At 47.1% G+C, this 130,712-nt stretch overlaps 1 protein-coding gene across 1 annotated transcript; it reads left to right on the top strand.

Annotated features, from left to right (window-relative positions):
• The first annotated feature begins 18,188 nt into the window (after positions 1-18,188).
• On the top strand, positions 18,189-93,851 carry LOC144936044 (complement factor B-like). The gene is made up of 18 exons (XM_078862854.1): positions 18,189-18,270; positions 20,342-20,545; positions 27,940-28,125; positions 31,154-31,327; positions 34,206-34,283; positions 34,883-34,992; positions 38,688-38,826; positions 41,146-41,286; positions 53,785-53,850; positions 57,036-57,170; positions 60,552-60,679; positions 62,055-62,169; positions 76,170-76,338; positions 90,084-90,178; positions 91,685-91,794; positions 92,108-92,231; positions 93,373-93,422; positions 93,694-93,851. Exons 1-18 carry the CDS (start codon positions 18,189-18,191, stop codon positions 93,835-93,837), a joined length of 2,250 nt encoding a protein of 749 aa, XP_078718980.1. The 3' UTR covers positions 93,838-93,851.
• Positions 93,852-130,712: the final 36,861 nt, after the last annotated feature.

Below are 130,712 nucleotides of genomic sequence, written 5' to 3'. Positions count from 1 at the left end.
TTGACCTTAGGAGTTGACAGTCCACCTCGTGGCTTGAAGAGCCGCAATCGCAGCCGCAAAGCTCTCGGCCGCACGTGGCGGAGACCTGTGGGCCTCTGAAAATCAGAGGGTCACATTCTGTGGGCGGTACAACACATCTCCTGGGTTGCACAACCATCCCGGATGACTACCCTGGCACGTTGGACACACCAGACCCCGGCCGCATAGGACATGGAGATCAGATGTCTGGGCGGGGATGGACGTATGGTTTGAGACGTGATGGTGGACAAACCAATTGCGACGCCCCACCTGTACTCACACGCACTAAAACCAATTAACTTCCACAATCTTGACCGGTCCCGACCATGGCGGTGCTACTTAGGCGATGTCTGCAGCGGCACCTGCGGACAATGCAGCCATGCTCTGTCACCGATACTCGTCTGGACGTAACCTCCCACAGTACGATTACATCCTGCATTTGTTTCCTCGAAGCCGCACCCGGTTAAATGGTATGGGGGGCCTGTGCTCCCACTCACACATCAAAGAGGAAAAAAATGAACTAGCACTCGACAACGCGTTCAACAAATCATCCACACTCGTACTCAGCATGCACCAGCCACCGCCTGTTTACATGTTCCTTCTCCACCCGGACATATCCGATATGAGTTCTGGCGAACAGGGCTGTGTCTCCCATATCAATATGGTGCAGCAATAGAGAAGTACGACCGATGTCGCACTTGCTGTTACCGAACACATCTGAATTTGCAGCAACAACGACTTCAATTCGCCCCAAACTTGATTTGAAGCTTTCATGACTGCAGGAATTCAAATCACCCCATTGTACCTTAGGCACGTTACATCTGACCAGGCTCTCTCCTCCATCGCTTCCGCGATATCCGTCGCCACCTCCACGCAACACGCGGGATCCCACCTCCATCGCTTCCGCGATATCCATTGCCACCGCCTCGCAACACGCGGGTTCTCACCTGGGCCAACACAATACCCGCTGAGACCACAGCCATCCCTCCACCCACACTCAACACCTGCAGGAACGGCTCCCGGCCCCCTCCTAGGGTCGTCTGTGCACCTGCCAGTGCAAGCTCACGGGCCACACTGTTGGACGACATCAGAAGAACCGCCGCATCTGGGTCGGCCGAATGCAACCACTCACAGTAAAGCAAGGGAACCAACATTTGTATGCCCGGCGGGATCTCTACGGACTCCCTCACCAAGGCCTGAATCGTGACGTTGCATCCGCCTCCCTTCCAACAGGATCCAAGAAAAATAACCGCTGCCCCGACAGCATCTCTTCACACTTCTGATCCGTCAATTTCTGAGGGCATTCTATTCGAAAAGTCGATCTCCCACAAGCATGGAATAGCCCGTGTTTTTTAAATGACAAGCCCTGTCACCGCAATCCCCCCAATCCTTCGAAACCCGTCGCTCACCTGCGACCGACACAACCGACGCAACTGACACAACCGACACAACCGATACAACTAACGCAACCAACACAACCCAAGCAACCAACACAACTGACGCAACCGACAAAGGATGCAAGGTGATAATGGAGCCTAGGGGACATGACCACCTAGATGTGTGAGGTGACGCTTCAGGCCAGGTGTCTATAGTGTCCTGACGTGCCTGCTGTCATTATGGAGTGGCCGCCGGTGGGAATACAGACGCTGACGACGCCACCGCTGTCCGGGTGTCGCTCCGACATCCCCGCGCGATGTGTCCCGGCCGACCGCACCTGAAGCAGGCGATGGTGGGCCCCTGCTGCGGAGCGGTCACCTCCCACCTTGGTCCCTAACCTTGAGGCCATCGCAAAGTCTCCCCCCAGCGTCAAACACACCGTGTATCGCCGCCGTCACCTCCTTCCCCAATCTCTGGATGCTCCTCCATTGGCGTCACCGCACTCCCCATTGACCGGACTGTCGAGACCTCACCCGACATGAGATCACCCAACCATGCCACCACACAAGGCCGTCGGTGCATCCCCTCATGCGCCTGCAGGCATCAGGGCACCCACAGGGAAGTCTGCGCCTCCTCCTTCACAATTGGCAACACGACTCCCATCTCCTGCGCCAGAATCCAGCGCCGTCTCGTTCAGCCGTGGGTATGCTACCTGGCCCAGTGCCATCAATGCGCTGTGATAAGCGAAGGGTGTCTCGGCCTCCCCCCGCTTTCATTGCAGGAACTTTAGAAGTGGCCCTTCAAGACAAGACAATTACCAAGGGTGAAGTATGTCTAAAAACCTCAGGAAGAAGAACCCACCTGTAGCGTCTTGCGACGACGATGAGGCGGAGACCCAGGACCTACCGACCCCGGGATATGTGGTCTCGGTCACAGACGCCACGGCAGGGGAAATTGCTGCTCCAGAGGTGGGCGGTGCGGTGGCAGTACCTCCGCCCTTAAGGGTCGACGACGGCTGGAAAAGGGTGGAGGAGCAGCTTGACTCGCTGCGGGGCGTACTTTTCCAACTGGTCTCACTCGTCACGGCGTCCACGGTGGTGTGGCGTCCGCTTGAATCGTCCCCAGGAAGCGGCGATCGGGGGTTCAAGGCAGCGAATCCGATGGATTCCCTGGCTGAGGTGATGTCCGCCATTGCTCACGCGGAGGGGACGTCCGCCATTGCGCGCGCGGAGTCGCTCACGCAGCGGGACGCCGCCATCTTGGACAGTGCGGCGAAGGTGGGTTCGGAGCCTGCAATTTCCGACGAGCTGCATGCTGGGAAGGGTGCGGCGGCTGCTGCTGTCGTGTGGAGCAGTGCTGATTGCGGCCGTCGACTTCCACCATTAAGGAATTAATTGCGGCCGGCGGCGACTGGAACGCCTTCACCTGGATACTCGAAGCGGTGTTCCGATCGGTCCACTGGACGGAGGAGGAAGTGCTGGTCGCTCTACCGACCGTGTTAGATGACGACGCTCTGGCAGTCTTCAGGTCTATTCCTCCGGAAAAGAGATCAACATTACAAAATGCGTATGCTGAGATGGCGAAAGTTTATGAGCCACCTTCCGACACATGGAGGAAGTTTATGCAGCATAAGCGGGGTAGTTCAGAATTCTCCCCTTGCCTACCACAGTACTTTGATGGCGTTGGCTGTGCCCGCCTACCCCGATGTGAAACAAGAGGCCCTCGACTTGCTTGTCATGGACCGTATGCTGGCACTGGCAAGGAATATGGGAGTAGTTCTACCTGCGTGCGACCACGAGATGCAATAGCCCCGATGGGCTGCTGGATGTCTTCATGCACACGGGAATCTGCAGCGGCGGTCGCAGATGGCGGCATGGACGGGTGACCCTAGTCGTGACGGGGAACCACAGGGTTGGTCACCAGCTAAAGTTATCAGCATTCCTCCTGGGGACGAGTGATCTAGCAACTACAGCTTACCGATGAGATCGACAACGGGGCGATGCTGCTCATCACCAGGGGTCCGAAGGACCACGTCCCCATGAAGACCAGGGAGCACAAAGGCTGGCTGTCACCTGCTTCCGATGCAGCCGGCTGGGTCACTTCGCGAGGGAATTCCGGAGTCGTCCTCGTTATCCATCTTCGGCTGCTGCTCCAACTCCTGCTGCCCCTCCGACGGCTCATCCTCCAAACCCACTGGCGAGTCGGTACACATCGGACACATGGCCCATTTTTATACCTCATGCATCTCAGGTCACGGTACCCCTTCGTTCGCACCTGGATTCGGTTGTTAACTCCGGCCATTCGGCTTCGGTTACACGGAATGGGCCCAATTCGCTCACACAATGGAAGAAATTGGCGCATCATGTGTCGCTGCGGGATCCTCGACGGTACCCATTTCAATACAGGAAGTGAGCGTTCGCATCTTGATGGACACGGGGGCTTCCTGTTACTTAAATACGGCTGGTCGTTGATGCTTGTGTTTTGATCTCTAGGCCGTTAGCGGTGCCCTGTTTGTTGGGTACTGATCTTATTCGACGTATGCCCGTTAAGATCCTGGTCGATCAGGGTTGTTTGGAGATGCCTTCTGGTCGCAAATTGTGGTTTTTGCCCGCCCCAATTGCAGCGTTCGGCACCGCGCGCTGCAGTTCAGGCCCTCGTTGATATCAAGGTGGAGATTACGCCAGGATCCCAGATGCTTGTGCCGTTACGCTATTGTAAGGGGAGCAGATGCGTTGATTTGAAGGCCGGGGTCCTTCTGACCCCGTCTAATACCGCGACCCGAGGTCTGGCACTTGCTGGCGCAAAGACAATCATTCACTCCGAGCAAGCCCCGTTCTTACAGGTAATCAACGGGGGACGCTGTGATAGTTCCCGCTGGTATGGTGTTGGCTCATGCCACCACCGTGTTTTCGGACCATGACGAGGTTGAGCCACGGCGGTTGGTGGGAGCAGCTCATCCTTGCCATGTGATGGATGAGCAATGGGTTGCTGCGTTGTGTGGGGAGAATGCGTCCTTGTCCTCCGACTAATAGATTGCGTTCCCTTCTAATTCGATCTGGGTCGTACAACCCTGTTATCCCACCATATTGATACGGGTGATACCAGCCCTATTCGGCAAAACTCACACCGGTTGAGCCCGGTGGAGAAAGAACGCGTGCAACGGGCAGTCAATGACATGCTGGCTGCCGATATTATCTCCCTGTCTAATAGCTCTTGGGCCGCGTCTGTTGTGCATGTCAAAAAGAAGGATGGTAAGCTCAAATTCTGCGTCGATTTCCGCAAGTTGAATAAAGTTTGGGTGGCGACGCATATCCACTTCTGTGCATGGATGACTCTCTAGATGCCTTGTCCAGTGCGCAATATGGGCTGAATTAGACCAGGCCTGGCTCCATTGCCCCCAGGTTCCCTTTGCAACATCCCTAAAACTGCTCAGACCCTGGAGGGGGCCGGTCGAGGTCGTCCGGGTGGTTCGCCCCCAATGTCTCAAAGTCCAATGGGGAAGGCGGTCTTGGCACGTCCACCTGTCGCGTCTGAAACCCTACATCGTGCCGTGCACTTTCACCTCATCTTCACGTCGCGGGGGCCGTAGGTGTGATGTGTCCCACGAGCTGGGGTGTACACCTGCGGAACCTAACCCTGAGATGAGCCTTCTTGTCCCACCCTGAGATGCTGCGGGGTTGAGGCCTTCACGGCCATCGACATTGGCTGCCCCCGACGTCGAGCACCCACCCGCTGTGGACATGCGTTGCCCTTGCGGGCTGTTCCCTACGCAGAACCAGTTTCTGCCGAGCCGCCACGGAGACCTTGTGGCTCGTACGATGGTCCTGTTGCGTTAAAGGCACACATACTTATTGTTGCGTTCGATGTTCTTAAAAAAAATAAGAGGGGAGGCTGGCAGCCAAGATGGTTGAGTGCTACGAAGGGGGGGGGGGGTAATGTAGTGGGTATTGTGAGCATTACACGCGGTTACCACTACTTACCTGGTGTAGCATCAGCCATGGGTCAACAGGGGGCAACGGCGAGTACGGCCTGTATCAAGTAACGCCGTTAGGCCAGGGAACCCAGATGACGGTTGGGAACTGGAGGTATACACCCCAGACCCCCAGTGGGGGCTGGAGGATTACGCAATAGTTCAGGTCCCTCCAGAAGGTTGCAAAGAGTAGGCATGGCCAGGAATGGAGTGACCCTGGGAGCTGTATATAAGTTTTGGCAGTCGTTGTCAAGCTGAAGACTGAAGAGCCGGCTTAGACTAGAACCCTAGGAAACCCCAGACCCGACGTCCTTCTAAGAGCCGGGACCGAGTAGGCCAGTGGCCGGGGCCCGAGGACTTTGGCTGGGTCGGGTCAACTAGCCTCCCCTAGGTCGCACTAGCTATGAGGGTTGATTTATATAGGAGAAGTGGTCCCAGTGATTAGGACATGCTCGCCCAGAGGCTATACCTCCCCAGGGTATCGGGTGGAAGGGGTCGATACCCCTTTGTGTCAACGACCTTGTGTTACCATTATAGTTGTTACAAATAAACGTGTTGCCTCCAGAGAAGACTGAGTCTCCATCATTACCACTACAATAAGATTTATCCCGCATGCTTCCACGGGATTTTCACGGTTTTTCCTTATGTATGGGCGGGAAAACGTACCCCCTATTGATGCCCAATTGGGTGCACCAATTGCTAACGCTAAGTCTAAACTGCCGGAACACGTCCGCGATTCCTTACGATGTATTTCTGACGCACGGGAGGCGGCTAAAATCAACACCACCAAGACACAAACGCGCAGATCTGGCCATGAGGTGTCGTGGTCTGTCGGCAACAGGGCTTGGTTACATTGCCCTGAAGTACCCGTTGGCACCTCCCCTAAGCTGCATAAGCCCTGGCATGGACCTGTGGAGGTGGTCATAATCAAACGTCCACAATGTGTGCGTATCCGGGTGGGTCGCCGTCGTTGGTTCGTCCACCCCTCGCGGTTGAAGCTGTTTGTTCCTCCTCGGCTTGCCCTTCATCTCCACAAATTGGACTGCCGAAGTCTGACGTGTCTGACAAACCTGGGGCGGTGCAGTTACGTGATGATCGCCCGACGGACTCTGTTTCACCGCCCACAATATCTGAGCCCCTCACTGCCAACATGAATTGCGACCCCGCCTGGGCCGACCCTGCTGCGAATGAGCCCTCTGCTCAGCCATCGCTTATCCTGCCACCCGGCGTGCCGACCAAAGAAGAGTAGGAGGTAGTTTCTGTCGCCGGTCCGGCGTCGTGGACTCGCTCCAAGACGCTTAGATTTTGTTGAAATCACCACACGTTGTTCTTACATCCTTGTGTTACTGCATTCGTTCGTTTTAATCTATTGTTAATGGTTATATGTTGTTATGGGCCCTCAGCCTTTTGGATGCAACCCCTCTGCACGCACACCACACGCTCCCCGTGCTTGCGTCTTCTTATTACTTATATTGGTTTCACCTCTAGCCGGGTCGGCTAATCTTTTCATTACGGGGGGGGGGGGGGGGGGGATGTAATGAGAGAGCGCCATCCAGGGGGTGCCAGAGGGTAATGGGTACAGGCACCATTACGTAATCAGCATCCAATCCTAAGGGAGGATAATATCTGGGCCAGAGAGGACAGGCAGATTTGCAAAGAAAGGTTCGGGAACCATCGGAAAGGTTCCACGGGGGGGCGTGGCTAGAGGTGGAGCTCAGCTCCGCCGGAAAGGATATAAGGCAGATCGGGGGAGGACTCGGGGTCGATGTGGGAAGCTTGGAGTCCGGACCGCGTCGCTGCTCATCCCCTCCTCACCACGGGCCACGTGGCGGATCCTCCAAAGGAGCTCACCTCTTTTTCCGGCACCCTGTCAGTCAGCGGCGAGGCCGGGAGAGCGGAGTGAGCCTCGTGGGTGCTCGGAGAGGGATGCCTCGTCTACGGTGATGTGAAGAGGGAAATTACCCGGAGAGGGAAAGAGCGGGGCTGTACTGTACTACCGTTAACTAAAGAAGCACTCTGACAGCATCGTTGTGGAAGTCATTTATTACACATATATACAACTTAACCCCCCATTTATAGCATTGCATCTGTAGTGACTGGCAGCATCACTACTGCATGTATATGTAATAATCCTTCTTGAGACGGCTTCGGAATCAGTCCTTTTTATTTCCACTTCCACAATTACACTTTACTCACACACTCTCCGTTGCTGGCAGACAACGGAGAGAGGGCAGACTTCACACCAAGTCCCCACCGCGCACGTGGCACCCAGAGCCCCCGTAAGCACGTGACCCTGCTCTTGTCGTTCCCAAGTCTGCTCTTGATCGTTCTCTCTCTCTTAATCCCTTCGTCACGTGGTACCCCCCAGCCAATCCTCCATAGACAGCATTGACCGTTACCGATGGTTCCCTGTCAATCCCGGGACCACGCCTCTGATCCGGCTCCCCATTAGCTGGGGCCCCGAATGGCCAGGCCAATCACCCCTGCTGACATGCCGAGATCACGCCGAGGCCATGCTCCCTGGCTCATCCCTTATTGGCTACAAAGCAGGACCGGCAAGCCAATCCCCACGTGAACCCTCTATGGCTGTTATTACATCACCCCCCCCCCCCCCCCCCCCCCCCCCCGGTGAAAAAATTTAGCCGTCTCGGCTGGGAAAAGGGTGATGAACCAATTCCGTAAAATATCTTATTAGGGCACCAAGGTGCATTTAACAGTAGAGGGTGAAACGGCGTCCCCGCGCCTAACAACACTTAAAACAGTCACCCATGAAAAACCCGACATACATTAGGGCGCCCCTGCAGCGCAGTAACGACAGGGAAAATAGCCAAACGATCAAACGTTAACGAAACGGGAGAGATTTCGACCGCGTACGCGACGCGGGACCCTCTCCGCTCCCAGCGCATGGTCGCTTCGCTTCCGGATGGACAGGAGGTAGTAGGCTCGAAGAAGAAGTGGGTTGTTGGTGCTTGGTCACGTCCAGGGCAGGCCCCGTTGGAGGGGGGGCAGCGGGGGCTTCCTCAGCCCTCAGAACCTGTTCATCTGTAGGAGGCACAACACAGTCCCCCTTGGGATCAACGGGTGTGGCACTCGGCGTAGTCGGCTCGGCAGAACCCGGCAGGTCAGCTAGTGGGGATGAAGGACCGACACGTGCGTCAACATAGGGTTTAAGTCGCGAGGAATGAACATACCACCGACGTTTTCCATACTGAACGCGGATACTTTGCGAGTTCCGAACATCTACCAGCGTCACAGGCCCCTGCCACGGCCTGTGCAGTTTGGGGGATGTGCCCGCCGGTACCTGGGGGCAGTGGAGCCACGCCAGGTCTCCCACTGACCAAGGCATGCGAGTATGCAATCGACGCGCATACCGTTCGTTCCTTGCCTGGGGCACGGGCCGTCGCACACCGGGCAGCCTCTCGCGCCTCCGTTACTCGTTCAAGCGAGTCACGCACGTGGTCAGGCAAGGAGCGGGACGATCGTTTACTCGGCTTACCCAGTTGGACATCGATGGGTGGAACATTTTCACGGCCATACATAAAAAAAATGGTGAGTATCCCGTGGACGTGTGCGGAACCATGCGGTATGCCGCTAAGACGCCTGGTATGTGCAGGTCCCAATCGGTTTGCTTTTCACTGACCGTGTGACAAAGCATAGCCGAGAGGGTACGGTTGAATCGTTCCACCATACCATCTGTTTGTGGATGGTATGGGGAGGTGCAAACGTTCTTTGTACCCAGCGCGTCACAAACTTCCCTAAGCAATTTAGAGGAGAAATTCCGCCCTTGATCTGTGAGCAGCCTCTCAGGTGCCCCCTTGTCCATGACATACCCGTTCAAGAAAGTGTCGGTGATGGACGCTGCCGTTTGGTCGGGTAGAGGCCAGGCCATCGAGAAAAATATTCCACCCCGACCAGAAGGTATTTATTCCCCTAGCCGACGGGGGAAACGGGCCCAGAATGTCGAGAGCAACTAATTCGTTGATACGGGACACTTCAACGGTGGTACATAGTGGTTCCGAGGCGGCTTCCTCTTTGCACAATCATGGCATGAGCGGACAAAGTCATTGACGTCTGCCGTCATACCGGCCCAGAAAAAATCCTTTTGCATCGCGGCCAAAGTCTTTTGGACGCCGAGGTGCATCAACTTATCAGTGTGCAGAGCACGGAGCAGGTCGTAACGAAGCGAAGTAGGCACTACCAAGCGTGGTCGGTCAGACAACCCGTCGGTACACATTAACAATCCCGACTTGCCTCGGAACATCTGCCACTTCCATCCCGCCAATTGAGATTTTTGTTTCCCTACCAATTTCCGTAGCGGAGACAGCGAGGCATCGGCCTCCTGCTCACGCAACCAGACCGCGTGCGGCAGCCGCAAGGTATCATCGGTGTCCACCGACACCTGCTGGTCGTCCTCCTTCGCTTTCGCCCCTGCGTCGTCCTCATTCACTATCGCCCCCATAACCGGGCAGGGCGAGGTGGGCGGTGCCGCACAGCGGTGCGTGCCCGTCAGGCAAGTGCACGGAGGAACGGGCGGCAGCCTTGAGAGCGCATCAGCGTTCGCGTGACGGGCCCCCTTTCGGTATGTAATATCGAAGGAAAATTCCTGTAACGACTCCAACCACCGAGCCAGTTGGCCTGACGGCTGATCCAATTTCAAGGAGTATTGCAAAGCCGCATGATCAGTGCGAACCAGGAATTTCCGTCCATACAGATACGGCCGGTACAATCGAACAAAATGGACAATTGCCAAAAGTTCCCGCCTTGTCACGCAATATCGCGTTTCTGCAGGGGATAGAACCCTGCTGCCGTACGCCACCACTTGCTCAACCCCGTCCTTACGTTGCGACAAAACGGCCCCAATGCCGATATCACTAGCATCCGTATCAAGGATGAACGGCTGTGAGAAGTCTGGGTAATCTAGCGTAGGCGCCGTGGCGAGGTGGTCCCGAAGTGCCCTAAAATAACTTTCTTCCTCCGCTCCCCATTTAAATCTTTGATTTTTGCCAGTTAGAACGTGTAATGGTTTTGCCAACGTCGCAAAGTTCTTAACGAAGCGGCGATAATAGTAAGCGAATCCAATAAATCACCGAACATCACCCACTGAAGTGGGTGTGGGCCACTCTCGTACACATTTGGTTTTCAAAGGGTCAGTGGACACGCCGTCTGAACTGACAATATGACCCAAGTAACGGACGGAGTGTTGCAGAAGGTGGCATTTCTTAGGTTTAAACTTAAGGTCAGCCGCGCACATTCTTTGAAAAACTGTCTCTAGGCGTTGGAGGTGTTCCTCGAACGTGCGGCTGAAGACAATTATATCGTCTAGATATATGAGGCACGTTTCCCACTGTAGTCCAGCCAACACCAATTCCATGAGCCGCTGAAACGTCACCGGAGCCGCATTCAAGCCCATAGGCAACCGATTAAATTCAAAAAGACCTTGCGGCGTGCGGAATGCCGTTTTGGCTTTCGACTCGTCATCGAGGGGAAGCTGCCAGAAGCCCGAGGACAGGTCAAGGGTGGAAAAGAATTTAGCACCCGATAAAGCATCCAACGAGTCATCCATCCTCGGTAAGGGGTACGCGTCCGCCACCGAAATTTTGTTCAACCGGTGGAAACAACGCAAAACCGCGTACCACCATCTTTTTTCTTAACCAGAATGACGGGCGCGCCCCAAGGGCTGTTGGACGGCGAAATAATATCCGCCGCCAGCAATTCATCTACTGCTCCGCGCACGTGTTCCCTTTCCGCCGGGCTCATGCGATGAGGGTGCATACAGATGGGAGGTGCCGCACCGGTGTCAATATGGTGCGACAAAAGCGACGTGCGGCCGAGGTCCAAATCATTTCTGCTGAAAACATCAGCGTACCGTAGCAATAGTGAACGCAAGGCATTCCTTTGTTCATTCGACAAGGAAGAATTCTCTCCGCATAAATCTGCGATCCAGCATTCTTGTGAACGATCGTGCGGAGGCCCACCCGCGGGCATCCGGGCGCGCGGCGTTTTGTCACAAGAGGCGAAATCGGTAGTGGCGTGAGCCAGCACCGATCCCTCTGGAACAACAACGCGGTCAGGTCCCCCATTCAACACCTGTATGAAAGGTGCCTGACTTGGTCGCACGATCGTTTGTGCCGCTGCTAAAGAAAAAGATTTAGATACCGAATTTGATGGGGATAATAGCACGCCCTTCGCATCCCTTCCCATTTGAAGGGGTTTTCGGTAACGCAGCGGAATGAGCATTTGCGCTCCCGACGGAACCTCCACCGTAGCAGCAACTACGGCAGTAACTGCGTTACCTGTAGGCGCATTGACCAGCATGGAAGGCAGAAACGCCATCCTACGACACCCCGGCATTTCCAAACAGTCCTTGTCGACCCGTATTCTCAGCGGCATCCGGCGCAGGAAATCAGTACCAAGCAAGCATGGAACAGCTAGCGAGCGAGAGATTAACACAGGTCCTGCGGCGGTAATATTTCCGATAGCGATGCTGACCACAGATACCCATGCTTCCCCCATTTGCGGCAACACACGCATCATTAACCCTGCGTATCCGCGACGTAGGAATGGACAACAAATGAAAAATAACATCTGAAATGATGGTAGCAGACGCGCCCGTGTCTACCAAGATACGGACGTCAACGCCGTCGATGGTACCCCGTACCGTCGACGAGCCCGACGCCGCAGCCACAACCCTGCGAGCCAATTTCTTCCACTGTGTAGCAGAGCGTGTAAATGGAGCAGGAGAAGTAAAATTATCCTTAGGAGTGTAAGAATGAGTGCGAGTGGATGAGTGATGTGACAAGACCTGCCGGGTGTCCGATTTGTGCCGACTCGCCCGAGGTTGTTGCAGCTCCGCAGCAGGTGGAGGAGATGGAGGTCCCCTTGGCGGAAGAGGCGACAGCAGAGGCCAGCAGCGGCAGTCACGGGCGAAATGGCCCCGTCTGCCGCACTTGAAACACGCGGCCGTCGTCGGCCGGCGGTCGGACGACCCGGCCCTTGCACGTGGACGGGCCGTGTAGTCGCCACGCTGGTCGCGCAGCCGCCGTTCCGGAATCCTATGCGGAACAGCAGCAGCCAGCATGTCGTCGTCGCCCGAGTCGTCGGAGCAGTGGACAACCAGCCGCGGAGACCACCCCAAAGGCGGCCCGTCAATTTCGGGTTTCCCCGTCCACGCCGCCATTTGGTCCCAACGCTTGATATTAAACTTAGCGTCCAGGCAGCGCGCCACCCATCGCGATGTAAGCGGTTCGTGGCCGCACACTGGTAGAGAAATGTTGAGCTCCTGAGACAACTCCAGCATACGGGAAAGGATGAGAGGATCCAAATGATTGGCCGTCGCGTCGGGGTAGGCAGCCATGGCCAGCGCCATCAACGCCCCCCGATAAGCCAATGGCGACTCCTCCGATGCTCGGCGACGCGACATAAATTTTCTGGTGGCTGACGTCGGTGGGTCATAAAATTCCGCCATCTCTGCGAACGCATCCCGCAGTGTCTTCTTCTTGGACGCCGGGATGGAGCGGAAGATCCCCAGAGAAACATCATCAAGCAGTGTAGGTAGCGCTCCCAGCGCTTCATCCTCCGTCCAGTTCACGGATCTAAAAGCTGACTCGAAGCGCCACGTAAAAGCACTCCAATCGCCCCCGGCGATAAATTCTTTAATTTGTGGAAGGCGATGTCCGCGGTGGCAAACGCGCGCCGCGGGCGTCTCCGACTGCCGTTCCCGCTCTCCACCCGTTGCAGGCAAAATGGCGTCCGGCGGCCGCGTGGCGGTAGGCGAGCCCAAAATGGCGGCCGACGGCTCCGGCGCAGCCGCCCCACCCAAAACGACGGCGTCCTCCCGCGTGGCAGGAGCAATGGCGGACTCAGATTCCTTTGCAGGACCCCTTCCTGTGGCGTCCAGCTGATCGGCGATCTGGCGACCCACGGCTGGTGAGGACGCCACCGCGGTCACCAGGCTTAGCAGAATGGCGCGTAATGACTCGATCTGCTCCGCCATCAGCCGCCATTCGTCTTTTGTTCCTGCGGTGGTCGCATCTTCCCCCGGTCGACGCTGAGAGGCGTCGAGGAGAGTATTATCAGCAGGCGGCAGAGGGGCTGTAGCTCCCAACAGCTCATCTTCATCCGTCTCGACCTCTTCCTCCGATGGCGGCACGGGCAGGTTCTTTTTTCTGGGGTGTTTGGACATCTTGACGATCGTCCAAACAGTCGCAGAAGCACTTCTGACACCAATGTAATAATCCTTCTTGAGACGGCTTCGGAATCAGTCCTTTTTATTTCCACTTCCACAATTACACTTTACTCACACACTCTCCGTTTCTGGCAGACAACGGAGAGAGGGCAGACTTCACACCAAGTCCCCACCGCGCACGTGGCACCCAGAGCCCCCGTACGCGCGTGACCCTGCTCTTGTCGTTCCCAAGTCTGCTCTCGATCGTTCTCTCTTTCTCTCTCTTAATCCCTTCGTCACGTGGTACCCCCCAGCCAATCCTCCATAGACAGCATTGACCATTCCCGATGGTACCCTGTCAATCCCGGGACCACGCCTCTGATCCGGCTCCCCATTAGCTGGGGCCCCGAATGGCCAGGCCAATCACCCCTGCTGACATGCCGAGATCACGCCGAGGCCATGCTCCCTGGCTCATCCCTTATTGGCTACAAAGCAGGACCGGCAAGCCAATCCCCACGTGAACCCTCTATGGCTGTTATTCAGAGGTGTGGACTCGAGTCATGTGACTTGGACTCGAGTCAGACTCGAGTCATGAATTTGATGACTTGCGACTCGACTTGGACTTGCATAACAATGACTTTGTCCCACCTCTGCTGTTATTACATATACACACATGCATACGTGTGACCTCATTATACGGGGGAGCATCACTACCCCACGGGTCTACACACACATGCATGACACCATCCCGTCTGAAGGCGGGAATTACGTCAGGGCTGGTTGAGCCGGGGCCCCGGGGGGCACGTGGGCAGCCAGGGGGCTTCAAGAGGGTTCTCGAAGGAGGGCGTGACCGGGGTGGAGCCCGGGCACTCCGAGGCCTATATAAGCAGCCTCATCTCTATGTTCGGGGCTGTTCGTGTCAAGTATGGAAGAGGCATCGTGAGGGCATCCCAAGAGTCAAGCCACCAGTCAGCGGACCAGCCAGGAGCCCTCCTGGCTGAGTCGCCCTAGAGTATCCCAGAGTCTGTATGTATAGAGTGCTGGTGTGTGTGAGACAGAATAGGTCGGTGGTTACCACCCTATGTTAAGTGTAACGTGTTGGTGTTGATAAATAGTGTTGCCTCCCAAGAAGTAGTGTGCGCCTAATTGAGCCCATTTCACATCTATGGCAACATAGGGTCTGAAAAATCACGATCTGATTTACGATGGGGTTTCCAGGAATGCATTGTGTCGTAAATGCAGAGACCGCCTGCAGCACTCTTTCAGTTTGATGAACATACAATTCTCGAAAAACTGAGATTTTGTAGTTTTACGGCAGTCTTCAAATATATTGTTCCCTGACTTCCAAGACTTTACGTGCTTGGACAACTTAAGAGGGTTAGTTTCTATGCTTCAAAGCCCGTGGCATTTACAGTGGTTGTGATTTCAAATTCTACTTTCAGCTAAACAATCTCAATATTCCGTTCAGTTTTCTGCTCTAAACGGTGTTGGATACAATTGTAATCCGTGAAGCTAAATGGTGGTTTTCATTTATAGCTACTGTTAGCTATTGTTTTTTTTTACAAATCCTTCCAGATTCAAATACCGAAACACAAAAATTAAAGCTCAGAAGCACAAAGAAAAACTTTGGCACGGGCGAATGAAATTGAAGAAGAACCTAAAGCAATGCTGCATATAGGTTGGCAATTTGGCAACGGAGAAGTAATGAGCCAATATGAACGTTAAATCCGGTTGAAAGAAATACATCGATATAAAAACGATGGGCAGACAAAAGCAGATCATGTGAGCAAATAATCTGCTAAACGTCGATCAATCCAATTGCAACAAATGCGTTGTTCCATGCAACATCTTCCAATGAATCAAACAGAACTGCAGAGTCAAGCTCCATTCCAAAAAGATTATCAAGCCTAAGCAAACTCGAGATTTTAATGAAACGGAAGAGCATAGTCATGGTCAGTTGGAGCAAGTGTGCCAATCCATGGCACAACGTTGAATAAAATGAACAAAAGAGCGGTATCAAGCCCAGTTGCAAGACATCGACAAACAATGACAAGTGGCACAAACAAGAAAAGACCCAGAGAGCTCAAGCTACTTTGAATGCTGCAAAAGCCAATGGTAACTATTGGATATAATTATCTTCGCCTTCAGAGGGTACAATCGAAGCCCGAAGGCCCCCACGCCCTCCACAAGATCTAGCACTTTCCCCCCACGTGCAGGATTATCTTCTATATACAGTACAGTCAAGCCTTGTCATTCACTATTTTTTTTGCGAAATTATATTCTTCGTTATTTTATACCGTAGCTGTATAGGATGCCAGTTTAACTTTCGCGCCTTTTCCCTTGGACTATTCGTGACCCCGCACCATTGGGGAGGGGTATTTTTTATAGCAGTGGATTGTGGCCCATGTGCCACCGTACACTATTTACTTGTGCACACAAATACATTATTGGTGTTACAAGCGAACTGGAAAACGGCCTTGTAACTCTGTCGATAGCTGTGTCCTTGTCTCCTCCTTTCTGTACCCTTGTCTGTCCCTTTATACATCCCATTCTGTCGCTATCTGTGTATATATGTGTCTATCTCCCTCTCTATCTGCTTCTCGTCTCTGTTTCTCTGTATCTCTACCTGGGCCCTTGTTTTCTTGTCTCTACCACATGCTATTTTCTCTCTCCCCCGGTCATATGCCTCATATCTCTTTGATTCCGCCGAGCCCTGCCATTCTCTCGTCCTTTCGCTCTCTCTTGCTGTATTTCGTACCCCCAAAACTGCATCTCCCATTGGTCACAATCACGCGTAAATCCTGACATTCGCAGCGCTTCCGTGGTTTGCTAAACCCCCATAAATCGCCTTTAATCCGCAAATGTGCACTACGTTGGCGAGATGTTAAATACCTCACATGGTTTTTCGCAGGTCGTGGGTTTGATCCCGACCCTGACACCTGTATATTTAGAGTTTGCATGTTCTCCCCTTGGTCACGTGGGTTTTTCTCCAGTTCCTACGATTTTTAAATCCTTTATATTAAGTTCGCTTGCTTGCTTAGGACCGTGCAAATCTTTCGGTCGTTTTTAACCCACTTCCCGTGATCCAATCGAGCTGACATTTTGCACACAGACTCGTTGTGCGTGACAACGCATTTTCGTGAAAAAAACATTTTCCAAAATGTTACACTGTTTAGAAAAAAATAAATAAAGATTTAATTACCAATTGTTTAATGCTGCCAGACAATCATCTGACCCATAGGTGGCAGCCATCTCAAGCCAGAGGACGAGAAGACTCGAGCCGCCCCGATGCCACGCATATAAAGGATTTATAGTGAAAAACTTTGTTTTTACGGGTTAATTTTTTCCCTCCACATTTAGAAACATGTGTTTAGAGTATTTCGCTCCCGCTATAAATTTCCACGTGATAAGCCACTTAATTGAGCTATTGTTTGTGATGGCCAGGTCGCTTCTGAAAAAGAGCTATATAGCTCAATGGGCCTCACCTGGTAAAACATAAAAAAATATTTACAGAGTGCTCCCAGAAGCGTTGAATAATGCCTAAAATCCATGACAAAAGATCCTTTAATATCGTGGTTTGACCTATCATGGGCAACCTCTTTGAAAACCAATTTAACTATCGCAGGATTAGTTTTTGCCTTTCGTGGGTACAATAAGTACCGTATCATTGGCCCGGCTGCCTTTATCTGCATAGTGGTGACATTTACACATCGCACCAGTTATTATTTTAAGGCTGAGTCGACCTAGGGGAAGACTATGACCGGTTCAGATAATCGTCATTGGTGTTGGCCGTGAGCAGGAGTCGAACTCAGGCCGCTAAGTTCATAGCGCGGTGCGCTAACCGCTATACCACCATTCCCTTCAAGCATCAGACAAAGACCTCCCGTATAGCCTTAACATACTTTATGGGGCAAGTACTAAGAGGGGGTGGGTCGGCAGCACCACATCTGGCCGCCTTTGTCTCCCCAGTGGCGGTGCTTAAACATCGCACCAGCATTTGAAGCTGAGTCGATCTAGGGGAGGCCCAGGACAGATTCAGAAAATCGTCACTGGTGTTGGGCATGAGCGGGAATCGAATTCGAGTGGCCGGATTCGCAGCGTCCTTACCGTAGCGGTACCGTTCCCCGCTCGTGGACAAACACACACCCGCTTTGAATTATCATCATCATCGGTAACTACTTATATTACTCTTCATTGTCGAGGAGTGTTTTTTTTATAGAGTTGTTACATGTTTATTTTAATTACTTTGTTTTTGGTTTATTTGGGATACAGCGCATATCTTATTTCAATTATTTTTGGTTGCCGTGTACCTAACCCGATTATTTAGGTAAGCATTACGTATTGAATATCGCGGTTTTGGTTTTCGTGGCACTTTCCAAGAACATAACCCACGAGATATTCAATCGTCTCCTGTAATTGGATATGAGTTGTCACTTAACTCGTTATATTTCCACACACAGCGTTAATCTCTTTAAGATTTGTTTCAAAACGACTATAAATGTCAGTACTGTCACGTACTTATTAACGTTAAAATCATCCTCACAATGCCCTGGCAGGGTTCTCAAGGGCAGGAGGCGTTGCACTGACCGGGTTTGTTTGCTCATTGGATGAGTCAATATTGGAGCAGCACAACCAGTCCAGCATTGCTTCACAAACACCATGGGAGAACGCAGGGCCGCACTCAAACATGTTTTTTGTACAAATGTCATTTTTTTGTTGAATCTGCATCTTGGTGTCGCTGGTAAGCAATGCATTTTAAGATTCATAATCAATGTTATCATGTAAGCGATTAATGTATTCTTGCACAGTGTGTCATTGGTATATATATATTTTATGTAATAGTCATTGGTATGCGCTGTGTCTTAAAGCGATGTGACTGTCGCGATTTACCGCGATGAATGTAACAAAATATATATTTAAACATGAAATTAGACAGTACCTCATGTTTTTAAATTGGCGTAAATGCATGACGAAAAATGTGAGCAGTTGTCAATTTTAATTACCACAGACTAATACTATTCGTAGATTATATCGGGAGTGTTGAATGTATGTATGTTGAAGGACAACAAACTAAACATAATAACATGCACAGCAACTTCTTTCACATTTAGTGGCAAATGTATCTTAAACTCAAAGCATGCAAGCATATAGGGTCACGACCATAATTGTACCACAACAATGTTTTAGAGACATTGGAATCTTTTATTTTAGTTATCTTTGTCGACTTACACCTATTTTTGAAGATTGAGAATCAAATTCTGTCTACATTAATAGACTCCGATCTCGATTATCTTGGCGATATTCAAATAAAAGGAGAAATGTATACATAGTGGGCACACACTGCAGAAAATGTATCCTCAATCTTCAAGTTTCACAAACTAAATATTCAGACAATGTGCCTCCCTCCTTTCCTTATCTGTCCATCCACGTAAAACCTACGTTTTTACACATCCCTTTAATCACACGGTCTTCTGGGAGTAAATTTTCAGCAACAATATTTTAATCCAAGCAAAGTCTGGACCAGTTCAACATTCAGTGTTTTATCAGCCAAGTGCTGATGGAATGTGTTTAAATATTTGATTTATTTTATGTGGTGAGACATATGGGAAGGAGACAAATGGACCGCTTATTTTGTTACATTCGTTATAACCACGCCAATTATGCTTTTCTGTTCAGTATTTACACAAACAAGGTTGGCTGATTTCAATTATACAACTATCACAACTTTTATCAGAGCCTGCCAATCATAACGTGAACATGTCAAGATTCGTCCATGAAGCCATCCAGATATATAAACACAGACACAATTTCAACCGAGAAAATGGGTACAAACTGAGCAATCATTGGAAGGACGTTATTAACCAGTTTAGGTCATAACTGGCTGTGTTGTTCCCTTCCTACCTACCTATGTTAGCAGTTATTTTCGACTCTCTGAGTTGCATTCACTAACACAGCCACCATTATCTGTGTTAGTAAATGGCGGCTTGCCATCCATTTCCACCTCCATGTGGCAATGTTCCTTTCCGAGCTCTCTCTAGCTTACATTTACAAGCAAATTTCTTACATTGACATGCTAATCTCTCACAATACAATGGCCACCCCCACAACTTCGTTGATCAAGATGTATCCTGTCTTACATTTACATGCAAATTTAATCTCTAGCCCCGCCCACTGACCCTTGGGCTACACCCATCTCAAACCTTTATAACTCCCTGCCTTAGCAGCGCTTCCGCCATATATTTTTTCCTGCTTCAGCAGCTCTCACCTGATGACGATTGCTTGTGTTGCGATCGAAACGTCGTGATATTGCGATTATATTTATTATTTTTCTATGTGGCTTTACCGAAAGACCCAAAGAATATGTTATAGTCATGTTATGGCAAATGCCTTAATTATCTTGATATTTTACATGCTTACCTCACTTATGTCCACATTTATTGTAACTGGTGCTTACCCAGTAAACATGCCAATGTTTGAACGAACGTTTGGTTGTAGTTTGATCCTTTGGACTGACGTTGGCCCAGTGTTCCATTATACATGTTTAGTGAGTACTTGTGCATTGAAGTCTCCTATAAGTGGAACATCATGCTTGGCTAATGTATTTGAGACACGCTGCTTTCTCTCATAAATTGTCTCTTTAACATCATCTTATTCAACCTTACTGCTATGTTTTGAGATACAGTGTGTAGCCTCTGTTGTTTTATTGATCAAAAGGCACAATCTCTTATAATCGTGGCCCTCACTCTTTCGCATATGATGAGGTTTGTTTGCACTCGTGATGTATAAGCAGTTATTAATGTGTTGTGTTTCAGCACAGTTATGCAACTTGGATGTAAAAATCAAAGGGGGAGATGTCATTCTTCCGGGTAACCCGATTCCAGGAAGCATACTGCATTATGTCTGCCCTGATGGGGCATATCCGTATCCTGTCGCATGGAGAGTGTGTCAGAGGGATGGCAGCTGGACACCACTACTCAGTGACTCTCGAGAACATTCAAGATTAGCTAGTTGTAACCGTAAGTATTGACTCACACAGGATATAGTGAAAATAGCATGTCGCCAACAAACATATAGGCCACAAATAATTCATGCGAGCCATGTTCACACCTGAATGGCCATATCATGTTTGTGAGAGTCAATCATGATGCGCCGTGTGGTCATTTCACCTGCATTGTGAATAGCCACTGAGCTACAGCCCTGTGGTCATACCGAAATTGTCTTTCTGCTTCTTCCCTCATACTGTGTTCCACCATGAAATTACCTCCCTTTGTTAATTTTCTCGCAGCTCTCATAAACGTTCTAAATTAAAGAATGTACGTATGTTGAACTTCTTTCGCATCGTACATAGTCAACCGTGCTAATCGGAGGTGCGAAGCGTTTTAAGTCATATCTGTTCCAACACTGACAGTGATGTTTGTGTCAATGCATTTTCCATTGTAAACGATTACCGGTTTCTGACTTTCGGAATTGTTGATCGATTCTGAAATGGGTTACTGGTTTGCGGTTACATAATCATTCCTCTACAAGCTGAATTATAACATACGTGTTTTATTGCAACGCAGCAAGAATATACAATTGAATAAAAAATGTATTACGTTTATTTCTTAGTAAATTTTCACAATTTTAGGAGACATAGCCACTTTGTAAACTACTTATCTGCATAGCCTCCTCTCAACTAACAGCTCCATCCTTGGTCATCAATGCATGATGACCATGCACTTTAACCTTCAACAATGCGATTCAACCACGACGATGCTTGTAGAGCTGAAGGGAGTTTACAATAAATCACAAACACCTTGTGAAAGACTCAACGCACAAGATCCCTGGGTTTGATCGTCCACGAAGCTCATTGTCCACCCTACATCGCATCAACACAAACCATGGCAGATGTAGAAACCTAAATCACAAATGGAAAATTAAAACTCTGCAGTGTGTGACTGTGGTCGTCCAGAACAGATCATACAACATACAATGACACAATGTCAAATCCACAAATACGATGGAGACATCACAGCGATACACTCTGCTGCTCCTGACACGGTTATCTGGCTTGACCACCTGCATGTGAAGTTGTAGTTGTTTCTCTGCATCTACATCAGCCATACAACCCGGTTGGCGGCATGAACCTCGTGGCAATCCATTATTGAGGAAATGGGGTGAGCTAGCTTTGTCGCTCATATGGACACACATTCGCCTATTGCTTAGCATCATCAATATCAGGCGTATTGCTTCGAGGCAAAGAATCGTTCTTGCAAGCTTCAACGTCAATCTCTTAATCCAGACTATGTTGTAGGCTGATGACAATTCTATTAATGGCCTAAATGTGCATCGCAAGGATCAAAACTTTGTCACAGCACCTGCATCCAGGCCAGACTCGCGTTTGTTCTTCAGGGATCACTGACTCGACAAGAGGCTGATTCTTCGGAGGATGATGCATTCCAGACATTTATAGGTCATGCACATGAGTGATATTAGCCTATAGCTTCCTGGATAATTGATTGGCTTGCGTGGTTTTGGAATTGCAAAGGCCATCGCCTCCCACCATGCTTTTTGGATGCATCCGGTTTTCATTGTTTTCGTCTACTACATGTTTGTCAGCCATTGGAACCCCCCAGGGCCTAATTGATGGAGGAATTTTAGGGGGATACCATCTCTGCCAGCAGCCTTGCCTTTCTTCATTTCAGCCAGACCCTTCCTCACTTTATGTACTGATGAAACAGGTGAAGCTCATCCTATAGAAGAGTTGAGGACAAACGAATCACAAAGTATATTATGCTAGTTATATTTCTATTGAAATGAGATTAACCCATAAATTAACCCAGGAATGCATCACTGTTAATCAGGATATATTCAAAAGAGCACATTTATTGGTATATGTATTTATGTATTCATTTTTTATTAGCTCCAATTGTATATCAAGTGCTGTCGCCAACTTTTATCCACTTTACCTTTCAATGGGCTATGAGGAAGGGCCATTGCAGGAAACCTCACCTATTATTTACTTTTTTTGTTAAATCATTGAGTTTGTATTTTATCTACATGTAGTCTGCCAAGTACATTTTTAAAACAATATGACTCAACCACACAAATCAATACCATACAGCACGAGTGGCATCCATTTCAGTGAAGTCCTTTAAAAAGTTTATTTCCTTGAATTTTAAAACAATTAACAAATTACAAAGTAATTGTAATGAATTTCGATTTAAAGCTTTCGTGACTGCAGGGATTCATCTTCTTGGTTCTTTCGGTAAAGTCACGTAGAAGGGAAGTAATAAAATAATAAAAATAAAACATACTAAAATAAAATAATTCTGCCATGGCTGAGGTGTTTGTCCTACCGTGTTTCAGGTCTGCTTTATGTTCACGGATGCGGTCCGAGACATGTCGTTTGGTTTCCCCAATGTAACTGCTACCACAGAGGCAACTTAGTTTGTAGACGCCAGGGTACTGTATGTCTGGAACCACATCTTTTACAGACGGGACCAGATCACGGATTTTATGTACTGTGTTGAATCGGACCTGGATCTTGTGTTTAATCAGGATTTTGGAGATCTTTTTTGTGACCCCAGCAATGTAGGGTAAGGTGATGGTCTTGAAAGGCTCCTCAACAGGATCCTTCTTGATGGTTGGAGTGATGGCTTTGCGGATTGTGTAGTCGGAGTAACCATTAGCCTTAAGAGCTTGGCGTACGTGTTTGAGTTCACTGGCAATGTGTTCCTGGTCGGAGATGCATTGGGCTCTATGGTATAGAGTCTTGATGAGGGAATTCTTCTGGGATGGATGGTGGTGGGAATCCGGTTTTAGGTAAGCATCCGTATGGGTGGCTTTCCTGTAGACAGAGTGGCTCATTGAACCATCAGGTCTCCTTTTAATTAGGACATCCAAAAAGGGTAGCTTGCCATCTTTTTCGACTTCCATGGTGAATCTGATGGCTGGGTGTGGCTAATTGAACCATCAGGTCTCCTTTTAATTAGGACATCTTCAGGCTCAGCTAATCGAGTCTCTCACCTTTCTGAAGAGATGCCGCGACTCTAAGGTAATACCAAACGCATTTACACTAACATCTGCTGCATCTTAGCGTTTTTGAGGGTTGCAGAGATTTCAGATCTTGCTACGTCTGCAGCGATGTGACTCAGGCCCTTGAGAGCTACATCTACTCGACCAATTATATCATTAACTGGTATGTGTCTAGGTGTGACTGCAAAGTTTAGTCCTTTAGCTAAAACGGATTTCAGACCTTCAGAAATAGAACTGTTACTGCTATTAATTACGACTTTGTTAACATCTAGCTTTTCAATGTGTGGGTCCGGTCTCTTGTTTGAGAGGCGGTTGAATTTGGAAATCAAGTTGTCCTTACATTTAGTCGACATAGCGGCAGCTGAAGAGGCAGTCATTTTATCTACATGTTCCCAATCCGATGTGGACATTGTTGCACTCAAAGATAAGTGTGATTTGTAGAGTGTCTTGTCTAACTGATCTAGTTCGGTGCGCGTAAGTCTGATTTTCTCTGAGATAAGAGCTAAGCTAGTTCTAGACAGAATTCGTTTCGCATTAGAAGAAGTTACAGCAGCAGATGTTAGTGTAAATGCGTTTGGTATTACCTTAGAGTCGCGGCATCTCTTCAGAAAGGTGAGAGACTCGATTAGCTGAGCCTGAAGATGTCCTAATTAAAAGGAGACCTGATGGTTCAATTAGCCACACCCAGCCATCAGATTCACCATGGAAGTCGAAAAAGATGGCAAGCTACCCTTTTTGGATGTCCTAATTAAAAGGAGACCTGATGGTTCAATGAGCCACTCTGTCTACAGGAAAGCCACCCATACGGATGCTTACCTAAAACCGGATTCCCACCACCATCCATCCTAGAAGAATTCCCTCCTCAAGACTCTATACCATAGAGCCCAATGCATCTCCGACCAGGAACACATTGCCAGTGAACTCAAACACGTACGCCAAGCTCTTAAGGCTAATGGTTACTCCGACTACACAATCCGCAAAGCCATCACTCCAACCATCAAGAAGGATCCTGTTGAGGAGCCTTTCAAGACCATCACCTTACCCTACATTGCTGGGGTCACAAAAAAGATCTCCAAAATCTTGATTAAACACAAGATCCAGGTCCGATTCAACACAGTACATAAAATCCGTGATCTGGTCCCGTCTGTAAAAGATGTGGTTCCAGACATACAGTACCCTGGCGTCTACAAACTAAGTTGCCTCTGTGGTAGCAGTTACATTGGGGAAACCAAACGACATGTCTCGGACCGCATCCGTGAACATAAAGCAGACCTGAAACACGGTAGGACAAACACCTCAGCCGTGGCAGATCACTGTTACAACTCAGTGGGCTCACATGACATTAACTTCTCCAAGACAGAGGTTCTCTGCAAGCCATCTGGCTATCATGAGAGATTCGTTCATGAGGCGATCCACATATACAAACACAGAGACAATTTCAACCGAGAAGATGGATTCTGGCTTAGCAATCATTGGAAGGACGTAATAAACCATTTCGGATCTTAACTGATTGTGTTCACGTTTACGGTGACTTTCAGACCGCGTTCCACTCATTGGCATTGTATTCTCTGCAGGGAATGGATTCTTTGCTCCGCTGCAAGTTTTCCCCCCACGACTCACCCATTGACACGACGGTCAATGATACAGTGTATAATAACAAATAGTATAACATTTATATGCTTAATACAATGTACAAAGTAATATATAGTATCGTAATTGTATAGTAAACATATAGCAGTGTGATACACATTAAGGTGGGTAGAATAATACATAGTGTTATATTAAAATGTATATAGCAATACAGTATATAATTTAATGTTGGGTTTGTCTATGGCAGTATATAGTACGGTGTATGCTCGTGTGATGTAAGAGAATAAAGTTTAGATGGAAGCATATTATATAATTTTTACGACGTAGAATTGGAATGTATTACTTGCTGTTAGTAACTCAGCTTATTGTAGAGTATAGTAAGTATACTGATGATGCTATGCAGTTTATACTTTAGTTTTTAATGTAGTTTATACTTTAGTTTTCTACGTGGTTGCTTAGTAACTGCAGCTACATACTATTAACATTCCTTTCCTTTGTTAATGCTACTCCCTGCACCCCCCCTTGGTGCTGCTGATCCTGCATAATGTATGGGCATAATATGACTTTGAAACCCCCCCACCCACCTCCTACGCATTTACCATGAATATGCTAAATTCCTTTTGATATGCACATTCTTTTGTTAAGGCGCTCTTCTTTCACCTCCAACCCAGCTCATATATAAGCTCCTAGCTTGGCAGTGTCTCATTCTTCACCTGAAGACGGCTGCTTGCGTTGTAGCCGAAACGTCGTGAGAATTATTTTATTTTATTATGTTTTATTTTTATTATTTTATTACTTCCCTTCTACGTGACTTTACCGAAAGAACCAAGAAGATAATTGTAATGACTCATGCTGCAGCAGTTTGGTGATGTCATGGTGGATACTCACGCGCAAAGTCCGCTCAACCAGTCCCCTCAACCAGTCCACTCCATTTTCAAGTTCACCACCTGATGAAGCTCACAGCAGTTTGAGCGAAATGTTGTTTGTTTATGTTAAATTTAGTGATGAAAAGTCTGAAGTCACCGTTGAGCTGTATTTGTCAGAATTACTTTGCACTGCTATGTATTAATTTACGTTGAACTTCTTTCGCATTGTACGTAGCCAACCATGCTAATCGGCGGTGTATTTGTAACTCTGACAATCTTGTCAGGTGGTGCAGGGTTTGTTATACAAATGTTGGCATAAAACTGCAACCCAAAAAACAAATATTAATCAAGTTTAGTCTATTTGTTTAGCCAGGCGATAACTCAAGAGGCAAGGGGAGTCTCACTGGCAAAAATGATCTGGACACTTAGGCAGATACTTGAACACTTTACACTTTCACATAAAGACTTCTCGAAGTAAAACTTCTAATACTATCACCACTAACGCTTGGGAATATATTAGAGAAAAAACTCAACACCTTCATCAATAACACTGTGGCCTCAAAAATAACAATATTTAATAGGCAATTTTCCATATAATGGCCCTTCATATCATATAAAAGCAATGTGATGTCAATATGGGCCATTGCCCAAAAGGTCACATAATTGTTTCCTTACTGCCAACGCAGTATCTCCAAATAATTGTAATTTTAATGAGACATAATGATATTTCGATTTAAAGCTTTCGTGACTGCAGGGATTCATCTTCTTGGTTCTTTCGGTAAAGTCACGTAGAATGAAAATAATAAAATAATAAAAATAAAACATAATAAAATAATTCTCATGACGTTTCGGCCACAACGGAAGCAGCCGTCTTCAGGTGGAGAACAGGTCTGTCAAGTAGACAAAGTCTGAATGGCACGCCCTAGGCTTGGAGCGACTATTTATGCTGGGATGGAGGGGCGAAGAGCGTCTTGACAAAATAATTTGCATATAAAGAGGAATTTAGCATATTTATGGGAAATGCAGATATGCGATTAATACTACTTGTGAAATGCGTAGGAGGTTTGGCGAGGGGTTTAAAGTCAATATGCCCATGCATTATGTAGGATTAGCAGTATCAAAGGGAGGGAGTAAGGTTAGAATTAATAAAGGGAAGGAATGTTAATAATATGGCGCCGCAGCAACTAATATGCTTATAGACTATACATTGTAATATTACACTATGTTTTATTCTACCCACCCAACTGTATACCACACTGCTATATATTCACTATAAAATTACGATACTATATATTACCTCATACATTGTATTAAACATTACACTTTAATACTATTTATTATTATACAATATGCTATACACTATAACATTAACCGTCGCGTGAAAGGTACTAAGAGGAAGCAATGGACCTGGTTTTCACCTGAAGACGGCTGCTTGCGTTGTGGCCGAAACGTCATGAGAATTATTTTATTATGTTTTATTTTTATTATTTTATTATTTTCCTTCTACGTGACTTTACCGAAAGAACCAAGAAGAAGACATAGTGATAGTTTGGCTTCAAGAGTCCTTGAACTCTGTTGACTAGTTTTCTCACTTCTTGAGCAAAACTTTTTTTGTACCATACGTAGCCAACCTGTGCTAATGTGAGGTGCGGAAACTGAGATGAAGATAGTGCCTCATACAATATCCTGACAAGCCAAGTCGTAACGAGCTAGGGAAACTCAAGACCATATACAGGATCTCCATACCATGTTGAGATACACACCACACCACACCGATGACAAATGACACTTGTAAATTATATTTCTACATATAGACGTGGATTAACTTTTAAAAATGTCAAATGGATACAAGACAGCATGCATTTTCTGAATTTGTCTTTAAAAAACTAAGAATTTCGTTTGTAATTTACTATGAAACGATCTCTTATCTCACACAGCTATGACGTGTGTGCAACCTCTGGAGTTTGAAAACGGTGAATTCTACCCCAGAAAGTCAGTCTACAAGGTTGGAGATAAAATACAGTTCTCCTGCTACAGCGGGTTCAGAGTGTATGGCTCCTCGTTTTTATCCTGCCAGCCGAACGGGAAATGGAATGGTTCACTGCCAATATGTGACGATGATGGTACGTACACTAGCACAATAATCATGTGGCTGCAAAGTCAAAAGGTACATTGCAAGTTATGGTAAATAATTTCAGTTTGAATTACAAAACGTTACATTATGTATTGAAAGTCTTTCACATGATGTTTGGAATTCGTGGTATTGGATGTATTTATCTTATCCAAGACATTGTAAATATATTCACCTGTGTTGGAAAAAATGGTGTGCCATGTAAATGGCGTGCATATAATACTAACGGTCACCATTAAGTAGACTGAAACTGTTGATTTATGTTATTTTATGCTTTGTATGTTTGAGCCAATTTTAGAGAAAAAATTTGATTTCTAGATCATTATTTCAAACGTTTTAATAAATAATTTTGTATAAATAATGTCAAAAATGTGTTGGCTTTTAAAAAATGTAATTGGGATGAATCACTCCACTCCTGATGTAGTTCTTAACATGTGAGACAGTGTGTGACAGTGGCGAATAGGAAATTGAGGTTGTACTAGCGTGAGATGCCAGCTGTTGGGGAGGGGTCACTTCAGTGCCACGGACTCGGTACGTGTGTTGGCAGTGCTGGTGTAATGTTCTTGAAGGGAGACGGAGTCTTCGTAGAGGCAACACGTTTTATTATACCAAACAGTTTACACTTAAACCCTAACACAAAGGGGTAACGGCCCCTTTCACCCACAACCTGGGGAGGTACAGCCTCCGGGCTATCGTACCTACAACTCTGTCTACTCTAGCCCTCCGGCTAGCTAGACCTAGGGAAGGCTGACCCACCGCTGGCCCGGTGGGTCCTTGACCACTGGCCCGTCCGGACCTGGCCCTTAGAAGGACATCAGGCTGAGGGAACCTCAGGGTCCTAGCCTCTCGACCACTGGCACCGCACTGAGCCCCGGCCCTTAGAAGGACGTCGGCGGCTTGGGGTCCAGGGTCTTCTTCTCCAGGCGGCTTCTGGCTTCGGCTTGAGACGGAATGCCTCGCGCTCTCAGGGACCTGCCTTATATAAACTTTCTCCCTGAGGGGCAGGGTTCTGGGGGATCGTAACTTCTGCCAGCCCCCTCCCCTCAGAGGGGTTCCAACCGCCGTTGGCCCGACCGGTCCGGACCGGTTTCTACCCCTCCCGCTGGCAGTGGCGCGTGTGTGTTAATCATGACCACCACACTGGTATGGGGTTACTGGTGTGGAGGCCGACGCCCGCTTCCCGGCTCCTTGTGAGCGGGCGGGGCACGCCGTCCACCCCCTCCACTCCCCCCTCCTCTTCGTCGGCCGCCTTTCGCCGGGCCCCCGCCAATCGGGTGATTGCCCCCCCCCCCCGCGCCAGCGCCCTCTCCGAGGGACATAGCTAATTAGCTGGCTCACCACCGCCGGGGGTTATCTTGCACACGCCCACGTACACCACCACAAAAGCGAACGTGGTGGCGTGCATACGCGCACCCCTGCACGCGCATATTTCCCACACACGCGCGCGTAAACACGCACGAGCATTGCTGAGCGGGTTTAAGTCTACCTAAGTCTACCCCTCCTCCGCGTGCACGTGCGCGCCCCTGCAGGTGCTTGTTTTACACAAAGGCTAGCACTAAAGAAAACGGCGGTATTAATATGCGTGCACACCTCTGGGTGGCTAAGCCCTAATCTGCTGCACACCAAGGCTAGCGCTAAAGGGCTGCGCATAATTTGCATGCACACCACGCCGTTAATGCTATTTTTGCTGCGTAACACGTGCGAGCGTCGGCGAGCGGGTTTAACGCACCCCGCTCCCACGCTAATACTCACGCGGCACGACTGCTCGGATGCGGGCATGTCGGTGCGTGCCTCGCACACACGCTCAAATTACTGACACCACGCCGAGGTTCTACCCACACACACAGAAATCACACTGCACCGATACTCTGAACTAAAGTTTATTAGCGGAGGGGGAATATTTTGCAAGAAGGGCTTAGACTCACTGCCTACGAACCCAGTCACTTAGGCGTCCTTCCACGTACCTCGAAGCTGGACTCACAGCGTCGCATGGACATTGTGAGAGTCAGAGGACAGGTGAAAACTTTACCTCTCAATGCCTCGTGGCAGCACTCACTGGCATCACACGGAGGCTGCGAGTGGCTCGAGAAGGCAGGATGGCAGGGAGTGGGTCTTGACGGCCTCGAGGTTGTAGACAACTGACTGAAATCGTCCTGGGCCGGTCTTTTTATTCTCTTAACTTCAAAGGCCCAGGGTCCCATTGTACGACGCGGCCAATCGTGCGCTTACCTGCGGTTACCGCCTCCCCCCGCCCCCCATATGCCGCCCTCCGTCCCTCCCCGAGTACTGCACGTTGGCTGCTGTAGCACGGCGGGCGGCGGCGACCCCTCGTTGCCCCTTTGTCTGGAAGGGCTCCCGCGCTTTTGCCTACTTAATATGCCATCCTCGGTCCCATTTCGAGTGCTGCGCTGCGGCGGCTGTGGCCGGCAGGTGGCGGCGACCACCCATTGGCCCTTTGTCTCTTGTGTCTTCTTGCTAAAAGTTCCATCCTCCTTTCTCCCCTCCGAGTTGTACCTCATTGCAGTTGGCCCAGGGAACCTTCGCTTTCGGCGCCCATACTATTTTAAGCCAATTTAGGGGCACCGCAATGTAACCTGTTCTGTGAGGGTCGGCCAATCTCCTGGCATCGGGAAACCGTGGGACTTTCCCTCTAGGGGTCCTTCGTATTAAAACCCGATGTGCCAGGCAATCCCCTGCCAGGACATTACATGGGTGCGCTGCGTGCGGGTGTGTGATTAGTGCGGGGGCAAGGAGGGAATCGCGGAACTTGCAGAGTTGCTCCACGGTCGTGGCACCACACTGGCATAGCACTGAAAACATGCGGAATTTGAATATTTTGAAGGTACTTTCAAGCAATGTTATAATCCTGTAAATGTGTGACATTAATCTGCTTCAGCATAAGGCTTTGAGAAATTTTCCAAATGTGTGAGTCTCGTTCCAATTTGTGACAATGTATAGCTCTGATGTAATGGAACATAAATTTACGATGACAGTGTATTTTTTTTATTCATATTTTTCAGCGGCATTTTGTCATAACCCAGGTATTCCTTTTGGATCACGCAAGTCTGGTAAAGATTACAACTTAGAGGGTGTGGTGACCTACACATGTCCGGCAAATCTCATTCCTTCAGGAACTTTTAAAAGGGTATGTCTGTCAAACCACCAGTGGTCTGGGAAAGAACCGTCATGTGAAAGTAAGTGCACAGAACTATACAATCCTGCGTATCATTGATAAGCATTTGATCTTTTGGAAGTACTCGAATATTTTGGGTCTCACAGGCCCTCCTGGGCTTGGGGGCCTTCGGGCTTAAATTGCAATGTATGAAGGCTAAGCAATAATATCATTGGCTCCTGCAGCATTCACAATAGCTTGAGCTCTCTGGGTTTTTTATGTTTGTGCCCATTTGTCATTGCTTGTCGATGTCTTTAAACTCGACTTGATGCTGCTCTTCTGCTGTATTTCTTCATCGTTCCATGGATTGTCGCACTTCCTCCAACTGACCATGACTCTGCTCTTCCGTTTCATTACAATGTTGACTCTTTGTGGCTTGACTCTGCAGTTCTGTTTCATTCCTTGGAAAGTGTTGCATGTGTAGTGACTCAGATCGGAGGCAGTAATAACTGGAGGCACTTTTTTTTTTATTAAACAAGCACCATCGGGATAATACACACCCTTTGTGGATGCACACTATTATTATTTAGTCAGTCTATTGTCGGCGGCACTACTTAGTTAGAACAGGTAGTAGGCTTCTTCTTCTTGGTTTTTTCGGTAAAGTCACGTAGAAGGGAAGTAATAAAATAATAAAAATAAAACATAATAAAATTATTCTCACGACGTTTCGGCCACAACGCAAGCAGCCGTCCACAGGTGAAAACCAGGTCCGTCGAGTCACCTGAGGACGGCTGCTTGCGTTGTGGCCGAAACGTCGTGAGAATAATTTTATTATGTTTTGTTTTTATTATTTTATTACTTCCCTTCTACGTGACTTTACCGAAAGAACCAAGAAGATGAATCCCTGCAGTCACGAAAGCTTTAAATCAAAATTTAGTTAGTAGGCTGTCTGACTAACAGCGCCCTGGGATGGTGAAGATGGAGACGACGACGAGAAGATGGTGACGACGAGGAGATGGTGATGACAATGATCTTGAACAGCACGATGGGGATCCCACTTCCAGCAACAGCCCCGAGGTCCCGCTCAGGGCCCCCTCTTATACTCCTAGCGTGGCCTTGCTCCGCCCCGGCCACGCCCCCTTTCTAGAATCTACTAGTGGGTTCCCGTGGTTTCCCGATGGACCCCTTCTGTGACCTTTCCCCTAGATGTCCCCCTCTCGTATATATTGTGGCCTGCTGACGTGAGTACTGCCATACCCCGCAGTTCCCCTTTTCCGCCAGGAAACCAGCGCTATGCCACTACACATGGAACAACGCATTTGTTGCAATCAGATTGATCGACGTTCAGCAGATTAATTGCTCACATGATCTGCTTTTGTCTGCCCATCTTTTTTCCATTGACGTATTTGTTCCAACCAGATTTGACGTTTAGATTGGCTCTCATTACTTATCTGTTACCACATTGCCAAGCTATATGCAGCCTTGCTTCATGTTCTCCTTCAGGTTCATTCGCCCGTGCCAAGGCTTTTGTTTGTTCTTCTGAGCTTTTATTCTTGTGTTTGGGCATTTGAAGGAGTGGCTAAGAGTATCTGTAAATGACAACCACCGATTCGATGTAACTGATTACAATTGTATCCAATACAGTTTCGAGTATAAAACTGAACTGAATATTGAAATTGTTAAGCTGAAATTTTCATTTGAAATCACAACCACTGTAAATGCCACTGGTTTGAAGTGTAGAAGCTGCCTGTTTTTATTTGTCCAAGCACGTAAAGTTTGAAGATCACCGTAAAACTCTAAAATATCCGTAAAATGCCAAGATTGCTGGAAAATACCTAAATTGCTGGAATTGTATGTTAATTAAACTGAAAGAGTACTACAGGCAGTCTCCGCGTTTACGACACAAAAACGTTCATGAAGACGGGATAGACACCCAATTTTACATCAAAAAGGCAAATTTATTTATTTATTATTAACTATCCTTAATGCTATATGTTATAAAACTGTTTCATAGTGCTATAAATGGATAGGCCAAAAGTGCTGTGTTACAGTGCAGTACTGTACATTAATTGTTTACTGAAATTTACACAAATCAATTTTATAAATGTGTAGTGTCAGCGGAGTGGGAGACAAGGTTTTCAGGAGTACCTTCTTTAAAAACACCTTCACAGGTTTACAGGTTAGCCCTCACTCTCTAGTCGTCTTGCCTAGCCTTAACACAACCCTGACCGTGTAACATCGATGGTGCCAGCCGAGACAGCCAACAACTATCCGGCCGTGCAATATCACGTTCCCAATCTTACTCCTTAGAACAAGTTTAATTAAACATTTGGCTAGCTATTAGTCTCCCTGAAAATGTTCCACACAATACAGAAGCTCAACACTTCAGTGAGACACTATAAGTATGAACACCTAGTATACAACAAAATATCTTAAATAATCAATGACTTATTGCACCTCACGGAGCCCTTAATTCGACATCCCCACCACCCAAACACACCTGCTCCCTCCACAAGAGTTAAGACTATTTAAGACTTCCTGTAAACCTCAACGTTTCCAGAAGGCCAAGTTCCAGAGAATATTATCTCACTGCTTTCTTCTCAAGATGACAGGGCGAGAATGGGCATCTTTTGCCAGCACACCCTTATCTCCACTTTTCTGCCTGAACGACCCTGGCTTTGTCCCCTTGGCTAGCGATAGTAGGATAGGCAAATCTTGGGCAACTTTCTCCAATGTGTCAATTGTCTGGCAAGGTTGGGCCATGTGTCTGCAAAGAAAATCAGAAAAGGCAACTGCTAGGAGAATATTTTGGAAAAAATTCAGATAAATATGAGATGTGAATTATGTCCTTACGATTTACAGAACATAGCCCTTGTAGCCATTGCTATCTAATTACTCTCATGGTGGTCTTGTCCATCTTTAGTGAGGGTGAAGTGGGATTAATTTACGTCTGTTTGTAGGCAGATACAGCTTTGATACTGCAGAGGATATTGAGGAAGCTCTGAACAATACCATGCTTTCACTACTTCATCGCCAAGGTACTGTTCCTGAGTATAAACATGTATAGAGTTTTGTGAATCCACTGGTGAATGAGGACCTCTCTAAATTATGGTGGACATGGAGGTTGTGTAATGTATGCTGGTCTGGATGAACACTAGTCAAAGTTGAATAGAGATTTATTCGCATTTATCACATGCCTCCTCACCTTCTGAATTAAAAGATTTTGAGAGCTGCTTTCAGAATCGAGTTACGTAATACACAGATGCCAATATCTCGGGAAATGAGATTATATATTTCATCCAAATAGTTGTTTTTTATGTAGGAAATCGTAATATCAGTCGGTACTGTAGATCAGTACTCTACAGTTAAGGCTCATGATTACGATATTGAAGAGGGGTTGTGATTACGTTTTATAACCAGGGAGTTGAATTTAACAAAAACTAGAACCATAAAATGGAATTAACCCAAGATTTAGCAAACCATAACTGAAAACTGAACCGATATAAATAATATATTTATCTTTTCAATCTAAAGTTTATAAAACATTATGTTACTGTGAATAGCTCCTGGTACTTATCTTGTTATACTCTTCATGCCATCTCAGAGCTTCATGTGCAAATTATTGATTATTTTTCAGGTAACACTGAAGAAAAACTCAATGTTTATCTCCTGATTGATGCATCTCAAAGTGTGGGAAAAGACAATTTTCAACTTGGCGTGGGTTTCCTGATGAATCTAATTCTAAAGGTATCGAACTTTGTTTTTACCTAAAATTTTCGTGACTGCAGGAATTCATATTTTTGGTTCTTTCGGTAAAGTCACTCACTCTGGAGTCCTTATAAGCAGCTGCATTTGGAAGCTTGCCCCCTCTTTTCTCTCCCCATGAAGAAGACCGCTTGTTTTGAGGTCGAAACGTCGTGGGTTTTTTGCTTTTAATTTAGATTTTTGTTTTCTATCTACGTGACTTTACCGAAAGAACCAAGAATCTATTTTCGTTTACTTTCAGAACTGGCGTGATTATTGTGGGGGATCTGTAATTTGTCTGATTTTGTATGCACGTGTTTGTGACGGCTGTCATTCATGTTCATGTGGTGTATGCTCATGACCTGAGTTCATGCTGATGCTCATTTTGAGGACAGAAGAGAGCATGCTGCTGAACTTGGAGCTTCGTAATGAAGACATGGGGCCCAACTATCAGCCACACTAAAACAAAATAAATGCCTGAGCACTTTTCCTCATTAAACACTCCCCTCGGCTCTCCCTGAATTTCGGGGTGGTTGTCGACAGAGTGCAGGAGTTTCTATACAGAGTTTAACGTGTGGTTGGACAGTTGGCGTCCACATATATTCTCACACTTTGGATATTGGGTCGAAAAATATATAATGTTCACAAGCACTGCATCTACACCGACTTCACTTAGTCCTCCTCACCATTCTCTTTATTGTCTTTGTAATGAGTGGTCTCCGACACGGTAAGTAACTTCGGTTGTTTATTCAATCAAATCTCGGTACAGCCACGTGTCTCCGTCTCTTCCTTTTTGCGAACATCCACTCTTCGTGTGGTTACGCTGCCCCGCGCCACGTGGCGCTCACCCGCTTTCCAACGCACCGCTAGCTGACGGTGCGCTAAGGAGCGGCTGGGCGGCTGGAGTACGAGCCGCCATGTGGTTGATGGAGATGGCGGGGCAGCAGCGGCGGGCTCCTCTTCAGTCTTCAGCACCGACCTCTTGCGTTGCTCTGTGTCCTGCTTTTATCCCCCTACCCCGGGACTAAGCCCCGCCTCTGGCCACACCCCTCCTGGAACCTTCCAGAGGCTTCCCTGGTGGAACCCCACTATGGATAAGCATGGACTGTATAATTAATATGTATATGCCCCCCTGATAATCCAGGCGATGGTGCTCTCATTACATCTTGATACAGTCTGTCTCTGGATTAACTTGAACTCTATTCAGGGCTTATCCTCGACCTGGAACTTTCGTTATCTCCCATCATTTGAGAACTCTTCAGGACCTCTTTCCTATCTTCAGTGCAACATTTTTCTAATCTACAACATCAACTTAAATCATATTTCCCATCAAATGAAAACTCTATACTCTCTAATCAATGGAATGTGGTTCCGAATGCTGCAGCAATATTCCTGAGCAACCGACGAAATTCACTTTTATTAAAACGTTGATATTAATTTGAACCACTATATGGCAGTCTAGCACAAGGCAAGTTTAACTTAAAACATAGGTTCACATAGTCAACACAATGAGATTCCTATTTGTGTTTGGGTTCGGCCACATGGTGGTATTTGCATGCCAGAATTCTTGTCGTCAACCCTCCACCACCCAATGAGATCGTCGCGCTGACACAAATATATTGTCCACACGTTGCCAACGCGTTGATCACATTCTGATCGACAAAGCTGCTCCTCACCGGTGGCTTGAGACGTTCCATGACTGAATTCAACATTGACACACGGCGACCTTTCACTTCAAGCGCTCTGAGCTTAACGTCTGCTTTGATCAAACGTCAGATGTTTATGAATTATTCAATGAGACATTCAAGCATTCATCACGTTGAACACTAATGACTGCAACTCTTCTCTAAATCTTATTCTCATATGAACGTTCAAAAATGGTGCTGGCTAACCCCTCAACCAGGACCGAAAATGAGATCATATCACCTCGATTCTCAGATTCCTCCAAGGCAGGCATGTCCAAAGTCCGGCCCGCCGGCCAATCACGGCCCGCGGGCAGATTTCATACGGCCTGCAGCTTCGGTCTTATAATGTGTTATTTATGGCTCGCCAGCTCTGTCAGAATAAATACATCATAAAACTCATGGAAATTTAAGGTATTCTATACAGTTTGTTTAATGTTATCTGACTGAATGAAAGGCAGAATTGTGTTTTTAGAGTTGTTCCCGTCTGCCTGAGTGGCTTATATTTGGTTACATTGTCATTTGAAAAATAAAGGTTATTGTGACAATGAAAATTGTTTTATAACAGTGTGTATTTCCACGTAACTTTTGTGGTTAAAACAATGTCAAAAGGAACTATTGGCCCCCTTGCATCTTCACTTTATCAAATGTGGCCCTCTTTGCAAAAAGGTTGGACACCCCTGCTCCAAGGGCTCTTAATCCAGCCCCAGATAAACTGCAGTGTTACTGCCCTCACATTTTCCAGATTCTCCATGGATTCAATCCTAACTACCTCACTCATCTTATTTACTTTACTCTTGTTTATGTGCTCTCAGCAACCTTGGCCTTCTGTAAAATCTCTCCAAAAACTGGCACTTCCTGGGAGATTACTCCTCCTCCGTAGCTGTCCCCGAGTCTTGAACTTATTTTCTCTGGCCGTCTATACAGTTCATTGTAGCCACATACTACTTTCTATTTCCTTTATATTATTAACCATTCCATCTTTACAAATTAGAATTTCATATATGTGAAGTGATGCACTCAAGAGACACTAGGAGTAGGAGGCACTCTATTTATTATAGCCTTTACAGGGTACAAAGGGTAATTACACTTTCAGTCAGGACAGCTAACAGACTGCCTGACTGACAACGCCGAGAAGATGAAGACGGTGACGAAGACTCCAGCAGCACAATGGGATTCCACTACTAGCCACAGCCCCGAGCCTTCGCTCGGGGTCCCCTTTTATCCTCCTAGCGTGGCCTCGCTCCGCCCCGGCCATGCCCTCCTTCTAGAACCTACTCGTGGGTTCCCGGGCTTACCTCACGTGCCCCCTCTATCACCTTTCCCCTGCATCCCTCTTTCTGGCTTATCACGTGACCTGCTGACAGACAGGGCTGCTGTAACTGCAGACCCCCTTCTCTGCCAGCAACCCGTGCTATGCTACGTAGTGACCCTTTCCATGTCACTACATATGTAACCACTCTACCTCCACACACTCCTCAGTTGTGAAGTTAATGCGTTTTTATGTTACGTTTTTGACATACAGTTGAAGGGAGAGTATTTATGAATTGGAATTAAGTTTCGTTTGGTTTTTGTAAATTTCTGGGCACCTTAATGGGACATATGATGACCGCATACAGCAGTGCAGCAAGTGGGTTGTTGACTTGTCTGTGTTAGAATATTCGTGCTATCCCCTTGCAGTGGTAAGTTTTCTTGAGGTGTTCTGGTTTCCTCTCAATCACTTAACAAGTAATCAGCCAACTCAGTGTGCACAGACTGCTATGAAAAAAATATTGCTGATACTTCTCTGATAATCATGTTATATTTACAGATGTATTTTGAGCATTTATTGGCATTTTACTTGACACATTTCCCATACTAACTGATTTTTGGGTAAACAGTGTATTATTCAGCATTAGGGCCCAAAATCTAAAAGCAGCAATAATATACCTCTAAATGAAAGTTAAATACACTGATATTTAAAATTGCTAAATATTGTTTTTCATTGTGACTTAAAGGCACGTGTTTGTGTTATAGATGTCAAATTATGCGATACAAGCAAAATATGCCATTGTGGTATTTGCGTCTCAAGCAAAGACAAAACTTGCATTGACTGAAAAAACAAATCAAGATCCAAAGGCTGTCATTAACATTCTGAAAGAGCTGAGCTACAGTGGTGAGTATCCATGCCCATGTAGGGGTGTCAGGGGAAGGATTCCCACCAATAGGGGGGTTAGTGGGAGGGGTGATCGAGGAGATATAAGGAGAGAACGGGCGGGAAGAGGGGGCCTTTGGCGGGAACGATATTGGGACGGCTGGGGACAGGTGTGGATGAAAGAAAAGGATTAAAGGACGAGACCCCTGCAATCTTGTGTCGGCTCTCCTTTACACCCATATTGAAACATGTTGTGCAAGCCTTTATTAATTCAGCCAGCCAGAGTTTTGGCCAGTGCTTTACTCACAGTCAGAAGATCGCAAGTTGAAATCCAGTTCGAGTTGAAGGTAGACACTCGGAGTTATCCGAGTGGTTCCCTTCAACTCGAACTGAATTTCAATTGAAAATTAGCACCATTCTGTGGCCCAGTCAATGTGACTATGCAATTATACATGTTGAGGGATTCCAATTTGCATTAGCATGACAACACTTGGAGCAATTCATGTTGCAGCAAAATAGAAGCTGAGCTTGTGAGAAATAGTTGCAGAAACACAATTATCTGACATTCCTGCATTATTCTCACCAATATTATTTAGCTCCCGATGTCCCTCTAGTGCTGGTGTTTACACACTTAACAAAGGTACTAATTTAAGGCTGAGTTAACCTAGGGAAGGCCCGGGACCAGTTCAGATGCTCGCCACTGATGTTAGCCATGAACAGGATTCGAACTTGGTTACTCGGATCGCTGGGTTTGTAGGGAAATGCGCTTACCACGACACCACCTCTCCCCACACAAAGACCCCCGTGTAGCCTGAACAGACCGTTGGGGCAAGTGCTGTTAGCGAGCACCTGTGAAGGCTGGCACGGCACACGAGGGGGTGCGTGGCCAGCACCATGCCCGGCCGCTTTTGTCTCCCGAGCGGTGATGTTTACATTGTACTAGGTATTTATTTGAGGCTGAGTCGACCTAAGGGAGGCCCAGGACCGGTTCAGATCATCGTTACTCGTGTTGGCTTTAAGCGGGAATTGAACCCGGGTCGCCAGATGCGTAGCGCAGCTTGCTAACCGCTACACACACACATCAAGTAATTCCTTGTTTAATGCAGTAGATGGGTTTCTTAAAAGTGCCGCGTTAAGCAAGGAATTACTGTTACTAAATTATATTTGCACAAAAAAACCCATCGTATACCAGGACAAAGAAGTGAGATGAGGGTACGCTGCCACATACTGTATCACTCCACGTAATGCACCAATTGCTCAGCTGCGCTGTAATACGATAAAAGCTGACTGAAATAAAAATAGGCATTGATTTCATGTTATTGATTCTGTTCAATGTTTATTGGACTGTACAGATAAAGTGCTAGAAGCCATGCGTTGAGATAATTGTAAACATGTGGCCGGAAGGCACAGTAATCATTATTCAATAAAAGACACGTGTTATCGTAAAGTGGGAGGAGGACTGTCCGATAGGGGCGGGGCCGAGCGAGCATATAAGGGGGAGCAAGGCCCGCGGTCGGCGCACTTGCTCGGGGACTAATCGATGGCCAGAGGTGGACGACATCGGAGCTGTCTGTTCAAGAAACAACTTGGTGGAAACTATCGGGGCTGAAGATAGTAATCACGAGTGTGGCGGTTGTTACACTCGGAACTGTAAATAAATTCAGTTAGAAATACATCTCTACTTCTACAAAAATGGATGCATCCATGCCTCCAAGGATCTTCTTGACAAATTGACATGTGTCCGAATTGACGGGGCAGAATCGATGTTATGGATCATAATTCGCGATCCATAACATGCCCACTTTTACTTCATGTCAGCTTTTATCATATTACAGCGCAGCTCAAAATATTTCGCTATCGACCACTCAGAAACCGCATTAGAATGATCATGTTCTGCATTGTAACATGCGTGTTCTGCGTTGTACAAACAGCGTTCTCGAATGGAAGAATTGCAAGGACTTACTGTACACACATACACCACGTAATACAAAACCAATAACCGCCGTTTGCCAATTAAATGGCAGCGTGTGTATGTGTTAACAGTCCACGATGACATTTCGCATAAAAAGTTGATACAAATGCATGTTTTATTCAGCAATACATCAGCAGCATAGCTCATGCCTTGGTAAGTGTTATTCTGCTTTAGAATATAATCAGGTTACAGAATTAATTTATGTTGTGAAAAAATGTTTTTTTACGTCTTTGAAAACTTATAAAAGTCAGTATAATAACGAATAAAGTAGATTTACACAAAATATACAAATCAAAACAGTTCAAAGAGATAATGAAGTGGTATTTAGTAAATTTGATAGAGTAAACGTATATTTCTATATTCTTCAGAATTTGAAGAAAGCCCTGGTACCAATACTGGAGAAGCACTTCTGCAAGTGGTGGCATTAATCAATTCATACAAACAACAACAACAACGCCTTCCAATACCGTGGAATCAAAATAAACATATCTCATTTATTGTCACAGACGGTATGTTAAACATGCGATGGTGAGTTACATGATGAATCATTCCCATTTCCTGAATGTTTCTACTTTTATCATTTACATGTTTTGGTTGAAAATTCATCCTTGATACAATATACATTTCTCCACGATGGATTATTAAATAATTGTTCTTGCATTTTCCCGATATACAGGCAGTCCTCGACTTACCAACACCCGCACTTGCGAACCAGCTTCCATGAAATACTTTTTTTATTTAACGTCGAATTAAAACGTTAACTCGTGTTTGCATACTGAACCGCGGAACTATTTGTTCAGCGGAGCGATCCACTGTGAAATGTTAGGGGCCGTCCATAAATGACATCACGCACCTGGGGGGGGGGGGGTTAGACATTTGTGACGATGTGTGACGGGGGGGGGAGAAATGTGACGTCACATCAAAATGGGCAACTTTAAATAAATATAGACAACACGTTCTACTTAAATTTCGATTTAAAGCTTTCGTGACTGCAGGGATTCATCTTCTTGGTTCTTTCGGTAAAGTCACGTAGAAGGGAAGTAATAAAATAATAATTATGTTTTATTTTTATTATTTTATTACTTCCCTTCTACGTGACTTTACCGAAAGAACCAAGAAGACGTTCTACTTAATTAAATAGACTTTTTAATAAATGTTTTTCCTACAACATCAGAGTGCAGCGCCACATTAAATATGCACTACAATGACAATAGTTTAAAGCGATTTGAAGCATGTTTTCTTTTTTGGGGGGGGGAGGCAAAGCTTTGTGACGTCATATTTGAGGGGGGGTCTGACTTTTTGTGACGCCGTGTGACGAGGGGGGGGGTTAAAAATCGTCCAAAATCGCGTGACGCCATTTATGGACGGACCCTTATGAGTTAGTCTTTCGCTGGGAGTGAGAGTGTATGTGTCTGCGCACGCGCACGTGTGTGTGAAAGTGAGTGGGTGAAAGGGAGTGTGCGTACGTGTGCGTATGTGCCTCCGTGTATGTTTGTGAGGAGCGGTAGTGAAATGATGGCGCCCTATCAACCCGGTGACCCGAGTTCGATTCCCGCTCATTACTGACACCAGTAACTATTATCTAAATTGGTCCTGGGCCTCCCCGAGGTCGACTTAGCTCAAATGAGTACCTGGTGCGGTGAGTAAACATCGCTACTGGGGAGTCAAAGATGGCCCGGTGTGGTCCGAGCCACCCACCCCCTCGTGTGCCGGCTTTTATAGGCGCTGCTTGCTAACACTACTTGCCCCAACAGTCTGTTAAGGGTACACGGGGGATCGTCGGTGTGTGCGTCTTTGTCTTTGTGTGCGTCTTTGTCTTTGTGTGCTTGCGCACGCGTGTCGTCGTGGGTGTGTGCACAATTGTGGGGACTCATTACACCCCTTCCAACAAGCAATCCAGCATCGGACGTAAAGGTAAGTAAAACTTATACAGGTTTTTATTTCTATTTATGTCACTTTATTTTACTATAATATATATTACACTATTAAATGCACATTTTCAATATCTATTATTTATGAGTTTAACAATGTTTCCCTTTGTTGAACTGTAACACATACCGCATTTAAATACAGTACATTATTGTATACCGACTTACGAACCATTCGGCTTATGAATGGGTCTCAGGAACTGAACTCGTTCGTAAGTTGAGGACTGCCCGTATTCCACCTTGTTAGGTTTGGACATTTTATCAAACCTTAATACATGCTCTTTGTTTTTTTCGGTAAAATCACGTAGGTAAAAAATAAAATAAATTAAACTAGATTAAATCATGACGTTTCGGGCGCAACACAAACGTCCTTCTTCAGGTGGGGACAACGTAGAGAAAGCACAACCGCATGCCCCAACATGGAGGCATAAGCTGCCACCATAGCGACATGCGACTTTTTGCTGCACATATTGTGGCCATGCTGTGTCCCTGCTTTTTTCACTCCAACACTCACACATTTCCACACATTGTTTCCACTTCTCTCTCTTTAACACATACGCTTTTGCGACCAATATCATCCATAATATAGATTTTTTTGGGTTAGATCGCGTAAATATAAATGTGTCGTTAAACCCGCCACCACCCGACACAGTCAATTAATAAGGTTTGTCACATGAACAGAACATGCCAATTCACTACTAGTATAGCATACTGGTGTGTTGGAGAGCAAATTCACAACATTTACAATCTAGGTACGATGTTTCGCCAGTAATTACAACTAGCTTCATCAGGCGATAGCCAGATTTGTGGAGAAATCCTGTTTCGTTCCTTAAATAGAGGGATAGATGTGATTACGTCACTTGTGAGCCCTTCACGTGCGAAGGGGGGGGGGGTTAATGATTGCATATAAATTACAATGGATAACCATTGCCAGTTGGGTTATTCATATGGTAAGGTAGATTATGCCTGCAAATTATGCATACCTATTCTTGTACCTCATGTCGTTTGTGTGCAATAAAATAGTACATGTTATTGTCTGAGTACAGGTATAGTGATATTAAATGGATCACTACGGCGTGTAGCGCCAAGTGGCGTGAAACAGGTGCAGAAGCTAACACACCATGCAGTACCATGCAGTGGGTCACTAGGGGCATGGTATTGGGTGCTAGCAGGAGTAGGGGATTGCAGCCTCCACCAGCGCCGCAGGGAATCATCACAGAGTACGCCACTGTAAGAGTGTGGTGGGGGGCGGTTGACTGGTAGGGGTTATCTGTGGACAAGTAATATGGGCCAAAGGTGAATGAGGTTTGCACGGGGGGGGGGGGAGTAGCTGAGCACGTCTGGAGAGTTCTCGATAGAGGTGTGGTTGAAGGTGGAGCCAGAGAGGGAACAGGTGCGGTATAGCCTGGAACCGTTGGGAAGTTTCTATACGTAGGGCGTGGCCGAGGGTGGAGCCAGGCCACGCCGAGAGGGATAAAAGAGACACCCTGATCACATATCTGGGATGTTTAGTGTTAAGAGTAACCCAAGAGCTACGTCTACATCTTCGTCCCCGTCTTCGACATCGTGGGCAGGCAGCACGTGGCTGCGCTGTCCCTATTATAGATTGTCCCGTAACAAGAGTGAGAAAAGGTGTGTTGTAGTCCTATGCATAACAAGAGTGAGAATATGTGTATTTAGACCCGTGTGTAATGGTATTGCCTCCTAAATAGTGTCTCAGAATGACTCACTAAATAAGTAATTGCTATTTATGCATAGTGACCTGTATAGGCATACATTTAAACAATGTACTATTTGATAATTGTTTTTTTACCCTTTTATCTGGCAACAAAACTGACACCTTTTTTTACAAGGAGTCATGGTTGCATAGACCGCAATACCTGCAGTAGGAATGCAAACCAAAAACATAACTCTGATATTGTTCGATTTAAAGCTTTCGTGACTGCAGGGATTTATCTTCTTGCTTCTTTCGGTAAAGTCACGTAGAAGGGAAATAATAAAATAATAAAAATAAAACATAATAAAATAATTCTCACACATAGTAAAAAAAGGTGTCAGTTTTGTTGCCAGATAAAAGGGTAAAATCCAATTATCAAATAATACGTTGTTTAAATGTATGCCTATACAGGTCACTATAATAAAAATAAAACATAATAAAATAATTCTCACAGATAGTGAGAATTATTGTATTTATTTTTATTATTTTATTATTTCCCTTCTACATGACTTTACCGAAAGAACCAAGAAGATAACTCTGATAATGTATGCACTGTCCTTGAAATTGATTGGTCCACACCCGAGACAGCTTTCTTTAGAGCTTAGTCTCACATGGTGTTGGACCAGTCTATGCAAACATGACTCCTTGTAAAAAAAAGGTGTCAGTTTTGTTGGCAGATAAAAGGGTAAAAAAACAATTATCATATTGCTACTGGCAAATGAGGTTCCAATGGTGAATGTATTATTTGATTAGAAGCTTTCGTGAATGCAGGAATTACTCTTTGGTTCTTTCGGTAAAGTCACGTAGAAAGAAAATAAATTAAATATTAGAATACGATGTTTCGATTTTAACACAAGCAGTCATCAGGTAGAACTCAATTTGAGAGAGAGACAAAACACAGACACGGAGACACGCAGAGACCCAATGACTCTGTATCGTGGCCTTAAATAGAGAGAGTGGGGTGGGGGGCAGGGAGAGAGATGGGTCTGCTGGAGCAGAGAAATTAGCATGCCAATGAGAGAGCTGTGTGGAACTCCACCCTGTGGCGGCCGGGGGAGAGAAAGAGCGAATGGACCTATGAGAGCCTGGTCATTTTTTAGAGAGAGAAATAGGCAGTTTGAGAAAACAAACTTAACATACAGTTAATGCATAGCCTGGTTGATTACATTCTCCAAAGATTTCTAAATTAGAGCTGTGTGGAAAACCACTCTGAAGCGGTCGGGGGAGAGAAATTAGCATGTCAATGAGAGAGCTGTGTGGACATCCACCCCGCGGCGGCAGGGGGAGAGAAAGATCCAGCAAAACTGGTAAATTTTTAGAGAGAGTTGTGTGGAAATCCACCCTGAAGCGGCCGGGGGAGAGAAAGAGCGAATGGACCTATGAGAGCCTGGTATTTTTTTAGAGAGAGAAATAGGCAGGTTGAGAAAACAAACTAAGAAAATTTGGGAAATGTAATGCAATGCAACGTAATCAACAAGGCTATGCGTTAACTGTGTTAGCCAACTCTGCGTTGCATTGCATTCCATATGCATTACATATTTCTCACTCCCTACATCTCCAGACCTCTCCACATGATGATGCGCTCATTATACATTATACAGTTTTGCTGATCTGTGCCTAACACCTGACACTCTGTACGCTGTGTGTAGCGTTGGGTAGGCTTACGTGGATTTTCATGCAATTTATTTAAAAAAAAATTAGTTTTCATGAAAGGCTTATTAAAATTGTCACTAATTATTTGTTTGTCACAAGAAAAATAATTTTCTCCAAAATTATACCAGCGCCAAGTGTGCCCCTGTTTTTGGATTGTATCTTTTCGTCTTACACATCGTTACAGACCCACTGAAGGATTGTAACCTTATCATGTTGGTGGGTTTTTGTGTTCAAAGCTATGTCGCCTGCAGTCTTGTACTCCTGGTAAGGTCTCCCTTGGCGAACAAGTCTGGGAGGAGGTTCCATACAAATAACGGTCCAAGAAAAGCCCCTCGTGAATGGTTAAATGCAAAAATCAAAGAACATTGTCCAAACCAGGCCTGGGGGTAATGTTCTTTGGCAAGTGACCCACGTAACCCGGTTGGGCCCAGCCCGAAATGGATACGTGGTGCCGTGCTGTGGGCCCACCATCTGTAAGATGAAGGGTGAGGGGTGGGTGTGATGCCAGTATGGCAGGGAGAGGGATGGTCTCAGACAAACTGGACCTTGGTGATGAACACTAGCTATTGGGACGTGGAATTTCATGTCACTGGCAGGGGGGGGACCCAGAGCTGGTGGAGGAGGTGGAAAGGTACCGATTATATATCGTCAGTCTCACCTCCACACACAGCATTGGCACTGGAATGAAACTTCTCGATCGGGGGTGGTCTCCTATTCCCCAGTAAACCCTGGTGAGAGGCCCGGGCGGTTGTGGGGATACTCACAAGCCCCCGGCTGAGTGCTGTTCAGTTGGAGTTTGTCCCAGTGGATGAGAGGGTCACCTCAATGAGACTTCGGGTCTCAGAAAGGAAAACTCTGACTATTGTCTGTACTGCAGGGATTCATCTTCTTGCTTCTTTCGGTAAAGTCACGTAGAAGGGAAATAATAAAATAATAAAAATAAAACATAATAAAATAATTCTCACAGATAGTAAAAAAAGGTGTCAGTTTTGTTGCCAGATAAAAGGGTAAAATCCAATTATCAAATAATACGTTGTTTAAATGTATGCACAAAACAGCAGTTCAGTATTCAGCCTTCTTGTTGACGGTGGGTGCAGGACTCGAAAGAGTGCCGCCTACCGACTCCATAGTCTTACTCGTTCACGTGGGGAATTATGGAGATACCTGGAGAGGTGTGATGGGGAGGAATGCCCCCCCTGATCTGAACCCGAATGGTGAGATGTTATTTAATTTCTGCGCTAGTCACAGAATATCAATAACAAACACTATGTTCGAACATAAGGATGCTCGTAAGTGTACTTTGGTACCAGAGCACCGAGGGCCAAGGGTCAATGATTGACTTTATAGTTGTATCATCGGACCTAAGGCCGTATGTTCTGGACACTTGGGTGAAGAGAGGGCCAGAGCGGTCATCTGATCACCACCTGGTGATAAGTTGAGGCACTGACCAGATAAACGTGAAAACATCTGGCGGAAGACCTAGTGCAGAAAAAATTCAACTTCCACCTCCGGGAAAACTTCTCCTGCACTTTAGGGAAGATTATGGACATTGAGTCCGAGTGGATGATATTTAGGACCTCGATTGTGCATGCAGCTGCGTAAATATGTGGCCTGAAGGCAGTTGGTGCCTCTCATGGCAGCAAACCTAGGACCCACTGGTGGACACCGGTGGTGAGGGAAGCTGTCAAGGGGAAGAAGGAGGCTTTCCAAGTTATGCTGGGAAAAAAGTCTCCCGACTCAATTGAAAAGTACTGGCTTGTCAAGAGGGCAGCAGCTGCAGCAGTTGCGGAAGCGACAGCCCGGGCATAGGAGGAGTTTGGAGAGGCCATAAAGGGGGATTACGGGCAGCCTCAAATATGTTCTGGCAAACTATCCAATGCCTGAGGAGGGATTGACGGGACGTGGCCTAGGCTGTTTTCAGTAAGGGTAGCATAGCATTGGTGGAAATGCCTTCCTTTCAGGAGGCAGCCCTGGTAACAGCTGGGGGAGTCAGATCCATCACGATTGCTGAAGTTGCTGCGGTGGTCGAGGCCCTTCATAGCGGCAACGCTGCTTGGGTGGACGAGATTTGCCCAGAGTTCAAAGCGCTGGACAGTGTAGGAGTGTCGTAGTTAACACACCTCTTCAATTGTCAATGGAAGGTGGGTACAGTACATCTGGACTGGCAAATTGAGGTCGTGGTTCCCATTTTAAAAAAGGGGACCAGAGGGTGTGCTCCAACTACAGACAAATCACACACCTCATCGTCCCAGGTAAAGCCTATTCCAGTGCTGGAGAAGAGACTTTGCCTGGTGGTTGAGCCTCAGATTCAGGAGGAACAATGCGGTTTTCGTCATGGTCGTGGAACAATGGACCAGCTCTTTTCCCTCTCACAGATATGTGAGGGGTCATGGGAGTGTGCTTCTCCAGTCTACCTCTGCATTGTAGATTTCGAGAAAGCATATGATCATGTTCCCAGCATTGTCTTGTGGGAGGTACTGCAGCAGTATGATGTACCGGTGACGCTTTTGTGAGCTATCCGGTCCCTCTAAAGCTGTGTCCGTATTCTTGCTCTCCACTTTTGTTTGTGATTTTCATGGACAGGATATCAAGGCGCAGCCGAGGAATAGAGAGTATCCAGTACAGGGGCATGAAGGTGGCGTCGCTGCTTTTGCAGATGACGTCCTCTTTGCCTTGTCAGTCTGTGATGTCCAGCGTGCACTTGAATGGTTTGATGCCGAGTGTGAAGCGGCTGGGATGAGGATCAGCACCTCCAAATGTAAGGTCTTGGTTCATTCCCGTGAGATGGTAGATTGTTTTGTCCAGGTGAGGAGGGAAGAGCTGCCTTTAGTGGAGGAGTTTAAGTACCTCGGGGTCTCTTTTGCGAGTGATGGTAAGTGGGAACGGGAGATCGACTGGCGGATCAGTGCAGTGTCATCAATGTTGCGGGAACTGTTCTGTTCCATGGTAGTGAAGCAGGAGCTGAGTTCTCGAACAAAACTCTCGGTTTACAGGTCGGTCTACATTTCCACCCTCATCTATAGTCATGAGCTTTGGGAACTGACCGAAAGGATGAGATGACGGGTACAAGGGGCCGAAATTAGGTTTTTCCACAGAGCTGCTGGGCTCACCATCCGTGATCGGGTGAGGAGCTCGGTAAACTGGAAAGCCTCAAAGTCAAGCTGCTGCTGCTCTAGATTGAGAGAAGCCAGTTGACGTGGTTTGGGCACCTGGTAAGGATGCCCCCTGTTGTATCTGTCGGATTATGACATTTTTATAAAAAAAAATAATAAAAATTAATAACATTTGGAAAAATGCGTAATTCGCAGAAATTATGCTAATGTTTGTAATTATATGCATAAATTACGATAATCACGGGGATACTCGTATTAATTTATGCGAATGATTGCAATTATGTTAATGTCCGCAGTTATGATAATTAGGCTTAGCCTATCAATCAGGATAAAACGATTATCTTTGATTAAACATTTATTGATTATCTTAGTGTGTTTATGTTATGTTAGGTCTCCAAATTCATATCTCAACGCAGGATACAGTTCTTATAAATAAGAGTTTTGCATGGACTTGGAAAGAAACACTCAACCACTTTGTGTTAAGAAATTTAAATTCTAAACAAACATATGACACTCTAATATGCAAATGCGAAAGCATACGTCAATAGAATCATCGGCAAGATTATGCAATTAACGAAAATAAATGACTAAAACACTTCTTGTTCATGTAACTCGATGGGCAGCAACTGCTTTTCACGATCAGTTGATATTGAACGCACCACCTTGAAATGGCAACCCTTTTCGAAACACAAAGATAATTTTTTGAAATAGTTTTATTCGTGTGCGTGTTGTGTGTGCGTTGTATTGTTCCCTTGATAATTATTGTTTTAAGCAGAGGCAGGGCGCTGTGTCGGAGCTTGTGGGGTGGGGGAGGGGTATACAACCAGCTCTTCAGAGGTTCCCTCTCGCTTGGGCGTGGCCGCAGCGAACCCGTCGCCGGCTTTCTCTCTCCGCAGCTAGATTGAGCGGCGTTGGCACGATGTCCTCGAAGAGGCTCGGTTGCTTGGCGCTTGATGGCGCCCGGGTGGTGCTTGGCGGCGCTTGGTGGCACTTCGGCGCTGGCACTCGTACTCTGTAGCTCTGACGGCACGGCGGTACTCGTTCACTTGTGCGCTGGCAGGCTGGCACCTGTGCTCGGGCACTCTCTCTCTCCACTGCTAGATGAGTGGTGTCGGCACGACACTCGCCGTCGTGGTGCGCGATGATTCCGTCGTTGGATAGCACGCAGCTCCTCCACTGCGGGATGACGAGTCGGTTCTCAGCGGGTGCTCGCTTGATCGATACTTGGCGATTTCCGCCCTTTTCTCCAGGTTGATTGCTTGTTGTCGCTCTGACGATGAACGATGCTCTCGTTCGTTGCTGGGTTGACGTTGGGTGTCTTTGTTGGCTCGAGAATGATAACTGGAATCTCCGTCAGTTTCACTCGCACCTCGGCGGCTCGGTGTAGCGATTATTCTTAGGTGGTACAGACCTCGGCTTGGCTTAGCACGTCGCTACTCAGCGAGCATCGCCATTCTGGGTGATGAGAGAGCTCCTCCGTTGGAGGTGATGAGCTGAGCTTCGATGAGCTCCGACGATCTCCGATGGTCTCCGATCGTCTCCGATGGTCGTGTCTGATATATATCTGGAAAAACCACTCAGCTTCTGCGATGTCTTCAAAGGACCGGACATCCTTTGTGGTTTCGGCTGCGTCCGTGTGTGTGCGATTTATTAGAGGAATAAAGTTCTTCAAGCGAAGCAGCTGTCCGTAATAATTAACCTGGAAAGAGGGGGGGGGGTCTTTCTCACGAAACGGCGTCACAGATGAGTCATCAGACTAAAACCAGACTGACGATTCGTGTTCGCACCGAGAATTACATAATCATAATCAACGTTTTTGGGTTTAGATTATGAATAATATTGGTCGCGAAAGCCTACGCGTTAAACAAGTTATATAATCCCTTCCCTCGCTCTGGGTGTTATCCTGTCTCACACAGCTTTAAGTTGTTCGTTTTTTGTTTGTAAGTTAACATGAGACTCACTTTACTGCTTATAGTATTATTGTAATTTGATTGTAAGTGATTCAAGGTATGTTGTAGCCGTGTTCACAATATTTCCATCGTGGTGTGATTTCTTTATGGGGAGATGTTATTTGCTTGTGTGTGCAAATTTTGCTATCCGTGCTGCGGGAAGACAAAGGCGGTCGGGGCTCCCTCCACAGAGCACACTGTAATCCTGCACCCCGGCTTGTGCGTATGTCTTTAATTAGAGTGAGGATGAGGATAGATAATGTTTGCTTAATCTTCGTGGCTAAGTTGGTAACTTTGTTTAACTAATATGGCTCAAAACCCGTCTGTTTGCTTTCCATGTTGCCAATTTTTGAACTTTTAACCGTTACAAAAAAAATAATTATATATGTCTCGTGGCGCCTACTGCCTGTATTGTGGGGGCCTTTTGAAGTAGAGGTGACTGTTTTAACCCCATTTGCGATTTCCACCCCTCTCTCTCTGTGTATACGGGGAGGGTTTATGACCATTAATGGTTCATCTTCTGCCCTCTGGCCTTTTGTTGCTAGCGTGTCTGAGCAGCTGCTCGCAGAGGTGGGGAAATGGGTGTTTGCGCTTCCGAGTGACTATGTGAACCAAAAACAAATATTGGCCGAATTATTCTTAATATTAATTTTTGGAAAAAGGGGCATATACACAACACTCCCAATAGACTCCACTTGGAAATTACCAGGCACGTACCACTGGGTGAAGACCCCGGGGCTGGCCCAGGACACGCTGGCGGAACTATCTCGCTCGGCTGGCCTGGGAACACCTGGAAATTCCCCAGGGAGAGCTCGAGTCTGTCGCCAGGGAAAGGGAGGTCTGAACCGCCCTGCTCAACTTGCTGCCACTGTGACCCTCACCAGGACAAGCAGATTAAGAAACGAACACCATTACAGTATAATAAGTAATGAGTATTCTATTCAGTTAATTTGTGTGTGACAGTTTTTTTGTTGGACATCGAACATAAATTTAAATAAAGAAGCAGAATCACTTTTAATTTCAACTCAACAGATCTCGTTCCACACAGGAGATGTGTGGCCTGAGATCTGATTTATTTTCCTCGCACTGATAGTGAAATTTGTGAAAATGAGTGAACACGACCTCTCCCCGTCCGATCAATAATAAATAGTGTAACTTTTTTTAAATTTACATAAATTCAGAATCCAGTAAGTTATTGTACCTGAGCGCAAATCCATTTTGGTAAAAGGAACTTTTGATTGAAACATTTCGTTTACTTTCTTTCTGATAGAAAGGTAACTCAAACAGCTCTTATAATGCTACGATAAAGGTGATTTACAATTGTAATTCTTTTCCAGGTTTGCAATAAATTACTCTCAGAAAGAGTACATTACATTCGGCACATCACATACGTAATTTAGATTCCATTCAGATGAATGCAGAATAGTCTGCAGATGAAATAAGACGTCGATTAAACACAGAGATGGCACAATCGACATAGTCAAGAAACACTGGATTGCTTACGACGTGAATATACCCGTCATATGATGGCCAATTACACGAGTTAATGCTGTTCACGTGGAGCAGATGTGTGGACTGAGATCTGTGAGATGTATGACTGAGGGAAGCAGAGAGAGGCTCAGCAGAGATGTATTGAGAGAGGAGCAAACATGGCACGATAGGGGTATGGAGTGAAAAATAAGCTTTGAAGAGATAAGTATAGAGCATTGGATAGGTGGTGAGAGGGAAATAGAAGAGAAGGAACACATTCCTGCGGAGGGAGCTGGTAGGAACGTTGGGTTGCTCGGTCAATGGCCAGGATCAATGGCGGCGTGGTGTATTCCGCAAATATGGCCGACTGTGAGGGCGGGCACAAGCCGGCGTGAGTAGGTTAAACGTTGAGTTTTATAAGGGCACTACGAGATGACCAGCCCCTCCCCACCCAACCCCTCCCACCCCCACCCAGCCCCTCCCCACCCAGCCCCTCCCCACCCAGCTCCTCCCCACCCTCCCCTCTCCACCCAGCCCCACCCTACCATTTTTGGATGCACGACGGACAGACGGACACAATAATCCCCTATGGGCTGGTGTAACCAGGAGGTTCCTACCAGTATAAACTGGCAGCATGAATGACATGCTGCCTATGGCAGGCTCATGCTACAACATTTTGGAAAGTTTCGACAACTGACATCTCCGATGTTTATTATCCATTCTATCTCTTAGGCATCTATATTTACATACAAAGGATAAGTGCCAATTACCCAAAACGTCGTCTATTATATAAGGCCACAGTGTTATTGACTGTGTGAAGATTTTTGTTTGTTAATTATGAGGTTGTGTGACATTGGGGGCTGATGCCAAGCGAGAGAAGCGAGCTGGTAATATTAAAGTCACAGTTTCGAATCTGGCTATACCAACATTTCCAATTGTGCCATTGTCCGTTGTGTTGTTTGTTTTTGTTTTCCATGGAATTTACAGAAGTTTACTTCAAATGCGTTTTACTCCCTGCTATCCAGAAAGCAAAAAAATATTTAGCCTATAACATGAAGATGTATATACATATAAAATGCTCAATACATTAGTGTGTAATAATTGTCAGTTATGCAATAATAGTCACCCAATGTATGTAGTTTTGATGCTTTAAAAAATGTCACGTTGTACTTTTAAGGCCGCTCCAATATGGGACCACCTCCCAAGATTGTTATGAATGAGAAGTTTGCGGACATTCCCATGGGTAAGAGATTGTAGATGACATGAACCACATCTCTGGCAAGCAGGTAGAGTATCGGTAACAATAATGAGTCTTGATCATTGTGCGCTGGCATAATGACCCAACAATGGGGAAACAAATGCCATCTCATAATCAACGTTTTTGGGTTTAGATCGCGTTATTTATAAATGTGTCGTAACCCTCCACCACCCGACACGGCCAATCAGTAAAAATGTGTCACGTTGACAAAAGACAAATAGTTCACTGCTTTAGCCCACCGGTGTTTTGAAGCCACAACATTTACAATTTGAGTACGACGTTTCGCTGGTAATTGCATCCAGCATCATCGGGCAATTCGCCAGAATGGTGAGGCTCTCCTGTGTCTCCCGTTCTTATATAGAGCAGCATCAGGGTGACGTCATCATTAACTCATTAACTCATCAGGTGCAAAGATTCAAGGTGGGAGTGATTGTAATTATATACTAGATTAGTAATCAGGCTATTGTTGCGATGCGAGTTGTAGATTAGTAATCATTTGGAATGTGTTTTATTGTGATTATGCTACATTAGTAATCCGTTAGTGGTTGTTTCCCTTATAATTCCTTATATATAATTCCTTATATATAATATAATATATAATTCCTTATAAGGGAAACAACCACTAACGGATTACTAATGTAGCATAATCACAATAAAACACATTCCAAATGATTACTAATCTACAACTCGCATCGTAACAATAGCCTGATTACTAATCTAGTATATAATTACAATCACTCCCACCTTGAATCTTTGCACCTGATGAGTTAATGAGTTAATGATGACGTCACCCTGATGCTGCTCTATATAAGAACGGGAGACACAGGAGAGCCTCACCATTCTGGCGAATTGCCCGATGATGCTGGATGCAATTACCAGCGAAACGTCGTACTCAAATTGTAAATGTTGTGGCTTCAACACACCGGTGGGCTAAAGCAGTGAACTATTTGTCTTTTGTCAACGTGACACATTTTTACTGATTGGCCGTGTCGGGTGGTGGGGGGTTACGACACATTTATAAATAACGCGATCTAAACCCAAAAACGTTGATTATGAATAACATTGGTCGCGAAAGCCTACGTGTCAAATGCCATCTATACATTTTATTTTAATGCTTTCACTAATTTAATATGATTGAAACTATAAAATAACAAATGTAACAAAATAATGTTATATTAACCAAATTAAATATCGAGCGCCAAAAGGCGTCCTCTGGTCGAGCACCAATTGGGTCGAGGCTCAAAAGAAAGCAGTCCCTTGGTGTGGACCAATCAGTTTCAAGGACAATGCATATATTATCATAGTGTGTTTTTGTTTGCATTTGACTGCAAGTATTGTGGTTAATGCAGACGTGAATCCTTGTAATAAGGTTTCAGTTTTGCTGCCAGAAAAAAGGGGAAAACCCCTATTATTATATTTTGGTACTGGTGTAGAGGTGTTACGGAGGGCAAACAAACACACTGGGCGTGGTTATGCCCGTACGCCGAGAGGTGCTTACATCCAGGTCCGCACCGTTTAGCCTGGGGGGCTAACACGGCGCTGGGATCCCCCACCCCTCAGTGGGGGAGTTGCTATATAAGGCGGGGAGCCGGAGGGCTCGGGGTTCAGTGTTCAGCCTTAACCAGAGAAGCAAGAAGACCTGCTAGATAGGCCCTGGGACTCCCCTGGATCGCTGTCCTTCTCAGGACCGACCAGGGCAAGCCAGTGGCGTGGCCCCAAGAGCCCAGAGCCGATGCTCTTGTAAGAGCCGGTCTGGGGACTCAGGGTGCCGTAATCCCAGCTTAACCAGAGCTGGGTTAGCTAGCCTCCCCTAGCCCTGTAGTGGAGGACCTAGGAGTAAGGCTAGCTGTGACATAGAGTGTTGATCTCCCTGTTAGACGGGTGAAGGGGCCGATACCCCTTCGAGTGTTGTACATCTCGGCCTGTTATGTACTTGTGCTTAATAAATAAGTGTGCCTCCAACTACGTCGTCCAAGTCTCCTGGAACCTACTACACTGGCAAAGGTCTACTGATGTGGAGAAGTGTTGAATATGCCATTTATATGTGTTCATATAATCCAAACTGTTATACACATTCCTTTTAAAACAGTATTTTTACGACTTGTATCACAAACAAAATCTATTTCACAAATCTTCTCTATGCACTAAATTCAATTTGAGAAATTGTATCAATTAAATGTTATTGTGCGACCTCTGTGTGCCGCTTTAATTCCCGGTACCATAAATGGCTAACATTAGCATGGTTGGTTACGTATGGTGCAGAAGAATCTCAACATACATCCATACTAAGTTTATTATAACTATCTATGGTAGCCATCTTCTCGTAGTAGCTCACATCACTCTAATATCTTCTCTAATTTATATATCACAAGGGCAACTATGTATTTTCTTTCTAACTATTTGCACTTATATCAGCTATTATCTCACTACCAGCCTTTTGCTCATCCAAGGAAAGGTGTATTTCAGTAAATCTGAAACTTGCAAGCGAAAAGCAGACCGCGACGTGATATTCATTGCATCAATTCGTGTGCAATTTGTAAGGCCACGGTGACACAGACCTATTTCATTTAAAGGTTATAATCCCTTGTTCATCATGTCCTTTTTACTTCTGTCTCAATAGCGTTACGGAGATTGCGTGACGTGAGGGTTCTGCCTTTGTAGTGAGGGTTGCACGTTGATGCTGAGGAGGGGGGAGGAGGCGCCTCGCCCCCCCCATGTGGAGTGATGTCACCCGATAATTAATATTAATGGCGGGGGATGTCCATTTGGAAGACGTCACCTCTTTATGATTATTAATGTGGGGGGGCTGTTCGACATGGGAGTGACGTTACCTGCTCATTATTTTTAATGAGGGGGGGGTGCTACATGTGGAGTGACGTCACCCGCTCATGATTATTAATGAGGGGAGGGGGGTCCATGTGGAGGACATCACCTATTCATGAGTATTAATGAGGGGGGCTGGCCGACTTGGAGTGACGTCATGCGCGGGGACACACAGACATTCTTGGCTCATTATAGTCGTAAATATTTCTGTCACGAACATAATTATACAAAATTAAAACTATCGAAATGTAAAGCAGTTTGTATTCTTGTTATGGTACATGTAATGTACACATGCTACGAATTACAGATGTCTGGTGTCATTCTTTACTAACATTGTCATCTTCTAGATATTTACACGTTTGGAATTGGAAATGTCTACAAGGAAGAGCTCGTGTCAATTGCTTCCCAGAAGAAGGGTGAACGGCATTCATTTATGTTGCTGAATTACAGAGAGCTTCAGAAAATTGGGATTGTTAATACAGGTTTGTTACTATTGACACCATCAGAATTCATCATTTGGCATGTTTACTTTTATAAAGTGCTCATACATTAATACATACTGCACATATACATGTGTAGTGAGCGACTTCCGAGACACGTCGTGTAGATGGCTTCTTATTTATTCTCACACTTTAAGCACAACACTGGGCGATACATCTACGTAACGTTCTACGTAGCTACACATAGCCGACCCTTCTACAGAACCCGATCGTCGGCGTCCAACTACACAGCTGTCTGACTAGCGCAGTGACGGCAACGATGAGGGCCTTGCAGAAGATCGGCCACGTGGCCGGACGATGAAGAGAGATGATGGCGAGCGGCGACGGTCCCCCTTATATACGCCCCAGCGTGGCCAAGCCCCACCTCCGGCCATGCCCCCTTCCAGAACCTTCAAGCAGGCTCCCGGAGCTTCCCAACTAACCCCGCCTCTCACCTTTACCCCAGATATGCCCACCTCATAACTAGGCATTACGTAATATACCCATAACCGCGATTACCTCTTCAGGCCGACAGGTGGCACCCTGTCATTACATCACCCCCCCCATGTTTAAAAGATAGCCGTCCCAGCTAATAATAATAACAAAACACACGCAAGGCAGAAAAAAAATTCCACCATGAACTGGAATAACAAACCCAACAAAATACTTTTTTAATAAGACAGAACGATTCGCAATGAAAAGGTAGGGACTCAATCAGCAGCATAGGAAGGTAAGAGAGACAAAAAGAGGACCGCGTGGCTAGAGGCTTCTTCTCCCCGACGTGGATCTTCGAACACCAACACTTGAAGAACCCCGAGCTCCTCACGGAGCTCTCGTTATATGCTCCCGTGCTGAGGCTGGATCCGCCCTTAGCCCCGCCCACCTTCCAGGCTCCTCGAGCCCCTTCTCGGATGTTCCCGAGAGCTCTCCGGGACCACGTGACCGCCCCTCGGCCCCCGTCCACAAGTGGCCCCCCTCCAGAATCGTCCGGTCAAGTGACAACAGGTCAGCCAGAGTATCATGCCCCAGAGTAACCCTGGCTGGCTGACGCTCGCTCTCGCTCCCTCACTGGGAGCCGGCACCGCACACTGCTCACGGTGCCTTCGCGCTAACCCGTGCTCACCAAACTACCGCTAGTGTTAGTACTGCAGCCCGCAACCCGGGCTGCTCGCAATAACATTACCGGCCGTGACTTCACAAATCCCGGCACCACACAGTGACAAGTATAGTCACTACACCTGTATATAGCTAGTTCAATTTTAATGTGCAATTTTATTGAGGGACTGTGTGTTGTCTTGCTGTGGTCTGGGACTGTTTTGTTGTTTTACTGCCTTGCTCAAGCTTGCATTTATTGATGGGAAATCGGCAGGAATTGATGTACTTTTGTAATTTGTACTATATATTTTTTTAAATTAGCGACTTGCTTAACTTTCCTATACTTTGCATTCCTCTAGGTTTTGTATTGTAACTTTCTAACCCACCCCTACTGGATATCTGTGAAAACAATCTTCATAGCTCATCTTATTATTCCAGTATAAATAAAGATTCCGATTACTGGGTGCCATTCTATTAGGGCTGGTGTGGCTGCCTGATCAAGGACAATGGCCTTCCAGCAAGATGGGAATCGCTCTTTGGTTCTTTCGGTTAAGTCACGTCTAAAAATAAAATAATAAATTAAAATAATAGCGACGTTTCGATTGCAACACAAGCAATCATCATCAGGCATAAAAGAAATAGCAATAAAAATCTAACTAGAAAACTATAGACAGACATACAAGCAGACAGACATCACAAGGACACACAGAGAGAGGACACATATCGGCACAGAGAGAGGGGTCGTTTCTGTGACGGTCCCTTAAATATAGAGAGGGGGGGCGGGGACGGAGAGAGGGAGGGGGCAGAGAAAATTAGCATATCAATGAGTGGACGGCAACGTGTTGCTGCTGCGCAAGTAAGATGACGACGTGGCACGGCACACAAGCTTGAAAATTAGGAGAAAGGCACACTAAAATTAAATAACCTCGCAAAATATCGAAATGTGATGTAATGCAACACAGAGAGTCGGTCAACACACAATTAACGCATAGCCTGGTTGATTACGTATTTCAAAGATTGCTAAGTTAGAATTTAAGTGTGAAAATTCCAAAAGAGAGGACACAGGCAGAGAGAACAAATAGCCAGAGAGAGAAAAAAGATAAGCTTAAAACTTCCCCGTAGAAGTGGTTCAATCTTAATTTTGGAGCTTTCGTGACTGCAGGAATTATTCTTTGGTTCTTTCGGTTAAGTCACGTCTAAAAATAAAATAATAAATTAAAATAATAGCGACGTTTCGATTGCAACACAAGCAATCATCATCAGGCATAAAAGAAATAGCAATAAAAATCTAACTAGAAAACTGTAGACAGACATACAAGACAGACATTATATCACATACAAGCAGACAGACATTACATCACATTTCGATATTTTGCGAGGTTATTTAATTTTAGTGTGCCTTTCTCCTAATTTTCAAGCTTGTGTGCCGTGCCACGTCGTCATCTTACTTGCGCAGCAGCAACACGTTGCCGTCCACTCATTGATATGCTAATTTTCTCTGCCACCTCCCTCTCTCCGTCCCCGCCCCCCTCTCTATATTTAAGGGACCGTCACAGAAACGACCCCTCTCTCTGTGCCGATATGTGTCCTCTCTCTGTGTGTCCTTGTGATGTCTGTCTGCTTGTATGTCTGTCTATAGTTTTCTAGTTAGATTTTTATTGCTATTTCTTTTATGCCTGATGATGATTGCTTGTGTTGCAATCGAAACGTCGCTATTATTTTAATTTATTATTTTATTTTTAGACGTGACTTAACCGAAAGAACCAAAGAATAATTCCTGCAGTCACGAAAGCTCCAAAATTAAGATGGGAATCGCTGTCTGGGGGCCCTGACCACAGGACAGTGTCATTTCCTGTGGTAGTTTCACCAGCACCGAGTCACTGTGCCTCCTAGGGTCCCAAGATGATAATTTCTGCCCTCTAAAGTTTTTTCAGAGGAGGAATATTGCACCAATTTGGAAAAACGTTCTCATGTTCTATGTACCAACCCGCAATGGTTTGCACAGCCTCAGGCTTCTTGTCTTGTTCACCATAATACGATCCACAGCTGGCTGGAAAATATCCAGTGGCGAAATGTGAAGGCACACGTCGTGGTGAGACTCGTGACTCCTAAATACTCTGCACTGATGAAATGCAGAGCTATGCCTTGAAACTTGTTACAATGGTGTAACAAATCAGTGTGTACATTACATTGGCATGAACTCAAATAAGTGCTCATTCCATTTAGACTCAAATGTAACCATGCAGTGTCTTTAAAGTGCAACGTGTTAATATACTTCTTTTTTTACAGATAAAACATTATACTACAAATGTGGTATTGCAACATATCATGAACTCTTCAGGTTATCTCGGATCTTTAATGGAAAAGCCACAAATATTACAGAATGGCCCTGGCATGTCCGAATACAAATAGGAGAGGTAAGTTGACAGTGCAAAGACCTTCATTGAAACGAAGTAAAATAATGGTGAAATATAACAGAATTATTATATGGATATCACCACTTCATATAATGCATTAACTAGATTGGTGATAGATAGTACATTCAAACTGGAGGAAATGTCAGAAAGCAAACAGAACAAGTTGTCTGAAACCACAAAAGATTTATGGAGGAAAAAGAGAGCTAGAAAAAGAGACTGGCTAAATAAATTTGTAGATTGATTAGGAGAGGAATAAAAATACATCTGAAAGTACAACAAAACAAATATTATTGACTGATAAAAAGGCGTTACCCTTTCTCACGAAAAGTGTTAGGAAGTTAAAACACCAACAGACGCCAATAATGTCCGCATTAACCACATACTTGTGGGAAAAAGCAGAAGATACCTCTGGTTGAGCAGTTATAGCTATTAATTAAATGGTATTTGCATTGTCTTTGTACTGCTCACCTTTTGGCGGTCTTTGATGTAGGACTTGTGATACATTGCAATAGAAGAGACTATTTCTGGTGCAAGCCAATCAGTTTCAAGGACAGTGCATATATGATCAAGGCAGATTGGTTTTTTAACCACAAGCATATGGTAAAGTATGCAAACAATGCCTTGTATTATTGTCTATTTGGTGTTTGAACATCCTAACACCTGTATGTATTTATTCTAGAAAAGGTCAACCTTTTTTTCATGCAATATCTTGATACTGGCAAAATGGTCCCACACCTACAACAACGATTGATGATGTCATAGCAAGCAATGAGAGCAGCAACAAAGAGGTTTATTATTAGCAATTGCAAATGGCTGCCATTCGAAAGAAAAATGGAATAACTCAGAGATATAATATTAAACTTAGGGCAGGGATTTGATGCATATCTCTAGCAGAATAATGCACATAGCCCAGGAAATAGACCCTATCTGCCAGGTGGAGCTTCCAGGTATAACGCTTGAAGCCAACTCTGCCCTTCGCCACACAGAAGATGGGCAAGCTTTTAGACCAGATGGTATAAATGTGGATGTCATCAAAGAAGCGAGACTAACTGATGGGACTAATACTTATAATCTGTTACATTCTATGTAAGCATTCAACTCGTCTGAACTAATTCGGTTTCAAAGAGAATGGTGCTATGGGTGTGTGTGTGTGTGTTTTTTTTAAATATCATTTCCACAATTATTCTACAAGTCCAAAAGCTTTCCCTTTTCCATACCACAAATGGTGATGTGTCTCACTTGAGGTGATATCTTGAACATAATTTACTGAAAAAAAATAATACCGAACAAGATGATTAACTTATTTTAATACTATGGTGCTTCTAAACTTGTCACCACTCTCATTTATATTCTTAATATATGTATACTTTTTTAGCATCATTCCTGTGGAGGAACCATCATTTCACCTCATTGGATAATGACAGCAGCACACTGTTTTTCAATGATTCCTCCTGATGGGGATATCTCTCGACGAGTGAGCGTCTTCATAGGTAATGTGAATATTTCATTTTGAATGCACTTATATCTTGACAGTTCATTTTTATAAGCTGCTCAGAGATTCTGTATTATTTAATGTGAGGTGAAGGTGTTGTTTAACATGTAGACTTTCGAGACCAATATTCATAATAAAGGTTTTTGTGTTGGATTGCGTAAATATAAATGTGTCGTTTCCCAACCACAACCGACAGCCAATTAGTAAGGTTTGTCATGTCAAAAAACGTGCCAATTAGCGATTACTTCAACGCATAGTTATTATGGCGAGTAAATCCACAAAATGTACAATTGAGACCGACGTTTCACTGGTGATTACAACCAGCTTTATTAGGCAATTTACCAGAATTGTGAAGATGTCTTCCTGCTTCCAGTCTTAAAAGAGCAAGATGATGCCATCACTGTGATCCTATCAGGTGTGAAGATCGGAGTGGGGTTGACTGTAATCATATAAATTATAATGGATATGTTAATGTGAAATATGCAGTACATATTGCCAGATGGGTTAATCACAGTTGTTGAATATATTATGCATTGAATAGGCATGTAATTGAAAGGTGTATTACTTAATAATACACTTCCAAGCAGCATTAAGCCTATAGCTGTCAAAACGGATAAAAATATTTACTTAAAGCTTTCGTGACTGCAGGAATTCATATTCTTTGGGTCTTTCGGTAAAGTCACGTAGATATGTTATAAGAAAATAACAAAAAACTACGACGTTTCGATCGCAACACAAGCGGTCTTCATCAGGAAAAGATGACTGCTTGTGTTGCGATCGAAACGTAGTTTTTTTTGTTATTTTCTTTGAACCTATCTACGTGAGTTTACCGAAAGACCCAAAGAATACGGATGAAAAATAATGTTTTATTTCTCTCAATTTCAATAGATTATTGGCCAGTAATAATTAGTTTTGCACAACATATCAACGTTATCAAAATACATTGATGATGATTGCTTGTGTTGCAATCGAAAAGTCGTGAGGATTTTATTGATTTATTTTTATTATTTTATTATTTCCCTTCTACGTGACTTTACCGAAAGAACCAAGAATATGAATACATTGAATGTCTTTGTTGGCAAGCATGTTCTGCAACTGCCAAAAGTTGTGTTATGAGTATTTAATATTTAGTTGGTGTTCTTTTAGCCTTATGCTAAAAATTTGTCGCGTCTGACCAACATCATGGGTCACAGGATAAACTAATCCGGTACACACCTTCTGTTGATAGATTCCATCATATTTTTTTAGTACCAGATACCAGTTTTTGTATTTTATGTATCATGCCGAATCTCGGATTTCGATTTTCCAAAACTCTAGCGAGTTAATTAGTTACTCTTGCAATCTACAGTATTTTTTATCGTTTTAATTACATGCTACATTTCAACATTTGTGCTATGTCGACTAAATGTAAGGACAACTTGGTTTCCAAATTCAACCGCCTCTCAAACAAGAAACCGGACCCACACATTGAAAAGCTAGATGTTAACAAAGTCGTAATTAATCGCAGTAACAGTCCTATTTCTGAAGGTTTGAAATCCGTTTTAGCTAAAGGACTAAACTTTGCAGTCACACCTAGACACATACCAGTTAATGATATAATTGCTCGAGTAGATGTAGCTCTCAAGGGCTTGAGTCACATCGCTGCAGACGTAGCAAGATCGGAAATCTCTGTAACCCTCAAAAACGCTAAGATGCCAGCTAGCAACATCAGCAAAGATGAGCGTTTTGAATTAGCTCAATTAAAAAAGAGGGATGACATTGTCATCCTCTCAGCCGACAAAGGCAATGCCACTGTCATCATGGACAAAATAGAATACAACAACAAAATTCAAGAACTACTCAACGATGGCAGCTATACAAAAATAAAAAGAGACCCCACCAACAGCCTCGTCTCCAAAACCAACAACATCATTTCTGCTTCAACCGCATTAATTGATCAGACCAAACAGTTCTCGTTGAAACCTTCTGCAGCCAGGCCACCAAGATTGTACGGCTTGCCAAAGATACATAAAGAAGATACACCTCTTCGTCCCATTGTCTCTACTATCAACTCCCCCACTTACAAACTGGCTCGTTTTTTGTCCGAAATCCTACGGCCTTTCACTGGAAAAACCACCTCTGCAGTACTAAACTCTACTGACCTGGTATCAACAATCAAGGGGATTGCCCTGTCCCCAGACGACCTGCTTGTCAGTTTTGATGTGGTTTCCTTGTTCACCAAGGTGCCTGTGCCTGACACCATCGCAATCATTGAAGACTTGGTTCATCAAGGACTGAATGCTGGGGTACCCCCCCTGGTGAGACACTGCTTAACCAATACATACTTCACCTGGAATGGAACCTTCTACAAGCAAATTGAGGGCACCCCAATGGGCTCCCCCTTATCTCCGGTTGTAGCCAACATCTTCATGGAGAAATTTGAGACGGACGCCATCCAGACTGCCACTCTACGCCCGACCTTATGGAAGAGGTACGTAGACGACACTTGTCATCTGGCCACATGGCCGGCCTGCTCTAGACCAATTTCTCGACCACATCAATTCCATACACCCAGCCATCAGATTCACCATGGAAGTCGAAAATGATGGCAAGCTATCCCTTTTTGGATGTCCTAATCAAAAGGAGACCTGATGGTTCAATGAGCCACTCTGTCTACAGGAAAGCCACCCACACGGATGCTTATCTAAAACCGGATTCCCACCACCATCCATCCCAGAAGAATTCCCTCATCAAGACTCTATATCATAGAGCCCAATGCATCTCCGACCATGAACACATTTCCAGTGAACTCAAACACGTACGCCAAGCTCTTAAGGCTAATGGTTACTCCGACTACACAATCCGCAAAGCCATCACTCCAACCATCAAGAAGGATCCTGTTGAGGAGCCTTTCAAGACCATCACCTTACCCTACATTGCTGGGGTCACAAAAAAGATCTCCAAAATCCTGATTAAACACAAGATCCAGGTCCGATTCAACACAGTACATAAAATCCGTGATCTGGTACCGTCTGTAAAAGATGTGGTTCCAGACATACAGTACCCTGGTGTCTACAAACTAAGTTGCCTCTGTGGTAGCAGTTACATTGGGGAAACCAAACGACATGTCTCGGACCGCATCCGTGAACATAAAGCTGACCTGAAACACGGTAGGACAAACACCTCAGCCGTGGCAGATCACTGTTACAACTCAGTGGGCTCACATGACATTGACTTCTCCAAGACAGAGGTTCTCTGCAAGCCATCTGGCTATCATGAGAGATTCGTTCATGAGGCGATCCACATTTACAAACACAGAGACAATTTTAACCGAGAAGATGGATTCTGGCTTAGCAATCACTGGAAGGACGTAATAAACCATTTTGATACACATTAGGGTGGGTAGAATAATACATAGTGTTATATTAAAAATGTATAAGGTATAGGGTGGTTTATAGCAATACAGTATGTAATTTAATGTTGGTTTTGCCTATGGAAGTATATAGTACGGTATAGACGCGTGTGATGTAAGAGAATAAAGTTTAGATGGAAGCATATTATATAATTTTTTACAACGTAGAATTTTTTTTATGTATTACTTACTGTTAGTAACTCAGCTTATTGTAGAGTATAGTAAGTTTACTGATGATGCTATGTAGTTTATACTTTAGTTTGTTATGCAGTTTATACTGTAGTTTTTTACGTGGTTGTTTAGTAACTACAGCTACATACTATTAACATTCCTTTCCTTTGTTAATGCTCCCCCCCTCCCCCCCCTTTGATGCTGCTAATCCTGCATAATGCACGGGCATAGTATTGATTTGGAACCCCCCCCCCTTCCACCTCCTACGCATTTTCCATATGCTGAATTCCTCTTGATATGCAAATTATTTTGTTTAGGCGCTCTTCTTCCCACCTCCCCCCCTCTAACCCAGCTTAAATATACGCTCCAAGCTTGGGGTGTTTCATTCTTCGCCTGAGGACGGCTGCTTGCGTTGTGGCCGAAACGTCGTGAGAATTGTTTTATTATGTTTTATTTTTATTATTTTATTACTTCCCTTCTACGTGACTTTACCGAAAGAACCAAGAAGATGAATCCCTGCAGTCACGAAAGCTTTAAATCGAAATTTAACCGCCTCTACGGGGAGGGTTTCCACATAACTTTGAGATCCTTCAACAAGCTCCGGGACAAGAAGGCTCAGCTAATCGAGTCTCTCACCTTTCTGAAGAGATGCCGCGACTCTAAGGTAATACCGAACGCATTTACACTAACATCTGCTGCTGTAACTTCTTCTAATGCGAAACGAATTCTGTCTAGAACTAGCTTAGCTCTTATCTCAGAGAAAATCAGACTTACGCGCACCGAACTAGATCAGTTAGACAAGACACTCTACAAATCACACTTATCTTTGAGTGCAACAATGTCCACATCGGATTGGGAACATGTGGAAAAAATGACTGCCTCTTCAGCTGCCGCTATGTCGACTAAATGTAAGGACAACTTGGTTTCCAAATTCAACCGCCTCTCAAACAAGAAACCGGACCCACACATTGAAAAGCTAGATGTTAACAAAGTCGTAATTAATCGCAGTAACAGTCCTATTTCTGAAGGTTTGAAATCCGTTTTAGCTAAAGGACTAAACTTTGCAGTCACACCTAGACACATACCAGTTAATGATATAATTGCTCGAGTAGATGTAGCTCTCAAGGGCTTGAGTCACATCGCTGCAGACGTAGCAAGATCGGAAATCTCTGTAACCCTCAAAAACGCTAAGATGCCAGCTAGCAACATCAGCAAAGATGAGCGTTTTGAATTAGCTCAATTAAAAAAAGAGGGATGACATTGTCATCCTCTCAGCCGACAAAGGCAATGCCACTGTCATCATGGACAAAATAGAATACAACAACAAAATTCAAGAACTACTCAACGATGGCAGCTATACAAAAATAAAAAGAGACCCCACCAACAGCCTCGTCTCCAAAACCAACAACATCATTTCTGCTTCAACCGCATTAATTGATCAGACCAAACAGTTCTCGTTGAAACCTTCTGCAGCCAGGCCACCAAGATTGTACGGCTTGCCAAAGATACATAAAGAAGATACACCTCTTCGTCCCATTGTCTCTACTATCAACTCCCCCACTTACAAACTGGCTCGTTTTTTGTCCGAAATCCTACGGCCTTTCACTGGAAAAACCACCTCTGCAGTACTAAACTCTACTGACCTGGTATCAACAATCAAGGGGATTGCCCTGTCCCCAGACGACCTGCTTGTCAGTTTTGATGTGGTTTCCTTGTTCACCAAGGTGCCTGTGCCTGACACCATCGCAATCATTGAAGACTTGGTTCATCAAGGACTGAATGCTGGGGTACCCCCCCTGGTGAGACACTGCTTAACCAATACATACTTCACCTGGAATGGAACCTTCTACAAGCAAATTGAGGGCACCCCAATGGGCTCCCCCTTATCTCCGGTTGTAGCCAACATCTTCATGGAGAAATTTGAGACGGACGCCATCCAGACTGCCATTCTACGCCCGACCTTATGGAAGAGGTACGTAGACGACACTTTTGTCATCTGGCCACATGGCCGGCCTGCTCTAGACCAATTTCTCGACCACATCAATTCCATACACCCAGCCATCAGATTCACCATGGAAGTCGAAAATGATGGCAAGCTACCCTTTTTGGATGTCCTAATCAAAAGGAGACCTGATGGTTCAATGAGCCACTCTGTCTACAGGAAAGCCACCCACACGGATGCTTATCTAAAACCGGATTCCCACCACCATCCATCCCAGAAGAATTCCCTCATCAAGACTCTATATCATAGAGCCCAATGCATCTCCGACCATGAACACATTTCCAGTGAACTCAAACACGTACGCCAAGCTCTTAAGGCTAATGGTTACTCCGACTACACAATCCGCAAAGCCATCACTCCAACCATCAAGAAGGATCCTGTTGAGGAGCCTTTCAAGACCATCACCTTACCCTACATTGCTGGGGTCACAAAAAAGATCTCCAAAATCCTGATTAAACACAAGATCCAGGTCCGATTCAACACAGTACATAAAATCCGTTATCTGGTACCGTCTGTAAAAGATGTGCTTCCAGACATACAGTACCCTGGTGTCTACAAACTAAGTTGCCTCTGTGGTAGCAGTTACATTGGGGAAACCAAACGACATGTCTCGGACCGCATCCGTGAACATAAAGCTGACCTGAAACACGGTAGGACAAACACCTCAGCCGTGGCAGATCACTGTTACAACTCAGTGGGCTCAAATGACATTGACTTCTCCAAGACAGAGGTTCTCTGCAAGCCATCTGGCTATCATGAGAGATTCGTTCATGAGGCGATCCACATTTACAAACACAGAGACAATTTTAACCGAGAAGATGGATTCTGGCTTAGCAATCACTGGAAGGACGTAATAAACCATTTTGATACACATTAGGGTGGGTAGAATAATACATAGTGTTATATTAAAAATGTATAAGGTATAGGGTGGTTTATAGCAATACAGTATGTAATTTAATGTTGGTTTTGCCTATGGAAGTATATAGTACGGTATAGACGCGTGTGATGTAAGAGAATAAAGTTTAGATGGAAGCATATTATATAATTTTTTACAACGTAGAATTTTTTTTATGTATTACTTACTGTTAGTAACTCAGCTTATTGTAGAGTATAGTAAGTTTACTGATGATGCTATGTAGTTTATACTTTAGTTTGTTATGCAGTTTATACTGTAGTTTTTTACGTGGTTGTTTAGTAACTACAGCTACATACTATTAACATTCCTTTCCTTTGTTAATGCTCCCCCCCTCCCCCCCCCCCTTTGATGCTGCTAATCCTGCATAATGCACGGGCATAGTATTGATTTGGAACCCCCCCCCGCCCACCTCCTACGCATTTTCCATATGCTGAATTCCTCTTGATATGCAAATTATTTTGTTTAGGCGCTCTTCTTCCCACCTCCCCCCCTCTAACCCAGCTTAAATATACGCTCCAAGCTTGGGGTGTTTCATTCTTCGCCTGAGGACGGCTGCTTGCGTTGTGGCCGAAACGTCGTGAGAATTGTTTTATTATGTTTTATTTTTATTATTTTATTACTTCCCTTCTACGTGACTTTACCGAAAGAACCAAGAAGATGAATCCCTGCAGTCACGAAAGCTTTAAATCGAAATCATGCTCTGATCTTTACCCATCTGGACTACCGTAATTTTCTTCTCCTTGGTCTTCCTGCGTACGCTATCACTCCCCTCCAAAAATGCTTACACACAGGTTATTTTCAATCTCCCATTTTATTTTCACACTTTGCCTCTCATCCTTCCATTCCACTGGCTTCCTGTTTACTACACCGCTGTCATTTCAAATAACTGATGCTTGTCTTTAAATATGTCCATTGCCTTGACCTACCTCATTTTGCCTCTCATTTCCTTCCATGTCCCCTCTCATCCTCTTCATTCCCAATCTTCTCTATCTCTCTCTCTGTCCCTCCTCCCCGTGCCCGATCTCGTTTTTTATCCTCGCTCCTTGCACCGCTACACTGGAATAAACTTTCTCTGTATATTAAGCAGTCCCCTCCTTAACCTCCTTTCATTCCTATCTGAAAGCTCACCTCTTCTCCATTGCCCATTTCCTTCCTCTTCCCTCCTCTCACCCTCCCACTCCATCCCGTCTCTCACCTGCTCTTTCTTGACCCTATGTGCCCTCTGTTATGGCCAATCATTCCCCGATCATTGCACGTGCCTGCCATCTAAATCACTCTATTTTTGTTACCACTTTTAATCTAAGTAAACCACCATGAAATAAGGTGCTCTATAAAATAAGATAATATGAACTAAGGTTGAATCATCCAACATTGAATATATTGGTTACCAAGGACCACCTATTCCCATGCTATTACTCTGTAGCTTCTGTTCCCTTGTCCACAGCCCTCACATGCAGAGAAAGGGCCTGCATTCTTGGAGTCTCAGAGTCACTTCATCTGCTGGTACACTCCATGAAGGAATTCGAAGTTGAGTCATCATATCACCTCTGTAGCCATGAGTCTTCCTGTGGACCCACATGCCTCAGAGCCCTCTGTCCAAGGCCACATGATTGAATCGGAGGTTGCCCATGTCAGCCCCGTGTGTTTGGCTGTCACTGGAAACCAAATCACCACTCCACCACTAATGCAATGATTTCACGTTCACAACACTCATTACCACCAGCACCCCCATCATCATCACCACGGCCACTTTCATCACACCTACGATCATATCTACTTAACCATCACTGATTACAACCACCACCGTCACCTTAGAAACCACTGCTACAAGAACACCTATCATTAGCAGCACCATCAAACACCTCCACGAGCAGCACCGCTTATAATAGGTGTTGAAGGAGTTTGTGGCCTGATGTCGAATTCTGATATAACAGAGATTATGCTTTTGGGACCTCAAAATAAATTAAATAACACGGAAGGGTGGCGTAGTGGTAACACACCTCATAGCAAAAAATGCTTGGGAAACGATTCCTGACTCGGGCGCCTTTCTGCGTAGAGTTTTTATGTTCTCCCCCTGTTCTGTATGGGTTTGTTCCAACAGCAAAAAAAACCAATGCAACTAAATATCCCAATGCCTGTAAATTGCACTACTCAAATAGCATGACAGCAACATTGACCCCGAGTGTAAAAACTTGGTGGGACCTTCTTGAAAAGGAGTATGGAGCCTCAGTGAGGCTTTCCTGGGTAAATAAACACTAAAAATATCCCTGTGATTTCTCCTGTAACTGGAAGGCTGAGATGAGAAGTACAGGTGCTATTATCAAGTAACATTTTCCTTTAAGCAACATATCAGGAATGTCACTCAGATATCTGAGGACATTTGCCCTGAGACTGTGGCATGATAGCATTAGTCATTACACTTTAACACGAGATCATGTCCCTGTTCTGTCGCATGAACGTGTAGTGACATCGGGGATATCACTGTATGGTGCCGGCCTGGAAGGGACTTGCCGTTTGATGTTCCTACATCGTGGACAGCACCGTGTGTAATACCAGCCCTAGCGGGGCTTGGCGAGCACTGGGATAGTGTGGGCACCACGCACAGTGTATGGTGGGGGCTGTCCCGAGGGGAAGGGGGTGAGTGTCAGCCCAGGGGCAGGGTTGCCCCGTAGACACGTGATCCGGAATGTCCATACAGGGGGCCCCAGGTGGGGGGACTGGTGGGTGATCACGTGTCCGGAGAGAGCTCTTGAGAAGGATCGAGAGGGAATGAGAATGTTCAGGAATACGGCCAGGGCCGAGGGCGGAGCGGCCCTGACTGGAGAGTTCAAGTTCAAGTTAATTTATTAGGTATACCCCTGTGAGCCATTCGGCTCTTGAATCGGGTGCAACTGCAACAAACAAAAAACATGAACAAAAAAACATCTTAAAGTGAATATGTGACTGAGTGCAAACAGAAAATCCAAGAAAAGACAGCAAAACATTGCAGAAAAAACACCGTACACCAACGCTGTTTGCAAAAATCTCAGTGAGATGCAAGTCAAACAACCAACAACAACCACAAGACAACTTAGATTAAGGCCATCAGTCTAACTCTGTACTACAACAAACAAACATGGCTAAACCAATACACTTTTCGAAATCACCAAAATAAAGCCATGAAAGTAATGAAACAGTGATCATAGGAACTGTGACGGAATTTTCACAATAAATGGCATAAACAACCAAAACCCTGCAGCCATAGCTGGCTGCATGAGTCACTCCACAACAGCAGGAGCATTAATCGGAGTATTATAATTTTTCAATGCACCTTTAAGATCAGCACACTAAATCAAAACACAGGTCATACTTTGTAGCAATCATCCAGAGCGAAACATTTTATTTTAGGCCACAGAGGGATAGAAGGGGGTCCCCTGAGAGGGACCTGGGTCGCTGCATTCTACAGGGTGGAAGCCCAACATCTACAAGCAGGAAGCTCTACATCTCAAGCTGAAGCTCTCTGTCCCAGGCAACCATGTGGTCGGAATACCCGAGTGAGGGATCTACCCTTCGTAGCAGTAATTCACTGTTGTCTGGTAAAGGGGCAGTTACCCCTTTGTGTTACGGTGTTACAAATAAAAGTGTTTCCTCTAAAAGGAACAACGTCCGCGACTCAGTTGGACACATTACAACTGATGTCGGAAGTGGCCAACACGCTAGTTACTCAACTAAGCTGTAGACTATGTGTACATGTCGCGGACCAAGTACCTGGACGTCAGTCGATGAGGACGAGGACTTCGTGCAGCTTGCAGGAGGATGCGGGCAAGACGCTATCAGCAGAGCCGGGTGCCGTCTGGGCGCTCGATGCTTCGCCGTCGGCGGTGGTGACCCTCCAGGAGGCGCACGAGTGTCTCGCGGAACTCCTCAACACGGCGACTTCGCTCTTGGCGGAGTTGAGCCTTGCAGTCTCGCCGGGGACGGAAGGAGCATCAAGACCGCTCGTGAATGGCGACTCTGCCGCTATTTCACGACAGGCGGGTAATTCGGTGGCGCAACCCGCGCGATCGGCCGCCATTTTACCCTTGTAGCATTTCTTGCCATCCCGCCGCTGGAAAGATCCACCCTTACGCAGGCCTTCGATCAACTGGCATCCATCTACGGGCCTCCGGCAGACGCGCGCCACAAAGTCGCCAAGTGCGTCCGAGCCTAGCAATTTTTGCATTGGGACGGAGCGCTGGCGACTTGTGCTGTGTCCCGCACGAAGCCGGGGCCACCGCATACTGTGAGGCCCCTTATGGAAGGCACGTCGACTCGGAAAGGTGGCGAGCAGGGTGATGGTGGGACGTGGCGGACGGACAAGCGGGGGCGGTCGAGGTCGTCTTCTCGTTCCAGAGGCGGCCGTGTTACCTGCTACCAGTGCGGCCTGTTGGGCGATGTGGTTTTGGGCTGCCGCGTCCCACGTCGGCGCCTTCCGGCATCACCACCATCCTGCTCTCCTCCACGATCTGAGGTGAGTCGTGACGCACTCCACACTCGACCCCGGGCCTCACTTCACTCATCTAGGCAATTTGGTTCGCGGCCCGATCGTGCGTCAGTAGGGGAAAGTCCTACGTGTAATCGCGAGGTGCGTCAGCTCCGACCGGGTCAGTGGTCGGAGCTGGCCCATCGAGTTGTGGCTGCCACCGAGGGTTCGTCTACGGTGCTTGGGTTGGGTCTATCGAGGATGTAGAGATAAGGATGCTGATCGACACGGGTGCATCGGCAACTATCATTACAGTCCAGATTTTTTACATTCTGCCCCCTAAGTGTCGGATTCTCGATCTTGTCGATGCACTGTGTGTCGCTGCTGACGGCGGCTCGTTGGGTATCATCGTTCTGATCATGGACGGGGTACGCATTGCCGATGTTAGCTTGTCGGGACACATTTTTGTTTCCACATCCCTGACTGTTCAATGTTTACTTGGAACTGATTTCCTTGGCAGGATGCCATTGGAAATCTTCATTGACCGCGGCTGTTTGGAATTGCCATCCGGATGCCGTGTGGCATTTTTGCCTTCCCCTACCCAGTTGTGTGCGGCTAACGCTACGTTGCGTATGTCTGCGCGCCGAACGGGGGAGATCCCGCCCGGCACACGAACGTCTGTTACCCTCCGTTTGAGGGAGCCGTTCGGTTTGGGCACTGCGAGGTACCGAGGTATAGCTCGGACATTGGTGTCCGACGACCAGGAACCCAGGTTAAAAATGCTGGGTTGGACACCACGGTCATTCAGGAAAGTACGGGGTTGGCTCATGCGGCTCCGGCACTTCCGGTAGGGGGCGTTGTCGGGAATGCGAGTGCGGAGCCTTGCACGCGACAATCCCGGGATGTGGTTAGTTGCTATGCTGTCCGCCCCTCTCGCCTTGAACTGGTCATCTTGCCGCGCAAATTCATTTCATCTCCATATCGCTGGGGCTGAGTGTCGAGTGTGTCCGCGACCCGCGGCGAGTGGCCACTGTGGTTGCTCTCGGGCGGAGCGATTCTGTCCCGTCCCCAGCCGCGGTACACCTGGCGTCCCCTGAAAGGTTGCGCATGCCAGTTTCGCGGGCTTCGAGGGGGGTGGACCCTCCGGCCTGGCCGGCTGCTCTTCGTGACGAGCCGGGTCTAGCGAAACATTGACACATTCCCTGCGAGTCCCCCAGTGGTGCGTGCCTGCCTCCCCTGTGGGGGGGGGGGGGGGCCGTGGCACTCTGGTTGACCTTGTAGACACGTGATCCGGAATGTGTCCGGAGATAACTCTTGAGAAGGATCGAGAGGGAACAAGAATATTCAGGAAGGCGGGCAGGGCCGAGGACGGAGCGGCCCCGACCGGAGAGGGATATAAGGTGGGTACCTGAGAGGGACTGGGGTCGCTGCATTCTACAGGCTGGAAGCTCAACATCTACAAGTGGGAAGCCCTACATCTCAAGCTGAAACTCTCCATCCCACGAGGCAGCCACGTGGTCGGAAGACCCGAGTGAGGGATCGACCCTTCATAGCAGTAACTTGCTGTCGTCTGGTAAAGGGGCAGTTACCCCTTTGTGTTACGGTGTTACGGTGTTACAAATAAAAGTGTTGCCTCTAAAAGGAACAACGTCTGCGACTCAGTTGGACCCACTACAAAAGCATTAACATCTACAGTGTGGTATAAGGGCATTCATACCCACATCGTGTTATAGCAAAATTGGCCCCTCCACTGGAATGAGAGCATTAGTCCCTACACTTTAGCATTAGCTGCCACGATCTGTAAGGAAGCCTCCCTTTCGGGTTATTTTAAAAGTAATATTGAAAACATTTTTAAATATCGTACAGTGTTCACTTTTATTACAAGTATATTTTCTGATGTATTTCCCATTCTCAATATTTTTATGCTGACTGATTGCTATTATTCTTTCTCATGTAATTCTTTAGAATCGTTTTTGTTAATACATTTTTATGCTCGGCGCTTTGACTTGATCCTTTTGTCAAAGGCACTGTACACAATAGAAACTCATAAATGTCATGACATTAAATAAAGTCAACCGAATAAAAAAAAAGATATTGATAGATTTTTACAAAATTAGTTGCTTCTTTTCAATTATCCCTCTATCGATGTGAAAAACTCTTAATATGTATTATCTCTTTGGATTAATCTTCTTTAAACTAGACAAGAGCATCTTTAGATTTATGTCATGGAATGTATGTATTTTAACCCTTTGCCATTGCGATGATGTACATGTACACTGATGATGTACATGTACATCATCAATTTTCTTCCGATTCGGTTCCATACGTGTACGTCATTGGAACGTGTACATCATCACTCCGGAAACTGGAAGAAAAACTGTTAAAATTACTTTATAAATACCGAGGCTCCCACAAGGCCATGTGGGAGGGCGTGTGGCACAGTTTGGCGCCAGCTATTATAGAGTACCGTTGTGTTGCTACAGTTCTCTGGGTTCAGCACAGCGTCTTTAAAAACGGCGCTATACCTTTAAATAAAATGAACGGTAACCACTTGCACGTTCTGAGATTCAGTGGTGAACGCGACCCACCCAGACGTTTGGAACAGAATAGGGTTAATGAGGTAATATAGCGCATTAAATATCGCTCCATCTTGTGTCTGACATGCTTTATTTAACCATTTGAGAGAAACTTGAGATTCAATATATATTCAAATGTCCTCTAATTAGTCAGATTCCATTGAAAGTAATATTTTTATACAGGCGCCCTTTGTGTAATGAAGAAAGCTAATTGACATTCACATTCTATGTTCTATGGCTTTTATGCAACACTGCAAATTTTACTCAGTCGCATGATCTATTTATATTGAAAACCTTTATGCCTCATGAGTTTATCAGACCTACTGTTTAATGTTGATGTACATTTTCAGTTTCTTATTATTTATCCTATAAATGTGTTTGGCAAAGTTTTATAAGGATGTTACAGGTTGTGTCCATGTTTAGAAAATACAATTGGTGTTTGAATGGTATTGAGTAATGCATATATTATTATTGTGAATACATCTTACTCATTTGTTTTAGGTTCACATTTACCATCTGGTGGAGAACACAGAAGTGTGAAGCGAGTGTTGATACATGACAAATATAATGAACGGGCTATGCAACGAGAATTGCCAGGATCTGAGTTTTATGATTATGATATAGCCATCTTGGAACTTCATCATCATTTGACATTTGGAGATACAAAACAGTGAGTAAAACAATAACATGTCATTGGCGTAAAGACACATTAAATAAATAAATAAGGCCACAATAAAGACTCACTGAGACAAAGCGGACGCTACATCTGACCCCATTCTGAGAAAAACAAAGATGCTCTGAGGTTTTGATGGACTTCCCACCATAATTTACCAGAATTCACGTTAAAACTCACAAAATGAATGTGTTGGACTGGGTCAGCATATCCACTCTATACTCTCTTAATGTCATGCCCTCAATAGTGATGCTTTTCTGCTATTGGCGGGATGGATGTTGTTTAAATAATTAGTTTCTACCCTAATGCCACCAAATCTCCACCAAGTGGTGCACGATCTGGGCATTTTTATATCATGTGAGGGAATGCAAGGGTGTGCGGGACTCTGTGTCACAGTCAACAACCAGAAGCAAAGACAACAGAAAAGTAAAGAAGCAAACGAAACTCAAAAGGCAAATGATCTGACTCAAACTCGACACCTCACTCTATCTCTGTGCGTGTATGTGCATATGTTTGGGTGTGTGTATGTGTGCAGTAGTGTAGCCGTGAGGGCACTGCGCTACGAACCCGGTAACCCGAGTTCAACTAACAGCTAAACACCAGCCTTCGTAGGTGCTCGCCAACAGCACTTGCCCCAACAATCTGTTAAGGCTATATGGGGGATTTTTTTGTCTTTGTTTGCATGTGTGCATGCTACTAAGAGTTGGGGCCTTACCATCAGTCCTACAAAAAACAAAGTACCTGCATGAGTATTTTATGTCATCGAATGCTCCCCTCCCTCCCCTCCCCATGAGCAATGGGGCAGTTGTGGAGAGAGTGGAGAAGTGTGCTTATGACCAGCCCCGGTTTGGCAGCCGAAGTCTTACTCCGAATCAGCCGAGTGGCATATTTTCATCAGCTGCGTAATGTTGCGTGTGAGCTACCTGGTCTATCACTCTAGACGAAGCTGCAGGTCTTCTCGGCCACTGTTATGCCCTCCCTTCTCTGTGCCTATAGAACGTGCATCCCTCTGAAGGGAAATCTGCACCAGTTTGAAACATTCAGGCGAGACTGCCCACAATCCATCCTGGATTTAGCCAGACTGGATTGTGTAAGGAGCTCACAGATTCTGTAGACGGATTTTCATCAGCGTGTTCTTCTGGAAAACGAGCCAGCGTTGGATGGATCATGTAGCATGCCCAACCTTCGCATGCCGAATCAGCATCTGTTTGGCCAGATGGATGGGGCTGAATGGATGCTGCATGGGCTAGAGAAGAAATGCACTGATGTGCTACGGAAGGATATGGAGGTAATTTAATTGCTGATGACTGGTACCAATGGTGTCGAGATTGGACTCTGTGGAGAGAGTTGTGAAGGACGCTACTGGGCAGTTTGAAGGCAGTCACCCTCCAGCAACAAGGGGGAGCGGAGGAGCAATGCTCAGAACAACGAGCAGAGCACTGGGCGATTAAAACAAAGCAAGTTTGCACAGTGGGGAGCACAGTAAGTGCACATGCCAGTCATCTCGGTCAGTCAACCAATGGCACCTAGGTCTGTTCCGTGACCTGCCGGCTAGCCTTTAACACTCATAAGTGCACCTAGCACTGCACATATGCCATGGTGACGTTAGCACCACTTAATGGCAAATGTATATGCCTATGTGTGTGGGGAATGGTAGCATATGTTTAGCTCACTGCACTATTTACCCTGTAACCAATTTCATTCCTCGTCATGGCCAACATCAGTGACACATATCTGAAACGGTCCTGTGCTTCCTTTATGTCGACCCAGGCCTAAATGAGTACCGGTTCAATGTTTAAAGATCACCATCCCCCAGTCCAAGTTATGGAACCAGGGCAATGAGTTTGCGTTTAGTGGACAGCTAACAAGGTGAAGTATGGTGGTGTCTCACCTCTGGGCCGCTATGGTCGCTGTGCAGGCCTGTTAGGAACCCTGATGACACCTAGCTGACAGGGCTCTGGCACAAGTCCGACAACGGCAGAATATGTGGAAGTGGATACCTGTATCCTCAATGGCTGTGGACATTGGGCAATAGTGGTGTCTCTAGCATCTCAGGCGGAATAAACTTCTCTTTGGGTCAACAAATGGTTATCTTTTACTGCGCTCTGAATGGTGCAGAGTATTTTTGGTAACCCAAACATGCAAAATTACGAGCAGGCAATTCTAGGATGACTTGCATAGCTGAAAGCCCCCGCTGCAGAAGGTTATGCCATGATGGAGTTGCCAACAAGGACACCAAAGAATGTCAAGCCAGACCTGCTCACCATGTATGTTGAACTTTGCACTGTACGTAGCCAGCCATGGTAATTGGAGGTGCGGAGAAAGGACAACAAACTAAACACAAAAAGCAGTTCTAAAGAGAAGAGTTTTCAATCATGATTTAAAAGTGCATAGCTCCAGTGGATGCCTAATATTGGAAGCAGCAGCATTCCTGATGGCAGCAGAACTGCATCTGAAAAAACACAATTCAGTGGCTATCTTTGTTCAGTGGCCAGCCAAAAGCCCCTGCGAGGATAACCAGTGTACATGATGGTTTATGCTCCTGAGATCAGCAAGGTATTGTGTTTTTTTTGTGGCAAGCACTTTGTATGGAATAAGTACGACCTCAATGTAATTGTTTGGCAACCGAAAGCCAATGCAGTTCGGCGAGCACTGGACGGACATGGTCGGATCTTGCAGTACCTGTCAGGACACATGCCAGGACACATGCCAGATAATGTTATACATGCTGCAGCTTGGTAATATTATTTTCCAAGACGTCCATAGAGTAGTGAGTTGCAATAATTGAGCATTGTCGATACTACACTACATGCAACCGTATTGGCTATGGCACGACTTAATAGTGGTCGAATGTGCTGTCGAGGACTGATATGAAAATTGCATGATCTGACTATATTTTGCACTTGGTGATCAAACAACATATTCTGGTCAGGTATGGTGTCAAGGTTATTTATATGAGTAGAAAACTGAATCCTGGAGTCTGTTACTGCCAAACCTGATCCTCCCACAAGTGTTTTTGCCTGAGCCTGAGGGTCAGGCAGGATTTCATTTCGTGAAAACCACATGTGCACCGCTCGTGTGCAATCTTTAAGGTTACCAAGGATCTCTATATATAACTTTGATTTCACTGCGGTGTACAATTATGTATCATCAGCATATTGATGGAACTTGATGTCATATGATGAGATGACTTCGGCGATCGGAGAGATATATGTTGAAAGTAGGAAGGACCCAAGGATGGACCCCAATGCCTTGCCAACTAGGCACAGGAAAGGCGATGACTTCGTCACCCAGCTTGATGAACTTTGATCGACCATGTAGGTATGACTCAATCTACCCTAGTGCCATGCCCAATACACCGAACCATGGCCTTAGCCACCCGATGAGTATCTCATGGTTGACGGTGTAGAAAACAACTGAGAGATGGAGACCAACCAACACTGGGGTGCACCAGTCATCCATGATCTTGTAGATGTCATCAGTGAGTTTTAGTACAGCGGCCTCAGTGCTGTGGAACTCCCGGTACACCAACTACAAAGGGTTGAATCTGCCTTACGCAGTTATGTGGGGAATTAACCGCTTATGCCACAGGTGCTCTATGACCTTTGAAATTGTACTCAGGTTTAAGATTGGACAATAGTGTTTAGGGTCACGATGGCTCAAGCCAACTTTTTTCAGGAGTTGTGTTACCTGCACCATTTTAAACCAGTCTGAGAAACAGCCCTCGTCGATCAAAAGATTTGCCATGTGGAGAATCACCAGTGTAAACACGCCCGAGTATGATTTGAGAATCTACATGTGGATGTAGTCAAATGGCAATCTCTTATTTTGCAGCCATGCGATGAAGATCTACATCTCTGCCACCGATGTTGGTGCCAGGGTCTTTAGTTTTGCATTGGTTCCAGGTTGATCAAACTCAGATGCAGACCGGGATAATAAGTTGCCTTCAAGTTAGAAACTGCCTTCAAGTTAGAAACTGCCATGCTGATCATCACTATTTTATTGGTGAAGAACGTTGCAAGTGCTGTGCAACGACCTTGTGAACTAGGTGATGGCTGGTTGGAGTGCAGCAGACCCTTCACAACGTACCAGAGAGCATGGAGGTGCAGAGCATAGAACAATGTATAATGAGTCCAACTGAGTCGCAGACGTTATCTTGGGAGCAACACTATTTATTACGTAACTTTAACACAACATCACAGAATCTACACTCGGGCCTCAAATGCCCATCTAACCACGCTACAGCAGAACTAGACACGGTTCACTATCCCGGCCTGGACCACAAGCTGGTTCCCGGACCGTGTGGCTAGAGGCTTCTGCCCGACGTGGATCTTCTTCACACCAACACACGAAGAACCCCGAGCTCCTCACAGGCCCCCATTATATCCCCCTGGGCTGGGGCTGGCTCCACCCTTCGCCCTGCCCACCTTCCAGATCTCTCGAGCTCTTTCTCGAAGACTCCTGAGAGCTCTTTTAGATCACGTGACCGCCCAGCGGCCCCGTCTACCAGTGGCCCCCCTCCAATATCATCCAGTCACGTGTCAGCAGGTCAACTAGCGTATCATGCCCCAACGTAACCCTGGCTGGCTGACGCTCCCTCTCGCTCCCTCACCGGGAGCCCGCAACGCACACCGTACGTGGTGCCTCCGCGCTGACCAGCGCTCACCCAAGCCCCGCTAGGGCTGGTATGACGCCCAGTAAGCGGGCTATACATAATGTCATCACATTATCCACCATGGCTTCGTAAGCCCGGCACCACACAGTGACAATCACAGTCACTACATCACCCCCCCCCCTCCGTAGTTTCCAGCCGTCCCGGCTGCCAACTCCCCCCCCAAGTAAGCAACCGACATATAATCATACAGAACATAACCACAAGTGCGCTCAAACAAACATAACAACGTAATAAATTACACGCGGGAAAAAAAAACGAACCAATAATCGTGCCATACGAGATCCCCACAATCAACATCTCCCACCCACAACGTGTAACAATGCCCGTGAGCTCGGTGGCGAGCAGAATCAGCCAAATACCCGCCACGACGCACGCGTGCGCAACAGCCCATGACGGTGTGGGAGTGTGCAATGCGCGGGGATCACGCGAATCGAGTCTTTGAACGAGTCCGTGACGCCGGTCCTCCAGACAGGTTGGGGGCGAGTGTCCTGGGAGGGCCGGGAGGAACAAGAAATCGACCCGACGAAGCCTGATACTCACGAAGAGCAGTAGGCCAGGTCATCGGGTCCTCGGCGCTCCGAGCACGTGAGGCTGACACGAGCGGCCGCGTGCGAGGCATCAGTCGCGAGGTGCCTAGGGGCAGAACTGAAACACTCTCCTGAGGACCTACGACGGCAGACGCACGCCCCAGGTCGTCGGGCACACCCGACACTCGGCCCCTTCGATATGGAGATGAGACAAACTCACACGATGTGATAAACGGCTTAGGGCAAGAGGGGTGCATATACCAGCTCCGCTTACCAAACCGAACCTGGACACACTGCGGCCGCACAACCTGAACCACATCAACCAGCCCTCTCCAAGGTCGCAGCAATTTAGGAGATGTGCCCACTGGCACCTGTCCTCCGGCGAACAATCGCACAGGGAGACACGGGCACCTTTGAGCCGCTCGTTGGCCAGCTGCCTGGCCCGAGAGTTAATACTGGCAGCTTCCCGCGCTTCGTAAAGTTTTCCGATTGTCAACCGAATCGAGTCAAAAATTTTGGACACATTCGAGGCAGGTGTGGCCTGTAATTGGGGCGGGCGCGGCCTGTAATTGGGCATCGATGGGAGGATCATACTCTCTCCCATACATCAAAAAAAAGGAAGAGTAGCCGGTGGACGTGTGAGGGGTCATCCTATAAGCAGCAAGAACCGCAAAAATATGCAAATCCCAATTGACCTGTGACTCGCTGACCAAGTGACTCAACATGGAGGTCAGAGTCCGGTGTAGGCGTTTGACCATGCCATCCGTTTGCGGGTGGTACAGCGACGTGCGTACCTTTTTTGTCCCCAGCAGATCGCAAACCTCACGCAGCAGCTTGGAGGAAATTTTTTTGCCCTGATCGTCAAGAGGCGCTCAGGGGCACCCTTATCCAGAACATAGACATTAAGGAACGCCTCGGTGATGGCCACAGCCGATTGATTAGGGAGCGGCCAAGCCATAGGCCAGCGTGAGAAATACTCAAAGCCCACAAGTAAGTATTTGTTTCCAAGCGCGGAAGCGGGAAATGGCCCGAGAATATCGAGGGCAACAATTTAATTTACCCGTGACACCTGGATGGATTGCATTGGAGGACAACAGGATCTCGCCAGCGGCTTCCGCCGGGCACATTGCATGCAGCCTTTAAGTAGATCCTCAACATCGGAGGCCATGGCCGGCCAATAAAAATCCAATTTAAGAGCGGCCAGCGTCTTCTGCACTCCGAGGTGCAACAGCCGTTTATGCACAGCCCATACAACCTTGCCACGCAGGGCGGTAGGGACAACAATAGCATACCAGCGCAATCCTCCGTCCCAGTACGAGCAATCCTCCCCGCAGCACAAACCAGTTAACACCCCGTGGAGCCGTACCATCGGCGGTCTCCCTGACACGCTGGCACAACTTAAGGAGGGACGTGTCCTCCGCTTGCCGGCATCCCCATGCCTCATAGTCCAGCCTCAAAGTTGCATCCCGTGCAACAAGGACGTCGCCCGTGCAACAAGGACGTCGCCCGTCCCCCCCATCACGTCCGTGGCTGACCCACCGAGAGGGGAGTGGGAGGTCAAGCCGGTCGGTCGACAACGACCCGAATCAGAAAAACAAGCGCACTCTCCGGGCGCTGGCAATCGCGATAGGGCAGCGGCGTTCATATGGCGAGAACCCTTACGATATGTGACATTGAATGAAAAATCCTGCAGGATTTCAAGCCAGCGTGACAATTGACCGGAGGGCTGGTCCACATGCAGCACGTATTGGAGCGCCACGTGATCGGAGCGCACTTTGAAGTGTCGCCCGTACAAGTATGGCCAATATTGTTGTACAAAAACCTCAATGGCCAACAGTTCCCGGCGCGTTACGCAGTACCGCTGCTCAGCCAGCGACAACACCCTGCTGCCATACGCAACTTGGGATAACACCGCACCAATACCGGTATTACTGGCATCTGTATCCAAAATGAATGGCAACGACAAGTCGGGATAACGCAGGGGAGGGGCGTTAACCAGCCCATCGCGAATAGAGCAGAACGCAGCCTTCTCCTCCCCCCAATTACATTTTTCGGCCTTTGCTGTCAGGGTGTGGAGAGGTTTAGCTATAGACACGAACCCAGCGACAAATTGGCGATAATAAGAGGCAAATCCGATAAAACTGCGCACCTCGCTGGCTGAGGTGGGGGTCGGTCACGTCCAAACGCAAGCAGTTTTCTCAGGGTCCGTTGCAATACCCGATTTGCTGACTATGTGGCCCAAATATCAAACAGATTTTTGAAGCAGATGACATTTTTGGGGCTTGAATTTTAAGTCGGCCGCACGCATCTTAATAAAAACAACCCGCAGGCGATCCAAATGCTCATCGAACGTGCGGCCGAAAACGATGACGTCATCCAAGTAGATTAGGCACGAATCCCACTGAAGGCCCACCAAAACCAATTCCATCAACCTCTAAAAAGTGGCCGGCACGGAATGGAGCCCCATCAGGAGCCATTTAAACTCGAACAACCCTTGCAGTGTTCGAAAAGCCATCTTGGGCCTTGAGGCCTCGTCAAGCGGCAACTGCCAAAAACCCAACAAAAGGTCAAGGGTGGTAAAGAACCACGTGCCCGCCAGAGCATCCAACGAATCGTCCATATGAGGCAGGGGGTATGCATCCGCGACAGAAACTTTGTTAAGTTTTCGGAAATCGACACAAAAAGGCAGACTGTAGTTTTGCTTCTTAATAAGGACGATCGGAGCACCCCACGGACTGGTGGACGGCGAAATGATATCCGCGGCCAACATTTCATCTACCGCCGCACAGACATGTTCCTTTTCGGCTGGACTCAGGCGGTAAAGGATTCTGCCGAATGGGGGCGGCATTCCCCGTGTCAATGATGGCTCAACAGAGACGTGCGACCTATATAAAATTTACTTTTACTAAAAATGTCCGAAAACTCCCGCAGGAGCGCTCTCAGCTTCCCCATTTGCCCCCCGGATAAATCGCCGCATTCCAAGCACAGCTTGTCCATCCATGCCTCATCCACAAGCGGAGGTCCGCGAGACCGAACGCTGACCCCGACATTCCCCACGACATCCGTCTCCGAACACGACGGAGACGTGTGAGCGATCACAGAACCTTCCCAGGAAACCTGTGTCTGAGCCACTACGAGCGACATCCCCTGACTAAGCTTATTCGAGGGACCCAACACAATACCGTCCCCCACAGTGCGCACATCGAGTGGTTTAGGCAATCGAAGGGCACCAACATTTGTGCGCCTGGTGGAATCCGCACCATTCGGCACGCAAGTACTTGCACTATATCATTAGCAGAATACATACGGGTTGGAAATAGAAGAAATGCCATACGCCGTCCCGACGACAATTCCAAACAGCCCTGGTCGATACAAATCATCAGCGGCATTTTGCCGAGAAAATCAGTCCCCAGCAAGCACGGGACAGCCAGGGCCGTAGATACCAAAACATGGCCCGACAATGAGACATTGACAATGCGCAACACAATGGAAATCCGACCGATTATTCCCAACGATCCGCCGTTGGCGGCGAAACATGGAGCATCCACTGGCTCCAAAACCCGACACCGGGGGGGCAAAATGTTGTAAATTAGTTTGGAAATAATGGTTGAAGAGGCGCCGGTGTCAACAAGCATGCGAACTTCAACCCCCTCAACGAACCCAAGCACGGCCGATGACCCCGCGGTCGCTGCGACCAAGCGATGAGCCAGCTCCGACCACTGATCTGGTCGGAGCGGCCGCGCGTCGCGAACATGCACTGACTCCCCCCAAAACCGCGCGCGACCCCGACGCAAATCGGACCGCCCCGATGGGTGAAGTGAACCCCGGGGCCGAGTGTGAGGCGCGCCATGATTCGCCTTAGAGAGCAGGGAGTCGTAGGACGGCGGACGTCCCGGGGCCCGCCGTCGAGGAACCCTGCAGCCCGATTGGACGTGCCCTGGCAGGTCGCAGTTGTAGCAGGTGACCCATCTCCCACTGGACTGGGATGAAGCAGACCTCACCCGCCGCCAGTCGTCCCGCTGCCGATCTCCATCACCCCAATGATCATCGCTCCGCTGATGCATCGAGCATGCGAAACCAGGCTCCTCGTCCGCGTGGGCCTCGGGCTCCACGTTTTCCGTGCCACCAACACCCTGTCACATTGAAGGATTTGCTGCGCCTGAATGAACCTGGCGATCTTGAGCGAAGACACCTACCTGTCCTCGGCGGGAAGCACAGTATGGAGATCCTTGGCGAGTCCCAACATCTTCTCGAGGACCAAGGCGTCAAGGCCATCGTGACCCATTTTCGGGAACGCGGCCTTCGCTAGCACCAAAAGCACACTTCTGAAGGCGAGAGCTGACTCACCATCCCTTTTCTGCCTCACGGCGAACCTCTGACGGGTGTTCAGCGGAGGCTCGAACAGCGGGATGGCGAGGAAAGCCGCCAAAGCATCATCGTTGAGGGCAGCGGGCAGTGCCTTCAGTGCGTCCACCTACGACCATCCCATCAAGTCAGCATTCGTGAGAAATCGCCGCTAAAATGCCACCCAATCACCGCTGGCAGCAACAAGGGTAGCCGACGGCGGAGCGACTGGACGTCGATCGACGGAGACGTCCCCACTTCAAACTTGGCGGGCTCAGCGCTCCCCGCCGGCGGCAAAATGGCGGCCGAGTCGCCGCGTCCGGACAGCTCCACCGCCCCCTCCTTCGCCGTCGAGGGTAGGGACCGCATCTCGACGAGGAAGAAGAACGCAGCTTGGAGGTCAGCAAGACGGCCGTGCGCGTCCCTGACGAGCTCCTCCAATGAAGGAGAGGCGCTCCGCGCCCCGACTGCACCCTGCTCTGCGAGCAGCGTCTCCGCTCCTTCCTCGGCGGCCGTGGGCAGAATCAACTCCTCTTCGTCGTCCGACGCAAGTGCACGAACTCTGCGATGCGTAGACATGACTCGTCTACCGCTAGCTACAGTCTAGCAAGTTGGCCACTTCCGACACCAGTTGTACTGAGTACAACTGATTCGCAGACATTATCTTGGGAGCAACACTATTTATTACGTAACTTTAACACATCACACAATCTATACTCGGGTCTTGAATGCCCATCTAACCATGCTACGGCAGAACTAGACACGGTTCGCTATCCCGGCCCGGACCACAAGCTGGGTCCCGGACCGCGTGGCTTTTTCTCCCTGACGTGGATCTTCTTCACACCAACACACGAAGAACCCCGAACTCCTCACGGGCCCCCATTATATCCCCCTGGGCTGGGGCTGGCTCCGCCCTTCGCCCCGCCCACCTTCCAGATTTTTCGAGCTCTTTCTCGAAGACTCCTGAGAGCTCTTTTAGAGCACGTGACCGCCCAGCGGCCCCGTCCACCAGTTGCCCCCCTCCAATATCATCCAGTCACATGTCAGCAGGTCAACTAGCGTATCATGCCCCAACGTAACCCTGGCTGTTTGACGCTCCCTCTCGCTCCCTCACCGGGAGCCCGCACCGCACACCGTACGTGGTGCCTCCGCGCTGACTAGCGCTCACCCAAGCCCCGCTAGGGCTGGTATGACACCCCGTAAGCGGGCTATACATCATGTCATCACATTATCCACCATGGCTTCGTAAGCCCGGCAACACACACTGACAATCACAGTCACTACAAATGTACGAGACTCAATAATGATTCAGTTGAAAACCGAGTACCCCCCTTGCTTCACCTAACATGGTTCTGATAAATAAATATCTGAGGAAAAAACATGAATAATGTAAGCATATTAAGCACAATGAATGATACAGTCTAAGGCCAGTAGGGGGTTTTCACACAAAAAGGACTTACAATTCAATGGAAAACTTGGCCTTGTCTTTCACTGATGAGCTGTGTCATCCGGGGGGTGGGGGGGGGCAGTGAGGCTACTGCAGTGATTACGTTTTTTTCAAGCTCAATTTGTTTCTCTGCTTTGTCTTGATCTGGGTCATTGCAGCAAAAGATGCTTCGTACAGGTAGGTTGATCCAAGAGGGAGCAGCTGATTCAAAGCATTCTTCTCTAAATCAGAGTATTCCTGAACTAAAACTGTGAAAGTGTTGAGCCATCAAACCTCATCTGCAGGCCACGGGTCTGAGGACACTTCCAAAAGTGTTTCCTGAGACTTGCAGAAATGTAACTTTTGTTGTTTTCTGGCAAAATAAATGGATTTCGCACCCAGTACAACCCAGGAGATCTCTACTTAATGTAAGCGCAGTATGACTTGAAATCCCAAGTCAAGTTGGCCAAATGTCCCTATATTATTGGCTTAATTTGAGCTCTCTCAAACTGCTCATTGGAAGGGAAGCAAGTAAAATCCCCAGCTGCACATATCCTCTTCCAGAATTCTGTTTTCTTGATGAAAGTACCAACGTCATACAAATGTGGAATATGAGTAGCGTTCCTTTGCCGGGGCAGATTCAGCTTATTGAATACATCTGCAAGATAGGTTAGTTCTGCTAGCCATTCAGTGTTTTCGTGCATGGTGGCGAATGGAGATTTATGCTCTGACAGAAAGGTATTCTCCCTCTCGACAGCCATCGAATCTTTTTGTGAAGCAATAGTTGCTTGTGTTCAGATCCCATGTTTTCGCACGGTTTGAAAAACATTCAAACATTTAGTGGTCTTGACTTAATGAAGTTTATTACTTTAACAGCATCATTTAATACTGCATGCAACTCAGAACTAATTCTTTCGAGGCCAATGCTTCCCTACGTATGATGCAGTGGGTCCACTGCACATCAGGATTTTCTTTCCTAATCCGTGTTATGAGTCCTTTCATCTACACAGTCATTGACACAGCTGCGTTGGTACAACCATAGGTGCAGAAATTTTAGTTCAAACCATGTTCAGAGAAAAAGTGGTCAACACCGTTAAAAATGTCCTCCAGTTGTATTCCTCTTTAAGCTCTTGCAAAAGAGTATATGCTCACAAATATCGTCAATGTCCCTGAATCGTACAAATGCAACCAGCTGTGCCTCCCCACTGATATCTGTAAACTCGTCGAGTGGGAGTTCACATGAGGCAAATTGTGGCAGCAACAGAACACTTATTCCAAATGTAGTGATACACTCAGAGACACTTGGAGTAGGAGGCACTCTTTATTATAGCCTTCACAGGATACAAAGGGTAACTACATTTTCAGTCAGGACAGCTAACAGACTGCCTGACTGCCAACGCCGAGAAGGTGAAGACGGTGGCGAAGACTCCAGCAGCCTGACGGGATTCCACTCCAAGCAACAGCCCCGAGCCTTCGCTCGGGGTCCCCTTTTATCCTCTTAGCTTGGCCTTGCTCCGCCCCAGGCCACGCCCCCCTTCTAGAACCTACTCGCGGGTTCCCAGATTACCTCACGTGCCTCCTCTATCACCTTTGCCATACATCTCTCTCTCTGGCTTAACACATGCCCTGCTGACACAGGGCTGAAGCAACTACAGATCCGCTTTTCTGCCAGCAACTGGCGCCATGCTCCGTAGTGACCCATTCCATATCACTACATAAGTATTTAAACAATATATGCACCGATCATGCAAGGAGTACATGTGTAAAGCTTTGTACCTTGGTTATATTCAACTATTGGTACTAACAGTGATTTAATACACAAAACAATTGTTTGGTCCTCTAGGCACTATACTTGTGTATACGTTAACATGTGTAGTGAGTTCATCGGAGTCGCAGACGTATTCTTGGAGGCAGCACATTTATTTAACACCAACACATGGGGTAACTGCCCCTTCACAGAATAACAACCTATGGTGGTGACCACCAGGCTAACTACACTAATTACAACGTAAATATCTTCTTGGTTCTTTCGGTAAAGTCACGTAGAAGGAAAATAATAAAATAATAAAAATAAAACATAATAAAATAATTATCACGACTCTGCCTTCTCGACAGACCTGTTCTCCACCTGAAAACGTCGTGAGAATTATTTTATTATGTTTTATTTTTATTATTTTCCTTCTACGTGACTTTACCGAAAGAACCAAGAAGATTAATCCTTGTAGTCACGAAAGCTTTAAATACAACGTAACTAGTTACAACAGACCAGGACCAACAGCTCAGGTCCAGGTCCACATGTCGGAGACTTGTAGGACGTAGACGAAGGTTTCTTCAGGATGAACAACAGCACCGGTCCCTCTGGGGGACCCGGCTTATATCCTCTGTGACGTGGCTGGCTCCACCCTTGGCCACGACCACCTTCCAGAATCCTCGAGAAAGATCTCGACCCTGACGCGTGACCACCCCTAGCCCCCACTTGGGGCCCTTGTGTGGACTTAACCGGTCACGTGTCCTCTGGGGTCAACCAGAGTGCCACAGCCCGTAGTAACCCCATTTCCATGGCCGGCACTCCCGCACCCTATCCTGTAGGGGCCAGCACTGCACGCCAAGCGTGGTGCCATCCAGCGCTTTCGATCAGCGCTCACCGAGCCCCTCTAGAGCCGGTACTGTACCCACATCCTAGTGGTGTCCGCGATGTCAATACACGTGTAATAACATGTGTGACTTGTGAACTCAATGCACATTTTCTTTACATGTTTGTCTTACATAGGCCTGTTTGCTTACCATGCACAAAAGATTCAGCTGAAATATTAAAATTAGAAGGAACCGTTTGGAAAGACTGGGAAGAGTTTTGCCACAAACACAGTAAGTATTACTATGCGTCTTTCACATTTGATCACCGTAACCTGCAATATCCCTGATCGCAGCTGTTGCTGGAGCATAGACTGAACGTGCAGTTTTTGAGAGCCTTATTTTAAGCTGGGCAACACTTTCCAATGAATCCTCGAACCCTACAACTCCATGTCTGATTCCCAGAGAGATTAAAAATCCTAATGTTCTAAAATTACCGGATTTTCCCGCATATAGCCCGCATACGCATATAACCCGCAGACGCATATAACCCGCAGACGCATATACCCCGAAAAAATTGCGTTTTGTGTAAAACAAATTTCAGATAGCCCACACCTCCATATACCCCGCATGCATTCATATCTTTAACGTCGTTACCGCAGTTTAATTCCATCATATTAATACAAAGTTTACATTTGTAATACATTCCACTATCAATTGTTAACATTAAAATCATAACGTGCTCAAAGAAAACAAACTAACCGGAAACGAGTGAACTTAAAACAGTAAATAAGTAACAAAAGTAAATATCCAATAAATAATACATAACTGGTAGATAAGTAAATAAGCATACTGTTAGGCTTACCAGCATTCGACCTCATCATATTACAGCTACTGAACCGGTAGTTGCCCCTGTACAGTTTTAGCACTGGTAGATTGCGCACGGCGCAGACAATAGCAGCGCAACGGTAACGCCATTGCCTCCTGGCAACTAAGCATTGGAAGTTTGAAACAAAGCTCATGGTCGATACTGTACAGAGCTCAGCCAATAGCAGCGGCCTAAGGGACTCAGAAATTATGATTCCGCGTCTGGTAAACGCTTGTTAAGGCCCTTCCCATTGTGCAATCCATAGCATCAGCTTAAACTTTCGCACCCCCCTACAGTCATTACGTTAAACAAAGTTTGCCCACTTCAAATATTGTCGTTTCATTGTACAAACAATTTGAATCATTTAAAACGTGATAACATGTGCAATCTTTGTGTGAGTGGTTTATTCTGCCACCATCATGGGTGATGAAATCAAACTTGTAAGTATCTTAGGAATGAGCTGCATGCTGCACTGCCATTGGGCGAAAGATACGTGGCTATACTTCACCATGCCGGTCGGTGTGGGTTTGTGAAAATAATCGCCCAATATGGAAACTCTGGCCACTTGGAACTAAGACAGGGGGATATAGCACCTCAAATATTACATCATTATTGAACTGTGATTATGACTAACAGTTATAACTTACTATATAATAATTGCTGCTATTGACAACACTGCGGGATTTGTCATGACTGTTGACTGCTAGTGATTGTAACCACTAGGTTCGCCATTGATATGTACACTGCATTGTGCATGTAGAATTCTACCGTTGAATTGATATTCAGTGTTTGCTTCAAGTATGTGCATTAAACGCGTATTTGTAGATGCACTGTGAAATGTGGTTGTGCTGTGCAGTATTGCATTGCGGTAAACATGCTAAAATCGAAATGTGGTGTCATGTAATGTTACGGATCATATTAATGTTTTTTAGCTGCTCAACAAATATTGACTGAAAACGGAGAAGGAATCATTACAGGGTTTGGCATGGTTAATGCAACTGCAATACCTACACAACTTCAACAGGCCACCATTCAACTTAAAGTAAGGAATACACATCCTCTAAATCATAATAACCGCAAACTGAGAATGCATCCATGTGCTTTTATTTTTTTCATTATTGGAATAAAAATAAAAATGTATTGTCATAAATGAGTAAAAATGTGTGAAATATATTTTCACTTAAACATTATCATACATTATTTCCCAGTATTTTTTCGTGTTAAATATAAATGCCGCAGGTACATGTAACAGAGTGTGTATTGAAAGAGGTCGCCTTGTATCAAACATGCCAAATCTAGTGTTTTGTGGTTTTACTTTTAATAATCATACTTCAGCATAAACTCTCTTTGCTCAGGACAACTCTGCTTGTTTAGAAGAATTTGTGAAATTCCATAGACCTTTCAGCGCAGACACACTCAAAACATTTATAACAAAGAATATGCTGTGTGCTGGTGGTACTGGAGCTGATGCCTGTAAAGGTATGGATTCATGTGCAGTGTCATTTTTCATACATTTAGTGAATAAACAAATCCGAGAGAGAGAGGGTCACAGCAAACCCAGCTACTGTATTCCCCAATTCATTAACTTCAATTCTGTCTCCAGATGTCTAAGTTTTGATTATTCATATAGAATTATTAAGATTTTATGTAGAAATTGGTTCACCGATTTAAGGTTTACATAAAAAAATTAAAAAAATAACGTGAATGTTCAATTAGCGGAGTTTAACTAAATTAGACGTAGGGGGCGCAGAGAGCAGACTCACCTGCACAGAGACTGTCATGAGATAATATAAAATTTCATGTGTAGCCCTTGCTATGAATTCACTGCTGAAGCCACACCTTTTGCCCATCTAGAGTTTTACCATACTTCATGATGGTCAATGCAGGTTGGTTAAGGGATGCTCACGACTGGTTAAGATATCACCTCATCACTACTGTTAGTCGTGGCATAGTGCATGAACCACGGTGCCACCACATTGCATATGCATGTTTGTCTTCTTTGATACGCAAACAATGTACGTTTGGAAAATCGGGAGCATTTAGCCCATGTTAAAAGCCATGGTGATACATTTGATGAGACGTTTAAAAAAATTGTCACGTTGTTAAAAAGGCATATCTTTTTGGAATGTTGTGTATTTAATGAGCCATTTTGTTCATTGTCAAACTTCACCAAACGCTTAGCATAAGGTCAGGATGGAAGAAAAGCGAAATAATGCTGGGCTGGAGATTTACAGCTCGTGAGCTGCAGATTCTGAGATTGCCCGTATGGCTTCACGGTGAGGTATCCAAGCTGATGGCAGCATTTAGGAATGAGGGTACTCTTTGCCGAATGTGTCAATGTGAAATGAGGTGGTTGTAATAGAAGTTATAGATGAGTATAACAGCTCTGGCAATATTTGGTTTTACTCCACTCTAGCGTGCTATATTCAATCACACAAGGGTAGGAATTTGCTTTGCAACATAAATCGAGTTTTGCAATTCAGTATCCTTCATATTCATCTGCAAGGTGTTAAACACCAAGTATACTCGCTTATTTTTCCATCATTATCTTTGCACACGTCATGCTCTAGTATTGGTGATGTTTTTAGCAAGCAAATTCATATTTTATTTTACCTGCTAGGCGATTCTGGAGGACCATTTATCGTGAAAAGATCGGAGCGTTGGATTCAGGTTCGACTGCTGTTTATTGTCTTTGAGACTTTCAAATCGAGAGCAATACGCATAAAACCAATTTGTCATTCATTTGTCATGTTTTAGGATACGTTATTCATATTGAGACAGAATATCTATGTTGTAGTCCATTAAAACTACGAGTGATCTTCACATTCATTTATATGTATCATTTTTATAAAGTTACTGTAACTGTTTGACGTTTTGTGCCTTTAGGCATCTGCTCTGCAACTGTAATTTTTTTTTATTTCATCCAAGTCTTTTCTTACAGATTGGTGTTGTAAGCTGGGGAGTTACTCCAATCTGTGGTGGTGGACAAAGGAATGGCTTATACACAAATGTTGTACAGATGATGCAGTGGATTAAATCACATGTCTATGATATCGATTTTAGAGCAAATGGGCAAGTTTTATAACACCAAATAGTAACTTATCTGGTGTGGACCAATCAGTTTCAAAGACGATGCATATATTATCAGACTACGTTTTTTGTTTGCATTTTGACCACAATTATTGTGGTTAATGCAGACATGATTCCTTATAAAAGGTTTCAGTTTGGTGTTTTAACATCTTAACACCTGTTTTGTTGCCAGAAAAAAAGGGGAAACCCTATTCTCAGTAACTGATCATTATCTTAAACCAACAGAGTAACCTCAACTCATAAAAAATTAACCCGTAAAAACTAAGTTTTTCACTATAAATCCTTTATATGCGTGGCGGCTAGAGTCCTCTCGTCCTCTGGCTTGAGATGGCTGCCACCTATGGGTCAGATGATTGCCTTCCACCATTAAGCAATTGGTAATTAAATATAATTTTTAAAATCCTAAAAAGTGTAAAATTTAGGAAAAAAAAATTTCACGAAAATAAATTGTCACACACAACGAGTCTGTGTGCAAAATGTCAGCTCGATTGGATCACGGGAAGTGGGTTAAAAAACGACCGAAAGATTTGCACGGTCGTAAGCGCGCAAGCAAGTGAACTTAATATAAAGGATTTAAAAATAGACTGTAATACAAGGACTACTGTATATTCATTTCAATGTTTACTCTGAAATGAAAGCCTTACCATGTGTTAAAGTGTTGTCCTTATATATGTATTGCTGTTTTTTTCCACTTTTCCCTCTGAATGAGAGAAGTTATTAAGTTAGCTGCTCAACAGTGATGGTTGTTATGTGTCATTAAAACTGCTGATTTACGCACTAACCTTGCATCACTGGCAAATATTTCAATCACAGTCATCAAATGTGAAATTAAGATTGTGTAGGAAGAGTGTATAAATGCATGTTGAAACTGTTATGATGAAGGGAAATTTAATTGCGATTTAATCACGGATGATACAATTTACATATTGCAATGTTGGCAGGAAATAATGGCCAAAAGCTGTGTTTTTCAGAATTATAGCCCCCAACTATCGAGTGTGGATTGGGAAATCTGGGAGTTTGAGTTTTACATCCTGAACAGATTACTATCAGCAGGTTTGGCTTTGTTGGTTTTTTAGTGCTCTGCCTCCCCATGTGAAGGGCTGTGGTCATTTTTGGAAGCGCACTGGCATTACCAGCCACTCTGCGTCTCAGATGAGATTATGTTGTGGTCTTTGAGAGATATTTAAGCACTGACTGCAAACCCTTATTTTTGCTGGGAGGTCATGCCAGAATAAATTTCAGCCATTCTCAATCTACCAGTGGATCTAGGCCACCCCGCACCATGTTATTCAAGGTCAGTGCTGGTTAGTGAAAAGGGGGAGGGCAGGACCAGTTCTCGTATATTTCCACTGATAGCCATGGCCAGGAATCAAACTTGAGTCACCGGATTATTAGCATAGCGCACTAACCAATGGACAACCGCTCTATGCTTTTCACTCATATATGATTATATAAAGCGTATGATTATGGCTGTGGCTCATTATGTATATATATCTGTGCGGACAGCGGCTCTGTCATTTCTGATCAAGCCCTGTGAGGCGTTGCCAGGGTTGTGCATCTGTGATGTCGTGGATGTAATGCTCTGGATGCAAATTTGTGGGTGTGTAGCTGTGGGTGTTCTGATATTGGTGATGCTGTGGATGGCAAGTTTGTGTGTGAGGTTGGTGTGATGATGTGTGTGTAATGGTGTGCTTGTGTAAAGGAGGTCCACACTTTTGTTCCTTGAGGGGTACTTGTCCAACAGTCTTTAACACCGCACTGCACTATTTTCTTTCTACTCCATTCCACCATACGTTGCTTTTCTTTGTTATTGACATCCTCACTTCACACCCCTTACATATATACTCTCCCTCTCTCTCGAACCTTCTAGAAGCTCCTCGAACCTCTGTCCAAGTTTCCCCATCTTTTCTTTCCTGCTCTTTTCCATTTGAATTCCCAGGCTAATCCCCTGACCCCTACATGTTCTCACGCTTCCCAGAGTGGCTGTCGGAGCAGCTAATCAGGGTTCCTGACCTTGCATGTTGCCGGCCCAGTCCTCTGATCCGTCATGCATCGCCAGCGCCGGTAACACTTCCTTTGACCCTTCCCCCGGTTTATTTACAGTTAATTTTGAGGACCTCTCAGCCTCCCTTACATCGCCTCCCCTCCCTTTCTGAGGAGAAGCCATCAGCTTAATCTATGTTATTCAAGTGCACCCTTACAGAACAGTAGTTGTGATGAGTGAATATTTTGAGCGTTACAAATTAGCATTATTATTAATGGCAAAAAAAACCAAAAGAATATACATAAATAACAATAAAAGAACACAAGTGATTATGGCATGAGTACATTTAACGGGACACCGAGAGTACGCAGTCATGTAGATGTGGTATGTGGAATGGCTGAAGGCCACCCCACAGGCTGTTGAACCAATGGCCTCCGCGCGCAGGACAATGACTTTTGGTTGCCTTTGGCATAGGTGTTCGTGGACGCATCCGCCATGGAAGCTGTCACTAGGTATCCGTCAGGTAGATGAACATGCTTGGGAGCATGGCGGTGAGGTGTGGAAAGCTGTAAGCCCCAGAATACTGTGGAATCGCCTCCCCATCAATTGGAAGTAAGGAATTATGGTAGTGGTGGTTGCGTATACCCCCACTGAAAATAAACATCAGTGGAGGGATGCAGGCAAGGCCGATGAGTTGGATGCCTTCTATGACGCCCTGTCACAGGTGCTAGCTAAAGTAGCCCCTCGGAATAGTCATCCTCTTGAGTGATGTCTCGGCCTTGCTATGCGCTGCGTTGTACCACTATCCGAGTAGTTAACCTCGAATTCAATAAACCTCCAGAGCTAGGGTGAACGTCCGACTCCAACGTATTTAATGAATAGAACGAGGTAAAACTAATGCAAAAACACAGCCCAAAATACAGCATCTGTTAATACAAGTGTAGTGACTGTGAATGTCACTGTGTGGTGCCGGGCTTGCGAAGCCAAGGCGGATAATATGTTGTCATTATGTGCAGCCCGGTTACTGGGCGAAGTACCAGCCCTAGCGGGGCTTGGGTGAGCGCTGGTCAGCGCGGAGGGACCACGTACAGTGTGCGGTGTGGGCTCCAGTGAGGGAGCGAGAGGGAATGTCAGCCAGCCAGGGTTATTTTGGGGCATGATACGCTGGTCGACCTGCTGACACGTGACTGGATGATATTGGAGGGTGGCCACCGGTGGGTGGGGTCCATTGGGTGGTCACGTGGTAAAAAGGAGCTATCGGGAGCCTTCGGGAAAGAGCTCGAGAGATCTAGAAGGTGGGCGGGGCGAGCGGCGGAGCCAGCCCCAGCCCAGGCCGATATAATGGGGGCCCCGTGAGGGGCTCAGGGTTCTTCAGGTTGTAGGTTAAAAAGATCCACGTCGGGTTGAAGAAGCCTCTAGCCACGCGGTTCGGAACACAGCTCGTGGTCGGGACCGGGATAGCGAACCATGTCTAGTTCTGCCATAGTGTGGTTAGATGGGCATTCAACACCCAAGTGGAGGTGACATTATGTTGTGTTGAGTTGGTGAAATAAAGTGTTGCTCCGAAGACAACGTCTGTGACTCAGTTGGACTCACTAAAACTGGTATCGAAAGTGGCCAACTTGCTAAGCTGTAGCTAGCGGTAGGCAAGTCATGTCTACACGTCGCAGAGTTCGCGCAGTCGGGGCGCGTGGCGCCTCGCCTGGGGATGGCGAGTCGGCTCTCGCCTACCGAAGTGCGCTCTTGGCGCCGGCGAAGGCCGCGTTCCCAAAAATGGACCACGACGGCCTTAATGCCTTGGTCCTCGAGAAGATGCTGGGACTCGCCAAAGACCTCCATACTGTGCTCCCCGCTGAGGACGGTGAGGTGTTTTCACTCAAGATCGCCAGGTGCATACAGGCACAGCAGACCCTGCAATGTGACAGGGTGTTGGTGGCGTGCTCTGCGTCTTTTGCGGAGCCCGGGGCCCATGCGGACGAGCAGCCGGCTCCTTCGTGCTTGCTGCGGCGGGCGAGGTCTACATCATCCCAGTCCAGCAGTGGACAGGTCGCCTGTTACATCTGCGGCCTACCGGGGCACGTCCAATCGAGCTGCCGGGTTCCTCGACAGCGGCCCCTGGGATGTCCGCCTTCCTAAGACTCCCTGCTTCCTAAGGCGAATCGTGGCGCACCCCACATTCCGCCCCAGGGTTCACTTCACCCATCGGAGGGGTCCGATTTGCGTCGGGGTCACGTGCGGTTTCGGGGGGAGTCAGTGCATGTTCGCAATGCGCGGCCGCTCTGACCGGATCAGTGGTTGGAGCTGGCACATCGAGTAGTTGCGGCGGCCGCGGGGTCGTCGGCTGTGCATGGGTTTATTGAGCGGGTTAAAATTTGCATGCTAGTTGACACCGGCGCATCTTCAACCATTATTTCCGACCTCATTTACAATATTTTGTCCCCCGTTGGATCCTGTGTTTCGCCGCCAACGGCGGATCGTTGGGGATAATCGGTTGGATAACTGTTGAGTTGCGCATTGCCGATGTCACATTGTCGGGCCATGTTTTAGTTTCTACGGCCCTGGCTGTTCCGTGCTTACTGGCGACTGATTTTCTCGGCAAAATGCCCTTGAAGATTTTTATCGACCAGGTCTGTTTGAAATTGCCGTCGGGACGGTGTATGGCATTTCTCCCATCTCCGACCCGCATGTGTTCTGCTAATGCCACGGTGCAAGCACTTGTGTGCCAAACTGTGCGGATTCCGCCCGGCGCACAAATATCGGTGCCCCTTCAATTGCGTAAACCGCTCAATGCGCGCGCTGTGGGGGACGGTATTGTGTTGGGTCCCTCAAATAAGCTTAGTCAGGGGATGTCACTCGTAGCGGCTCAGACGCTGGTCTCCCGGGACCAGGCACCATTTATACAAGTCCTTATTGCTGGGTCGGACACGACGGTCATTCCGGAGGGTTCCGTGATTGCACATGCATCTCTGGCGTGTCTGGAAGCGGATGTCATGGACAATGTCGGGGTCGGCGTTTGGGCTCACGGACCTCGGGATGTGGATGAGGGCTGGATCGATAGACTGTGCTCTGAATGTGGCGATTTATCCGCGGGACAAATGGGGTAGCTGAGATTGCTCCTGCGGGAGTTTTCGGACATTTTTAGTAAAAGTAAATTTGATATCGGTCGCATGTCCCTTTTGAGCCACCATATTGACACGAGAAATGCCGCACCCATTCGGCAGAATCCTTACCGCCTGAGCCCGGCCGAAAAGAAACACGTTAGGGTGGCGGTTGATGAGATGTTGGCCGCAGATATCATCTCGCCATCCACCAGTCCATGGGGTGCTCCGATCGTACTTGTTAAGAAGCACGACGGCAGTTTGCGCAAGCTTAACAAGGTTTCTGTTGCAGATGCATACCCCTTGCCTCGTATGGACGATTCGGCAGGCACGCGGTTCTTTTCCACTCTTGACCTTCTGTCGGGCTCTTGCAAGCTGCCGCTTGACAAGGCTTCAAGGCCCAAAACGGATTTTAGAAGACCACAAGGGTTGTTTGAGTTTAACAGGCTTCCGATGGGGCTCCACTCCGCGCCGGCCACCTTTCAGCGTTTGATGGAGTTGGTTTTAGCGGGCCTCCAGTGGGATTCGTGCCTAATATATTTGGACGACGCCATTGTTTTCGGTTGCACGTTCGATGAGCATTTGGATTGCGGGTTGTTTTCGTTAAGATATGTGCGGCCGACCTGAAATTCAAGCCCCAAAAATCGGTTCGACACTTTAGCCATATTGTCAGCAAATCGGGAATCGTGATAGACCCGGAGAAAACTGCTTGCGTTCGGACGTGGCTGACCCCCACCTCGGCCAACTTGTCGCGGGGTTCGCATCTATTGCAAAACCTCTCCACGCATTGACAGCTAATGGCCAACAACTTCATTGGGGGTAAGAGGATGAAGCTGCGTTCCGCTCTATTCATGATGGGCTGGTTAACGCCCCTCCCCTGCGTTATCCCGTCTTTTTGTTGCCATTCGTGTTGGACACGGATGCAAGTAATACCAGCATTGGTGCAGTGTTATCCAAAGTTGTAAATGGCGTGGAGCACGTGGTCGCGTATGACAGCAAGGTGCTGTCTCCGGCCGAGCAGCGGTACTGCGTAACGCGCCGGGAGCTATTGGGTATTTGTCCACCAATATTGGCCGTACTTGTACGGGAAACATTTCAAAGTGCGCTCCGATCACGTGGCGCTCCAGTATGCACTGTGCGTGGATCAACCCTCTGGTCAATTGGCACTCTGGCTCGAAATCCTGCATGATTTTAATTCAAAGTTAGGTATCATAAGGGTTCTCCGCCATACGAACGTCGATGCCCTTTCGTGATTGCCAGCGGGCGGGGAGTGTGCTTGTTTTTCGGGTTCCGGTCGTTGTCGACCGGACGGGCTCGACCTCCCCCTCCCCTCTCATTGCATCTGCCGTGGACACGATGGGAGGGACGGGCGACATCCCTGCCGCACGGGATGCGATTTTGGGGTTGGACTACGAGATGTGGGGACGCCGGCAAGTGGAGGACGCGTCCCTCCTTAAGTTGCGCCGGCATGTCAGGGAGACCACCGATGGCACGGCTCCGCGAGGTGTCGCCTCGTTTGTCCTGCGGGGCAGGCTGCTCATGTATTGGGACAGAGGATTGCGCCGTTATGCTATTTTTGTCCCTACCGCCCTGCGTGGCGAGGTTGTATGGGCTGTGCATACACACTCACCATCACTCACACACAAGCCCACACACTGACAACAAAGCAGCCACTATTCGCCACTACGTGGCAGTGAAGTCACCACAATTAAGGTGCCTTGGGTTGACTGGTGTGCCAGGCTAGGCACAGGAGGAGGTTACGGGAAAAAACCCAGGTGCTATGGAATGACTTCTGTGCCAGGAGAGGTGCAGGAGGTTATGGGACAGACCCATGTCCCATGGGTTGACTGCTGTGCCAGGTTAGGTGCAGATCACAGGACAAACCCAAGTGCTATGGTAGACAGACAACTGGCAGAAGCACCACGACTACCAGAACACAACCTCACAGAACCACCACTCAACCGCACAACCACACAGAACCACAACCACCTCCCAGGTGATGGAAGTCGGCAGTCCAATTGGGCAGCAGCCAAGGTCAAATGTCGGAGTGCAGCCAGACAATTCCTGAGCCTTGAACCGTCACCACCCAGAGAAAGGGTCAGGGAGGGAGACACAGGGAGAGAGAGGAGACACGGGAAGAAAGAGGTGGGAGATAGGGGGAGGTAGAAACAAGGGGAGAGAGGGGAGGGATACACGGGGAGGAGGTGAGAGGTAGGAGGAGAGTGTGTGGAATGACTGCAAGGCAAGGTTTTGTGACCCACATAGCACAGGGGCGACAGTGCCGGCTGGAGCCATCGCTGTTGGAACCGCATGGGCAGGGGACCCAGAAGGTGTCCTCCATCCCACCATCTGCGCCAGTAGAACCACCACAACCAACAACCATAACTAAAGCCACAACTAGAACCACAAATTCAACCACGAACATAACCACAACTAGAACCACAAATTCATCCACAACTAGAACCACAGATATAACCACAACTGTAACCAAAACCATCAACTACAATTATAACCACACCCACAACTATCCCCATAATATGAAACCACAATTCTAAGCGCGAAAACTACGGACACAACTATAACCACAACCATAATATAATCACAACTATAACCATAACATAACCACTACAACTATAACCACACCTCCGGTTAGCACAAGTGGCTACGTACGGTGCGAAAGAAGTTCAACACCTACAAAGACAAAATAAAAAAATCTCCCGTACAGCATTTAACAGACTGTCGGGGCAAGTGCTGTTAGCGAGCACCTATGGAGGCCGGCAGTGTGGCACACAAGCGGGTGGGTGGAAAGCCCCATACCCGACCGTCTTTGTCTCCTGAGTGGCGATGTTTATTACACACAGCAACAGGTACTCATTTGAGGCAGAGTCGACGTAGGGGAGGCCCTGGACTGGTTCAGATGATCGTCACTGGTGTTGGCCGTGAGCGGGAATCGAACTTGTGTCCACGGGTTTGTAGCGCGGCGTCTTGACCGCGACTCTACCGCTCCCTACACATACATAAACGACCATGACAGCCAACATAACCACCTTCATCACAAATATAACCACAAAAACATAACATAACCATCACAACTTTGACCACAACAACCACCAACAACAATCACAATTATAACCACAAGCATAACCACAACAACCATAACATAACCACCATAGCTATAACTACAACCACCACAACCTCAACTATAACTATATCCATGACCACCGCAACCACCATGTACACAACTATTGCCACAAAAAATATAACCCCCACAACTATAATATCCACAACCTACACAACCACACTTAACCATAACCAAAAGCACTATAACCAACATAACCACCTAAACCACAACTAAAAACTCAACCACCACAACCATAACAAGCAACAAAACCACCACAACAACCACATTGATCCTGCTACTCTCACACCACCGACACAACCACTGTGTCAATGCTCTATGTGTCTGTGTGTCTCCGTGTGTCTCCGCGTGTCACTGTGTGGGTGAGTCGATGGGTGAGAGTGGTGAGTTGGTGGGTGGGTGGGTGTGTGGGCGATGTAATGGAACCTGCACCTCTGCCGCACGTGGTGGGGTAAAGGGTGGGTACGCTCACCTTGCTCCAACACGTGTAGATCAGCGTGGAAGAAGAGACCAAATACCCTATTTAGCGGCCTCTAGTGGAGGCCCATTCCGCCAGCAGGCGATTGGCCTCCACAATAAATCATTCCGTGCAGAGATGAAGCAAAGTCTCCTTGACTCATCCCATCAGCCGTACGGCCGTCTGGGAGTGCCTCTCATCAGCAGCAATGGCTCAACTCGAGCGCCACTCTGGGCCGGTTTCCACCTTCAGTGCCTCATCAGCAGCAGCAGAAGAGCCGGGCTCTGCTTGAACCGATGCCGCGAGCCCAGCAGCTGTTTAGAAGCTTGCGGCTGTAGGCCGCCTTTGTCTCTCCCCCACCACTGCTGAGGTGTCCACACCATGCGAGGTTCTCACTTTCAGGCTGAGTCGACCCTGAGGAGGCCCAGACAGCGAACCGTTTCAGAAGTTGGCGCCACTCGCCCCGGCGGAAGCGGAAGTAGAAGCGGGGGAGGGGGTATGGGGGGAGGGGGCTGGAGGGGGGAGGAGTTGAGAGATAGTGACGTCATGTAGGGCGTGGTTTCCTGGCGAAAGGCGGCGGTAGAGGTGCGGAGAGCAGCAGCAGCCGCGAGTGGAGATCAGCTGAGGAGTGGATCCCCGCTGTGGGTTAGTGGTGGTGATGTGTTAGTGGTGGGGTTGTTAGTGGTGTTAGTGGTGGTGGGGTTGTTAGTGGTGGTGTTAGTAGTGGTGGGGTTGTTAGTGGTGTTAGTGGTGGTGGGGTTTTTAGTCGTGTTAGTAGTGGTCTGTTTTCGTGGAGGTGTTAGTGGAGGGAGGGGGGTATGGGGGGGAAGGTGCTGAGGAGGAGCTCCGGACTGTTACGTCACGGAGGGCGTGGTTTCCTGGCCCAGCCCCCCACGTGCCTCTGGCAGTTTGGGCGAAAGGCGGCGATCGAGAGGCGCGGAGAGACGACATCGTCCAGCAGCTTAAGCCATCGGAGCGAGACTCGACGAGGTGAGGATTATGTGAGGGTGTGAGTCTGTGTCGTGGGTTCGCGGTGAGGGTGTGAGTCCGTGTCGCGGGTTCACGGTGAGGGTGTCAGTCTGTGTTGATGTGGGTTCATGGTGAAGATGTGAGTCAGTCTTGGTTCTTTCGGTAAAGTCACGTAGAAGGGAAGTAATAAAAGAATAAAAATAAAACATAATAAAATACAATTCTCACGACGTTTCGGCCACAACGCAAGCAGCCGTCCTCAGGTGAAGACCAGGTCTGTCGGGGAGACAGCGTCTGAATGAAACACCACCACGCTTGGAGCGTATATTTAAGCTGGGTTGGAAGGGGGGAAGGGCGCCTTGACAAAATAATTTGCATATCAAGAGGAATTTAGCATATTTATGGGAAATGTGATTAGTACTACTTGTCAAATGCGTAGGTGGGCGGGGGGTTTTCAAAGTCATTATGCCCGTGCATTATTCAGGATTAGCAGCATCAAAGGGAGGGGATAGGGGTAGCATTGATAAAGGGAAGGAATGTTAATAGTATGTAGCTGTAGTAACTAAACAACCACGTAAAAAACTAAAGTATAAACTACATAGTATCATCAGTACACTAAATATATTTTTATTATTTTATTACTTCCCTTCTACGTGACTTTACCGAAAGATCCAAGAAGATGAATCCCTGCAGTCACGAAAGCTTTAATTCGAAATGTGAGTCAGTGTTGATGATGTGGGTTCATGGTGAAGATGTGAGTCTGTGTTGGTGACGTGGATTCGTGCCGATTGTGGGTTATTGCTGATGATGTGGTTTCATGTTGAGTGTATGAGTCCGTATTGATGATACGAGTCCATGATATTTACATAGGTTCATGGTCATGAAGTGAGTCCATGTTGTTTCTGTGGATTCGTGGTGATGGTGTGAGTCCGTGCTGATGATGTGAGTTCGTGTTGATGTGAGTCCGTATTGATGAGGCAAGCCCATGTTATTCATCTGGGTTTATGGTGATGTATGTTGAACTTCTTTCTCACAGTACATAGCCAACCGTGCTGATCAGAGTCGGTGTTGATGATGTGAGTCCGTGCTGTGACCTGATTCGTGTTGTGACATGGGAACCAGTTACGTCACACACCCTCAACTCTGCGTGACCCTCTCCTCTCTCCCCTGCTCTCCACGCAGAGACCCGGACGACGCTAGGAACGACGTGAGCTCTGTACACAACGCTGCTCTGCAAGTCGCTGCCATTGAGGTAAGTGTGGGTCCCTCGACTCGCGCGGTGAAGTATGAGGTGAACGTGTGTTCTCCACTCTCCATCCATGTGCCTGTTGCCTAGCTGTCTACCTGGGTGTGCATCTGCTTGCCTACCTGTGTGTATGTGTGTGTTTCTATCAGAATGTCTTTCTGAGATCCTGTCTGTGTACCTGGCTGTCTATCTATGTGTAATGCAGGCGTAAACGGCCTCGCGGATATGACGTCATGGGGGGGAGGAGTTAGGTCACGTGTGAGAGAGGGGTGAGGTCTTAAGGGAGAGATACCGGAAGAGACGGGAGAGTGTGGGAGATAGAGTTAGAGTGAGGCCACGCAGGGCGGAGGTCGAGGAGTGGCGAGATCGCCACACACATGCAGAGTAAGACTTGGCACCGTCAGCCAGCGGTGACCAAGCGCGGAGGAACGACGGGCAGCGGTGGAGCTGCAGTGAGGGCAGCCGGAGGACTGCACAGGGGATCTGCAGCGGAGCTGCAGAGGTGTGGAGGCTACGGGAGCGAGGGCAGCTACGGAGCTGCCAAGGGGAGAGCTCTGAGCAAGGGCCGTGTGGGACAAGTGTAAGAACCCGAATAAAGGACAACGGAGACAGACCCAGGATCGAGTCCTTTATTACACTGGTGTCAGAAGTGAAACGGCATGTCAAAACAGCTCAGAAAAAAGATTATTCCTGCGCCATAATCTGCATCATCATCCGACGACGACGACCTTTCTCAGGCGGTGGACTTGCCTGCGATGGAGGAGGAGATCCGTGCAGGGACGAGTACGGGTCCGGGAGTCCAAGATGTCGCCGCGTCGGTGGACCCGTCTGCGCCGAAGGACGCGGATTGGCGATGGAGGCAGATGGCGGCGCAGCTGGAGACACTGAAAATCGTGCTCGCGCAATTGTGCGAGCTCGTCACGCCGAGGACGGCGTTGGGGAGAGCCGATGGAGGTCCGCAGGTCGCTGCCTTGCTCCCGCTGTCGGCGCCATTGGCCACGCGGCAAGACGACGCCATCTTGGGCGTGGCAGGAGAAGAACGGCGGGAAGCCGCCATTTTGTGCTCTCCGCGGCGAGAGGCCGCCATTTTGAACACGTTGCGATGCGACGCCATTTTGAATATGCCGCCCGGTGAGTCATCGGCTGAGGACGGCGCAACAAGGAGTCGCAGTCGTCATCTCACGACCGTTAAAGAATTCTCCATCGGGGGCGATTGGAGTGCTTTCGCCTGCAGATTTTTGGCGGCGGTACGCTCAGCAAGGTGGACGGACGCTGAGGCATTGGAGGTTTTACCGACTCTTCTCGATGACGAGTCGGTGAGATTCTTCCGTTCTATAAAGGCCGAGAAGAAGAAAACATTGAGGGGTTTTCGACGAGATGGCAGATGCATATGAGCCACCGGATGATGCTCATCGCCGGTTTGTTCAACGTCAGCGAGCACCCGAAGAGTCGCCGGTGGCATACAGGGGTGCGGTGTTGGAGTTGGCCATGGCTGCATACCCGGAGACGGAGCCTGACCTGCTCGAACCTCTCATCTTGGGTAAGATGCTCGAGCTGTCCCGGGATTTGGGGATTCCTATGCCGGTGTGTGGCCACGAAAAGCTCACATCCCGGGCGGCCGCTAAATGTCTTGATGCCCAGTTCAACCTGCGCCGTTGGAAGCAAGTCACGGCGTGGACGGGGGGCCCATCGTCGAAGGAGGTGCCGCGGGTTGGGATCCCAAGAAGGCGGTGTACGTTCCAGACGGGGGGGGCCCGCAGGAGCTGACAGCCGCCTCTGCTCAGTGGTCGGCCCGCAGTACGCCGGGGCCGCGATCTGCGCCGCCGCCACGGGAGCGTCGGAACGGGGTGCCTGCGGCGCGGCGCAATAACATCGACTGCTTCCGCTGCGGCCGTAAAGGCCATTACGCCAGGGACTGCTGGGCCCGCGTCCCGGGTCCGCCCCAGCAGGAGGCCTCGTCAGCGGACGTGCCACGGAAGGATCCTCCAGGACAGGCAAGTCGGTGCGCACCAGACACCCGGCAAGGCTTGACACCTCACTCATCACCGTTGTCGTGCGATCCGGGTGTTGTTAATAACGGGGGGAGGCCATCGACTGGGCCACGTCGCTCGGTAACGCAGTGGCGTAAATTGGCATGGCGGGTCGTCGCGGCCGCTACTGGTTCGTCCACTGTACCTGGTTCTATACAAGGGGTGGACGTACGTGTTTTAGTGGATTCCGGGGCGTCCGCGACCATTATATCGGATGTCATTTTCCATCTGTTGAACATCCCACCTGAGGCCGTGCGTCCGGTTTACGATTCCTGCGTCGCTGCCAACGGGGGTAGCATGGGCATTGTGGGCCAGGTGGACGCTACAATATCTATCGGGGGAGTGTCGGCCTCGGGAATTGTGTTAATTTCGAGGTCCCTCGCGGTTCCTTGTTTGTTGGGAACTGACTTCCTGGCCAAGATGCCCATTCTAATTCGAATTAATCAAAACTGCATTGAATTACCGGGTGGGCGAAAAATTACATTTCTACCGTCGCCCTGGGGGCGACCTGCTCCGGTCGCTCAGGTGCAGGCGCTGTCCGAGGTATCTGTTGATATTCCACCTGGCTCACAGATGCTTATCCCCTTGCGATATCGGAAGCCTGTACCTGGTCGTCAGGGTGCAATTGGGGTTTTGTTGTCGCCGTCCGCCACTATAATGGGCGGAGCGGCGCTCGTTGGGGCGCAAACTAGTGTCCGGCCTGACCAGCAGCCGTTTCTGCAGGTGCTTAATGCAAGTACCGAAAATGTGTGTGTGCCGGCTGGTACGGTTGTGGCACATGCCACTACGGCGTTTACGGCACAGGATCATCTGGGCAGCCAGGTCGTGGTTGGTGGTGTTTCAAGTCCTGGTGCCGCAGATAATCGCTGGATCGCCGAATTGTGTGGGGAAAATTCTTCCCTTTCCGGTGAACAACGTTGTGCGCTTCGTAAATTATTATTGAGTTATTCTGATGTGTTTAGCTCCGACGATTTGGACTTGGGACGCACCTCGTTGCTTTACCATCATATTGACACAGGGGACGCTGCCCGTATTCGGTTAAACTCGCATCGGATGAGTCCGGCGGAGCGAGATCAGGTTCGAGGGGCAGTGGATGACATGTTGGCTGCGGACATAATATCTCCATCTAACAGCCATATGGGTGCGCCTGTTGTTTTGGTTAAAAAGAAGGATGGCAAATTGCGATTTTGTGTCGACTTTCGAAAATTGAATGAAGTGTCTGTGGCAGATGCGTACCCCCTGCCGCGTATGGACGACTCCCTCGATGCCTTGTCGGGGGCGAAGTTCTTTTCAACGCTAGATCTCTCTTCGGGATTCTGGCAGCTTCCCCTTGACGAGCCCTCGCGGGAGAAGACTGCTTTCCGTACGCCGCAGGGGTTATTCCAATTTAATTGTCTTCCGATGGGGCTGAATGCTGCCCCTGCCACATTTCAAAGGTTGATGGAGTTGGTGTTAACGGGGTTGCAGTGGGAGACATGTCTGATATATTTAGATGATATTATCGTCTTCAGCCGCACATTTGATGAGCATTTACTGCGGTTGGAGGCGGTGTTCGCCAGGATGCGTTCCGCAAATTTGAAATTTAAGCCTAAGAAATGTCACCTACTGCAACGGTCCGTGCGCTATTTGGGGCATATCATAAGTGCGGACGGGGTGGCCACGGATCCGGACAAGACAGCATGCGTCCGTGACTGGCAAACCCCGGCCACGGTGGGGGATGTACGTCGGTTTTTGGGGTTTGCCTCATACTATCGGAGGTTTGTTCCGGATTTCGCGACGATCGCGAGGCCCTTGCACCTCCTTACGGGTAAAGGAAGGAAATTTGCTTGGGGACCGCCGGAAGAGGCGGCGTTTCAGGGCCTGCGCGATCGACTGGCTACGGCACCGACGTTAGATTATCCTGATTTCGATCACCCCTTCATTCTGGATACGGATGCGAGTGACACGGGCATTGGGGCCGTGTTGTCTCAGTCAAAAGGTGGTGTGGAACGCGTGGTGGCGTATGGTAGCCGGGTTTTGTCTCCCGCAGAAACTCTCTACCGCGTCACACGCAGGGAACTTTTGGCTATTGTTTTCTTTCTCCGCCAATTTCGACTGTATCTCTACGGTCGTTCGTTTATTGTACGCACGGATCATGCGGCCTTGCAGTATGCTCTCAAGATGGACCAACCATCCGGCCAGTTGGCGCGGTGGTTGGACACGCTGCAAGAATTTTCCTTCCAAATTCACCATCGGAAGGGGGTGCGTCACGCGAATGCGGACGCGCTTTATAGGTTGCCGCAGCGATCCCCTTGTGCGTGCGCGTCGGGGACGCATAGATGTGCGCCGATTCAGCAACCTCCTCAGCCTGTTGCGTTGGCGGTCGACGTGCCTGAAGCTCCAAAGGAGCCGGGACCGGCTGATGGGATTCTGAATCTTCCAAGGGCTGTGTGGATTCGGGAACAAATGTTTGATGGTTCATTGGTCTCGTTACGGAATCGGACTGCGATGAAGAGTGGGGGACTGGGTACGGGGGGTATGCCGGAAACCGCTCTCCGCGATGGTCTGCTGATGTGGAGGGAAGGGTTACAGGAACGCTGGCGTCTGGTTGTACCGGCATCCTTGCGGTACGAGTTGATTAGGACTCTGCATGGGGACACGCTTTTACATCTGGGGGTGCAGAAGACCCTATTGACGCTACAGCGAGACTATTTTTGGCACGGCATGACAACGGATGTCGTCGGTCACGTTCGCGCGTGTCCCGATTGTGCCCGGCGAAAACCACCTAAACAACCATATGTGCCGCCCATACAGTCTATTCAGGTGTCTAGAGTTAACGAATTGGTGGCGTTGGACATTTTGGGACCCTTCCCGCCATCCGCTAAGGGAAATAAATACTTGCTAGTTGGGGTGGAGTACCTCTCCCGCTGGCCGATGGCCTGGCCTTTGCCTGACCAGTCAGCGGCGTCTATCACAGACGCCTTTCTATTCGGGTACGTTATGGACAAGGGGGCGCCGGAGAGGCTCCTCACAGACCAAGGCCAGAATTTTTCTTCTAAATTGTTGGGGGAGGTGTGCGCGGCTCTTGGAACTAAAAAGATACGGACATCTCCCTACCACCCGCAAACGGATGGTATGGTCGAACGGCTAAATCGGACTTTGTCCGCCATGTTGTGTCACACCGTGAGTGAAAAACAATCGGATTGGGATTTGCATATCCCTGGGGTACTTTTGGCATACCGAATGACGCCGCATGCGGCTACAGGATATTCGCCGTTTTTCCTTATGTACGGTCGCGAGAACGTGCCGCCAATGGATGTGCAGTTGGGAACTGGAGTGAGGGGACCTGCTAAGCCTCTTCCTGATTACATTCGGGATACCGTTCGCCGGGTTACTGAGGCACGGGAGGGGGCCCGCATGGCTACTGCCAAAGCCCAGGCCCGGAACGAGCGGTGTGCTCGACGCTCGAAGGGGGAGTGCCCCTGGAAGGTGGGGGACATGGCCTGGCTCCATTGCCCGCAGGTGCGGCCAGGTACCTCTCCTAAATTACACAAACCATGGCAAGGGCCGGTTCGCCTCATCGAGGTTCCCAACCCACAGTCTGCGCGTGTTCGGTTTGGATCTCGGCGTTGGTTCGTTCACACGTCGCGCTTGAAACCATATGTGGCCCCTCGAAACGATGCGTCATCTCCCGATGTTGCCTTGCCGGGGTCTGTGGCTGCCGACTGACCCTTGCCTGTGCCTGTTGACCTTGCAAGAGCGCCTGTTGTGCCTTTTACAGACAAGCCGGCCGTGACATTGCTGGAGACAGGAGACTCTGCTCGGGGTGTGCCTACCACGGCTGCGGGGACTCCGAGCCCCGCCGCCCTTCCGACCCCGTCGCAGACACGATCGCGACGCACCCCCGACGCTGGGCCTTCAGGGACACGGGACCGGGACGTTGACGGGCCTCCAATAGCGACAGGAGGACTTCATCCTGTCGCTCCTAAAACCCCGTCACGTTCCCGGTCTGCAGGAGGGCCGCCGCCCGTCCGGGACGGACCGGCGACCCGAACGCGCTCAAAGTCCCTTACATTTCGTTGAATTTTACTGTTGTGTTTTGTTGTTGTTGTTATATTTATTGTATGCTTCGTTGTCCTTGAATGTGTGATGGTTGTGTTCGCTCGCATTACTTGTCTCGTTATTGTTCAGCCGAGGTCGGCTGGATTTTCTCTACGGGGGAGGGTGGTGTAATGCGGGCGTAAACGGCCTCGCGGATATGACGTCATGGGGGGGAGGAGTTAGGTCACGTGTGAGAGAGGGGTGAGGTCTTAAGGGAGAGATACCGGAAGAGACGGGAGAGTGTGGGAGATAGAGTTAGAGTGAGGCCACGCAGGGCGGAGGTCGAGGAGTGGCGAGATCGCCACACACACGCAGAGTAAGACTTGGCACCGTCGGCCAGCGGTGACCAAGCGCAGAGGAATGACGGGCAGCGGTGGAGCTGCAGTGAGGGCAGCCGGAGGACTGCACAGGGGATCTGCAGCGGAGCTGCAGAGGTGTGGAGGCTACGGGAGCGAGGGCAGCTACGGAGCTGCCAAGGGGAGAGCTCTGAGCGAGGGCCGTGTGGGACAAGTGTAAGAACCCGAATAAAGGACAACGGAGACAGACCCAGGATCGAGTCCTTTATTACATATGTATAAACATTTACAGCATTCTTATCTATCCACTGTTGGTTGAAGGCCTCCCTCCTCAAGCCACTGGCACCTCTCACAATCTAGCGATGGAATAATCTGGCCAGCGTATGCTCTGCATTCTATGATACTATTTCATAGCTCCATCTCGATGGCGGACGTTTTCTCAGATGCGTTCCTGCCACTCCGTTATTGTCTGTCACTTCGTTATTATTCTTCAGGATCAACCAATCAACCATCACCATCCCTTCTGGCCGTGGCGTGTCCTGGCCCAGCCCCACTCAGTTTTATTAACATTTTGAATGATCCCATTAACCTGTGTGTCTTCCAATCCACGTGTTCCTCTTTCTGTCTCAATGTAAATCCAGGTGTGGCATCTTGATATCAGACAAACATCCCAATGCTGAGATTTCACATCAGAATCAGAATCTTTATTTAGACTATAAGAATCCAATGACCTACGAAGCTTGTTTTCACAGATGTCCAGTATGGGAGGGTCAGCAAGTTACAACAGCAAACAATATAAAATAGGAGTGCAAAGTAGAAAAATGGAAAGCAAGTCAGTAACTTTGAATCAATAATTAATTATACAAGTCTTATTTATCAATATTGGGAAACCATATTCTTTGGGTCTTTTGGTAAAGTCACGTAGATAGGTTCAAATTAAAAATAAATAAACAAAAAATGACGACGTTTTAATCATAACACAAGCGATTGTCATCAGGAGGAAAACAGAGGGGGAAAGCTGCTCAAAGCAGACTGTTTTAAAGGTTTAAAATGGGTGTAGCCACGTACCGTCGGCTCTGCGATCTTACATTAACATGCTAATCTCTCACATTAACATAGTCACCTCAGCGTGCTCGTCGTGGAGGCCACTCTCCGATCTTACATTAACATGCTAATTTCTCATATTAACATCACTAGCCCCGCCCACTTCGTTTATGACCCTTGGGCTTGCACCCATTTTGAACTTTTAAAGAAGTCTGTTTTAGCAGCTTTCCTCCTCTGTTTTCTTCCTGATGACGATCGCTTGTGTTGTGATCAAAACCTCACGTTTTTTCTTTTAATTTGAACCTATCTACGTGACTTTACGGAAAGACCCAAAGATTATGAATTCCTGCAGTCACGAAAGCTTTAAGTCAAGATTTAATATTGGGAAAGGCAGCAAAAACAACAACAAAGCAGTCCTCAACCACACCAATATATCACATAGCCCATCAATAAACTTGCACATTAACTTTGAACTATCAGCAGGACCCTCCTGAATGTGGAGCCCAGATATCATCGGTGCTTGCTCAGTACTCACCTACTGCACTTAACTCAACACATTGTTGAATCCTATGTGGGGAACCTTTGTCTTTGTGTAGATGAGCAACGCTGAAGGTGGAAGCAATGGCGGGTCTTGCGACACTGTGGTTACTGCCTCCATCCGGAGATCACCCAAAGGTAATAATAGTCATGTGAGACGTAACAGTGGCCATGTTGCAGGGGTGATGTCATGTCGACTATGTTGCATGGATGATGTCAAGGTGGCCATGTTGCATGAGGAACATCATGGTGGCCATGTTGCATGGGGGGGATATGTATTTTTCTGCTGATTAGCAGCTGAATGACTGGTACAGTGAGAGTGATAATGTAGAGCCTAGCAGTCGCTCTTTTGGAAGCTAGAGTTTGGAGTTAACTAGAACTCCCATATTTACTTTGATCTCTTTTCTCACATGATGATTACAATAATTGTTCAATCCTAGTCTGCCAGACTTTCTACAAACTGATGATTATCTATGCACTGGCCTCAGTACTGTAACAACAAAAACACATCAATAGCCACATAGGCCAGTATGGCATCAGAACTTTACGTGGCAGGGTGGAAGCATAACGGCAACACTCGTGTCTCACAGCAGGAAGGTCCTGGGTTTGATTCCTGATTAGAGCACCTTCCTGTGTGTAGTTTCTATATTCTTCCCCAGTTCTGAAGAACGTGAGGGAGTGAGAGTGTGTGTGAGTGTGTGTGTGGGCATATGGGTATCCCGGTTTCATCCCATCGCTACAAAAATAACCACACAATGTATTGGCCAAAACATTCCAATCCTGAAATATTTACCTGACAAATTCCTCAACTTAGGATCACACATATCAGCACCAGCACTGCTCCCATTCTGCAAAAGATCTGCAGGAACCTCCTGAAAAGGAGTCTTGAGACTGAGTGAGGTTGTCCTATATAAAACGCGCTTCGATGATAAAATATCACGTACAGTTCTTCTTGGTTCTTTCGGTAAAGTCACGTAGAAGGGAAATAATAAAATAATAAAAATACAACATAATAAAATACAACTATCACGATGTTTCGGTCACAACGCAAGCAGCCGTCCTCAGGTGAAGAACAGGTCAGTCGGAAAGACGCTGTCTTTTTATTATTTCCCTTCTACGTGACTTTACCGAAAGAACCAAGAAGATGAATCCCTGCAGTCACGAAAGCTTTAAATCGAAATCACTTACAGTTATTGTTTTTCTCATGTCCGCAGAAATCCTGGGTCTTATTGGCCCTCAACTAACTCGCCGAGAGAAGGCAGAACTTGCCGCCATGAAAGACATCTGGTACTATACGTTCCACAACGATTCCCGGGGCACCAATAACTATGGCTACGACGACGAAAAGCATAATTACATTCTGGTGAGACTCACAACAAAACACCTACTTGGGGCGGTCACATAACCCAGCAGTAGCAGGGTTCGTGGTTTCTTGTTATTACACCTGAAGTAGCAACCAGGGCGGCTGCCCTGATTGCTACTTCAGGCCTCATTATCATCTTCATCATACACAGCATCATCACGCGCAGTATCTTCACACAGTATAATCACTCACTGCGTGATGACGTGCAGTGTCCTTGCACACAGCATTATCAGACACAGTATGGTCTTCCAACCAAGCATGAAAATTCCCAGCATGACAGAGCTCTCTCTCCTACCAACACACACACATGCTTCAGTTCGTCACAACTGTGAATCAGGTTATTAAATTGTACCCGCGACATTCCTGTCCAACCGAGCACTGAATTAACAGGGGGGGGTGAATGAGTGTTGATGATGGAGTTGGTGCCCTCACCCCTGACCTCTGTTTGATTGTCGCTCAGGACCCACATGTGCACCTCAACTACCGTTATGAGGTGCTCAAAACAATTGTGGTGGGAGGTCAAGGCCAGGTCATCGAGTGTCGTGACCACAAGACAAATAACATCGTGGTCGTGAAGATGTTGGTCACACCCTTAAGGTAAGACTCCACAGAGGCACCGTAATGAGGCCATGTGGAAGTGAAACTCATGCCTCACAGCGAGAAGTGGGCCTGGGTTCGACTCCTGAATTGGGCGCCCTCCCGTGTAGAGTTTGTATGTTCTCCATCTCTTCTGCATTGGTTCCCTCTGCGTTCTCCAGTTTCTCGTGGCGAGATTTTAACTCCCTCGCCTGGTATGCAGGAGGTCGTGGGTTCAATGACACCTATATATTTGTAGTGATCTCCCCATGGCAGCATGGATTTTCTTCGGGTCCTCCGGTTTTTTACTCCACATTTAGAAACATGCGTTTAGAGTATTTGGCTGCTATAACGTGATAAGCCACTTGGTGAAGCTATCATCTGTGGCCATGTCGCCTCGAGAAAAAAGCTATATAGGTCAGTGGGCCTTACCTGGTGAAATTTAAAATTGTTTTGTTTAACCGTTTTAGTTTCTTCCTCAAGCTTAAAAACACATACAGTGTAACTGGTATTGGACCAAACATCCCAATACTGAAAAATCACCTCCACATTACTCAACTACTGTGATTATAAATAACATTGGCGCCAACTGTGCAACTACTGCAGACTCTGTCAGTGAAACATAGCGCCTTCCTTAGTTGTGCTCGCCTAGCAATATCAGACCCACATTCAGAGCCATGGCTCAGCTCTAGCTCAGCCTCGAACTCTCAGTCTTAGGCTCTGGCTTGAGTCACTTGGCTGCTATTAAATATGCTTGAGCAGCTCAGCCATAGCTCGGCACAGGTTCAGCTCCTACAAAATCCTGAGCATTCCTTGGACCACGCTCGGAGCTGGCTCAAGTTAATCACAGTCACACATCAGGGAATTACTCTATTCAGGGAGCACCCCAAACCCCCTTTTCTCCCTAGCTAATTTTATCCTCTTCCCAAACCTTTCTGGAACTTTCCATGTTTCTCTAACACCAATCCCTCTTAATTTGTTCAGTCTCTCCCAATTTAATCCCCTTATTTGCATTAAATTTCCTCTGACGACCAATCTTTGCAGCGGCTTTTGGCTAGCCTTTGAACAAAGAGGGTCACTGCATCTCACGCTTTCAGATGCACTTCTGTGGCCGTCTGGAACGCTCTTCCTTCCGATATTAGAAAGTCACTGAAACTATGTACTTTTAAATCTAAATTGAAAACAAATTTCTTTAGAACTGCTGTTCGTCTTAAGTTTGTTGTCCTTCCCACGCATCTCCGATTACCATGGTTGGCTATGTACAGTGCAAATGAAGTTCAGCATACATATGTACAATCCTATTTGAATGGCTCTCTACCTTCAAATCCGATTGTGTGCCATATGTCGGCCACTTTTCCCGTGATAGCTCCTCGGTAATGAAAGTTGAGCACTTCAAACTCACAAAGCCGTTAGACCCAGTGAATGTATATGTATTTATTTATTTCCGAATAGGCGTTACTTCGGGGCATCCTTTACACAAGTCTAAGTGATTAACTTGTGGACTTCCTCTGTGCAGCTCCACGGATGAAATATTGGAGATGGTGTTGTATATGTTGGGTGTGAAAATTTTGATGTGTTGTATGCGTGCGTGGGTGAAATTATTATGTTGTATATGTGGGTTATGAATATTCAGTGAAAATAATAATAATCAAATGAAATTTGGTTATTTGTATAATTATCCGGAAATATGTTAATCATGTAGTTATGCACATTTAATTATGCCAATTCGAGAGGTAATTGTAGTAATTATGCGAGTGGGAGTAATTATGATAATGCCAGTCGTTATGATAACCAGACCCCGCCTGGGTGACGAGGGTGGGTTATCGATCGGAATAAGGCAATTAATCGTATGCAGTTATGCAGGTGTGGTGTAAGTATGCAAGATTAACTTAGATTAACTCGGCATCGTTGTCTAGGTTCGTCTCATTCTCGCTTATCTTTAGGTCCCCGGTTCGCCCCGTTATCGCTTTAACATTTACTGAGTATGTATTAGTGTGTTTATTAAGGTCACCAAGTTCAGATCTCAACGCAGAAGCAGATCTTATGCATAGACTTCAGGAAAGAATCACACAACCACTTCTGTATTAATTAATTTATTACTAATTCAACCTCAACTATGATATAGTATGCGAACTCTCAATCCCGGAACGTCAACACGGCATCAATACAGTATCATCAATGATTGTCTGATTTCACTTGACAACGGCACATGGATCCCGCGTAACGCGATGGTTGTTAGTGAGAGAGAGTCGTTAAAACATGCAAATACTATGCTAAGAAAACCTTAACGTTAATGAATGAAAGATACTTGAAAGATTATACGGCGATAAAAACACAATCAAGACAGTTATTATTCTTAAAGGCACCAATCTCAACAGATACATCGGCAGGTTATCTGACAGCAGAATGGCTCGGAGTAAAGGCCTGCGACGGCTCTCCTTTTCCGAAGATCGTTATCTTATCAAGTTTACTAATTGGGGACCAGATCACCTGTTAAGGATCTGGTGGGCCACCACTCCCCACGTGAGCGTTGCTCGGCGGAAGGAGGTGCCAAGAATCAATTCGTATTGATGGATCTGTTGGGAATTTATGCGATTAAGAGTACAGCCCACTAAATATTAAAGATAAAATTACGAATACTCTTATAAACGACGGATGGCCATCACTCGGTCTCGAGTGTTTTCTTCACAGCCACGGATGGCTTATGGGTTCGAGTGGGTTTGAGTGGTAAGAGTTGTCTTCAATAGTCAGTGTTCGGAGTCGGTTCTTTATGTCAAACAGACGCCTGGGGGTCGTGTGGTGAGGGGGCGGTGCGCGTCATACGTATTAGTCGCTCCTCTGTCGCCATGGGGAATTGGTTGGATGCCTGTTGATACGCTGTCGTAGTTCGGAACCCGGTCGGTAGGTGGCGCCCACAGCTCGCTCGCAGCGTCGTCGCCAAACCGCGATTCTCGCGGCAGCAGGGAAACCGACTCGGCAGAGGTTGAGCTGTCAAGCGGGTCTTGCCCGCCTGCAGAGGAGATGGGGAGCCGCTTGAGTCGAGCCCCGAGAGCCGTCTGAACTCGGCTGAGTCCCAGAAGCTGAAGAGTCGAGCCGACCCGTTAGTCGCAGCTCGCCCTTGAGTCGACCCGCTCGGTCGAGCTGAAGATGAGTCGAGCCGACCCGCTGGTCGAGCTCGGCTGGTGAGTTGACCCTTCTGGTCGAACTCGGCTGGTGAGTTGACCCTTCTGGTCGAACTCGGCTGATGAGTCGAGCCGACCCTTCCGGTCGAGCTCGCTCATGAGTCGACCCGTTGGTCGCACTCGTGATGAGTTGACTCTCCTGGTCGAACTGGTTTCCAATGCTCAGAGTCCTTTCTTTTATGCCGAAAAATCCCTTTGGACCCTGCCCACAAGGCGGGGTTTCTTTTGATTTACTGTGTCAGGATCTGTCCGTGTGTAGGTGTGTTCATGTGTGTGTCCGTACGTCCGTGTGTCCTTGTGTGCATCACCCACGGTATATTCCGTGGTCATATTCCCTCCATAAAATCCACGAGCAAACAGTCAGGTGTTACAATTGCCTCGAGGTCGTCTCTCGGTCTGGGTGCGATTTATCTCTTGGTTGGCCTTCTTCATGAACCAAAACACAGACGTTACAAACCGTCTCACAGGCATCTTTGTCCGTGTTGCACCACCTGGAGGGAGGGGCACTCTCCCTGACCTCACTGACGCACGAAGAAATGATTAAAAGTTTTAACATTTGTCCCTTACCATTTCCCAGTTATGATTCTGTATTTAACCTAAGGTCTGTCATTTCCCATCGTGGTGCTTGACTCAAGTGGAGGTGTTTCCCCGAGCGTATACACACTCATATCCCGCGCTGCGGGGATACAAAGACGACCGGGATCTCCCTTTCTCTCCGACCCTGGATTTAACATCGCTCTTTTATTATGTATTTTATTTCGACCTGGTGGTGATTTATCCCGTTATGCTTCGGGTCGAGCCTACCCTGTTGTTAAGTTCCGACTTTAACGTGACTTTAATAGCAATACAGAATAATTGAGCTTTTTGACTTAACTAGGCAAACATGAACTCCCGGCGGCCCCCGCAGCCTCGCCGTTCAGCTGAGCCTGCAACCTTGAGAGAGAGACAACACTCTTATTCGTCTCACTGTGGTCATCCAACCTTCTTCTCTGGGAGGGTGATTAATTCCAGGACAAGGCCCCCTCACGTTCAGACGTGCAGTGGTTGTTAATCAGCCCCCTCTCCTGTGTACACAACCTTGAGCTGGGCTTATCTTGGCTACCTCAGCTGCAGAGAACAAGGCGTGTTTCTCCTCTCTGTGTGCACGTGTTCCAATTAGCTCGAAATCCCTAACACACAATCAGTGATGACCCCCGGCCTTCTGTGGCCGTGATCCAGACAAAGGCGCCTCTGCTTCCTTTCATTGCATTCGAGTCGACACTGTTCCATTATTCGCCCATGTGCTGAGGTCATAGATGGTTGGGCTTTTTGCTTTAACTGTCTGGCTGACTCTCCCACTGTCTCTGCCCTTGCAGGTGACACGTGCCCGTTTATCAGGCCTTATCTATCCCTGAAGCAAGGTTGCAATTCTGCCATCTTAGCCCTCCTCCCGTTCATTACTACAACACCTGGTGTTTTGCAGTTTGCTGCGCTTTGGTGTGTTTTCATTCATTATATATCAATGATGGAAGAAGGCTAGAATACAACATTCCGCCCTTTTAAAAATGGCCAGTGGTCAAATGGCCACGGGTTATTTTTAAAAAAATGTATACCCTTCTTCCATCATGACCATCAATTGTCCTCAAGTTTTGCTGCTATTTCCTTACAACGCGCGCGTACGTGTCACAACTTACATGGTTATATGTGACAAAAAAACATTCTAAAGGAAGGTAAAACGATAAGGGAGGGAGAAATTATTCTATTGACTACGTGTTATAGGAGATATCGTTAAAAGATAGTTTCTACGGTTATTCTTGGGTGGCATCATCAGGCCTTGTTATTGCTCAATCTCGTGTTCCTGAGCTTGAATGGTAGGTGGCTTGTGCCTGCGATTAGTCTTTTAAGTTCGGTCTTTATTTTGGCCACATGGTATGTTAAGGTTAGAATAGCCAGGACTAGTATGATTATCCCTGTTGCCCCTGTGATTCCCATCCCCATCCGTTGATTTCGCTGATATCCAGCCTCTTTGGTCGCCCAAGTAAGATCTGTTATGTTAATCTCTGATTCGCTGAGGGATAATTTCACCATGTGGAATTCTTTACTGTTCAACAAGTTGGACAGAGTGCTGCTTATCTCAAACTTGTGGCCTCGGAATGTGTCTACTATTTCTACCTCCGCTTGGTGTAGGCTTTTGTCTAGGTTATATAATACCTTGTCCCCTATGCGTACGAATGTTCCTCTTGGTATTGTGACCAGTGCGACGTGGCTTGGAATCGGAACTTCCATGGTGATGGAGTGTTGATCGGTAGAAACAATTGCCGTATCTAGAGGGGTGCTAATCAACCACTGGGCATTAGCTATCATGGCCACTGTTCCGGTTCTTTCTTTGGGTTTACTTAGCTTCAACTTGCAAGTTTCCTTAGAGCTTAGGTTTGACAGACCACACATTATTTCTGCTGTATTGGTCAGAAATGGTTCCCCTGGGCAGAGCCAATGAACCTCTTTCATTATTTGACACAGGTTTAGGTCAGGCACCAGGTACTTAAGGGGGCCTTCTTCCTGGTAGGCCACCACTACGGGAGTTTCCATCTTGGAGTAAATGTCGTTATTCCATGTACCCACGTTCAATACTGTCCGCAATCGAAATACATTTCCGGGTTTGACCAGGGGTAAATTTAGCAAAAATGCCAGCTGTCTAGTTTGGGGGTCCACATGTATGGGTGTGGCTGTACCCATGTTGAAGGCAATTTGTACTTGAGTTGGACTGATTGTTTCCGGGGATGCTGCTTGTAGCACATCTTTTATCAGTGTTGGAGTTACCAGATATGACGGAATTTGTCCTTGTATAAGATCACTGATGCTGCCGCTGGTGCTACGCAACAAGTCTTGGATCACCCACTGAATTGGCTCTCGAATACTCTCTTCTTCGTATAGATCTCGGATTGCAGAACTCAATTCTTGGAATGTTAAGTTAATCATGATAGAATGTAGGTTTACGAGAACCACGGTGTCTCGGAGGGTGGATCCCATTTCGACCAGATTCTTTTGTTGGTGTTGTATTTGCTGCTGGATCTGATGCATATCGAGCTGTAAATTCTCGATACCTTGCGTGAGGTGTCCAATCTTTACGGCGTTGGATATGGATACTCCTAGTGTGATTAAGGAGCTAAAACCGGATAGTATTCCAAAGACCCCTCCCAGGCCGATAGACCTCTTGGAACGTGTTAGGTTGACAGTGGTGGGGGGAAGTATCATGGTTCTTTGTAATTGCTTCAGGATCGTTCCGACATTCTGTTCACTGTATCTTAGGAAGTCATAATACCATATTCGGGTTGCTTGGGTAGCTTGGGGTGGTAACTTCCCGAAGTGCTTCTTTACCACCAAGGCAGGTTCCAAGGAGACATAGACTTGTTGGGTTACTATTTTCGTTTCGGTTACTAGGAAGCTGGAGGAGTCTCTCAGCATCACCCCGGATTCTGGTCCTGGCTTGATCAGCTCTTGGCTCCCTTCTAGCTTGGCAAGGTACGTTAGCAGGAGCGTGAGCAGGAGGGCTGCCATTTCCTGGAAAACATGTTACACATTATTGTAGTGTGATATGCCCCTTAGTTTAGTTCCCCAGAGATTGGTGTTTATTCTGAGTTAATTTTTTTTATGTCCTAAGGTTAAGCGTTATTATGTTTCCACTTAAGCTTTCTGGAATTCGTACTCTTTAGTTTTTATTTTTATTTTGGAAGGTCGTGTAGGTAGGAAACATATAATAATAAAAATTATTGTTTGTTGGTTAATTATCTTTGTTAGGTTTCTACTTTTCGGTAAGGAAAACGTTAAGAAAACGCGAAGTTCCAACCGTTATTTATTCTGCCCTTTTCTGTATATCTCCAGATGTCTTGGGAGGCTAGTCCATACATCTTTTGTCCATTTGGATGTCCATGACCTCTTTGTGACCGAACTCTCAACATTTTAACCGCCCTCCATGTTTCATGGATTCCTGGTGTTCTTGTGAGGAGAAGTGAGTTGTTTTCATTAATTAATTAAAAAAAAGGTATATATATAAATTTAAAAATATTATTATATTTTTTTGAATTGTTCTTAATTAAAAGGATAGACACAACAATTCGCCCGTTTGAAAATTATCAGGGGTCGATTTGGCCACTGGCGAATTTCCAAACCAAGTAAATGCCCCTTTTTTTGCGTTATGAATCTATAAGCCGCCCTCACTCTCGGCGGTTATTTCTTACGACGCGCGCATATGTATCACAATCGTAACATGGTTACATTTGAAATAAGCAAAAGAAATAAACTTTAACATCGATATCACCAGTTACATGGTTCTCATCCCTCATAACTCCGACGGATATTAATTTTTTTTGTTTTTGCTAAATCCTGGGAAACGCTAGGTAGCGGTTTCGAACGCATTTTTGCGTTATTTTCCTCCTGTTACATCCTTGCAATCTTTTACCAAGTTCTGAGTGTCTGGTTTACCACTTATCACTTTGATCATTCGATCACGGTTTTCCGGTTCGTTTTTGTAATTTCCCCTCTCACTCTCTCGCGTCGTGGGAGTGTGGGGTGTAAAATTGTGCTGCACATAATCAGAATTCGCGCACACAACCAACTTCGGTATTCCGTCATCACTGGCATTCGCTCTCTCTGCGATTACATGCACATTTGCCGAGTCAGTGTGTCGATTTAATTCTGTCCCTCGTAATGTTGCCCTCTTTGTTTTTACGAGTGTGTTGGATTCCAACACCATTCCCGATACGTCATGGACATTCGTCTCCATTTTAGCACTCCGACCCACATACATTTTGGTTTCCCTTGGATATTTTCCATTCAAAGGCTCATGCCTGCGCTCCTCAGGGCGTGTCCCTGCTGTCGGTTTTTGTACTGTCCTCTTTGCGCCTGCTTCCTTTAACTGCTCGAGGGTATGCTGGAGGCTCTCGAGGTGTTCTTCCCATGAGGAGTCCTTGACCAGTATATCGTCGACATAGACGATGGTACCTCGCTCTTTTGCGTCGTCCATTGCCTTGTGTAGGAATATGTTAAAGTCCGCAGGTGAATTTGAGTATCCAAATGGACATCGGTTCCAAGTATACTGTATTCCATTGAATGTAAATGCCAACTTGTATTGATCCGCTTCTTTCACGGGCATGGTCCAGAAGCCATTTGATAGATCCATGGTGGTGAGAATTTTTGCGCCTTTTATTTGGTTGAGATTCTGGTCGATTTCTGCCATTGGCCATCGAGATAGGGGAACCGTTTTGTTGAGTTGCCTATAGTCGATGGTGAGTCGCCACTTGCCTGTGGGTTTCAATACAGGCCAAATCGGTGAGTTGTAGGTTGAGTTGCATTCTCGAATTATATTCTTCTTGAGTAGGTTCTCCAAGGTTTCTTGGATTGATTCGTAGGCAGCCAGTGGAATCTTGTATTGTTTCACATATACCGCTGGCGCTCCTTCCAGTGTGGGAATAGATACCACGTGTAGGTCGGTTTTGCCGCAATCATAGGGGTCTTCTGAGAACAGGAAGTGGTATTTGTGGAGCAGTTGACGAAGCTCATTTCGTTGAGTGTCGTTCTCGAGGGCGTCTGCTGCTTCAATTTGTTGTTCGATTTGTTCTTCTATTATGGAGACTCCTTGTCCTGGGTCTGGGTCCAAGGCCTTCGTGGTTTCGGGCGGCTCGGTTGAAAGTTCCTTTTGCGTTACTATCGGTTGAGTTGCCTTGGCTTCATCCGAGGGTAATACGCTCTTGCCCTTGTGTTTTCCTTCATCGGTTTGCAGTTCGTAGGTTTGGCCTCCAGGGGGCGGTATATACTCCATGAGGGGATGGTCATTTGGTGATACTGACTCTAAGTCGGCTTCCTTTCGGTCTTCTCTCAGTCTGTTAGTCATTAGCTGAGTGATTCGAATTCCTGCTGGGAGCTCGTCTTCGTTCCTGATTGTCGTTGATAGGACGTTGAGCTCTTGTGTTATCACTTGGATTCCCGTGGAGTCTCTCATAACGTCTTCATCTTCTGAGTCCCTTTGTTGCTCCGGCATTGATTGTGCCCAAATTTGTCGGGATTCAAGGTTCATAATGGGTTTCAGGCGATTCATTAGTTCTATCCCAATGATCAGCTCTTTTCCGGGGTTCCGTACGACATATAGGGGATGGTTCATGTTGATTTTGTTGAACGTCAACTTCGTCATAACTTTGCCCAATGGTCGCATGTGGGTCCCTTCACATCCTGAGTAGGTAAGTTTACTTGGCATCATCTGTAGTGTTTCATTCTTCCTCTGGAGGGCAGTCTGGAGTTCGTCAAATAATTCTCTGGATATCATGGATATTTCTGCTCCAGTATCACAAAGGCCCTGGCTGGTCAGGGTGTCTTGCAGTATTACTTCCACGTGGACTCGTCCGACTGGTCCTACGGGAATCAATTCCCCCAGATGGTACCCTTTTCCCTCTGGTACCACTTCGGTGATTGCTTCGGGGCTTCTTGTCTTCCCTACGTTCACTTGGGCTACCTTTGCACTGGGTGTGTCCTCCTCCTGTGTGGGTATAGTTGGTATTCTTCCCTTCGCTATTTGCATGGGAGTCTTCATACTCCCTAGGAGCTCTTTTTCCATCCTGATGTGGTGAGCATATCGATTCCTGTTAGCTAACGGTGGTCTATGCTCTATTGTTAGTGGAGGCGGCAGTAGGGGACGATATGGTGACTGGTTTGGTGGGCGTCGGCCTCCGCGGGGTAGGTATGGCCCGTCACTCGCTTTTCCTCCTCCATAATTCCAGCCTCCGCCCTCTTCTGCATTCCATGGTGGTGGCGGCTGTGAGTGCCAGGTTCTCCTGGCCTCGTTCCTCCCCCCACGTGGAACGCTATTCAGCGTGTTGTGGACGGGTGTTGATTCTATTGGGTTAGGCGCCCTCTCCTGGGGGAATTCATGTCCACCCCGTGTGGCGCTAATATTATTCCTTGGAGATTCGCTTCCCTCCAGATCGAGGCATTCTTTATCTCTGGTGACGATGTGGGTTTTGGCTATGCTAGTGGTTTTCCGTCCGTTCACCCAGGCCGTGTGGGCCTTGCTTTCAATCTGGCGTAGGGAGGCAGTCTCGGGGTCCAACATCATTCCTACTATTCTCACTATTTCAGGTCTCAATGATTGAAAGAACATCACTTTTAAGACTGTCTTATCTCCCTGGGCATTGTCCCCGTCCCCTGCGTAATATGCTTTCTTAAGGCGTAGGAGATAATCTCGTGGGTCTTCGTCTACACGCTGGGTCATCAACTTTGCCGCGTTCAATCCTTCGGATAGTGTGGAGTATTCCCCAAATCTCTTAACTACTGCTCGGCTCAATTGTTTAAAGTCACTCTTCACCCTATTTGGCAGGGAGGCTACCCATGGTCTGGCGGGTTCATGTAGGCTCCTTGATAATAAACATGCCTTTTCTGCTGATTTACCCAGACCCCGGATCTTAGCCTCCTGTTCTACCGTAGCTATGTAAGTGTGTATGTCCCTGTTCTTGTTATGTGGATCGAAGTAGGGAATTCTCACGAGTGCTTTGTCCATTAGTTTTAGTGTCTTACTGTTAAAAGTGCGTTGTTCGTCATCAGTGGTGTCGGTTCCTGAGGAGTGCTCACTTGAGCTACCCTTGTCTCCACTATCCCTGTTGTCATGTTTCCCGTGTCTGTGTCTCTTGTTTTCCTTATGTGGGTCTTGTGATTCGTGTTTGTGGGTTGGTGTGCGTGATCTCCTTGAGCGGTGTCTATGTGGTGAGTGTTTTTGTCCTTGACCTTCATGCTGCCTACTACGTGTGTGGTGCCTGCTAGGTGAGGTGTTGTATTTACGTTTGTCTCGTGCTTCATGGTTATCGGGATTCCTGTCTCTGTCATCTGTGGTGCGGGTGATTTTGCGTGGGTGATATTTACGTGTCATGCGTCCCTCTGGTGAACTCTCTCTGTTACCCCTGTCGTGTTGATAATGTTTACGTGAGGTGCGTCTCTCTGGTGAGCTGTGTCTGTCATCTGCATCATGTCGGTCATGTTTGCGTGAGGTGTGTCTCTCTGATGAGCGGTGTCTGTCATCTGCATCATGTCGGTCATGTTTGCGTGAGGTGTGTCTCTCTGGTGAGCTGTGTCTGTCATGTTTACGTGAGGTGCGTCTCTCTGGTGAGCTGTGTCTGTCATCTGCATCATGTCGGTCATGTTTGCGTGAGGTGTGTCTCTCTGGTGAGCTGTGTCTGTCATGTTTACGTGAGGTGCGTCTCTCTGGTGAGCTGTGTCTGTCATCTGCATCATGTCGGTCATGTTTGCGTGAGGTGTGTCTCTCTGGTGAGCTGTGTCTGTCATGTTTGCGTGAGGTGTGTCTCTCTGGTGAGCTGTGTCTGTCATCTGCATCATGTCGGTCATGTTTGCGTGAGGTGTGTCTCTCTGATGAGCGGTGTCTGTCATCTGCATCATGTCGGTCATATTTGCGTGAGGTGCGTTTCTCTGGTGAGCTGTCCCTGTCATCTGCATCATGTCGGTCATACTTGCGTAGCGTGCGTCTGCCTGGTGTGCTGTTTAGGTCATGTTTCCCGTCTTGCACCAGCTCCGCCCTTTTCCGCCCTATCATTACAGTGTATCCTGATGACTTAGGGTTAATTATTTGTCTCTCTCTAACGTTGGGGTGGTCGGCCTCATGTTTTCCCGTTTGTATTATTATTTCCTCTTCTCTCTCCTCGATTTGCGAGGGTGTTACTTCATCAAAATTGCTTTGCACAGTAGCCATACTCATTGTGGGATCTGGCCCTGGGCTACGTCCACGTGGCTCGGAGTGTGGTAAATTGTTACTCCCGTATGTGTTCTGTGTATCAGCGTCTGGGTGTTTCACTGGTGCATTTAGTGCGGATTCTTTCTCTCTCACGAGGGCGTGCAGATTCTTTACCTGCTCCATTAAGGACAGTTTCTCTTGTCTTTCCCTTTCAAATTTTTCCTCATTCCATAATCTTTCTCTGTCTGTCTGTGCGAGGAGATACGAGTCTACCCTCGCTATTTCTGCAATTTTTACGTCACGTTTGGCTTTGCCACATTTCATCACGTCCTTAAGTAGTTTCCTTCTGTGGGCCTTAACATCTTCTGTATGGCACCCCTCCCATATATCTCTCTGCTCCGTCTGCTGGCTAGCAGTCCGTCCAGTACGTTTTAACACAAATTCCCGATATTGTTTTTCCATAGATTCCATCTCCTCCTCAGAGGTCCACTCTGTATCAGTGTTATGCGTTGGTGTGTCAACCTCAGAATGCTGTGAATCCTGTGCCATCTCTATTACGTAGTGTGGTTAATAGACTTAAGAGTGTATCTTAATTCTAACATCTCATGTGCGGCGTGAGTTACTCTAGAATTCCCCTTCAGAGCACTTATAAACAATTGTATCACAGGATGCGTCAGTTCAACTCGAGCAAATAATCTCAGCCCAGCTGTCTTTGTTATACTCTGCTACTCTGGTATTTCCCTTCAGAGCGCGTTTTGTTTTGTTTTACGCCCGTTTACAATCACAAGGCAACGTTAGTTCACAACTCTTTGATTAACACAACAGTGATTCGTTCTTGAATTCATGCATAAACTGTCTGCGAGAGATCCCGGACAAGAGCCCCCATTATGTTGTATATGTTGGGTGTGAAAATTTTGATGTGTTGTATGCGTGCGTGGGTGAAATTATTATGTTGTATATGTGGGTTATGAATATTCAGTGAAAATAATAATAATCAAATGAAATTTGGTTATTTGTATAATTATCCGGAAATATGTTAATCATGTAGTTATGCACATTTAATTATGCCAATTCGAGAGGTAATTGTAGTAATTATGCGAGTGGGAGTAATTATGATAATGCCAGTCGTTATGATAACCAGACCCCGCCTCGGTGACGAGGGTGGGTTATCGATCGGAATAAGGCAATTAATCGTATGCAGTTATGTAGGTGTGGTGTAAGTATGCAAGATTAACTTAGATTAACTCGGCATCGTTGTCTAGGTTCGTCTCATTCTCGCTTATCTTTAGGTCCCCGGTTCGCCCCGTTATCGCTTTAACATTTACTGAGTATGTATTAGTGTGTTTATTAAGGTCACCAAGTTCAGATCTCAACGCAGAAGCAGATCTTATGCATAGACTTCAGGAAAGAATCACACAACCACTTCTGTATTAATTAATTTATTACTAATTCAACCTCAACTATGATATAGTATGCGAACTCTCAATCCCGGAACGTCAACACGGCATCAATACAGTATCATCAATGATTGTCTGATTTCACTTGACAACGGCACATGGATCCCGCGTAACGCGATGGTTGTTAGTGAGAGAGAGTCGTTAAAACATGCAAATACTATGCTAAGAAAACCTTAACGTTAATGAATGAAAGATACTTGAAAGATTATACGGCGATAAAAACACAATCAAGACAGTTATTATTCTTAAAGGCACCAATCTCAACAGATACATCGGCAGGTTATCTGACAGCAGAATGGCTCGGAGTAAAGGCCTGCGACGGCTCTCCTTTTCCGAAGATCGTTATCTTATCAAGTTTACTAATTGGGGACCAGATCACCTGTTAAGGATCTGGTGGGCCACCACTCCCCACGTGAGCGTTGCTCGGCGGAAGGAGGTGCCAAGAATCAATTCGTATTGATGGATCTGTTGGGAATTTATGCGATTAAGAGTACAGCCCACTAAATATTAAAGATAAAATTACGAATACTCTTATAAACGACGGATGGCCATCACTCGGTCTCGAGTGTTTTCTTCACAGCCACGGATGGCTTATGGGTTCGAGTGGGTTTGAGTGGTAAGAGTTGTCTTCAATAGTCAGTGTTCGGAGTCGGTTCTTTATGTCAAACAGACGCCTGGGGGTCGTGTGGTGAGGGGGCGGTGCGCGTCATACGTATTAGTCGCTCCTCTGTCGCCGTGGGGAATTGGTTGGATGCCTGTTGATACGCTGTCGTAGTTCGGAACCCGGTCGGTAGGTGGCGCCCACAGCTCGCTCGCAGCGTCGTCGCCAAACCGCGATTCTCGCGGCAGCAGGGAAACCGACTCGGCAGAGGTTGAGCTGTCAAGCGGGTCTTGCCCGCCTGCAGAGGAGATGGGGAGCCGCTTGAGTCGAGCCCCGAGAGCCGTCTGAACTCGGCTGAGTCCCAGAAGCTGAAGAGTCGAGCCGACCCGTTAGTCGCAGCTCGCCCTTGAGTCGACCCGCTCGGTCGAGCTGAAGATGAGTCGAGCCGACCCGCTGGTCGAGCTCGGCTGGTGAGTTGACCCTTCTGGTCGAACTCGGCTGGTGAGTTGACCCTTCTGGTCGAACTCGGCTGATGAGTCGAGCCGACCCTTCCGGTCGAGCTCGCTCATGAGTCGACCCGACCCTTCCGGTCGAGCTCGCTCATGAGTCGACCCGTTGGTCGCACTCGTGATGAGTTGACTCTCCTGGTCGAACTGGTTTCCAATGCTCAGAGTCCTTTCTTTTATGCCGAAAAATCCCTTTGGACCCTGCCCACAAGGCGGGGTTTCTTTTGATTTACTGTGTCAGGATCTGTCCGTGTGTAGGTGTGTTCATGTGTGTGTCCGTACGTCCGTGTGTCCTTGTGTGCATCACCCACGGTATATTCCGTGGTCATATTCCCTCCATAAAATCCACGAGCAAACAGTCAGGTGTTACAATTGCCTCGAGGTCGTCTCTCGGTCTGGGTGCGATTTATCTCTTGGTTGGCCTTCTTCATGAACCAAAACACAGACGTTACAAACCATCTCACAGGCATCTTTGTCCGTGTTGCACCACCTGGAGGGAGGGGCACTCTCCCTGACCTCACTGACGCACGAAGAAATTATTAAAAGTTTTAACATTTGTCCCTTACCATTTCCCAGTTATGATTCTGTATTTAACCTAAGGTCTGTCATTTCCCATCGTGGTGCTTGACTCAAGTAGAGGTGTTTCCCCGAGCGTATACACACTCATATCCCGCGCTGCGGGGATACAAAGACGGCCGGGATCTCCCTTTCTCTCCGACCCTGGATTTAACATCGCTCTTTTATTATGTATTTTATTTCGACCTGGTGGTGATTTATCCCGTTATGCTTCGGGTCGAGCCTACCCTGTTGTTAAGTTCCGACTTTAACGTGACTTTAATAGCAATACAGAATAATTGAGCTTTTTGACTTAACTAGGCAAACATGAACTCCCGGCGGCCCCCGCAGCCTCGCCGTTCAGCTGAGCCTGCAACCTTGAGAGAGAGACAACACTCTTATTCGTCTCACTGTGGTCATCCAACCTTCTTCTCTGGGAGGGTGATTAATTCCAGGACAAGGCCCCCTCACGTTCAGACGTGCAGTGGTTGTTAATCAGCCCCCTCTCCTGTGTACACAACCTTGAGCTGGGCTTATCTTGGCTACCTCAGCTGCAGAGAACAAGGCGTGTTTCTCCTCTCTGTGTGTACGTGTTCCAATTAGCTCGAAATCCCTAACACACAATCAGTGATGACCCCCGGCCTTCTGTGGCCGTGATCCAGACAAAGGCGCCTCTGCTTCCTTTCATTGCATTCGAGTCGACACTGTTCCATTATTCGCCCATGTGCTGAGGTCATAGATGGTTGGGCTTTTTGCTTTAACTGTCTGGCTGACTCTCCCACTGTCTCTGCCCTTGCAGGTGGCACGTGCCCGTTTATCAGGCCTTATCTATCCCTGAAGCAAGGTTGCAATTCTGCCATCTTAGCCCTCCTCCCGTTCATTACTACAACACCTGGTGTTTTGCAGTTTGCTGCGCTTTGGTGTGTTTTCATTCATTATATATCAATGATGGAAGAAGGCTAGAATACAACAATGGGGCTCAAGAGGGCTATGGAACGTCAACGCAAGGACTATAACCAGGACTCCAATGTCGTCAAAGTCCT

Source organism: Lampetra fluviatilis, chromosome 15, assembly GCF_964198595.1.
Source record: "Lampetra fluviatilis chromosome 15, kcLamFluv1.1, whole genome shotgun sequence".
In the NCBI taxonomy this organism is placed as follows: Eukaryota; Metazoa; Chordata; class Hyperoartia; order Petromyzontiformes; family Petromyzontidae; genus Lampetra; species Lampetra fluviatilis.
Note: the sequence above shows the minus strand (reverse complement) of the source record. Positions and strands in the feature narration are given on the sequence as shown.

What these genes read in the sequence shown, in the direction of transcription:
- LOC144936044 (XM_078862854.1), top strand. Translation starts at nt 18,189, where the DNA reads ATGGGAGAACGCAGGGCCGCACTCAAACATGTTTTTTGTACAAATGTC. An exon ending in ACGAGTGAGCGTCTTCATAG is followed by an intron (nt 62,170 to 76,169) that starts GTAATGTGAATA and finishes CATTTGTTTTAG; the next exon opens with GTTCACATTTACCATCTGGT. An exon ending in ACATTTGGAGATACAAAACA is followed by an intron (nt 76,339 to 90,083) that starts GTGAGTAAAACA and finishes TGTCTTACATAG; the next exon opens with GCCTGTTTGCTTACCATGCA.